General features: G+C 39.9%; 1 pseudogene; it reads right to left on the reverse strand.

The window, feature by feature from the left end:
* Nucleotides 1-24,668: 24,668 nt before the first annotated feature.
* On the reverse strand, nt 24,669-82,593 carry LOC128062542 (ankyrin repeat domain-containing protein 26-like; annotated as a pseudogene).
* Between the last annotated feature and the right edge of the window lie 31,611 nt (nt 82,594-114,204).

Consider the following 114,204-nt stretch of genomic DNA (forward strand, 5'->3'; position numbering starts at 1 on the left):
AATACAAAGTTATGCAGCGTCAGTGGCCCTGACTCTTAACAAGACCAGGCTTTCTCTCTGCATACCTAACTGTATACGCAAGTCTTAGGTGATTTACATCATCTTCTGGCTAGGAGGCCTATTAGCATTTTATGGCCCTTTTCAGATAAGGGTCCATCAACCAGAAAACTTATTTGCTTTAAAAGTGTTGTTTTTACTAAAGTCTGGTGCCACTCTCAGAAAGCACTAAATAAAGTTACATTCTTACATAACAAGGACACAACTATTTATAACAAAGAAAGAGGAGTACAGTGATTTATAACAAAGAGAAAATTCATTAACTCAAAAGTCTAGTGTTGCTAACATCAAAACTATTATATTTCTATTTCTGCATCCCAATTACATTGATTAATATCCCCCAGGTGCATAAGAGATAAAGAATATGGAGGCCTGGCAGCAGTCATTGACTCAACAGTGAAACCCATAACCAATATAATTCTTAGCTCTTTAGAAAAGGCTCTATATCTTTAAGATGCTTTAAGCTTCATGCCTCTCGTGGTTGAGGGGCTGTAAACAATCACAAGTTGTAAAAGTCTCTAACTGTCAGGCAAGTTAGAGAGCCATCAGAGGGGTTTGAGCTGAGACACTCCTTTTATATGCAGGAGACTGTTAACTGGAGCTCTAAGTTAACTCTTTCCAGAGAAAGGTGGTCAGGGATGGCCCCCTGTTATGTCAGAAGAGTGGAAAGCACAGTACAACGAAGCAGGCAGACTCTAGATTTGGGGGTAGATGCTCAGGAAAAACCAGGGGTATCCCGGAGGGCTGATCTCAGCCTTTGACTTCTGCCAGGCCCCCTTCAAAATGACCTTTGCCATGGGCAGGATTCCCCATGCTGGCTCCGGGCATCAGGGTTCCTACAGAATTTCCACAGGGGAGTCACTCATCGTCTCATGTGGAGACATGAAAGTCCGCTTTACTCTCGAGCTGTAAATGTAGTATCAGGCATCCTGCCAACTTGACAAATGGATCGGTGGCTTTCTCTCGAGGTGCCACAGGGCTGTCACACCTGCCATCGCGTTTCAAGTTGATACTTGGGATGACAGTGGAGTCAGTGCAGGGGAATCAGCTTTATCTGGAGTGGATTGGGATATCGGGATATTTTGGAATTGTGTCACGACCTCTGGAGTTCCTCTCGAGTTTTAAGATGAGACCACCTCCTCTTGAGGTGTGACAGGAACATCAGGATTCCTTTCCTGACAAAGCAGGGAAATAGACCCCCATCTCGAGAGGAGGAAGGAAAACGGGGCTCTTCTTGAGTTGTGGCGAGACCCTCGGTGTTCCTCTCGAGTGGAGACGGGTACGTCGGAGAACTTCTTGAGTTGCATCAAGGGTGTCAAGGACCCTTTCGAGGCTCAAGAGGATAGGTGGGATTTCTGTCGAGACTCCACAGCCGAAAGGAGCCACGTCTCGTGTTGAGGAGAGAATCTCCTGGTTTTTCTCGATTTGCGACACAAAACTTGGGGCTCCTCTCAAGTTAGGACGGGGACCTCAGGGACCCAATTGTGTTGCCTCAGGAAAGTCTAGTCTCCATGCGAGTTGCGAAGGGCCTCTCGGGATTCCTCTCCAGTCAGTACCGGGGCCGAGGTCCTCATCTGGAGTTGAGGCCAGAACCTCAGGTTTCCTCTCCAGTGCTGACATGGAACTCGGGGTTCCTATGGAGTTTCCACAGGGGAGTCAGTCCTCGTCTCGTGTGGAGACATGCAAGTCAACTTTCCTCTCGAGCTGTCAAAGCAGTGTCAGCCTTCTGTCGAGTTGACATAGGGATCAGTGGCTTTCTCTCATGGTGCCACAGGGCTGTCACAACTGCCATCATGTTTGGAGCCGATACTCAGGGTGACAGTCGAGGCAGTGCAGGGAAATCAGGTTTATCTGGAGTGGATTAGGACATCGGGGTCTCTTGGAACTGTGGTGTGACCTCTGGAGTTCCTTTCGAGTTTCAAGTTGAGACGGCCTCCTACTGAGATGCGATGGGAACATCGGGATTCCTTTCCTGACGAAGCAGGGAAACGGACCCTCATCTCAATATAAGGAAGCAAAATGGGGCTTTTCTTGAGTTGTGGTGGGACCCTCGGTGTTCCTCTTGAGTGGAGATGGGTATGTCAGGGAACTTCTTGAGTTGCCTTGAGGGTGTGAAGAACTCTTTTGAGGCTCAAGAGGGAAGGTGGGAGGAGTCGCCCATAGCTGGGTCTGGGCCTGGAACAAAGCCTGGCCTCATACCACCCATCTTTCACACTGAAGTCACAGTGCATCCTACACTGGGTATTCTTTGTGATTCTCTGGGTAGCTTTCTGTCCCCATATACACACATCAAAATGCCAGCGATGGGTAACCTTCTCTTCTCTCACAGCTCTAGCGCTGGCCTCTCATTACAACCAGACTCCACTTCCAAGTCCTGTCCCTACAGCAGTGGGTGCTATAGGTCCAGGACCCTGGTATTCACTGAGGGGAGATCGAGACCTGAGACTTCCCATCCCAAAGATACCAAGCCAGCTGGGTACTGGTCAACACACTGGGCATATCGGACCTCTGTGCCTGCAGGACCCCCAGCCACAGGCACCGATGTCCCACCCCCTCAGCGAGAACATCCACTTCCACTTACACCTGTACCTGCTCGGGTTTTGATAGGAGATCCCGAGTCAGGGGATGAGTCACCACCTCTACAGGGAGAGACTGCCCTGCCTCCTGCCCAACACCCATATGCCCACGATGATTGACCCATCCCTTCAGGGAGAATGGGCCCCCTTTCTGGACAGAGACCTGGAGCACTTTCTGGAAACACCTCTTCCAGCGGAGCAGTTGGTTCTACAGCCTCCATCCCTGCCTGCTTCCCGTGGACACCATCAACTCGCTCCCCACCCAGGGCAGATTGAGTGCCCTTCCCCTGAGCTTATTTGCATCTGGTGTGTGTGTAGCTTTCTTGTGATGTTTTACTTTTTTATGGCTTTATGTATTTTTTTCTATTAAGTTTTTGTTAATAAATTTTACTTTAATTGATGTAATTTGGGAATATTAAGGCCTTCACAATGCTGTGTAACCATTATCAATGTCTACATTCGCATCTTCTCATTCTATCCCCCCACTTCCCAGTAAAGCCTAGATTCATGTCAAGCACTCCCCCATTCCTCCCTCCCCCAGCTGACAACATTCAGTCTTCTTCTTTCTCCATTTCTTCCCATTCTTTGGGTGTCCACAATCAATGCCAATCACTGAAATGATAGAAAATTTGATTTTTTTTCTGACAGAAAGGGAACGTTATGGGTGCTTAGTCTTGTTAGACACTTTGCAGTCCCATGGTTTTTACAGTCCATGGAGTTATCTAGGCCAGAATATTGGAGTGAGTAACTATTCCATTCTCCAGGGGATTTTTCTGACTCTCCACATATTGTAAGACTAAGCTTCAGAATTATTGTTTTTATTTCACTTGAAGTAGCCTTTGGGTAACTGAAAGGACAGTGTAGGTACTTTCAGGATATCATCTGCAAAACAAAGCCCCTTCAGCGAATGTAATCCAAACCTCCAGGTAGGCATTCCTGTTGTAAATGTGACATCTCAACCAAAGGGAGATGCAGAGCTCTTCCTGTTCCACAAACAAATTCACAGAAGAAGCCAAAAGAGAGAGCTGGAAAATGAACAACACCAACAACCAAAAAGCATTCCTCATAGGACAAAGCTAGAGAAAACCCAACATCCTATGGCCCAAAAACCCTCTTGGAAATGAATGTTCAGTAAGGAAGAGAAGAAACATGTGAGGGTGGACAGGCCATGCCCATGGCCAGTGTAGTTTTGAGACGGCCTGACCTCTCAGATGAAGACACATGCAAGTGTAAATCCTTTGCAGACAGCAGCGATGGTCATCACGGTGTAAGTGTTTAGTCTGGTGTCAGCATGCCCTGGGTACCACATGAGGGAGAAGACCTGGGTCTCTTCCTCTGCCCCACATCCCTCCCTCAGGAAGGCAGCTCAGGTGCTTTCAGGACCTGCCTGCCTGTCTTGCTCAGCCATGAGCTGCGACCACCTCCAGGGTAGACTACACCTTCTCTTCTCTATGCACCGTGAACCTGCACACAGTGGGCCTTCAGAACCTCAAGAAACTCGCCCCATCCCCACTAGAGTCAGAAGTCTCCCCGGACATCCTTAAGCCTGTGGAGTCACTTTGGCCCAAGCACTAGTTCTGGACTCCTGGAGCCTACTTCAGCCTTTACAATGTGAATAATCAGGTCCTTTATACACAGATGCCCAGCTGTCAGATCTGAGCTTTGGATTCACAGTCAGCTCTGTCTCTCCCATGGCCGCCAGTTGGGCTGTCATGCAGGGAAGAGAACACATGAGCTGAGTCAAGGGAGGCATTGAAAGGACAGCAGTGGATACAACTTGTTGCAAAATGAGGGAGGGTGCCTGCACGTCTCAGAAAAGGCCTCTGGTGTGCAAGGGTGGAGGAGGGCTTCGATGGTGCAAAGGAAAGAGAGATACTCAGTGGCAAAGGCTCTTGGCCTCTGTTTTAGCAGCTCCAGTGGCAGCCTGTGAACATTGGACAGGCAATGTGGTCACATGAGCATGACTCTAATTTCCTCAGAAAGCAAGAGAAAGGGAGTAGGGTGTGGGAGGACACAGAGGGTGTAGCAGAGTGGATGAAGGGAGGTGCCATTCCTTTCTTCAGTGCAAACTGATTTTGTGAGTCTCCGAGCTGCCAGATGGCAGTTACCAAGTCAGGTCCCCGCAGCACCCAGTGTGGGCTGGGTGCCTTACCCCCTGTCACAGGGACAAGCTTCACCATGTGGCCTCCCTGAGTTCTAACAGCAGGAATGGTGGGGTTTGTCTGGGTACACACTTCCTTGCTATAGCTGAGTTACCCCCTTCTTAGAGCCCCAGTTTTGTCCTCTAGAATAAGGCCATTGATTGCTACCTTAGCAGGTTGGTACCTTAAATCTGTGAAGACTCTTTAGGGTAATCCTACAATTAGTAGATGGTGTTAAGAGTTATTGGGCTTCCCTGATACCTCAGCTGGTGACGTAAACTCCTGCATTGCAGGCGAGTCCAGTTTGCTTCCTGGGTCAGGAAATCCTGATCTGCTGCAGAAGGGTCAGGCTACCCAGTCCAAAAATCTTGGGCCTTTTTGTGGCTCAGGCGGTAAAGAATCTGCCTGCATGTGGAGATCTGGGTTCGACTGCTGGGATTGGAAGATCCCCTGGAGATGGGAAAGGCTGCCCACTCCAGTATTCTTGTCTGCAGAATTCCATGGATCCAAAGTCTATGGAGTCAAAAAGAGTCGGACACGACAGAAGGACTTGTCCCTTCACTTTCAAGAGATAGCGCCTGAATCCAAATTAGACTGGAGTCTCCCAGTGCCATCCAGCGTTTCTTTCCTGAAGCCAGCCAAAACCCACACACTTGCATTTGCAGGGTCTCCACTTAGCCCCCTGGACAGAAAACCGGCGTGGTTCCACAAGTTCACAGATAAGCAGGGGGACGCACTGGCAGACAGCTTCCCTCCGGGCTCAGGTGGAGCTTCAGGACCACAGCAGGAGCCAGCGCTCTCAAAACCTGGGCTCAGTAGCGCCCTCATTCTCAAGCCAGTGCCTCTGCCCTGACGGGAGCAGAAAGGTCACCAATCGCCCCAGGCTGACCTCACACTCCTCCCACTGCTGTAGACTGACCTCACCAGCCCCGCCCCTTCCAGCAGAACCAGAGCTCCTCTTCCCCTTGATTGCAGCCTGAGTCCCTGGGCCCTGGGTCCTGATTTGTCACTGCCCAAGTCCTGAGCCTACCACAGTAGCCCGGGAGGATGGAACACACAGATTGGACATTTTCAGGTCGTGTGACCATACTCTTCAGGACACCTGTGAGAGCCTCACCATATGTAAGGGTAGAGACAGCGTGATGCCCCAAGAGCAGGGCTGAGAATCAGGTCACTGTGTCCTTGTGCTCCATGTCCTGGGACGAGCTTGCACAACGTCTCTACACAGCACTTTGTTCTCTGCAGACAAAATATTCATGACACACCTCTTCCCTTCCCAGGAGTAGTTTCATGCAACACTATTCAAGGGAGCAAGGCCTCCTATTTGAAGATAGGCCTGGAGATCACCATCCTAGCATCTAGGCTTTTTCTGTGGGTCATGGTAGAATAATTGATTCAGTGAAAAAATGTTCACTAGCACCACCACATGCTGCTCTGGGTTTTCAGGATTCTTGCCTGTTCTGAGTAGAAGACATGTTCCAGGGGCCCCTCAAATGAAGTGAATTCTGTCCAAGAAATCCCCTAAGACACTGAATCCCTCAATCACCTTGCTGTATGCCTTAAACTAACAAATCTTTAAAAATACATGATACCTCGATTCTAAAGTAAGGTATTCACTCATCACAAATTGTTATAAAATTTCTCAAGTTTTCCTTTCAATTGTTAGTTTTTCGTAGGTGTCTTAATTGCTATGGTGGTGTTTTTTGTGAGGCAGGGATCCAACTTACTTTCCCAATGGGTGCAAAATAGCCCCAATGGGCCTCCTCTCTTCCTTTACATATTCAGTTCAGTTCAGTTCAGTCGCTCAGTCGTGTCCGACTCTTTGTGACCCCATGAATCGCAGCACACCAGGCCTCGCTGTCCATCACCAACCCACGGAGTCCACTCAGACTCATGTCCATCTAGTCAGTGATGCCATCCAGCCATCTCATCCTCGGTCGTCCCCTTCTCCTCCTGCCCCCAATCCCTCCCAGCATCAGAGTCTTTTCCAATGAGTCAACACTTCGCATGAGGTGGCCAAAGTACTGGAGTTTCAGCTTTAGCATCATTCCTTCCAAAGAAATCCCAGGGCTTCCCTCCTTCAGAATGGACTGGTTGGATCTACTTGCAGTCCAAGGGACTCTCAAGAGTCTTCTCCAACACCACAGTTCCAAAGCATCAATTCCTCGGCACTCAGATTTCTTCAAAGTCCAACTCTCACATCCATGCATGACAAGTGGGAAAACCATAGGCTTGACTAGACGGAACTTTGTTGGCAAAGTAATTAACGTCTCTGATTTTGAATAGGCTATCTAGGTTGGTCATAACTTTCCTTCCAAAGAGTAAGTGTCTTTTAATTTCACGGCTGCAATCACCATCTGCAGTGATTTTGGAGCCCCCTCAAAATAATGTCTGACACTGTATCCACAATTCCCCATCTATTTGCCATGACGTGATGGGACAGGTACCATGATCTTCATTTTCTGAATGTTGAGCTTGAAGACAATGTTTTCACTCTCCTCTTTCACTTTTATCAAGAGGCTCTTTAGTTCCTCTTCACTTCTTGCCATAAGGGTGGTATCATCTGCATATCTGAGGTTATTGATATTTCTCCTGGCAATCTTGATTCCAGCTTGTGCTTCTTCCAGCCCAGCCTTTCTCATGATGCCTCTGCATATAAGTTATAGAAGCAAGGGGACAATATACAGCCTTGATGTACTCCTTTCCCTATTTGGAACCAGTCTGTTTTTCCATGTCAAGTTCTAACTTTTGCGTCATGAGCTGCATATAGGTTTCTCAAGGGGCAGGTCAGGTGGTCTGGTATTCCCATCTCTTGAAAATTTTCCAACACTTTATTGTGATCCACATAGTCAAAGGCTTTGGCATAGTCAATAAAGCAGAAATAGATGTTTTTCTAGAACTCTCTTGCTTTTTCAAGGATGCAGCGGATGTTGGCAATTTGATCTCTGGTTCCTCTGCCTTTTCTAAAACCAGCTTGAATACCTGGAAGTTCACGGTTCATGTATTGCTGAAGCCTGGCTTGGAGAATTTTGAGCATTACTTTACTAGCATGTGAGATGAGTGCAACTGTGCGGTAGTTTGAGCATTCTTTGGCCTTGGAATCAAAACTGACCTTTTCCAGCCCTGTGGCCACTGCTGAGTTTTCCAAATTTGCTGGAATATCGAGTGCAGCCCTTTCACAGCATTATCTCTCAGGATTTGATAGAGCTCCACTGGAAATCCATCACCTCCACTAGTTTCTTCCTAGTGATGCTAAGGCCCACTTGACTTCACATTCCAGGATGTCTGATAATACGTGAGTGATCACACCATCGTGATTATCTGGGTCGTGAAGATCTTTCTGGTACAGTTCTTCTGTGAATTCTTGCCACTTCTTAATAACTTCTGCTTCTGTTAGGTCCATATCCTTTCTGTCTTAATCGAGCCCATCTTTGCATGAAATGATCCCTTGGTATCTCTAATTTTCTGGACGAGATCTCTAGTCTTTTCCACTCTGTTGTTTTCCTCTATTTCTTTGCATTGTTCGCTCCTGAAGCCTTTCTTATCTCTCCTTGCTATTCTTTGGAACGATGCATTCAGATACTTATATCTTTCCTTTTCTCCTTTGCTTTTCTCTTCTCTTCTGTTCACAGCTATGTGCAAGGCCTCCTCAGACAACCATTTTGCTTTTTTGCATTTCTTTTCCATGGGGGTAGTCTTGATCCCTGTTCCTGTACAATGTCATGAACCTCCGTCCATAGTTCATCAGGAAGTCTATCAGGTCTAATCCGTTAAATCTATTTCTCACTTCCACTGTATAATCATCAGGGATTTGATTTCAGTCATATGTAAATTGTCTAGTTGTTTTTCCTACTTTCTGCAAATTATGTCCAAATTTAGCAATAAGAAGTTCATGATTTGAGCCAGTCAGTTCCCCGTCTTGTTTCTGCACATTGTATGGAGCTTCTCCACCTTTGGCTGCAAAGAATGTATTCAGTCTGATTTCCATGTTGACCATCTGATGATGTCCATGTGTACAGTCTTCTTTTGTGTTGTGGGAAGTGGGTGTTTGCTATGACCAGTGCGTTCTCTTGGCAAAATGCTATTATTTGCCCTGCTTCATTCCGTACTCCAAGGCCTAGTTTGCCTATTATTTCAGGTGTTTCTTCACTTCCTACGTTTGCATACCAGTCCCCTAGAATGAAAAGGACAACTTTATTGGGTGATAGTTCTAAAAGGTCTTGAAAGACTTCATAGAACCGTTCAATGTCAACTTCTTCAGCATTACTGGTTGGGGTATAGGCTTGGATTACCTGATAAAAATATCAAAATGTACTAAAATGAAAAAGGATAAAAATTGATGAGCCCACAGGATCTGGTGACAGTGAGTAATAATCACCGTTTTGTGGCTGTTGTTATTTAGTCACTATGTTGTATCTGACTCTTTTGCAACCTAGTAACATCGACATTCTTCAAACAAAGTAATTTAAAACAAAGAGTTATCCAAAAGACAAAATCAAGTCTTTTAGGTTTACTATGCATCTTATAAAAATATATACATACAAAGTAGAGGTTAAAGAATTCTTTTAAATGAATTAAGAAACTCGATATTGTCATGAGGTAAACTAAAAAGCAGAATCCATATTTCACAAAGCTAATAAAACTAATTTGAAATCCCTCAGCTATTACAAGATCAACCAAACAAACAAAAAGAGGTTGCATATGACATCAGTCAATATTATAAAGGAATATGAAACCTGCTATACATTCCTGCTATATATTGTTCATGATTCCCAGTCAGAATAATTGATTTTCTACCTAAGTGATGATGTGTTGATCACAAATGAATCCTCTTATTCATTTAAGCTTGATATTACCATCCTAGAACAGCACTAAGGGTTTTCAAAAGAAAAAGAACAACAGTACCTTTTCATCTTATCAACCTCATGTATATTCGCTTCTTTCTTTACTAAAAACTCCACCATTTGCCCTCTCCTTTCACATATCACAAGTAACAGTGGTGTCAGGTCATCCTGTAAAACAGGGAAAACCATTTCTAATGTACACAATTAACCTATTTCTAAATTGAAATTAAAATCGTGCAATAGATTCTCTGAACTTAAGAATAAAAGTCAGAAAGTAGATGAAAGAGAACCCCCTCCTCACTGCCCTGTGCACCTTCTTTCTCTTTAATATGCTCCTCCTTTGGGCATTCCCTGGTGGTCCAGTGGCTAAGTGTCAAGCTCCCAATGCAAGGGGTGTGGGTATCATTTAGCTACTGTATCAATTGCATACTTTAGGGACAATGCTAAGGCAGAAATATATAATACTATCTGTAGCATGCATAACCTATCCAAGGATAACCATGAGTAAACTCAAAAGGTTTACAGACATTCCAGTGGGAACATTACTCTCTACATGAACATGTAAAGAGAGAAACTTTTTTTTTTTTTTAAATCAACTGTGGGAACCCTGTTTTACTGCTTTCTCAGAAATGTCTCCTGGAATTTAATCTTACTCATTCTCTCTTCCTTGCTTGCTCTTTCCATCGCCCTTCCTTAAGTTAGACGTTCTGGCTGAGAGGTCAGCATTAGCTAGCTGCTAAGTGCATGCAGAATGAGTGCCCTCCCCACCTTGTCTTCAAAGACCCTTCTTGATGACTCTCATGTGATTACCTCCAGACGACCAGGAGGAAGCTTCCAAAATCCTAGAGTTCTGGTGTTTGTCTTGCTTTACTGCTCTTAGTTAAAGATTGCAGCATAAAATTACCAATAAATACATGCTCAACATTTTCTCGGGGAGTTGCTCTTCCACCAGCTCTCCCTGCACTATCTCTTATAATCTTGTGTGTTTGTGAGAGTTATTCAGTGTGAAACTGCCACAACCAACTTAACAATTCTAATTTGGAAAATTCAATCCCATTCTTAAGATTTTTTTTTAAATATGAAATCAATTATAGATTAATTAGACTGTCTTTAAAAACCTTCAAATATTTATCAAAATAAACTATCAATCAAAAATTGGAAACTCAAATGCTTATGGATGGAAAGCTGATGACCTGAGTACGTGAAAAAGCCAGGTGAGACCAGTAACCCCAAAAACACTTGTCCCACACAGAAGAGGTAGCCTCTGCACGCAGACCAAACAGTAGGATGGGCTCAAGGGGGTCTAGATTTGGTCCTTGGAGAAGCCTGAACTTCTGCTTGGGCCTCCTAAATTTGAAATGTTGACTCAGTGTGTGGAGGCAAACTAAACATATCCAAGGGCCATGTTTGCTCTATGGTCCACTTTTGGTTTTTTGTTTGCTGTTTCCAAACAGGTGGGTATAAAGCAAATATTTGTATGTGAAACCTTTCCTTTCGTTAGTATCATATGTTTCACAAAAAGTGTGGGTCCCAATATATAATAAATATGGCTATTAAGACTCATAATTCAAGTAAACATAAATTCTTTTAAAAAGACTCATATTTCACAGTCAAGAATATTTCCACTGCCTGTTGAAACTACAGTCTATCTCTAGAATTCTTCTAGATTGTTAATAAAATGGATCATGAGTTACCAAGCCTGCTGAAAATAAATGCTTAAAACAATTCTCCTCTGTGCTGTTACTAACTTCACGGGTTTTAAAGCTCTCATCTGCTTATGCCAGGGATCAGCAATTCTAACAGACACACTGGAAGAGTCTGTCCTGCAGCTGACACCAAAAAAGGCTCATGAGTTACTATTACTGCAGTCAGGAAAACCCTGTTGGTAACAAACATCCGTTGACCTAATGACCTGGACGATAAGCGAATGTGCAAAATCCTTGAAGGGTCACACTCTACAGACGAAGTGACTTCGCCATGAGCAAATCGCTAAAGACTCTCAGAGTGTCACTGAATGATGAGTGGTTGGAAGAAAAAGGAGTTATTGTTCAAGCCCATAGATACTGCCAAAGATATTCCTTTTAATGTCTTAAACACAGGGGCAGAGAAAAAGTCAGGCTAATATTGTTGGAAAGGAGGGAGCTGATGGAAGTAGCTAGCATTGATCAAACTCCAACACTTCAGGAGACTACTTTCTTTTGTGAAGTGTGTATTTAGAAATTACATGTATTCACTCCATAGTTATTCATCAAGGATTGGATCAGAATCTCAAGGGAATAGTTCTAAATACACACGCCCAAGCATTCCTCAATTTACTCAGTCAAAATCTACAGCGAACAGCCTAGGCTAATACATTTTAAAAATAAGTTTTCCCAAATAACTGGTTCACCAGCAGAATATAGCTAAGAATTAGTGCAGCAACCAATCCAGTCTCATCTCTTACTCACACGGCCAATTCTTTCTCTTATGTGAAGGTTTGAATAAAAAAGAAAAGTGTAAGAGGCAAGAGTCATCAAAACTGCAATTTTTTTAATTTTCCTGGGTAAACAGTGGTAGAACAGGGACTAGTAAACCCAAAAGGCAACCTGATCTCATTATTTATAAACCCCTTACTTCCTTCCCATCAAGACATTCTAGATGGGAGAGCAGAGTCTAGACTCTTATCTAAGTGGATGGTTCTGCCAGAATAGGGTAATATCAGGTAGCTATTTGCTCTTCTCTCTTAATTCCCACTTAATCACCACCTGTTCACTGTCAGTCTGTTTGGATCAGAGTCTACTTAAAACTGGCACCTAGGCAAGTTTACAATTCATTCACACTCTTTTTCAAAATAACAACTATTATCCCTGAAAACTGAAAAGCATATAAGAAATATATAAACTGAAGGGAATAAAAAGCACGAAACAAAATCTCGGGACTTCCGTGGTGGTCCCATGGCTGGGTCTCAGTGCTCCCAGGAAAGAGGGCCTGGGTTCCACCCCTGGTCAGGAAACTAGATCCTACATGCTGAAACTAAGCCCAGCTCAGCCAAATAAATAAATATTAAAATAAATAAATCCTCTTCTTGGCATTTCCCAAGTGCCAAAATTCCAGCTTGGCTTGCACTTTTCACTTGCTTGATCCTTTTCTTTTCCTTTTACCCTCTTAAGACTTGGACAATGAGAGAGAAACTGTGTTTATATAAACCATTTTTCATAAAATGGGAATTTGTGAACAGCAGCAAGATTTCTAATATGTTGTAAAATGCTTTCATTATGTTTGAATTTCAAGACAAAGTCTACTGAGGCAAATTTTGATTTACTCTGTTATTCTAGACTGATTACCAAAAAAAAAAAAAACTTAAGTGGGGGAAAATATTTGGAAAATGTTTTACCTTTAACAAGTGCAGTGTTATCACGAATACCAGCCATAAACACATAAAGGAATGCTTTACTCTCTAACGCTTGAGAAATATCATGATTTCAAGTGAAATCATAGACAATTTGGTTCTTTCAAAATACTTTGACACAGGGACGGCTGGAGCTTTCAAAGACGAAAAACTGAGCCCACCTGTGAGAGTGGAGGGAGTTCCTGGTGGGGCTGCACCTGCAGGACGTCACGTGTGTCCTGGATAAAGCAAGAGGGGCGGCTTCGCCACCACCAGCTCCACACGCACAGCTGCAACCCCACTGAGCAGCTCCCCGGGGCTGAGTGCAGGAGACCCCGAGGTGTACATCGCGAACCAAGCGGTCACCAGCACAAGTGAACGCCCTTGCTGGGTGTCAAACATGACCTGACCCTCTTGGCTGGATCTCAGAACCGGGGTCCTGGAGGGCTCAGGGCTCTAGGCCTGCTGCCTCCCAGGCCCATTTGCACTCACCTGGCTCCCCCTCATGGGCACTAGGTCTCCTTCCTCCTCCCACCCACCTCCAGGGGCACCCATTCCCTGGGCCCCTGGAAGCAGCCACTCCTCACATCACTTCATTTCCCCCAGGCCTTCATCATTTGTGGGCTCTGAGCCAACCACCCACTCTCCGGCACGTTCTGACGGGAAATCTTCCTTCTGGGATAGACGGCTGGCTGGGAGACAGAGCTTTGCCCTCTCTGTGGGCTCCAACATTTTCCCCCACCCCCTGCAGTGGCTTTGGAGTTGTTTCCATGGTACAGGGCTTGATGGACACTATTCAGTTTACCTATTTACATAGTTAGAAATAAAACACTTCTAGTTTAAAAAAATGCTTTGCAAATATTTTGTAAATAAAGTTAGTTGAGATATACCTTGTTCCTGGCTTCTATATTGGCATCACAGGAAAGCAGCTTTGCTGCGAGTGATATATTCAGCAAAAGACAGCATAGAGGAGAGCGGTGTTCCCACTGATGTCCGTGACATTTGGGTCGGCACCATGCTCCAGCAGAAGAGTCGCACACTCCTCTTCTTGGCATTCTAAGGCCTGTCAGTGTTGCACCAAGAAACAGAGTGTAAATTCTAGGAATTCAAAATAAACGGTCCACAAGCTTCACCGGTTTGCTATATCTAAATGAGATGCATTCACTTTAGTCTCAGTAGTTAAATCACATCCACCTCATGTGGACACGGTTCGCTGCCCCATACCTTTATCAGCACTGTCCTGTTTTCATTGTCACAGAGGTTAACCAGGCATTTTCTCTCCAGGAGCAGAGTTACCACCACTGAATGGCCATTGGCACAGGCCAAGTGGAGGGCAGTCCTATGAAAGAAAGAGGAGTTTTCAGGAAACTGTAGTGTTACTGTTTCAAAACAAACAATTGTTCTTGTGATTGAAAACATTCAATAGCATGCTATTCTTATCGCTCTAAAACAAATATTTCATTTCCTTCTAGAGAAAGAACATTATATATTAGCATTAGCTCTTCTTAACACAGTAATGAAAGAACAATTTACTTGAATTGAATGACCATGACCTTGAGATTCAGTTCAACTTGGGTTTGAATTTGACTTTCACTGTGTCACTTAGCTGTCGCTCAGCCTCTCTGTGCCTCAATTTCCTCAACAACAAAATGGAGAGAGAGTAGTAATTCTCTCACAGGACAGCACTGCGATGCTTAAATGAGCTCCATGCAGTGAGTTTAGAACCGTTCCTGGCACAGGTAACAGCTCAGGAACTGTTAGGTAATATAATCATACTTATTATTACTACTACTCTTTTACAAGGACAACATCTCAATGAAGTCAAAGGATATCATACCTCCTTTGCAGATACAGTTTGAGGATTAGAGACAACACTGTACTTCAATGATTCTAATACATTCATTTTCTGACATTTTAATGCCTCTGACATTGGAATGAAATGTATAATTCACAATGTCTGTACAACTATAATTGGTAGCATTTTTGTTTGCTCATTTCTCATTTTTCCTGTTGATCTAATTACCATAAGGTCTTTTTGTCTAAGGTTTCTTCTTTTTAATTAAAATATAGATGGTGCCTATTACATACTATTATATATTACAGGTACACAACATAATGATTCACAATTTTTATAGGTCATACTCCATTTAAAGTTATTATATGACATTTGCTATATTCCCCATGTTGTACAATATATCCCAGTAGCTGGCAGGATTTTAGTTTCCCCACCAGGTATCGAACCCTGGGCCCACAGCAGCAGGTCTTAACCACTGGATGACCAAGGAACTCCCTAGATTCCCTTGACTTCTGAAAAGGCTGAAAGTTGTCAGAAAATATCAATCCTCAAAAAAAATTCTTAAAAAAAATTGAAAGTGAGAAATCATTTTTATCTGTGCCACATTCCTATTAGTGCCAAAAAGACAAGCCCTGTCTGCTAATCTGACTTGCCTATAGACAGCTTGATCTACAGAGAGTTTTAAATTGTTTGTGTTGTTAAAATGTTAAATCAACATCCAGATTTCTTTTCTTTTGTTTCTTTGTGTGTGTGTGTGCCAAAATCCAGGAAACTCCAGAATTCTTACTTCTGAAATCATTCTTAGAAAGGTCTTTGGGGTGGGAGGGAGGCTCACAAGGAAGGGGATATATGTATACTTACAACTGATTTATGATGTTATACAGCAGAACACAACACAACGTTGTAAAGCAATTATTCTCCAATTTAAAAAAATTAATGTTAAGAAACAGTAGAAATAGAAAAAACAGAATGTCTCTGTCAGCAGATAAAAAATGTATAAATAGGAATCTGAGTTTTACTCTGGTACTTTTCTCACTGTGCATATTTGAAATGTTTGATACATACTCTGCCTGAAACTTTTCGGTGAGATAAAAATTGAGTTACTTTTCTCTTTTACCAGGTTATTTCTTCACCATCTACACACAGTTTATCATTTCCCATAGAAAAGGTCATCATTTTCAAGTTCTAAAGTTTTATATACATTTGGGTGTTTGGGCATTCTGTTCCATTCATTTATTTATCTTTTCAGTCGTTAGTAAGTGAACACTTTGTGGGCACTTATAGCACATTTTGATATCTAGAAGGGCAAATCTTCCTCTACTATACAAAACTTTTAATTTCATCACAACAATTAAAGACAGCATATGTAACCCAAAATCTTTAAAACCATGAAATGTTGATTTGCTTTAAATATAGAAAGACCATACATCCTAAGAAAATGCCTTCCTATGCAAGGACACAGCCAGCTTCCAACTTCAAAGCTGTCTTCTAAGGTCCTTCATCAAAGAACACATATACCTAAGTGTACACTGATATAAAATGGATATTGAACTGTATCTGAAGAATTTTTAATCCAGAAGTTGATTTGGCATGGGAATTATTTTGCTCACTATGCAGTTTTCTGTAATATATAACCTTACGGTATAAAAAATATATACATTAAAAATAAGATATTGACAACATCAGAAATCTCTCCACTGCCATGATCCACAATAGGTGATCCATGAAGAAGTGCTTTCATAAATCACATGAGAAAAAATGTGAGAGCCAGAAAGTTCAGAAGATTTCTTGAAGGCTATATAACTTGAGAGCTTTTACTCATGATTACATCATGCTAACCCATGCAAATAAAAGCAGGAGGAAGAAAGGAAAAACAGATGCTATTCATGTTTCATTTCATTTCTGTGATTACTGACATGCAGTTAAATGACTTCAAAACTATCAGTAAAGCTCTATAAGAGGAATTATAAGTGGGTCCAAAACCAGCTAAGGCTTTTCGCTGCCTATAAAGTCTGTGGGATGCTGGATCCCAGGAAGGTATCCAGGAGCCTTGGAAGGGAAACTCACAGGAGGGATCTCTGCCAGGTCCTTCCACCTCGCTTACCTCTTCATCTTGTCCCTGTCGTTCAGGCCATTTTTTCCAAACAGAACATGCTGCACTTTGGCTATGTTGCCCACAATGGCAGCTTTGTGGATCTTTCTGAGGTCTTTGTCTCGGATGTGGTACCTGGGCTGGAAGTTGATTCCATGACCACTGTCTCTCACCGGGTTGATGGAGGAGCCAAAGGGCGACACACTCTTCTCACTCCCGAAGCCAAAAATCTTCTTAATCGCAGAGCCTATGGACTCTAAACACACCTCACCTCTCCCTCGGCTCTTCACAGTCCCCTAAACCCAACACGAGCACTACAAGGTAAGCCAGAGCCGTCCTGCCACAACCTCCCAGCTGGGAAGTTCAACGGTTTGGAATCTTTCATCCCAGAATGATCGTTGCTAAGCAACACCTCTAAACACATTGCCCATGCGCACAGAGGCCTGGTGTGCCAGCCCAGTGCTCATATGCAAGAACTGTTAAGTTCATTTCCTGAAAGAAACAAACAATATCAATAAACCCTTACCTAAACTAAGAAGGAAAGAGAGGAAACTGAAATACAGAAATGAAAGTGACATAACTGTATAACTGTCAAAATAACTGTAGTTTCCAAAGCAATCTACAGATTCAGTGCAATTTCTGTCAAATTACCAATGGCATTTTTCACACAACTGGAACAAAAAATTTTACAGTGTGTATGGAAACAAAAGACCCCAAATAGACAAAGCAATCTTGAGAAAGAAAAGCAAGAGCCGAAAGAATCAGGTACCCTGACTGCAGACTACTCTGCAAGCTTCAGTAATCAAAACACAGTACTAGCACAAAAACAGAAATATACTGAATGATCAATGGAACAAGACAGAAAGTCCAGAGAGAAACCTATGTACCTGTGGTCAATTAATCTAGGATAAAGGAGGCAAGACTATATACAAAGGAGAAAAGACAGCCCCTTCAATAAGTGATGCTGAGAAAACTCAACAGCTACATGTATAAGAAGGAAATTAGAACACTCCCTAACATCATACACAAAAATAAACTCAAAATGGACTAAACACCTAAATATAAGACAGGTCCTGTAAAACTCAGAGGAGAATATAGGCAGAACACACTCTGACATAAATTACAGCAGGATCTTTTTTCATCCACCTCTTAGAGTAATGAAAATAAAAACAGAAATAAGCAAATGGTATCTAATTAAATCTAAAAGCTTTTCCACAGTGCAGGAAAGCATAAACAAGACAGACGACAACCCACAGACTATTTGCAAATGATGCAATTGACAAGGGATTAATCTCCAACATATTCAAATAGCTCAAAGAGCTCAACAGCAAAAAACAAAGAACCTGATCAAAAAATGAGTATAAGATCTAAATACACATTTCTGTAAGGAACACCTACAGACGACCAAAAAGCACACGAGGGATGCTCAGAAAGGAAGCTCCGCATCACTAATTAATACAGAAATGCAGAAATACTATAATAAGGTACCATTTCATACCAATCAGAATAGTCACCATCAAAAAATATACAAACAATAAATGCTGGAGAGAGTGTGGAGAAAAGGGAACCCTTCTACACTGCTTATGGAATGCAACTATGTACACCCACTGTAGAAAACTCTATAAAGGTTGCTTACTGGGTGTATATATGGAGAAAACCATAATTCAAAAAGGTATATGAACCCCAGTGTTCACTGCAGAACTATTTACAATAGCCAAGACATTGAAGCAACCTAAGTGTCCATCAATAGAAGAATGGATAAAGAAGATGTGGTACACACACACACACACACACACACACAATGAAAATGGAATATTACTCGGCCATACAAAGAAATAATAATGCCATTAGCAGCAACACAGATGGATCTTGAAATTACAATCCTTAGTGAAGTAACTCAGACAGAGAAAAACAAATATCACATCACTTACATGTGGAATTTAATAAAAATAAGCTTATTTACACAACAGAAACCAACTCACAAGATCTCAAAATCAAATTCTGGTTATGAAAGGGGAAACATGAGGGGAAGGACAAATTAGGGGATTGGGATTAACATATATACACTATTTTCTAGTAGTCATGTATGGATATGAGAGCTGTACAATAAAGAAGACTGACTGAAAAAGAATTAATGCTTTTGAACTGTGGTGTTGGGAGTAGACTCTCGAGAGTCCTTGGACTGCAAGGAGATTAAACCAGTCAATCCTAAAGGAAATCAATCCTGAATATTCATTGGAAGGACTGATGTTGAGGCTGAAGCTCCAATACTTCAGCCACTTGATGTGAAGAGCTGACTCATCAGAAAAGACCGTCTTGCTGGGAAAGATGGAAGGCAGGAGGAGAAAGGGGACAACAGAGGACGAGAGGGTTGGATAGCATCACCAACTCAATGGACATTAATTTGAGCTAACCCCACAAGATAGTGGAGGACAGAGGAGTCTGGCGGGCTGCAGTCTATTGGTCACAGAGTCAGACACGACTGAGTGACTAACACGTTCACTTTGAATATGGAAAACTTAACAGTGCTGGTTTTTAAATCACTCAAGTTAGCTGCAGAGAAAATACTTAGTATCAAAAGTACTTAGATACTACTGTTTAAAAGTAGTATTAATACTACTTAAAAGTAGTATTTTTTAAATACCATATAAATTTTCATCATACGCACAAAAATATTTCCCTTTAATAAAGATTTTCTCATCATGTTTAATGAGAAACAACTAAAATGTCATGAGAACAGTCCAGAAGGGAAATTTTTACTATTTATCTTTCAGATCATTTATTTTTTCTTCAAAATCTGTACATATTCTTGTGATGTTTTCAAAAGCAGGTCCTGAGACAGATTTGACCCATCTGTAGCTCCTAGAGGAGATAATCCATAGGACTCGATTTAAATTCAGCAGCAGCTGGAAAGAAAAAGGATAACATTCTTTCTCTAAAATACTTGAGTTAACTCAGTATTAGTAAAAAAAAAAAAGAAATAAACAAAAAAAAAAAAACCTGAGATATTTCTAAGTGCTCTGAAAAATGAAACATATCTATAAATGACAGAAAACAAAATACAAGATTACAATTATATAATCAGCCCACGGTCCCACATGTGGCTAAGTATCAGAGCTTCTGGCTTTCTCATTCTTCATTCATTTACTCAATGACTATCTGCTAAGGTGTTGTGACAAACACTGGAATTACAAGATGAAGGTGACCCATTCACCCTGAGAAATGATAATGCCATAAACTGTAAAAATAGATGAACAGACAATTTCCATACGGAGTCATAAATACTAAGACAGGTATACAAGATGGCACGAGGAACACTCAGAAGGGACAGCCCGCTTTGTGTCAATACTGCCAGCTTTTTGGTGGAGGTGCTATGGAAGTAGCCACCTGAAGGACAGGAAAAAGTACAAGAGTCAGAGGAGAGAAGCATGTACAAAGACCAGAGGTAGGAAACGAATCTGTGGGATCCTACACAGTCTGGCTGTTTAGATGCACAGCTAAAGGACAGAGTAAGGTGGTAAAGAGATAAAGTCAACTACTTTGGAAGGACCCAAACTGATGCAGGTGTTTGGAGCTTTTCCTGAGGGCAAGAGATAAACTAGTGACAAAGTCAATGACACAGAAATTATAAAGTCACCCACCAAGTGACAGCTATGCAAACATGACTGCTTGAGTCTGGGTGTTCTAGCCTTAACCACTACCAGACACTTGAGACGTTGATGAACTCCATGCTTTCTGAGAATGGTGTCCGGGTGCGGATGGACAGTTCCACAGCGATGGCAGTAGTAGAGAAAGGATACAGCCAGAAATAAATAGAAATACATAGAACATTTGAGATTTTTTTTTTAATTATGGAACATGATGAATAAATGAGGAAGAAGAATATTTTTCACTATGACTGCTCATGCTTTCACATTTTTCATTAGCTATGTATAAGAAGAAAACATTTAACATAGCATCTGTTATCCAAACAATGGAAAGAGATGCCATTTATTGTTTATTTCAGAAATCAATATCTAAATTTAATTCATACATTTTGGCAACATAGCTTTTCTTAGTTCTCTAGTTATACTCCTGTCCAACTCCTGCCACATCCAAAATAAGTCAAATATTATTTATCTTTAACTTAAGCAAGAGACATTATCATAGGAATGTTATACAACTTACTAAATGTGACATTTAAATAATACTTTTAGAGACTAGACCTAATTTGAAGATTACTTAAGTAGAAAAATAATCATATAAATAAAAGAAAATGTATTCCTACTTATTCCACTTATAAATAACAGAGAACCTATATATGGAACGTTAATCTGATAAAAAGTACAATAAATATCAGTCTATTGAGTAGACATAATTTCAAAGAATTACAGAATGACCCATGATCCTAGGAGTGACCCACAAGATTACTATCTTTTCCCCCTAACAGCTCCTGCTCTAAATACACCTTTATTTTGATTTCTAGGTGAGGATCCTGTTCAAACGGAGGCAATAGTTTGAGTTGAATGTTATTAAGAAGAACACATCTGCAGTTTTCTTTAAACTTTTCCATTTAACAAAAACACAGGACCTCTGGCCACTCCTTTGGCTAAAGGCTTTATACTTGTCTCTGTTTTATATAATATGGTTCCACACAAAAGTTTGTTTGTTTGTTTTTTAAGAAAGGCTTTTACTTTGGAAAAAAAAAAAAAACACAACTTTTTTTAAGGTATGAGAGTCATGATTTAGGCAAAGTTTATAATTCTACAAAAGAAGTAAGAAAGCCAATGACTTTCTTACTGAGTCCAGAGTCCTATGCCAGCTACTTCCTCAGATTAAGAAAAAACACATAGATTTTTAACTATAACGCAGAGAAAATGAATATGTAAAACCTTCTTACATAGTTCAATAATGCTTGTGGCATGACATGACCTAGTAGCTTTTTAACTAAATCATGTTTTAAAGCAAGAACAAGAATAAATTATTGTCAAACTCCTATATGTAGCAGTCAGTTGATATAGTTAATTTATAAAGTATATTTTTTTAAAAAACACATGACAGGGAACTTGAAGGAGAAAAGTTTCAAGGTAAGGACTTATACTCCTACCCTCCTTATGAGAGGTGAGGAGATTTACCTAACCAGTGAGTTTGGGAGAAAGAACTTCTCCCCAAGTGCTTGCTTGGTTCCAGATCCCTACTTTGAAAAGATGTATGTGCCCACAGCACTGTGAACTTGGGTGTGCAGTAGGTAGCCTGTGTCTGGGACTGGGGTCAAGCATTTGCTTCCTCCTCTTAGGCCTGCATGGTGAAGTGTCTGACTTGGGATGAAGTGTTCGGAGGCCTACTGTGACCGCACAGCTACAGCACGTCCTCCAGTTTCACAGCTCTCAAGTACTAAGACCCAGTGTAGATGCAGTGCTGTGAAACCTTAATTGCTCTCCTACGATGGCAAGAAGCCAAATGAGAAAAAAGGTTGAGACTGAATTTAACAAGGGTTACTTTTCCGTACATCACAAACATCAGGAAAACACCATCAAAACCATAAACCTGTGTGCATTGACTGAAATGGATATTTTAATCACAATGATTGAACAGTGAAAACTGGTTGCAATTTCAAGACTCCCCATCATTGCCATCTTAGATACCATTCATCCAGGTGATGTCAAGATAGAGATAAAGTAAGCTTCATTTATAATGTTTAAATGTTTGAATTAACTACAAATCTAGAAATATTCTACAAATGTGCAGCAAGATTGTTTTTTTTTAATTTTAAATAAAAATGCTATAGGTAAAATAGCAATTAAAGAAAATGACGTAAATGTCATTTTTGTAAGAAATGACAAAATTTATGTAAGAAAATGACAAAAAAAATGTTAAGCTAAAACTAGAAATTAATGTTTTGGTTTAGTATTGTAAGTTTATTTAATTCATAAAAAGGATTTATCTAGGATTCCTTTAAACAAAAAGCATCTATTTATAGTTAGTGTTTAGACACCAGTGATTCACTTATGCTTAGAGGCAGAAAAACTTCATTGGGTACAGCAGAGCTTGAAAATGATTATGAACCATTGCCAACTGAAATCAATTAGAAAGGAAGTGAAACATCTGAAAGAATACTTTTGGATATTAGGCAATAAGATTTCATTTCTAAAGTAGAATTTAAATGCAGCTTTTCAAGAAATTTAATAATTTAGTAAGTATCTCTGTATGCAAGACAGGAAAAAAGACGCAGCTGTCTATAACGGACTTTTGGACTCAGAGGGAGAGGGAGAGGGTGGGATGATATGGGAGAATGGCATTCTATCATGTATACTATCATGTAAGAATTGAATCGCTAGTCTATGTCTGACGCAGGATACAGCATGCTTGGGGCTGGTGCATGGGGATGACCCACAGAGATGTTATGGGGAGGGAGGTGGGAGGGGGGGGGGTTCATGTTTGGGAACACATGTAAGAATTAAAGATTTTAAAATTAAAATAAATAAATAAATAAAGAACTCTGGGACAAAAAAATCATAAAATTTCTGTCTCCTTTATTAGCACAGCTAATTATGACTTTTACTCAGTGTTCAGTTCAGTTCAGTTCAGTCACTCAGTCGTGTCTGACTCTTTGCGACCCCATGAATCACAGCATGCCAGGCCTCCCTGTCCATCACAAACTCCCAGAGTTCACTCAGACTGACAGTTGTCACCTTGTTCTAAAGAAGTACACACGCGTCTAGGGCTCTTCAAGTAACAAGTCACAGTTGGGAGAGGAGAGAAAGGGCATCAGAGAGAAAGGGAGGTGGCCTCACAGTGACACCTGCTGCCCTCTGGGACACACCTGCCTCCAGGAAACAGTTCAGGGATGAAGAAACACCCCATCCCACAAAGCCACTTTCAAGCATTTGCTTTCACCACCCTTGTATACACGTTTCACTCTTGACCTTGGAGAAATTAAGCTTTTGGCTCTGAGGAATCATCTAGAGTCACAATCTAGAGGGGAGGACAAGAAAGTCAATAGGTGATTGAAAAGAGCTAAAACAGCACCAAGAACAATTACAAGTATCCCCTGCTTTTCCAAAGTTCACTTTATGTTACTTTACTTCTAGGAAAGGCCTACATCAGCATCTGTTTTTGATAATTTAAAAAAAAAATTTAAGAGACTATTTGATTTCATATAAAAAGGTTCAGTGTACATTTTACAGTAAAAGGCATCATGCTCCCCAAGCAGGGATACTGGCCCAACTGGGCTCCTTCCCTGGAAGCCACACCCCACATCTCAGTGTCAAGTCACCACAACCCCAAACCCTATGTGGGAGCACCTGTGCTTCACTTGTGCATATTCATTTTAGGCTTCAACTAGCAGAACATGCCCTCGGGTACCTACTTCTTTGCTGTATGCTGTTTTGGCTTATGAAAGGCTTCCTAGGAATGCTCTGCTTTCAGACAGTGGGGAAACCTGAACTAAGCCCTGGAGGTGCCATCTGTCCTTTCCATCCTCCACACCCCCCTCTCAGTCAGGTCACCATACTATTTCTAGCCACTCTGTGAATTATCCTGTCTTTCACTCCTGTGTTGTGTTAATTGCCCCCAATTTCACAAGCATGCCTTTATGCAGTGTGCTGCTGCTGCTAAGTCACTTCAGTCGTTTCCAACTCTGTGTGGTAAAACTTAAAAGGACACAGTATTAATTGTTTGTCTTAGGGCTCCCTCTAGCAGTGACCATCTAGTTAGCCTTCACTTCCTACTAATCTCATGAACTGTGCTCTAGAAAAATTAGGCTTTAGAGACAAATTAATTAACTAAATTTACGTTCTGTGATTCTGTGTTTTGACTTATCTGTCTAGTTTACCTTCCAATGACTTTCTAACTTCTGGTTCTACAAGGTAGAGTTGCTTATATTTTTCCAATTCTGCTTTATGAGAATCTTCTTGCAAAGTTTTCACCTTGGGGAGTTCAGATTCCAAGTCTTTATTTAATTCTGAGTTCCAGCTGACTTCTTATGGAAGCATTATTCTTCTCTTGTAATTGCTCTAAGTTCTCCTGAGAGCTGCTTGTATCTAAGGCAAATTTTAAAAGATAACATTTTAAAAATAATCAAAAATAAATAAATAAATAAATAAAAATAAAAATAATCATTAACCTGGAAAATGATATTTGCTCCCTTTAGTTTTGAGCCAGTGATTCAGAAAGCAATTTTAAAGGTTAAAAGAAAAAAGCAGAAGTTTAAAACAATTATCATCAATGTGAAGTGAATTACATGAGAATTATAAAATGAAAGTGGAATTATTGTTATAGTGGTGCTTATATAATCTGATAATTCAAAGAACAAGAGGATCAACTTAAAATTTTAAAAACTGAACAAGACAACTTAAAAATAATTCAAGAGGATGGTACCAGTTCTAAACCACAATATTTTCTTTTCCTCCTAGTAGTCTTGTTTTATACCAATTGGTCTTATAAATGAAAGGATTCTCTAGTGAGAATCATTCTGATAGGTCAATTTGGTGATAACCATGATGGAAACGGAAATATTTAAAGGGAGAAACAAGTGTCCCCTTCCTTCCAGAAAACTACCAAACCAACTGCTCTAAGGGAAGTAGAGGAAACCCATAAGCTGTATAGATCCAAAATGTAATTTACAATGAGGTGAATTCAAGCACATGACAGATGAACAAATTAACCTGCAAAATAGGTTGACCTTTCATTTCTCTACGAGATCCTGTCTCGCCCTTTCTTCAGTCTCCCCTTTATACTGCTCTGCTTGACTGTGTTCTATCATATTCATTTATATATGACTTCTGAGGTTCACTACTTCTTGCTCCAACTTCTTTTTATTCTTCTCTAGTTTTTCACATTTCTTTTGCATTCCTTTCATAGATAATAACTCCTCTCGAAGAACTTGATTTTTTGCATCCAGGTGCAGACATTTTGAAGATACAGTTTCAAGGATTATCAGTCTTCAAGAATAAAATGATACTGTTTGCTAATGAAGAAAGTGGACTGAGCACAGCCTAACTAAAACCCAGGATCAAATAGATATGATGGTATCTGTATTGTAGAATGTAGGACCAGGGATTACTCAGAGAATCAAGAAAGAAGTTCAAACCACCAAGAGGCACAAAATATATTCTTCACTGTCATCATCTTTGTCACAGAACATTTGCACTTGATTTTATACTCTTTTGTATTTTTTTTCCATAAAATGACTACAAGTCACCTCTTAGTAGAATGTCTCTTACTCCTTCCCCCCATCTTAATGCCCCATGTTTTAAAGAAGTTTGAGGGATACTGTATTGAGTTACCTAGGGCTGGGTTAATAAACACTTCCCAAACGAAGATTGTGAAAATAAGACTTTGATTAATAAATATTATAAATATGGATTCTAATCCCATAAGTCTTTTTCTGAACTATGAATAGTTTTTGCTAATTTGAACTGCATTCCAAAGAAAAATAATTCAAAAGGTTAAAGAAATCCCATCTCCTAATAGCTTAGTGAGATGATCCATACATTTTCCTGAACAACAACAACAAATGCCTCATTTTGGTAACCATTTGTTACTTTTCACAGAACAGAACATACCAAACAAAACAACAAACAAAATTTGCAGGAATTTCAGTGACACCGAGTTGCAAAGAACTTTCCTTTAGACAGAATGATTACTCGGTAAGTCGAGGTGAGTGGAGGTGGTGGTATTGAAACTGTCTACAAATTCTTTGACACTTTTCTCTGAAATTCCCTCCCCTTAAATATGTGCTGGCCTCAGTAACTGATTTCTACTGGACAGAGTCTGGGGAAACTGACTTTTGCTCTGTGGGCAAGCCCACCCTTAGCATCAGTCACTACGCTGCAAAGAAGTCCAGACCACATACTGAGCACCTTGTCAGTGCCCCCACTGACCGCCCCCAACTAATGTCTCACCCAAAAGCCAGCTCCAACTGCCAGACATGTGCATGAACTAATCTTCAGATGACTCTGGTCCCCACCTTCACGACATCCCAGCTGATGCCAACTGGAAAAGAAACATGCTGGCCTCACTCACTGAGCCTTGCCTCAACACAAATTTGTGAGCAAAGTAAATGCTGTTTTGAGCCACTAGGCTTTGACGTGGTTTATTATACAATTTGCTGGCAATAAATACCTGGCACAGATACTAATATTAAAAGTACCATTAAAAAAGAACTAAAAGATGTGAGAATGCCTTTCAACCTGGAGGTAGGTGAGATCTGAATGGATGCAAAGAAAGAAATGAAAACCCAAAGGGCTTCATGACATGGTAAACTGAATCCTGATGGCCCTTAAAGAGGCTGCTGGTGACAGCTTCTAGGCAAGAGAAGAAAACGACACTGAAACACAGGGGAAAGGAAACTCTTGCTGAGAACCAGCTGAAAGTAACATCAATGAGAGGGATAAGCTATCAAAAAAAAAAAAAAAGGGGGGGAGTATTATAAAATATAAAGGAACAAGGCTCAATTATATTTGGGTTCAATATCTGTAATCTCCTTTACAGCATCCCCACATGTCCAGTGGTCACATGATGCTAAAAGAGAGAAACAGCTTCTGGGCTAAGATCAAATCTAGGGTGCTGCCAGGAAAACATGGTCTAAAGGTGAAGCCTGTAGACTGTAAAACCCTTCATTAAGACCCTGAAAAGACTTAAGGTGGTGCCTCAAATTCCTTTAAAGATCTTAAGGGCATAAGAATTTTAAAGGCATTATCCTACAAAGCTTCATAAGAAGCCCAAGGTGCGGAGCTTCTCTCAAAAAAGATTTGTGAGGGCAGCCTCTCCAATGATGTGAATCCCAATCCAATTCACAGCACACTAAAAGCTTTAAAGAGAACCTTGACAGCAAAAAACAGTGCTTGGCCTAACAGAGACCACGACATACCAATGAGAATAGGCCTTTGGGATTTTCTTTGAAGTTCAATAAAGAGGAAGCTGGCTTAAGAAACATGACTCAGCTTCAGATAGAGGTCATTTCTTATAAAAAGGACAGCACACAGAGCTCAGAGGGTAGAGCACAGGAGAAGCACTCCTATGGGCAGGACCAAGTCCTCATCAAAGAGCTGGCAGCACCAAACTGGACCTCAGAGCTGCCATGGACTACGGTGCCTCCCGTTTCCCGTTTCTGGACGGGAGAGTCCAGTCATTCAGCAGAATGGTGGGGGTGTGGGTGGCAGATAACTTGTCCCTTTAGTTCTCAAGTCTTAGTACTGAGAGGGTTGTGCTCACAGGGTCACACTCTAGAAATCACACCCAGAAACCTCATCCCCATGTGTCATCAGTACCTGATGAAGATGGTAAGACCTCTACTTGAGCCTGGGCCTCACACTTAACAACTGAGATTTGTGAGGGAATGAGTAGGGAAAAGGGTATTTTTCATTGGAAGGAATATAAAAAATTGTGGCCAGTGAGTTACTGTGCTAGTTTTTAAATGTACCCATTAGTTTTTAAAACTTTATTCTGTAAAAAAGGTAGAATATAGGCCAAGTATAAGTGACTTGCTCCTATTGAACAGAAGATGATTAAAGTGATGCTGTGTGAACTGCAAAGCGAGGTTAGACAAGGCGGCAGAGCTTTTTCCTGGCTCTCAACCTGGGAATCAGGCTCCATGTTGCAAGTAAGCCCAGGCTGCAAAGAGAGCCTAGGTGTTCAGGATAGGTGTTTCACTTGTCTGCCTTCACCAAAGTCCAGCCAACCACAGATACCAACTATCAGACATGGGAATGAACACACCTTCACCCAATTCCAGTCCCCAGCCCTCGAGCTGCCCCCATCTGAAGCCAAGGGGACAAGAAGCCAGCTGTCCTGGCCACCGTTTCCTAAGTGTAGATTTTGAACAAAACCAATGTTGTTTATTGAAGCCACTAAACTTAAAGCTGATTAGGAAAAAACAGAAAAATGGATTTTTGAAAAAGAGAAAATAAAAGCATAACTTAAATGCAGGTAGAAACTGATCTCTTATAAACTGGAATATAATAAAGGGTAAGAGTTTTAATGACAATGTTGAGGAGAAGAAGCATATAACTAGAAGAAAGACTTAAGAACTACTCAGGAAGAAGTTTTTTCAGGGTTCCCTTCAATTACAATTTCTTACAAATAGGCAGGTGTGACTCAGAATTTCTGCTCAAGTTTGAAAACAATGAAGACTAGTAAGCAATGAGACATATGATTTGAACTATAAGAAATAACTAGAAGTAGTTTAATTACCAAAATCAGACTTTTGACCTCATCTCAATTTACTGAAATTCTAAAAGAGGTGGGTAGCTTTGAGTAGTTACTAATCTAGAACTCAATCTTCATTGTCCTCTCCTCAGAGAGAGAAATAAAACACCACGAGATGCCACTTCATACTTGCTAGGATGGCTATACTCACAGAGGCAGGTAATGACTAGTGTTGACAGGAATGTATAGAAATGGGAACGTTTTACATACCTTGGATAAAAATATAAAATGATGCCGCCATGCTGGAAAACAGTATGGCAGGTCCTCAAAAGGTTAAACAGAGTTGCTGTGTAATACAGCAATTCTATTCATAACTGTATTCCCAAAAGAAGTGAAAAAATATGTTCACATCAAAGCTTAGACATAAATGTTCACAGCAACATTACCGACATTAGCCAAAAATTACAAACAACCCCAAAGGTCCATCAGATGATGAATGGATAAATAAAATGTGGAACGTCCATACAATAGAATATTCAGTTCAGTTCCGTTCAGTCGCTCAGTTGTGCCTGACTCCTTGCAACCCCATGAATTGCAGCACGCCAGGCCTCCCTGTCCATCACCAACTCCTGTGGTTCACCCAGACTCACGTCCATCGAGTCCGTGATGCCATCCAGCCATCTTATTCTCTGTTGTCCCTTTCTCCTCCTGCCCCCAAGCATCAGAGTCTTTTCCAATGAGTCAACTCTTCGCATGAGGTGGCCAAAGTACTGGAGCTTCAGCTTTAGCATCATTCCTTCCAAAGAAATCCCAAGGTTGATCTCCTCCAGAATGGACTGGTTGGATCTCTTTGCAGTCCAAGGGACTCTCAAGAGTCTTCTCCAACACCACACTTCAAAAGCATCAATTCTTCGGTGCTCAGCCTTCTTCACAGTCCAACTCTCACATCTATACGTGACCACAGGAAAAACCATAGCCTTGACTAGATGGACCTTAGTCAGCAAAGTAATGTCTGTTTTGGAATAAGCTATCTAGGTTGGTCATAACTTTTCTTCCAAGGAGTAAGCGTCTTTTAATTTCATGGCTGCAGTCACCATCTGCAGTGATTCTGGAGCCCCAAAAAATAAAGTCTGATACTGTTTCCACTGTTTTCCCATCTATTTCCCATGAAGTGATGGGACCAGATGCCATGATCTTCGTTTTCTGAATGTTGAGCTTTAAGCCAACTTTTTCACTCTCCTCTTTCACTTTCATCAAGAGGCTTTTTAGTTCCTCTTCACTTCCTGCCATAAGGGTGGTATCATCTTCATATCTGAGATTATTGATATTTCTCCCGGCAATCTTGATTCCAGCTTGTGTTTCTTCCAGTCCAGCGTTTCTCATGATGTACTCTGCATAGAAGTTAAATAAGCAGGGTGACAATATATAGCCTTGATGTACTCCTTTTCCTATTTGGAACCAATCTGTTGTTCCATGTCCAGTTCTAACTGTTGCTTCCTGACCTGCATACAGATTTCTCAAGAGGCAGGTTAGGTGGTCTGCTATTCCCATCTCTTTCAGAATTTTCCACAGTTAATTGTGATCCACACAGTCAAAGGCAATTATTGAGCAATAAAAGCAAGGAAATACTGATACATATTAGATGTACCTTGAAAATATTATGCTAAATGAAAGAAGGTGGTCACAAAGGATCCCATATTGTGTAATTCCACTGACACGAAATGTCCAGAAAAGGGACATCTACACAGTCAGGGAGTGGAGTCATGTTTCCCTCAGGCTGGGAAGATCAGGAAGGGAAAACTGGCACAGGGTGATTTCTTTGGAGGGTGATGAAAATGTTCTAACGTGGTAATGCCTGTATAACCCTTTAAACACAATAAAGTTACTGAACTGTACAGTTTAAATGAAAGAACTGCATGGTATGTTCATTAGATTTCAACAAACCTGTCACCAAAAACAACGGATACTTTGGGGTCATTAATGCTGTGCTACTCAGCTTCAGATCACCAGCCACGATACAAGACAGAGAGAGTAAGAGTGTGTCGTTTTTATCTAAAAATGATATGGGGAAAAGCTGTCTTTTTTACTGGTGTCCAACCTAAAAAATTAACAGGCAAATCTGTGTTTCACTGTTCAAAGCATGGAATGATAATATTTCCCCAAATTAAGTGACTTTGGGGTTCTAAAACTGATTAAAAATTACCTTATGTTTTAGCATATTAATTTGATATCCATTTCCATTTGACTGGTTTTTAAATCTCCATGGAAACTAAGCTCTCCATTTTCATATTCATTTAACTTCCTTCTTGTCATTTTTAAAATTTTCTTAAATCTGTAGAAATGTATAGAATGAGTAAGTTCTTTAAGAGCAGATATTTAATAATTAAACATATATGTTCTATCAGATAAAGCAAACAAATTTATAAATTATAATCCTTTCTCATTATTCAAATCTAATATTCCTTGAAAGCATAATAACTTAATTCTAATCTTAGATAAATATTATGAAGAAAAATTTTATCACATTTAAATATACTGTGTGTGATATACATGAGTTCTTATAACTAAGTTAACATCAATTTTTAGCATGCTAGTGTGAAATATTAATTTATTATTAAATATTAGTTATAAACCAGAGATTAGTATTCAAGCTAAAGATGAAGAGATATGATACATGAGTGTTATTTGAAAAAACACAAGACACGTTTGTTCCTATTGACCACAGCCTCTACAAAAAGAAAAGAAAGTAGATACAAAAAACCAACAAGAGTCTCACTCAAAATTGAAAACAAAAGAAAAGCCTTTGGAGCCTGAGTTAAGCAGGAAATAACCAAGGCTGAGAGTTTTAGAAGAAAGGAAGTCAGAAAAGAGGGTGTACCAGTCTCTCCAAGACTGTTTTAAGAGATGTAGAAATCTTGCCCAGCACATTGTTAACAAAATGCAAAGCAATGTAGAGAAAATTAAAAGCGAAAAATATTAATGAGAATCAGAGAAGAACTCTTTGTATAATCATCACTTGGCATCCACAGAGGACTGGTTCAAAAATCCCCCAACACTCAGTGGATACAAAACCCACGGATGCTCAAGTCTCCCTAAGCACATCTTCCCTATACTTTCAGTCATCCCTAGATCTCTTACATTATCTAATACAATGTAAATAATTTGTAAATAGTTATAAATAGTGTAAACACTATGGAAATAGTTGCCAGCTTGAGACCAATCCAAGTTTTGCTTTTTGGAACTTTCTCAAATTTTTTCCGCTGAATACTTTTTATCTTGGGTTGGCTGAATCTGTAGATGATGAGGATTAACCGTACTCAGCAAGAAAAACAGAAGCAGTTTTTTATCTTACTGATCAAAACATGGTCACTAATTTTATTATTCTTTAAGTTACACATAGATTTTTATATGTACATTTTATAACTAAAATTTGGGGGCAAAAAGAAAATATAAGCCAAATCAAGATACTTTTTAATGTTGTTCAACAATAACACAGGTAGGTTTTTAGATAATAAATTACTTGAATGATGAAGGGAAGGAACACAATTAAAAGAAGGCAGGATTACCAAAAAGAACAAAGATACTTTGCAGAAGTAAAAATTCAGCATAGATGATGAGGAAGAGAGTGATATTACTATATGCAGAGGCACAGTTGTTACTGTTTTAGAAATCATTACAGATAAGTATAACACTGCTGCACTCAAAAACATTTCAGATTGTGCTGACTTTCCACAGTAAACTTTGAAATAGGATAACGTGTTTAATTATGAAAATACACAAAAAAATGAATTTGTGTCTAAGGTTTTAAATAAAATAAAATAATTGAGGTTATCAGAAATATTAAAATCTTACCCAGTAATCTTTTTTTCTAACTCACTGTCTTTCTTCTTTTCTTGGTCCAAGCTATTTTCCAGAGATTATTTTAATTTAATGTATTTCTTTAATTGTTCCTTTTCATCCTCAGACTTAGAAAAAAAACAATTTGAGAAAATTATTTTTAAATACCTAGAGAGACTTTATATTCTTTCTTAAAAATATTATTTCTCATGAGTTCACAAACTAATATGAATTTATAGTAAACACAGTTATTAAAACTGATTGATGCCAATAACAGATTTCAAAATTGATGACTTTTCTTAAAACAACTTAAAATTATTTTTCATTTCATCATTTATCTGGAATTTAAATTGCCAACATTTATTTGTTAAAAATAGAGCCTTTTACACATAAAATACTAAATGTTAATGAAAGGTTTTTAAAAGACTGCCTATGTTTACATTTTACTTTCTAGAGATGTTCTAAAATAATTTTCATAATTGTTCAAGATATTCCAGGTTTTATTAAGTCACACCTTACTAAACTAATCTTTGAAAAATTCCCATGCAACCTCATCTCTTAAAAAAAAAAATCCAACAAATGAAAAATACATTCGCTCAGAAAAATGGTTCTATACAGACATAGTATTCATCCTTTTTTTTTATTTTACTTTACAATACCATATTGGTTTTGCCGTACATTGACATGAATCCACCACAGAAGTACATGAGTTCCCAACCCTGACCACCCCTCCCACCACCCTCCCCATATCATCTCTCTGGGTCATCCCAGTGCACCAGCCCCAAGCATCCTGTATCCTGTATCAAACTTAGACTGGCGATTCGTTTCTTACATTATAGTATTCATTCTTAATGAAGAGAACAAACTACAATATTTAAAATGATTCATTCTCAAAAATCTCACAGAAAGATCTGGATTACAAAAGAAACTCAAAATTCTCAATCAAATCATTACTCAAATTTCTGGACTCAAATAGATGTTTATGTACCAATGTTCAAAGCAGCATTATTAACAATAGTCAGAAGGTGGAATTTCATTGACAGATGAATGAACAAACAATGTGGTCTATATAAAATATTGCTTTTGGACTGTCACAATTTTTTAAATTAAAATCTTACTATAAAAATCATTAATTTTATGAATTCAGTCGACTTCTTCAATAGAGGAACCACAGTACTAGTAGCAAGCAGTATCAATAAAAATACAATAAGCTAATCAATGAAACTTTTCACATTGTCCAAAATATCCTTATATATTACTAGTAAAAAAAATTAAAATCCTTTCTCAGTATGACAGAAATTAAGAGGTTGACTCACCAATCTTGTACTTAACAGGTTTTTCTGAAGCTGTTCAATTTTGCCCGCTTGCTTTTTTTTTTTTTTAACATTAGCATTTTATTTTTTTTTTATTTTTTTTTTTATTTTTATTTTTACTTTACAATACTGTATTGGTTTTGCCATACATTGACATGAATCCACCACGGGTGTACATGCGATCCCAAACATGAACCCCCCTCCCACCTCCCTCCCCACAACATCCCTCTGGGTCATCCCCGTGCACCAGCCCCAAGCATGCTGTATCCTGCATTGGACATAGACTGGTGATTTGATTCTTACAAGATAGTATACATGTTTCAGTGCCATTCTCCCTTGACTGTAGTTTGTAACTCGGCATTTTCAATTTCAAGCCTAAAATGCAGATTTAAAAATAATTATTCTCACACATAAGATTATTTTTTTAAAGATTTTTCTTGGACATAGACCATTTTTAAAGTCTTTATTGAATTGACTGCATATTGCTTCTGTTTTATGTTTTGGTTTTTTGGCTGTGAGGGACGTGGGGTCCTGGCTCCCCAACCAGGGATCAAACCCACACCCTCTGCCTTGGAAGGCATAGTTTTAACTCTTGGACTGTCAAGGAATTCCTTCACACATAGATTTTTAAAATATCACACTGTTTTTGAACAAATATCTGCAGGTTCAATTACATAGGTTCTTAGAATTTTGCAAAGTAGATGATTTGGCAACTGTACTGTTTTTCTGTTTGTGACTAATCGCCTTCCCTGGTGGCTCAGATGGTAAAGAATCTGCTGGCAACGCAGGAGAGCCAGGTTCGATCCCTGCGTCAGGAAGATCCCCTGGAGAAGGGAATGGCAACCCACTCCAGGATTCTTGCCTGGAAAATTCCATGGACAAAGGAGCCTGGAAGGCTAGAGCCCACGGGGTTGCACAGAGTCAGACACGACTGAGCGATTAAAGCTTTCACTTTTTACTTGTGGATAATGTGCAAAATATGGAAATAATGGGGGGAAATTATGCATCTCAAAAAAGCTCAAAGCTGAAATGTTACACAGCTTCATGATAATATGTTTATTATCACTGTTGATCTATTCTCATATTATACTGTTTATCTGCTTTATACTTATTTTCTACGCTGCTTTAAATCGTACTTTTGGACGTGATCCTGTGTTTTCTCAGCACATCTCACAGCCTCTGTAAGTTGATCCTGTGCTTCTTCCACCTAAAAAAAAAAAGAAAAAACAACTGTTTTAACTACTAATAACCTAGTAAATCCACCATCATTGGTTTTTTTCTCTTTTGTCTGCATATTGTTAACAGCTGCTTTCCTGCCATACAGCAGAGATGAGTTGTTACAACAGACACCTTATAGTCCACAAAGTGAAAATATTTCCTGTCTGCCCTCTACAGGTTACTGACCTCTCCTCCAGCACTCAAACACAACATCATCCATGCTTTAAATCAGATTTTCTCAAATAAACACACAAATTTATAAACTACTCAAATGGGGAAAGACAGAAAACTACCTTATGGTAAACAAATATATTTTTTTTTTATCCAGGCTCCACATAGGCCATCACTTTAAATATTCACATATGTAAATGACCACAGATCTTCCAGTAGTTATGAGAGCTAACACTGCTGTTGGTGACAACCTGGTGTGAGGCAGTAGCTACACAGGAGCCAGAATGCATGGGCCTCTGTCACAGTTCCATCAGATCTGAGCTGCGTGTCCTAGAGCAAATCACTTAACCTTTCTGTATCTCAGTTTCTCCATCCATAAAATGGAGATAATGGTAGCATCAATCTCAGTGGGATTTTTGGAAGATTATATTGCGGAGTTTACATAATGTACTTTAGAGAAGCATATGGCTCCAGTATTGCCAGAAGGAAACCCGCTCCAGTATTTTTGGCTGGAGAATCCCATGGACAGAGGAGTCTGGTGTGCTACTGTTCATGAGGTCACAAAGAATTGGACACGACTGAGTGACTAACCACATACATAAACTATTTAGAAGAGGAAGTGGCATAGAATAAGAACTGTTTGTAATTGGCATTATTACGGTCACTGTATTTTATCTGCAAAACAATTTGATATATCAGGCAGATGTCATGCCAACAGAAATCGTCTTCAACACAAGTCACACTGAAATCACTCTCCATAACCATTGCAAATGGCAGTAAGGGTGAGCATGAGGCCCAGAACATATGCATCCAGTACTTCAAGAATGTTCACTGACTCCACTAACCAACTAGCAGTGCTCTCCACTTATAATTTGTAACTTACTTCCTCTCTGTACTATACAGTGGACAATGACCACAGGTTAATATGCAAATAGCACCTCCTGGATAGAGTGGTACAGAACTTACGTGACCACCAGAGGAAGTGTGGTCACTGCCATGGAAATATTACCCTACTGCTAAATCAAAGTTTTCTGAATCAATTCATTCCCAGGAACTATTAATGTCTAGCAAGTACTCTGATGAGAAAATTAAGGTTACAAGCTATGGATATCAGAGAAGCCAACTCCAGAACCTCACAGTTGGTGAAAGGCTAGAAATCCATAAATCCCACTTCTGGCTGCATAATGAAAGAAGGAAATTTTACATTTTTATTTCAGAGTCAGGGAAAAAAAATGAGCGTTTAATTGAACAATTCTATTCTATTAGACTAATAGAATTTAGTTTCTTAATAAAAGTTTTACTATGACCAGTATCTCCAAGAAGAAATTATTGGTATGGTAAAAAGTACTTAGTTGTGTCCTAACAACTGTTAAGCTAAAATATTTTCCATTTATGCAGACAAGTATTGTGCATATCAGTAAGTATTCCCTGTTAAACCAATGTATACTTAGACAAGATCCTCCCTCGTGAAAAAAAAGGACAATATAAAATTAAGGGCTAAAATATTCTTCACAGACTAGATGAGAAAGGCTGAAGAGAAAAGGCTCAATGAGAACTGGACCATCAGAAAAGCTCCATGGATAAGAGACTGGGCACCAGGTCTGAATAAATGGAGGACTACCCAAGAGAAAACAAAACTGTGAACACCAAAAGGACAGTCTGAGCAAAGGCCAAGAAAAGGTGAGATCAGCCAGTTAACTCTGAGGATAAAATCCAACCACAGGAAAAGAAAGGCGTGTCCACACAGAAACTTGTAAATCAGTGTTCACAGCAGCATTAATAGCCTCAAAGTGTAAACAGCCCAAAGCTTCATCAACTGGTGAATGGATAAATGGCTTAGCCACATACTGTTTATTGTTTGACAATTAACAGAAATAGAACTGATAACGTGCTATAACATGGATGAAACTCAAAAACATGACACCAAATGAGAAAAGCTCACCACAAAGCAGCACACACTGTGTGATTCCATTTATATGAAAGCCCGAGACAGATACTACACTGGTGTTTGCCTGGGGCTGAGGGAGATGGGGGGCCATGAGGGGCAGCTAAGGGATATGGGGTTTCCTTTTTGGGGTGATGGAAAGGCTCTAAAATTGGTCACAGGTGACAACTTTCTACACAAAAAAATAGTGAACTACACATTTTCAGTGGGTGAATTGTATGATACATGAATTATATTTCAATAGCTTTTTTAAAAATCCAATGGCAGGGTCTAAATAATCTTCTTAATTCTCTATTTTGGATGTACATACTATACACCATCTGAGTACCTCCAGGCTTTTATAATATGTCTAAAATGAAAAGAAGGCATTGCTTAACTTCAACTAGTTTGTATAATACCCTTTCTGCATAAGTTATTCTGAAATCTATGAAATAAATATATATACACAGTCACTGACATAAGTGAAGATGAGAAATGATAATTTCCTGAAACATTCCATTAAACATTCTCTGATTTTATCTGGCTTGCCGTATCATGGCAGTACAGGTATCACACCAAAATAGTATTGTTTCAAAGAAACAGTCTCTCAACTTCTGTGAAGAATGCCGCACAATTCTTAACTTTCCTTAGGGTAAATAATATAAGAAAAAATATATATAATGCAAATGGCAGAATGAAAGTCAAGTTTTAGAAATGAGTGCATTATAAAGAAAATAAAATTGTAGTAAATTACTTGCAATGAAAATACAAAAGAAAGCTGTCCATGAAAACGAGTGTCCTAAAACACTTTATCCTACATATAAACAGTCAACACATTCACTTTCATACATACCTGACTTGTGAGTTGACATAAGTTCTTCTTTAAATCCTGTGCCTCAACTTCTAAGTCGGCACGATAACGTGACAAGACCTCCAGTGACGCCTCTGATATAGACTGCTTTCTGAGGGTATCAGCCAGTTCTTGTTGAAGTTGTCTCACAACCGCCTAATAAGATGCTCTGTCACTGAGTTTATCAAATCACTTTACTATTACATTATGTTAATAATAGATAACTCCAACATATGTACTTTGAAAATTATCACCACAGATAGCAACTCACCTTCTTTTTCCTCCTCACTGAGTTTGGTTACAGACACAGAAGGGGCCACCCTCCAGCCTTCCTGATATTAAGTTACTCAGACAAAGGATGCGGCCCCACTCTCCATGCCCTGCCCCTCCCAATAAATGTGCACAGCTTCACCACCTCATGTCCAGAAATGAGTGTGTAGGTGGGAAAAGTGATGGAAAATTCCACACTGTGGAAACATTTTCCTTTCCTTCTTTATTAGAAGCTTTCTTTAACTCAGAGATCTTCACATATTCCAACCAGTGCTCAGATCTTTCCAATAGATTCCTACCTCGGCAGAAAAAATGAAGCCATTCCCTTGTTGTTTACTCCAGTACTTTGGCCACCTCATGTGAAGAGTTGACTCATTGGAAAAGACTCTGATGCTGGGAGGGATTGGGGGCAGGAGGAGAAGGGGACGACAGAGGATGAGATGGTTGGATGGCATCACTGACTCGATGGATGTGAGTCCGAGTGAACTCCGGGAGTTGGTGATGGACAGGGAGGCATGGCGTGCTGCGATTCATGGGGTCACAAAGAGTCGGACATGACTGAGTGACTGAACTGAACTGAACTGAGTATGTCTATATTAATCCCAAACTCCTAATTTATCCCTCCTCCCCACCTTTGCCCTTGGCTAACTATAAGGACCTACTGGAGAGCACAGGGAACTCTACTCAATATTCTGTAGTCACCTACCTGGGAAAAGGAACTGAAAAAGAATGGATATATGTGTGGGAATAACTGAATCAATTTCCTATACATCTGAAACTAACACAAAATTGTAAATCAACCATATTCCAATATAAAAGAAAAATGAAGTTTAAGAAATACGGTTGCTCCCATAGCCTTCAAGGAGCCTCGATATCCTGGCCTCCACCTGCCTCCAGACGGCAGCCCCCACGACCCTCTCGCTGACTCACTCTATTCCTGCTGCTCACGAGTCCTGCCATCCTTCATTTTTAGTGGACAAACGTGTATTCAAATGATACTAATTGATCCTTAAAACGAGAATTATGAGCAAACTGTTTGTAAACATGCTCTAAGTAAATAACATAAATAGCAGTGCGAAGACTAAATCAGGAATAGTTTGGCTAAAGCTCACAACTCGAATCCCAAATTATGATTCAATGACAAATAGATGCCTTTAAAGTGTTGAGAGGCCATAAGAAAAAATGATTCAAGGTGGAAATTTTCCCAAGTTAATTCAAATTGATATCAATAAAATTAAAATTATACCAACAAATATGTCAAAAAGGTATGAGAAGCTACTGAAGCCAAAGTACAATATATAAAATATAGCATCTGGGAAACCTGGAATTAACTGTCAAGGTAATCCATGTAATGAAACTTAATTTTGAAATATTCATTTTAGGTTTGAGCATTTCATTTCTCAGCTTCATCATGATACTGAAATGTGGTAACATAAAGATTAAAATTCTTATCCTAAAGGAGTAAATTACTAATACTATCTATATTAATAATTTAGAACTGAATCTCTTAACATTTCATAAGCAATAAGATGCCTCTACTCAAAGTAAAGCATCTCTTGGGTCTAATTTTTATTTACTGGATGCAAGGTGTGCTTTTAGGCTGGTGTAGAGACCATAGATTCACAGCCTATGTATTTTTTATGTTCAACTAGATTCAACATTTAGCCAGAATCAAGAATCACTGTGAACTTTCTTTCAGGAAGTCTGAGAATTTCTTCTTCTGGATACTCACTTCTCTTTCTGCTTTCTCATTTTCGTACTGACACATTCTCTCTTTTAAATGAATACACTCCTTGATTAACTCCTTGTTTCTTTCCTCCAGCATCAGATCTTGTTTCTCACGTTTGGCCTGAAGTTTTCTCACAATCTGCTGAAACTGGTCTTGGATGCTAATGACAGTCTTCTCTTTACTGTCAGCTCGGTTTTGTGCATCGTCCAGTTGCTGTCGGAGCAACATATTTTCACTCTGGAGTCAAGATAATTTCTCCTCTAAGGATTCCTGCTTTCCAATATATTTATTCACTTTGCCTTGTTCATTCTGATACGTGTGTTCAGTTTCCTGCTTTTGACACTCTGTTTGGCTTAGGTCTCTCTGGACACGTTCTAATATCAAAATCTTTTCTCTGAGAGAATCTCGTGTGATGCAGCTTAATTTCTAGGTTAATGAACTTACTTTCCACTCTAGAAAGTTGCTGGGAAAGCATCTCCTTGTTATCTTTCAGGTTAGCCACATCGGTCTTCATTTTGTCTTGCAAGTGTAACCACTCATCTCTTGCCCTCTGGAAGGCAAGTTCCAGGTCTCTTTTTGATGTCTGACTTTGATCATGATTGTCTGAGGCAGCAGCCAGTCTAGAACGGTAGGATTCCACTTCCATTTCCAGTCTTCATTTGCTTTCTTTTTCGTTCTCCAGCTTAGAGTTTAGCATTGTATTCTCAGCTGTCAGAGCATTAAGCTGGCTTAATATATTGGGATATAGTCTTTGTTGATGATTCCTCATTCACTTTTATTGCCTTTTGAAGATATCATTCTTTCCTTTTACAATTTCAATGTCATCAAAATATTTCTTTTCCTTTTTCCCAGTGCTGATTTTTCACTGCATCTATCTCCAGTCTTGGCATGGCAAGTTCATCCTGCAGCACGTGGTTTTTGCACAACAGGTCTTTTGCTTCTTCACAACTATCAGAAACCTAAGTGAAACAAAGGAGACTTTTAGCTAGTACTCAATACAGTGACATTCCATGATTTCCTCTCAAATGAAAAACTAACCTCTATGTTTATACAATGAAAAGACTGCACCAAGTGTGTCTCCAAATGGAAAAAATAAGGTTCGATACAAATCTCAGACTTTATACAAGCAGAAATACCCAAAAGTTCAAAAATTTAATTGAAGACAACAAATCCATGAAAGTATAAAAGAAACCCCAAGAGACTTTTCAAGAAGCTCAGAACTGGAAAGGCTTTTCTTTGAATTACAACAAACTTGGGAAGGCTTAAACAAAAGATGTATAGATTGGACTACACTTAAAAATTGCATCTGATGTGGTATATTTGTACAACGGAATACTGCTACTGCTGCTGCTACTAAGTCACTTCAGTCGTGTCCGACTCTGTGTAACCCCATAGACGGCAGCCCACCAGGCTCCCCGTTCCTGGGATTCTCCAGGCAAGAACACTGGAGTGGGTCAATGGAATACTGCTACGCCATATAAAAATGTAATGCTATTTGTATCAACAGGGATGTTGGACCTAGACATTATCACACTAAGTGAAGTAAGTCAGACAAAGACAAGTATTATATCATACTGCTTACATGCAGAATCTAAAAATGAGCTTATTTACAAAACAGAAAGCTTCACAGACATAGAAAACAAACTTATGGTCACCATAGGTGAAAGGGAGGTATGGGAAGGGAAAAATTAGGATGTTGGGATTAATATATACACACTAGTATATATGAAATATATGAATTGATACTTTTGAACTATAGTGTTGGAGAAGACTATTGAGAGTCCCTTGGACTGCAAGGAGAGCCAACAAGTCTATCTTAAAGGAAATCAGTCCTGAATGTTCATTGGAAGGACTGATGGTAAAGCTGAAACTCCAATACTTTGGCCACCTGATGGGAAGAACTGACTCATTTGAAAAGACCCTGATGCTGGGAAAGACTGAAGGCAAGAGGAAAAGGGGACGACAGAGGATGAGATGGTTGGATGGCATCACCAACTCAATGGACATGGTTTGAGTCAACTCCGGGAGTTGGTGATGGACAGGGAGGCCTGGCGTGCTGCAGTCCATGGGGTCGCAAAGAGTCAGACACGACTGAACTGAAACTGAACTGATATATAAAATAACCAACAAGGATCAACATAAAGAACTACACAATATTCTACAAGAAAAATCTGAAAAGGAATGTGTGTGTGTGTGTGTGCGCGCGCACGCATGTGTGTTAGTCACTCAGTCATGTCTGACTCTTTTTAACCCCCATGGACTGTAGCCCATTAGACTCCTCTGCCCATGGAATTCTCCAGGCAAGAATACTGGAGTGGGTAGTCATTTTCTTCTCCAGGGGACTTTCCCAACCCAAGGATCAAACCCAGGTCTCCTGTATTGCAGGCAGATTCTTTACAGTATGAGCCAGCAAGGAAGCCCTATATATGTGTGTGTATATATAACTGAACCACTGTGCTGAATACCTGAAACAACACAATACTGTAAATCAAATATAATTCAATAAACAGCACTACTTGCTAGCTTTAAAAACACTGCATCTGATATCTAACCTATACAGTTACCTCACAGTAAGAGCCTTAGCTCTCTATACATTTAAACAGACTAAATTTCATAAAAAAAACTTTTTGAGACTATGCTATATTTCTAACATTTTAACAGTCAATTAGAAGAATTATCCCTATTGATAACTGTACTAAGCACTTCTACAAATATCAATTAACTCATTAGCTATAATTCTGGAAAGGAAGAAGTTAAAAACATAAATAAGCTGCAGGCTTTTCACCAGGTCTTCTGACTCTAGTAGTCCTTTTACATCAAACCACAGTTACTTCTCTAGTACAAACATACAAAGTAAGCCTCTTATTTCACTCATGATACACACACTAATGGTAAATAAGGTAAAATGTAGAGAGCTCTTCTTAGAAAATCATGAGATTATTTGCTACAGTAATAACTTTCATTATCTCTTCATAATGTTTAAAATAGTAACATGGGGGAAATACAATGAAAAACACAATAATCATCACTAACATATATTATGGCAAATCTATCACTGTTTTCAAAATTCCCTGTACTGAAACAGGACACTCACAGAGCAGAGTGCTCATTTTCTCACAAGTAGAAGAATGATATCCAAAATGTGGTCTCAGAACTGCCTATAGATTCCTCCTTACCATCAGGGAAGTGATAAACGAACCTAGTGATCTTTTGAGGAAATGACATCACTACCAACAACCAGAATATCTACTGTCAGTAGCAAAATTTGTTTTCTTTAGAGGGGGAGGGGGGACTTTTATAAGTTTGTTCTATAGAAACAACTTTTTAAGGTGTTCAAAAGTGTTTTAACAAATGATGGCACAGTTTTTACAAATTGAAAACCTGTAAATGATGTCAAAAGGTCGTTGATATGGTATTGGTTAAAGAAATGACAGTGGAGCCAAAAACGGACTCTGATTCAGACACTGAAAGTGATGACGTGCGTGGAGTGACCAACACGTTCACCCCAAAGCAGAGGGATGGGGTCGGGTAGCACAGTCGGTGCTAGACCACACACAGTCTTCCTCGCCTAAACCACAATCAGGGTGCCGGCTCTTCCAAGATAGTTGCAAAAACTTTGAGATCAATTCCTATGGAAAATACTAAAGGCCTCTCCTTGGAAGAGGCCATCGTGTGTCACTCCCTATCTGCAGCAGACAAACGGATTTGAATTACAAATATTACTTTATCCAACAGATGGAAAATGTTTCCCTCCTCAAAACATAGATATACAGGCTTTCAAAATTCTCTACATTTTCTATGATGTATAGTGTTGGTTTTTAAAATATACACATACACAGAGACATATACACATATTTTAAAATGACTACAGAAAATACCTCAGAGTTCATTTCCTTATTAGCCATTTCTATCTCTTTTTGTTTGGCAAGGTGATTGGCCAGAATTCCATCCTGTAACATTCTGCCATTCTGTTCTCAAGGAAGCTGCTTCTGAGTGTCATTTCGCTCTTCTATAACCTGGAGAGACATTATATGAAGTTTTGGGCCTATACCATTAAAAAAATAAAGTTAAAAGCTTAGGAGAAGAATTTAAAATCAAAAAAATACTGTTTAAATGAAGTAGCCTTATTCCCACATGAATAACTCAGATCTTAATTTAAATGCCTGCTAAATTTATCACAGAGCAAAAACATAGGCAGACATAGTACTGTGAAGGAAAATTTCTTTACAAAGCACTTAATTAGTTTCTTCACACTGTCAATGCAAGTTAGCCTGTATTTTAACATAAAAAATCAAAATTAATACATGGATTGGAATTAAGAATACTACTTTGCCTAATGTATCAAAAATGCTAACCATTATGTTAATGATTAAGCTTGATTTATGTCCATTCCTCCACTCAGAAAACATACACAGACCATCTATGAGAAGCCAAGAATGGCAAGAAATTAATAACTTAAGCTCTAAATGTCACAGTTCATACTTAAGATAACAAATTTGTTCTAAACCTAAAAATACATATTAAATTAAGGGGATGCTATACATAATATTGATGAGATAGTATCAGAAAATTGAAAATTTCACCAAAGATTGCTCTACCTGATTCAGATCATTTCTCACAGTCTTCAGTTCCATTTCTAGTGCTCTGAGAGTGAGTTCAAGTTGCTGTTTCATTTCAACTTCTTTACTATATTGGTCTTTTTTTCTTAACTACTCCCTAATTTTTTCATACAACATATCAGCATTTCTTCTCTGCTCTTCTTCTTGCTTTAAGGTGAATCTGCAAAATTTACATAGCTCTTCTTGGAAAATCATGAGATTATCCCCTGCTGCAATAACTTTCATTCCCTCTACATAATGTTTCAAATAGTAAAATGGGGGAAAATATAATGAAAAACACTTAATAATCCTCACAGTTTTCATGTGCAGTCAATGGTGGACCACACACGGTCCACACACATGAGGGTTAAGAATAAAACTGCATCCATTTTTGTTTTCTGTCTTGAGAAAAAGGACTATTGTATACATCTGTGCATGGGAATGTAAAGGAATATAAACGTCAAATATAGATCAAAGATCTTTTTTAATTTCTCATACTTTGACAAGTTAATACAATATAATTAAAGAAACTGTATTCAAAATAATGAGAAAGGTAGAAATGAATTTATAGAAAAAAAAACGTTTCTTGTAGTATTAAATATAAAACAGAAAAGTGAAAAACAACTGAAAGTCAATGTGCTAAATAATTAATAAGGTTTCCATTATGGTGGACTTCTGTATGGTCATGAAAATGATGATTTGAAAAAACATACATTAAGTTATTAGAAGCATTCACTGTTAAGAACCTGCTATATTATTTCCAAGAATTTCACACTCCACAATACTAGTAACAATTTCTCCTCTGTAAAATCCTAGAGGATAAGCTAGCTCTTATAACACATCTACATCACTGCAGTATTAAAGGAAACAATAGTTCAAATATTTCTTTAAAAGCGAGGTGTACAGTACCTCAAGCTGCCGAGCTCTCGTTCCCACTCCACTTTCTGATGCTCTAACTGTGATTTTACTTCTTTGGTTTCTGACAGCTCTTTCGGTGCCCCACGAACCTTACTTTCCATTTTTTGATCTTTCCTCTAAGCAGTTCACAGTGGCTTTTTTTTAAGTTCTACTAATACATCATACGAAAGAATCATATCCCAGATTTTCAACAAGCTAACAGAATCTGCATGATGAAGAAAACAAAGATAAAAACCAAAAAAAAAAATCATGTGAGTAATTTTTGAGTATAAAGGACTGCCTTTCATGTTCACACATACATGCATTGAACAAATATTAAGTGTCTATAATGGGAAGACATTATTCTAAGCTCTGCACATGAAACAGACTCCCCTGGCTCTTGTTTAGCTTGAAGTCTAGTAGAAGAGAAAGATAAATAAAATAATATGAACTCAGAAGGATACTCTAAGAAAAGAGAGTTCTATGATCACATAACAGAACTTGACATAGACTGGGTCCAGTAAAGATTTCCCTGGGGAAGAGATGTCACACTGAGAAATGAAGGATGAGCAGGAAGTAGTAAGTAGAGAAGGAGGAACAACCCCATGGACAGTCTCCAGCTGCCATTATGTTTTTAACCAAGACAGAGTGAACAGCTACTGATTTACCTTCCTGAGTGGAGCGAGCAAAAATGACACTGACAAAATACATTAAACAATGATTTTCATGGCAAAGGACTTAAAGGAATGAGAGACAATGATCCTGGAAACACATGAGGTTAGCCTAAGGAAAGCCCCAAATCACTGCCTTGAGAGAATTTCCAGGCTGCGACACGGGGAGAAGGAATGGAAGCTGAGTCAGCCAGACTCGCTGAAAGGAGGTGATAAAGCTAACAGTCTGGTGAAACCAAAGTGGGCAGAGATCACAGATCAGAACCACAGAGAGGAGAGAGTGGAACAGAGAGAAAAAGGACCCTGGAGATGTGAGGAGGAGCCCCTCGGGTATTCAGCAGAGGAACGAATACAGCCCATCTGGGAGAAACCACCTGAGACCAGGGAGAAACTATCTGAAAAGACTATAGGAACCTGTGACTGGCATTCACTCAGTCCCAGGAATTCTATCTATTCTCATGAGCCAGGCTGGAAAAACTCCTAGGTGCCAGCAGAATGAACAGGGTATCAGCAAGGTCTTCCCTCCAAGGCAGGAAATAACAGCCCTAGCCCCAGGGTCCCTCTGGATGCACCTAACAAATCATAAGAAGCAAGAGCACAGAAGGATCTCTGGAAAACTCTCAATATTTGGAAACTAAATCATACGGATCTAACTAACCCTTGGATCAAAGAGGTAATGAAAAGAAGAATTACAAAGTATTTTGAACTGAATGAAAATGAAAATGTAAGACCAGCAGACGTTTTAGGAAATTGACACACTGATGCTAAAATTCATGTGGAAAGAAGGGTAAAAAATAAAACAAGATGAAGCTAGACAACTGTGACCTTTAACCATGAAGCAAAGAGAAGCAACAGTTGGGCTTCAAGCAAGGGATAACATGATGAGATCTGAACTTTTAAAAAAAGTTAACAATTATAGTTGCTGTGTGGACTGAGGTTCTGGGAGGTAGAATGGCAGGGAAAGAAGTCCTGAGATTATTTCAGTTATTCGACGAGGAAAGTGATGCTAACTTGACCTTGCGTGAAGGCACAGGAAAGAAGAGGCAACAGAAGCTACAGTGAGTGAGTATGATCATAGACCTGTGGCACAGAGTATGCACTCACGTTTATGTTCTTTTAATACAGAACCTACTTCTGAGATGCACAGCACTGTAACATATCCCTGGCTCTAGAGCAGTACTAGACAAGGTGTACATGTATTACTACTACACCATACACAAACAGCCATTGTGCCTGTGTCAAGTTTTTCAATTCAGTTCAGTTCAGTTCAGTCCAGTCGCTCAGTCCTGTCCGACTCTTTGCGACCCCATGAATTGCAGCACGCCAGGCCTCCTTGTTCATCACCATCTCCCGGAGTTCACTCAGACTCACGTCCATTGAGTCCGTGATGCCATCCAGTCATCTCATCCTTGGTCGTCCCCTTCTCCTCCTGCCCCCAATCCCTCCCAGCATCAGATTCTTTTCCAATGAGTCAATTCTTCTCATGAGGTGGCCAAAGTACTGGAGCTTCAGCTTCAGCATCATTCCTTCCAAAGAAATCCCAGGGCTGATCTCCTTCAGAATGGACTGGTTGGACCTCCTTGCAGTCCAAGGGACTCTCAAAAGTCTTCTCCAACACCACAGTTCAAAGGCATCAATTCTTCGGCGCTCAGCCTTCTACACAGTCCAACTCTCACATCCATACATGACCACTGGAAAAACCATAGCCTTGACTAGACTGACCTTAGTCGGCAAAGAAATGTCTCTGTTTTGGAATAAGCTATCTAGGTTGGTCATAACTTTTCTTCCAAGGAGTAAGCGTCTTTTAATTTCATGGCTGCAGTCACCATCTGCAGTGATTTTGGAGCCAAAAAAAATAAAATCTGACACTGTTTCCACTGTTTCCCCATCTATTTCCCATGAAGTGATGGGACCAGATGCCATGATCTTCGTTTTCTGAATGTTGAGCTTTAAGCCAACTTTTTCACTCTCCTCTTTCACTTTCATCAAGAGGCTTTTTAGCTCCTCTTCACTTTCTGCCATAAGGGTGGTATCATCTTCATATCTGAGATTATTGATATTTCTCCCGGCAATCTTGATTCCAGCTTGTGTTTCTTCCAGTCCAGCGTTTCTCATGATGTACTCTGCATAGAAGTTAAATAAGCAGGGTGACAATATACAGCCTTGATGTACTCCTTTTCCTATTTGGAACCAGTCTGTTGTTCCATGTCCAGTTCTAACTGTTGCTTCCTGACCTGCATATAGATTCCTCAAGAGGCAGGTTAGGTGGTCTGGTATTCCCATCTCTTTCAGAATTTTCCACAGTTGATTGTGATCCACACAGTCAAAGGCTTTGGCATAGTCAATAAAGCAGAAATAGATGTTTTTCTGGAACTCTGTTGCTTTTTCCATGATCCAGCAGATGTTGGCAATTTGATCTCTGGTTCCTCTGCCTTTTCTAAAACCAGCTTGAACATCAGGGAGTTCACGGTTCATGTATTGCTGAAGCCTGGCTTGGAGAATTTTGAGCATTACTTTACTAGCATGTGAGATGAGTGCAACTGTGCGGTAGTTTGAGCATTCTTTGGCATTGCCTTTCTTTGGAATTGGAATGAAAACTGACCTTTTCCAGTCCTGTGGCCACTGCTGAGTTTTCCAAATTTGCTGGCATATTAAGTGCAGCACTTTCAGAACATCATCTTTCAGGATTTGAAACAGCTCAACTGGAATTCCATCACCTCCACTAGCTTTGTTCGTACTGATGCTTTCTAAGGCCCACTTGACTTCACATTCCAAGATGTCTGGCTCTAGATTAGTGATCACATCATCATAATTATCTGGGTCGTGAAAATCTTTTTTGTACAGTTCTTCTGTGTATTCTTGCCACCTCTTCTTAATATCGTCTGCTTCTGTTAGGTCCATACCATTTCTGTCCTTTATCGAGCCCATCTTTGCATGAAATGTTCCCTTGGTGTCTCTAATTTTCTTGAAGAGATCTCTAGTCTTTCCCATTCTGTTTTTTTTCTCTATTTCTTTGCACTGATCTTAGCAACATGGAATTCTCATAGTAAAGCAACTCACCATCCTTGGAAGCTGTTTCAGATGACTGAGTTAAGTCATCAAGGTCATCCACAGAATTAATTTGTTCTTTGACTTACACATACATAACACTATTTCATAATGTCCTTAAAATATTTACAGAACATACTAATTGTACAAAGGTGATAATCATCTCTTCATTAAAGCAAAACCAGACACTTTTTAAAAGGACAGATTTTTTATCAAAAGGATAATTTTATCAATAGTGTTTCTAAATTAAGTTGGCAAAGTATATGTCTCTACAACAAAGGAAGATTTTATATTTTGCTACTATTCCTTTTACAAAGTATTTTTTACTAGGAAAATATTTTTTATAGTTAACTTTTTGACTATACCTTGTTATTTTCATTAGATGTTTTCTTTGCAGGCCTAAAAAAAAACAAATGATTCTTTTCAGGTTAACATTAAATACTTAAAAATACAAATACCTAAACTTTGTTTTTTATATAATGTCTTGGCATTTGCATTGGTAGGTAATGTTTTATAAAAGGATTAAAACAATAAAGAAGAGTAACATTAAAGGACAAACAAAATACAGTTATAATACTAATAAGGCATTTAATTTAGATCAAAGAAAAGGAACAACATAACATTACTTATATTATGTGAAGGGAATATACCAGGATTTTTGGCAGTTGTTATTTTCATCAATAGGAACTATGTTTTACAGCAATAAAACCTATCTGGGAAGTATTCCTTAAGTCCATGTAAGAAAGAAACCCGGTTTTAATAACCATGATATCAGCCTTCCAAGGACTTCCTATGCAACTGCTATGCATTATTATAAGCATTTTGTATGTCTTAACGGCATTTTAATCCTCACAAACATTCTGGGAGATAGGTAACACATTAGTTCCTCTACATAGGAAGAAACAGAGCACGGAAAGGCTGAGTAAGTTGCCCAAGTCCACAAAGCAGGTCACCAACAGACCCAGAGTTCAAACTCAGGAAATCTGGCTTCAACACTGTGGTTCAAAAATATGCTGAGAAAGTAATATTTAAATAAGTATACTAACACATATATATGGAATTTAGAAAGATGGTAATGATAACCCTGTATGTGAGACAGCAAAAGAGACACAGATGTATAGAACAGACTTTTGGACTCTGAGGGAGAGGGACAGGGTGGGATGATTAGGGAGAATGGCACTAAAACATGTATACTATCATGTAAGAAACGAATCGCTAGTCTATGTTAGATGCAGGATACAGGATGCTTGGGGCTGGTGCACGAGGATGCTTCAGAGAGATGATATGGGGTGGGAGGTGGGAGGAGGGTTCAGGATTGGGAACGCATATACACCCGTGGTGGATTCATGTCAATGTATGGCAAAACCAATACAGTACTGTAAAGTAAAATAAAGTAAAAATAAAAATTAAAAAAATAAATAAATAAAGAGTAAAAAAAATAAATTAATAAGTCTTCTTAAGTAATATGATAGCAAATTAATCTATATTATTATTCCATGTCCAGTTATAACTATAAATAATTTCTGAATCTTAACACGTTTCTCAAAAAATAAAAAGACTTTAGAGGTAGGCAATGCTGGAAATCTACTTTCACTAAACACGTGCTTTTGTAAAGAAATTTATCAGTAGGCATTCATTCAACCATTCTGCTGTTTATTCATGAATCTGATATACATTTATTGAGCACACAATACGTGTTAATAAAACTCTTACTATGGGAAGCATATTTTTTCTAATTTAGAACTTTATAAACCAAAATTAATAATTTGTGAAAGATTGTTAGAAGTTTTTTTTCCTGTTGAATATAAACAAAAAATTTCCCTTTTCCTTAGAATCTGCAAACAACTATGACGTTGATATGATATAATATTTCAGAGTACCTTACAAAATCATAGTTACTCACGATGCTGCTATCAACTAGAATCAGCAAGGAATGATCAAATCCTATTCAGTATAGCCTAAGTGTTTGTAAGTTCATGATTATATAATTTTTTAAAATCTATGTAGGATAGGATTAGCTGAACTAATCATCCACACATGCAATTACATAGGAATATTACACTTCAGAACCAACAAACAAGCCCTTACCATAAAACTATATATAACAGAAGTATTATGTACAATTAGTTTGCTGTAATAGTTTAAAGATAATGCCATACAATCAATAAGCTTTCTAATATTGGAAATGCAAACAAGATTAAACCCAATAAACACGTCCTCTGCTGGCTCATTTCTAACAGCATACGTACTCTAAAAGCTCCCATCTTAAAACAAGAAACTCCTTTGAACTCCACATTCCTCTTCAGTTACCATCTAGTTCTCTATGGCCTGTCCCAGCAAATATTCCCTACAGGGCTGTTTATATATATTCACTACAGTCCAGCTTTCAAGGAGACTATTTACTGAAACGATTTCTGGCCAAAGGCACTGGTCCTCACTTTAATCTTTCAGCAGTGTTTGTCCACTATAGTTGAGGAATCTCTTGTCTTGGCCTGTATACTGTATTATGCTGCTCTATTTCCAGAAGAAGTATTCAGTGCTTATTTCTTCCTCTAGAAATAAAGGATTTTTAGATATTACCTGTCATCCTCCTGATCCACTTCACTTAAAATGCTGTCATCATTAACATGCAGCAGACCACCAGTCAGTGAATCGGTCTTTTCAAATATTGGTGCAATCACACATTCTTCTGGTGTCCATTTGCTATTGCCCTTTTTCTTTACTTCCTTCCTATGCATGCCAGGATCGCTACTTTAAAAAAAAATCCACAAAAAAGCCAATGTTTTCTAATAATTCAACTGATAAAGAATAAGAAAGCAATTCTTGTAAAATTCCTACTCTTACCCATCTTAAATCATTGATTAATTCACAAAATAGTTATTAAGTACCAACCATATGCAAGAAAACACAAATTCTTGCCTCAAAGACAGATATACAATTATGATTTGATGTGATATGTAAGAGTTGATACATGAAAGTGATCAGTGAAATAAGGAAGGCTTTACAGAAGTGAAGAGAGAAGGTTACAAAGAAGAAAAAAGGAAGAAAATCATTCTACTTGGAGTCTAGAGTACGGAGCACAAAGATCAGGCACGTGGCATCTAGGCTGTTTCCTAGGCACCTGGAAGGAAAAGTATGAAACACATGAAAGAAAGCAGGGAGGTGCATCTTTGGAAAGACATTGGGAAGAACCTCAAGGGCTACACTGGAAACCTAGAGTTCACTGCCTAACACAATGACTCTTACCCATGGGAGTCATAATTAGATTTACACTTTATTTTCTGTTTTGCTTTTAAATACAATAATGCTTAATTTAGGGATTTCCCTGATGGTCCAGTACTTAGGAGTCTGCCTGCCAATGAGGGGGCACTGGTTTGATCCCTGGTCCAGGAAGATCCCACATGCCATGGGGCAACTAAACCCGTGCTGCACAACTACTGAAGCCAGCACCCTAGAGCCCATGCTTAGCATCAAGAGAAGTCACCACAATGAGAAGCCCAAGCACTGCCGCTGCAAAGAACCAGCGCAGTCAAACAGAAAGGAAAAAAAAGTAACGCTTAATTTGGGTGACGTTTTAAATGACATGAGGCACATATAACATGAAAGAAAAAATCAAGGAAATATTTGGGGTTGGTGGGGGGCGGGCGGCAAGGCAGTTTACTTTTAAACCACCCACATGATGGGGTGATTTCAGCATTATGGCTGAAAGACCAGTACCTCATCAGCTCCCCCACCACCAACAACAATTTGGCTTCCATCCACAAACATACTCAAAGTGCTATGAGGAAAAAAAAAAACAAAAAAAAAAAAAACCTGCCGACCAAGAATACTCTATCCAGAAAAATTATGTTTCAGAAATGAAGGAAAAATAAAAACTTTCCCAGAAAAGACAGAGCTGAGGGAGTTCCTCACCACTAGACCTGTTCCATAAGAAATGCTGAAAGAAGTCCTCACACTGAAATGAAAAGATGCTAAGTAGTGACACAAAATTTATTTAAATATACCACACACTGGTAAAGGCAAGTAGGCAGTCAAATTCAAAATACTCTAATACTGTAATATGGTGGTATGTTAAGAAATTAACTTTAGTATTATGTCTAAAGGACAAAAAAATAAAAACAACTATATCTCTAGCAAAATGTAAATTGTGATCATCACAACCATTAGCTCAGTTCAGTTCAGTTCAGTTTAGTCACTCAGTCATATCTGACTCTTTGTGACCCTATGGACTGCAGCACGCCAGACCTCCCTGTCCATCACCAACTCCTGGAGTTTACCCAAACTCATGTCCATTGAGTCAGTGATGCCATCCAACCATTTCCTCCTCTGTCGTCCCCTTCTCCTCCTGCCCTCAACCTTTCCAGCATCAGGGTCTTTTCCAATGACGCAGCTCTTTGCATCGGTGGCCGAAGTATTGGAGTTTCAGCTTCAACATCAGTCCATCCAATGAACACCCAGGACTGATCTCCTTTAGGATGGACTGGTTGGATCTCCTTGCAGTCCAAGGGACTCTCAAGAGTCTTCTCCAAGATCACAGTTCAAAAGCATCAATTCGTCCGTGCTCAGCTTTCTTTATAGTCCAACTCTCACATCCAAACTTATTTAACAGAAAAATAACAAATGACCTGCTGTTAAATAGGCTTACCTATCAGAACCTTCATTCTCCATAGCAGCAAACTCCTGCTTGTTCTTTCCCTGCTGAATCAATCCACCCTCATCAGCAGTATCACATACATTGTCTGATACTGCCACTTCACTACTTTTGTGCTTCTTCTTTTCTTCTTCAAACTTTAATGAAAGTTTGACAGTAAGAAATTCTGTTACTTAATTATAAACATCTTTTTTTGTTTGTTTTCATTAATTTTATTATTTGACTCAGGGTTTGGTGTGATTTTAAGTGATAAAAAAATCTTTTTGTGCTTACTTGAATTTTGTCATTAACAAGTCACTGAAATATTTGTAAATCCTACTTCTCCTTTTTTGACAAAAAGAAACAAAATTCCCAAAATTTCAAAAAAGGCTTCCTTAAGATGATGCAATTATTCATCCCCAGTCTTCCCCATCTAACTGGCAGAGACAGAGAAATAAAAAGACAAAACACACAAAATCTGTCCTCTTCAGTCTTTACCACCTGGATTTTCCATTAAACAGTCAGATTTAGAGGATGTGACACCTTAGTGCCTCAAAAACACTAAAGCTATTCTTTCCCCACTGCCTTTTACATTTCTTTGTTCATTTGGATCCAGGATATAACGAAAAAGTGATGGTGTTCACTAAAATATATGAACCAAAGTTTACCAAAACACAGGGAGCAGAGTGAAACTGACGAGTTGTTAGTGTGGAATTCTGGAATATAAATAATGCTTCCCAATTCCACATTCAATAACCATCAAACTTTATAGCTAGAGGGTATAGAAATAATTTTCTATTGTAGCCCCATTATTTACCAGAAATAGGAGTAAAACCAAGAAAGGTTAAATGATTTTTTTGTCTTTTTCTTTTTCTCAAATCATTTTTTAATTGAACGAAATTGCTTTACAGAATTGTGTTGTTTTCTGTCAAACCTCAACATAAACCAGCCAAAGTTATACATATATCCTCTGCCTTTTGAACCTGCCTCCCATCTCCCTGCCCCCATCCCACCCCTCTATGTTGATACAGAGCTCCTGTTTGAGTTTTCTGAGCCATACAGCAAATTCCCATTGTCTATCTTTTTACGTATGGTAATGTAAGTTTCCATGTTATTCTTTCCATGCATCTCAACCTCTCTTGCCCTTGCTCCAAGTCCATAAGTCTATTCTCTATGTCTGATTCTCCACTGCCGCCCTGTAAATAAATTCTTCAGTACCATTTTCCTAGATTCCATATATATGTGTTAGAATATGATATTTATCTTTCTCTTTCTGACTTACTTCACTCTGTATAATAGGCTCTAGGTTCATTTACCTTATTAGAACTGACTCAAGTGCATACCTTTTTATGGCTGAGTAATATTCTATTGTGTATATGAACCACAACTTCTTTATCCATTCATCTATCAATGGGCATCTAGGTTGCTTCCATGTTCTAACTATAGCAACAGTGCTGGAAGGAATGATGGGATACATGAGTCTTTTTCAATTTTGGTTTCCTCAGGGTATATGCCTAGGAGTGAGATTGCTCCTGGGTCATATGGTAGTTTTATTCCTAGTTTTTTAAGGAATCTCCATACAGCCTTCCATAGTGACTGGATCAATTTACATTCCCACCAACAGTGCAAGAGCGTTCCCTTTCCTCCACACCCTCTCCAGCATTTATTGCTTGTAGACTTTTTGATGATGGCCATTCTGACTGGTGTGAGGTTATATCTCATTGTAGTTTTGATTTGTATTTCTCTAATAATGAGCGATGTTGAGCACATTTTCATGTGTTTGTTAACCATCTGTATGTCGTCTTTGGAGAAATGTCTATTTAGGTCTTTTTCCCACTTTTTGATTGGATTGTTCTTCTGGTATTGAGTTGTATGAGCTGCTTGCATATTTTGGAAATTAATCCTTTGTCAGTTGTTTCATTTGCTATTATTGTCTCCCATTCTTAGGGTTGTCTTTTCACCTTGCTTACAGTTTCCTTTGCTGTGTAAAAGCTTCTAAGTTTAATCAGGTCCCACTTGTTTACTTTTGTTTTTATTTCCATTACTCTAGGAGGTGGGTCACAGTTGATCTTGCTTTGATGTATGTCATCGAGTGTTCTGCCTATGCTTTCCACTAAGAGTTTTATAGTTTCTGGTCTTGCCTTTAGGTCTTTAATCCATTTTAGTCCAATCGAGCTGGAGAAATCAACCGTCTTGACTTCAGATTATACTACAAAGCTACAGTCATAAAGACAGTATGGTACTGGCACAAAAACCGAAATATAGACCGATGGAACAAGTCTGAAAGCCCAGAAATAAACCCATGCACCTATGGGTACCTTAGTTTTGACAAAGGAGGCAAGAATATACAATGGGGCAAAGACAGCCTCTTCAATAAATGGTGCTGGGAAAACTGGACAGCTACATGTAAAAGAATGAAATTAGAACCCTTCTTAACATCATACACAAAGATAAACTAAATGACTTCTTCAAAGCCCCTAAAGTGGCATTCCCTAGCATTTTATGGCACCAAAAGAGATGATAAAATTCTGTAACCTTGAATCTGATAAATTACCAAATGAATTCATCAAATGAATCAGATAAGTTTGCGTGACTTTACCCAAGTAATTTAATGCCTTAGCTGGGGATAGGGCTGATCTCCTTTTTCTTTTAAAGGAGAATACCTACAGATTTTTGTCTGTTGTTAAAACTCAAGTCAAGGCACCTCTTACACAAAAGAGCAAACAAGCAAAGAAATTTAAAAATCTATTACTGGAAGGAAGAAAAATCGTACAGCATCTCAAAACTCAGTTTTCTCCTTTGGAGATAATTTTTGGGGGGTGGGAGTTTATACTACCTACATGACAAAATCACATGTGTCAGAACTTAATACATTTTAGTAAACAACATAATGGAAAAGTCTGTCTCAAAAGAAACATCTGCAAGTGATGATTAACGAATATGTGGGAGTACATGTGAAAGTTAAAGTGAAAGCCACTCCGTTGTGTCCGACTCTTTGCAACCCTATGGACTATACGGACCATGGAGTTCACCAGGCCAGAATACTGGAGTGGATAGTCTCTTCTTTCTCTAGGGGATCTTCCCAACCCAGGAATCGAGCCCAGGTCTCCTGCACTGCAGGCAAATTCTTTTCCAGCTGAGCCACAAGGGAACCTTATACATGTATTGGGAAGGGAGTACATGTATTTATTAAATTTTTTATTTTTTTAAATTTGTTTTACTGTTTGTTCTATTTTTAATTTTAGTTTCATTGTTATTAAATTTGTTATTAAATACATAAAGGAAAGGAAGTACGTGTATTTGTAACTAAAAATATCCTGAAGTGTCCATGTTGGAGATCTAAAATTTATTAAAATCTAACTCTTAAACTTCTTAATCTATGCTTGCTGCTGCTGCTGCTGCTGCTAAGTCACTTCAATTGTGTCCGACTCTGTGTGACGCCATAGATGGCAGCCCACAAACGTGCCCACCAGGCTCCCCCATCCCTGGGATTCTATAGGCAAGAATACTGGAGTAGGTTGCCACATCCTCCTCCAGGGTATCTTCCCAACCCAGGGATTAAACCTAGGTCTCACACATTACAGGTGGATTCTTTACCATCTGAGCCACCAGGGAAGCCCAACAATACTGGAGTGGGTAGCCAAACCCTTCTCCAGGGGAATTTCCTAACCCAGAAAATGAACTGGGGTCTCCTTCGTTGCAGGTGGATTCTTTACCAGCTGAGCTACCAAGGAAGCCCCTACATTCAGTTATATTATATTTTAATATCTACCAATGAAAGTGGAAAAAGCATTTTTAGTAATATTTATTGATTTCTCACCCCAAAATGAGATAAATTAGAAAGTTAATCTTTGTGCCCTAACAACAAAGGTCCAATCTGGAAGCTTCGATTCTCTTAATAGGTAACCGGGTTGATTCTATGACCCCACTCTCTCCCTGAATGTACATCCCTAATCGATTACACCAAGATCACAGACAGAATGACTCTTTCATCTTGGCATCACTGACTGGCAATTTCAATGGAAAACCCTGAACCACTGGGAATGATTTCTCTCTACATGTATCTAGGTCAGGGATCATCACTGTCATATTGTTTATCATTTCAACTGTTTACTCGTACAATTCAGTATTTGATATCACCTTCATAATCATATAATGAAGTTATAAAAATGGAAGAAATAAACAATAGTCAGGAAATTTTTTTCCCTCAATTCCAAAAACAAACTATAAATATAAGAGATTCTAACAATATGTGAAGTTTAATAATTAAGGTTCCATAAAAAAACTATTAAATTATTATCTATTGATTCTAAAAGGCTAATTTTGAAAGGTAATTTTATTTGTCATGACCTTTGTTACACACTGTATCATGCTGTTGAAGCATAGGAAACACTATTAAGCCAGAAATTTAAATTTGCATTTTTACATATCTGGGACTGGTTATTTTCATCTCCAACAGGTTTTTCTTCTTCTTCCTCTAATGTCATTTCTAAGTCTAGTTCTGCCGACAAATCTGTATGTTTAATTAAAGTTACTTAGAATATTTAGATAAAAGACATAATCTTTATTTAAAACATAGATTTAAAACACAGTATCAAATGACATCTTAAATCAATCTTAATCTTCAGCTGAATATTTACTTCCTTAAGACATACTTTCAACGATCTAAAATTTCAGCAATTTGGAAAATACCAGATGTCACCAGGATATGAGCACACAAACAGCTCAAAGATTCATTCACAAAATCATCCAAACATCAATGAACAAAACAATCAGAAACAAAACAAAGTTTCAAAATACAGGACAGACATATAAAGTCACAATACAGTCTCTTCTCTACTTCATAACAGTACCTTTTTAATAACATGCCAAGCTTCAACTGCAACATTATTCATGGTTTACAAAATTCTTCTTACTTTTTATGCTTTTATCAATTCCTTAATCTGAAATGCTACCCTGTACTCTTCCTGACAAATAACTTTTCATCTTTTAAGACTCAACCTGCTTTGTGAAGTTGTCCTTGATTACAGCTATCTTTCCTCAGATAAACAGGTATCCCTTTCCTTGTGGCAACCTTAGTACTTTATAGATTTTTCTAGTGTATCTTCATCACCTGAATTTTAAATTTTTTTTCACATGTCTATCTCCTTGGCTCCAAAACTGCACAGGACAAGCTCTTAAAAATCACTTTTTAGTCCTTATTTATTTTATTCAATAATTATTTATCAGCTTTCTGCTCTGTACTAGACTCTGGAGTTTAAAGAAAAATGTAGATAAAACATGTCAGGGAATGCTTTTCTAGAGATAATGCCTGAGAGGAGACTTACACAGTCCAAGGGAAGGAGAGGCAAGGCATGCAAGGCTGTAACAAGACGGGGAGAGAAGTACACACACAACAGGGTAAATATCTGAGAAAGTACAAAGACAGGTCAGGAGGGCATCACCAGCAATTCAGAATCCCATAGCAAACAACAGAAAGAGCAAGAGATGAAGAGTCAGGCAGAAGTCAGATTATGAAAGCCTCACATGTCAATTTATGATGCTTGGACATTAATGTGATTTGAAGAGTGGTTCACAGTCACACTTGCTTTTGATAGAGGTGACTCTAAATGCTACAAGAGGAATGAATTTGAAGGGCATACAAACAAATGGAGGGAGATGAATCTGAAGGCATTATTAATGGAAAAAAACAAAGGTGGTGCAGGCCTGAACTGGGGGAGCATTTCCAGAAATATTTAGGATATAAAATTTTCTGAATCCAGTACAGAATAAATATTTATGAAATGAATAAATGTACAAATCAGGGACCCTGAAGGAGTAGACTCTGCTGGTTACTTTATAAAAGGTATCGACTGAGATGAGAAATGATCTACATAAACGGTCTGAAGTTGCTTCCATTTATTTTGTACTTTTCCTATTTCACATCTTCCTCTGTTGAAGGGACTGGATAGGTTTTATCTGAATTTGCATTTCATGGACATACCAAGCTAATGCACAAACAAAGGCAAACAAGTCACTTCTATAGATTAAAAAAAAAAACAAAAAACACTTTGAGTTTATAGCTTGTAGTCACTATTCTAGGAAATAACTGAGAATCTTTTGTAAATGCAAAGTTAACCCTATAGGTGAGGGTAGAAAAGAAAAAACTAGGTGTGAAAAAAAGAAACAGTATATGATTTCTTACTATAGCTCTGATCATATGACTGATTAAAGGTGCTAAATTAATTGGTATTTATGGACAACACATATTAGATGTGCTTACTCAATAGATTGGGCATCCTAGTAGAATCAGAATTGACTTTCTATATACCGCTTTTAAATGATACAGCACTCCTTCAATATTGCTATCAGGTTACATTTTGAGAAGGCAATCTCTCGATGTCTACCTAGGTCTCCCAACTAGTCCCAGAGTTCTAAAAATAATCCTGCTACCCACTCTCAGCTGTATGCTAAATACTAGGCTAAACACTTTCTCCTAACTCTCTCTGTATTTCTTGCATTACTATGGTCAGAGGGAGAATGCAAACACCTTGCTAAGACATATTGCTTGGCTGTAGGTTGCATAAAAGGATTCAGCACAAGGTAGGTTTTGCCACAAAATCTAATTTGGAACCATCAGAATAATGGTTAGGCCGTGCCCAGGTGGCCCACAGCTGAGTGCCCTGGGCTTCTGCATTACCTTGTTTGCTTTTTCTGTTTTCTGGAAGCTGAAACTGGCACAGGTCATGGAGCGTGTAATTCCCCAGAAACACCACTCCAGCAGTCATCTTTTTTTTTTTTTAAATTTTTATTTTTACTTTATTTTACTTTACAATACTGCATTGGTTTTGCCATACATTGGCATGAATCCACCACGGGTGTACATGCATTCCCAAACATGAACCCCCCTCCCACCTCCCTCCCCACAACATCCCTCTGGGTCATCCCCGTGCACCAGCCCCAAGCATGCTGTATCCTGCATCGGACATAGACTGGCGATTAGATTCTTACATGATAATATACGTGTTTCAATGCCATTCTCCCAAATCATCCCACCCTCTCCCTCTCCCTCTGAGTCCAAAAGACTGCTATACACATCTGTGTCTTTTTTGCTGTCTTGCATACAGGGTCATCATTGCCATTTTTCTTAATTCCATATATATGTATTAGTATACTGCATTGGTGTTTTTCTTTCTGGCTTACTTCACTCTGTATAATCGGCTCCAGTTTCATCCATCTCATCTGTACTGATTCAAATGTATTCTTTTTAATGGCAACAGTCATCTTTTATCTATCGCAGTCATCTGTCCAAATTCTGTGGATGCTGACTGATTTTTGCTCATTGATTGTGACACCGGTGGACACTGATCAACTCTTAAATGCCCCGCTCTTTGATAAGTCTCATTACTGAGGCTCAAACTAGAATCGGAATCTGAAAACAGTTTCCATTTATTAGAATGTCAGTAAGAATACTACTCTGACTAACTTGTACAGTCTTTCTTCAGAGAATCAGTTCCATGTCCTCCTCTCCCCTCAAACTCACTAGTCCTTCAGAGCTTATTATATCTTACACTTCACTGCGATTCATAAAGAGACATTAACTAGTGTCTCATTTTTTCTACTTGCTAATTTTCTAGTATTACTTACTCTGATTCACTCAATCTCTATTGCATATTTTGTATTCCATAAGAACTTTATTAATAATTATTTTTCCTCAACATACAAATAGTTTATTAACAAAATTTATGGCATTTATTTTACATTGAATTATGCATGACAATATTGTGTGTTCTAGAGATCATGGTTTTAAAAACACTTTTATTGAATGGTATTACCTTAATTAATGGTACAAACCAAGACAATGTATTAAAACGCAAAGACCTCACTTTGCCGACAAAGGTCTGTACAGTCAAAGCTACGGATTTTGCAGTAGTCACAGAGGGATGTGAGAGTTGGACCGTAAAGAAGGCTGAGTGCCAAAGAACTGATGCTAGAGAAGACTCTTGAGAGTCCCTGGAGAGCAAAGAAATTAAACCAGTCAATTCTAAGGGAAATGAACCCTGAATACACACTGGAAGGACTGATGCTGAAACTGAAGCTCCAATACTTTGGACGCCTGATGTGAAGAGCCAACTCACTAGAAAAGACCCTGATGCTGGAAAAGATTGAGGGGAGGAGAGGGGGACAGCAGAGGGTGACATGGTTGGATAGCCTCACTGATTCAGTGGACATGACTAGGCGAACTCGGGGAGATGGTGAGGGACAGGGCGGCCTGGCGTGTTACAGTCCATAGGGTCACAAAGAGTTGGACACGATTTAGCAACTGAACAGCACTAACAACAACTTTAATTACAATGAGACTGCCTTTTCTCAATGTATCAATATCTTCAGAACCCATTTTTTAAGCCTTGGATAAACATCAGAAACATATAAGAAATGATAGGCTTGTGTGTGACTAATTGTTTCCGCGTGAAAATAGGATAAGCTGAGGACCACACTGGATCCAAAGAGCACAGAGCACCATGATACAAGAATGAATACAATACAAAAATGTTTGCTTTAAAAAAAAAAAAAAAAAGCTGTCAGGTCTAAATTTCTTAAGAGAAGTCAAAGAAACAAGCAAGAAATGTAAAAGTGAAACTTTAAACCCCGTTTCAGCTCAAGGCCCCATTTATCATTTCACATCTAACCACTTAAACAGTTTAAAACTGTGGTTCTCAAGTGTGCCCTGAGACTCCCTGAAGTCCAGAGACCATCGGGTCAGGGGGTCCAAGAGGTCAGAACTAGTCTCACAACAACACTAAATGTTACTTCCATTCTCATTCTCTTCTGAGTGCACAGTGGAGTTCTTCAGAGACACGATATGTGATATTATAACTCTAATGACAAATGGAATTAGCCATTATGATTCTGTGTTCTCATATTTTAAGTTTTTCAGCTTTGTTTTCCAATACGGTGAACATCAATAAATACAACCAACTTAAACAAAAGTTCCACAGCATTCTAGTAATTTTTAGAAGTACAAAAGGATCCTAAAGCCAAAACTTTCAGAATCACTGTTTTAAAAGATTATGTCTACCAAAAAGTCATTAAAGTATGAGTACTTCCTCTGCTTCTAATAGTCAAAGATACCACAAACACAACAGACACACAAAGTCTGCAAAACAAAACATCTGGTCGGCCTACATTCCTCTGTGTAACAACACTAAAATGAAACAATTATAAGCTGAAATACAACTGATATATTAACAAGAGAAGCTTTACTCTAGGTAAAGGTCAGAGTTCAAATAAGCATTTTTGGACACTGGAAAAATCTTAGGATCTAATAATTTCTGAGAATCCCTAAGAAGTATACAGATTGCAAACTGAGAACTTCAGGGTATTGAAACATACAGAAACATATTGAGTTCAAGTTTACATTTTAAACATTTCTTGTTCTTATGCTTGTACTTATCTTTTTTTCAAAACATGGATACCAATAATAACATTTGCCTTATGTATGTCAAATGCTTTAATTAAATTTGCAAAAAAAAAAAGTTAGCAGTATGAAGACTGAGCATTTCAAATACTTCAGTGTCCCTCTTTTCAGAGTTACGTGTGTATTGCAAAATTTACCTGAAGTGGATGTTTGTAGATCCTTCATTCCGACTGTTTTATTAGGAATGGAATCTCTCACTAAGACCGCAGGCTGAATGGGTTTGGAAACAAGTTGGTTAATAAATAATGTACCTTTGATACAATCCACAGTCCATAATTCAAGATAAAAACATAAATGATTTTACCTTCATGTTAGGATATTTCTCAGGAGAATCTAAAAGGGAAAAGGGACATAGAGTTAATTACATGTAAACATGAAAGCCAGCTCTACATTCATGCAGAGTTAATACTGAGCAGAAATCCTTGTGCTCAGCCTTGGCAGTGAATACATTTGGGGACGTTAGGACACCAGCAAGACAGACTATGAATCCACTATACATAGTAAAGAAAAAATAGAAATAAAGGTTTAACAAAACATGCAGTTAAGATTTCAAAAGTAACATTACATTTTCAATGATTTTATAAAATATTAAAGTGCACACAGACCAATGTGAACATGCTGACTGATGAGGAGAAAAGTGATCTTAATCAGAGGAACAAATCATGACCCCAAGAAGATAAATGTGAAAGTAGATGGTAAAATGCAACAGCATTATCTTGAATGAAATACAGCAGTATCATTTACACCATTATACTACAAGTATTTATCATGTTCTTCAATCTGTCCAGTCATTTAAGAAGTGCACAGCTGGGATGACAGTTCAACTGAATGCATAATTCATTGCTCATCAGAGAAAGAGTAATGAACTGGTTAGCTGGGATGCACACTTGTAGAATAATGGTTCATAAAAATATTCACTTTTTTTCCATACCCATGTGGGCTACTGGTATGCCTACATGTCTTGGCTCCTCTAGTTTAGCCATCTTAAAGTTTCTCGATCCAATCATGCAAGAAGGTATATAAGACACATCTAGAAAATAATGTATAATAAGTTCTCAATATTGAAATACAATTATCAAAAAGGAAATAATAAATTTAACTGTCACACAATTATTAGATATTAAAAATCTTCCATGTTTCAAAATCAATGTGAAAGTGAAAGTGAAGTCGCTCAGTCATGTCCGACTCTTTGTGACCTGTGGACTGTAGCCCACCAAGCTCCTCCATCCATGGGATTCTCCAGGCGAGAATACTGGTGTGGGCTGCCATTTCCTTCTCGACCCAGGGATTGAACCCAGGTCTCCCACATTGCAAGCAGACGCTTTACACAGAACTTCAGATCCAAGTACTAACATCAAAGATTTCAAGGGAGGAAAGGAAGCCAGGTTGAAAGAAGAAGGGGGAGGAGGCGGGGGGTGGGCAAAAGGGGTGGCCTTACAGACGTCTCCTCCCACCTACAGATACACAGGCATTATGGGACTTTTCCCTGGGCTCCAGAGAAAGGAAGACTGGAAGTCGGCCCTACCAGAAATCAGACCAGAACCAGAATTCGAGTTCTCTGCCAAGAGGAGGTAATCAGTCTCCAATCCTCAGCTCAGGCTGAGGGCCCTTCCACCAGATTCCTGCATCCAGGACTGGGGGACTAGAAAAACAGGGAAAGATAGGAAGGGTTAAGGAGAGGAAAGAGAGAGGGAAGGGGAGAGAGGTAAATAAAGTCTCTTGTTCCTTACCGGTCGGGGCACTCTGGCCAGTTGTCCGTGTCAGGAGGAGACCGGGGACAAAAGGGTTCCAGTTGCGGCCGCTGGGTCTGGTCCATTGGCAGGCAAGCTGGCCCCTGAGTACCCCGAGTGGTCAGGATGTCAGTCTCAGCGAAGAGGAGTCCCACCAGAGTCGCCACTTGTTGCAGGAAGGCGGACCCCTTCCAGGGCCCAAAACTGGGCTCTTGTCTAACACTCAGAAATGAATTGTCCAAGGAGACACATGTGCTGACAAAGCAAGAGATTTTAATGGGAAAGGGCACCTGGGTGAAGGGCAGTAGGGTAAGGAAACTGAAGAGAACCATACTTATCAAAAATGATAATTCTAGCATTTAGGGAATGAACCCTATTAATTGGTTTTGTTTCAAAACTTAGTTTGGTTTGGTACACCATGCTACTATTTCAAAGGATTTCTGTGAAACAACTGTCAAAGAAGTCAATGCCCCCCTATTCACATTAATCTAATTTGAATAACAAATACCAATACAACATATATCTTTGATGTCTGATAGGAATTTGGAGTGGCTGGAGTTTCCCCCACTTCTAGCACCCCTTCCCACCTCCAGTATTCTCTGGAGCAACAATGATCTTATCTCTTCTCAATCCAAATACACTGAAGCCATCTAGAAGGAGTTCCTTCAAGTTTCCTCAACTCCAAACTCACCTCCCTAAGGCCTTACTTTCCTCCCTTTGTCCTTTCACTAGATCTTTCCTCTATAAAGGGTAATCTCTGGATTGTGGTCTTAATTCTTCCCCCTTTACCTTCTTTCTGTGGATCATCCCCACCACTTCTTTTTCCCTCTTTGCTTGGCAATGGTATCTTACCCCTGTAATTGCTACTTCAACTCTTTGCTTCCCTCTGGCTACAGACACGTTTAGAAAGAAAAACAAAATAATGCTTTTCCTTGATCCTGTTATGTCCTGAACTCTCCAAGGCTCTACTTCCAGATTTCTCTAAATGTAAGGCTACACCCTTGCTACTCGGAGAGCTTGTTAGAAACACAGATTCTTAGACTTCCTGCTCAGTATGTGCACTTCACACAAGGTCCCCAGGCTACCAGTTAAAATCTGAGAAACTCTGTTCTATACTGAGTCTGCTTCTACATTACTTCAACTTAATTTATTCTCCTGAAATCTTAGCCTCAACTTCCTCACTCTAACACTTCCCCCCAAAGTGAAACTGCATTACAAGTTGGAAACTTTCCAGCGGACTGTCTATCAGGCTGTAGGTTCCTCCATCTCCCTATCATGCCCCCTGCTCGCTCCTTCTTTCTAGTTCTCTTTTGTTGGCCTATGTGACAGCATCCTATAAAGCAGCAACGTTTCGTAAGACACCAATTTGCACACATTACAGCTGAGCACCTATGCCCACGCTCCCCCACAGAGGATGACAGAGGTCCCTCTGCATGCCCAGGGACTGCAATCCTGAATGCCTTCCTAACAATGAGGAAGACAGGAAGAGGGGAAAGCTTTGCTGTTCTTCTCTGACACGTTTTGGTGCTGGAAGCTCACTTCAAATGCATCATCCATATCAAATACTCTCCCTTTTTCTAAAGCATTATCTTACTTATTGCCCCCTTCCCCCACAGACCTGTGCCTCTTTTCCTTCATTTCCTCCCTACACCCTTTGCCTCTCTAATCCCTCATTCCCTCATTCCTCTTGTTTCTTAACCTTCCTTAGGTCATAGAGTATCTTGAAACAGAATTAATTTTTTTTATTTTTTTGGCCCATGTGTCAAATGGAATCTTAGTTCCCTGAATAGGGATCAAACCAGCACCCCCTGCATTGGAGACTCTTAACAGCACAGAGTCCTAACCCCTGGACCGCCAAGGAAGTCCAGGAGCTAAATAACTTAGCTCCTTAAACTGGATTCTCCATTTAATCTGTGGCTGACACCTGATAAGATACACTATTTCCCTCCTTTTCTCATCTCTACCTCACTACACATCTGACAGGTGACTTTCTTTGCCTATTAGAATATATCAGCATTTCCATTTTATTTTTTTTTATTTTTTTTAAGTTTTATTTTTACTTTATTTTACTTTACAATACTGTATTGGTTTTGCCATACATTGACATGAATCCGCCACGGGTGTACATGAGTTCCCAAACATGAACCCCCCTCCTACCTCCCACCCCATATCATCTCTCTGATTTCCATTTTAAATCAACATTCTATGGGAATGCAAACTAGTACAGCCACTATGGAGAACAGCGTGGAGATTCCTTAAAAAACTGGAAATAGAACTGCCTTATGACCCATCAATCCCACTGCTGGGCATACGCACCGAGGAAACCAGAATTGAAAGAGATACGTGTACTTCAATGTTCATCACAGCACTGTTTATAATAGCCAGGACATGGAAGCTATCCAGATGTCCATCAGCAGATGAATGGATAAGAAAGCTGTGGTAAATATACACAATGGACTATTACTCAGCCATTAAAAAGAATACATTTGAATCAGTTCTAATGAGGTGGATGAAACTGGAGCCGATTATACAGAGTGAAGTAAGCCAGAAAGAAAAACACCAATACAGTATACTAACGCATATATATGGAGTTTAGAAAGATGGTAACGATAACCTTGTATGTGAGAGAGCAAAAGAGACACAGATGTATAGAACAGTCTTTTGGACTCTGTGGGAGGGGAAAAGGGTGGGATGATTTGGGAGAATGGCATTGAAACATGTATAATATCATATATGAAACGAATCACCAGTCCAGGTTCGATGCAGGATACAGGATGCTTGGGGCCGGTGCACTGGGATGACCCAGAGGTACAGGGAAGGAGGTGGGAGGGGAGTTCAGGATGGGGAACATGTGTACACCCCTGGCGGATTCATGTTGATGTATGGCAAAACCAATACAATATTTTAAAGTAATAAAATAAATAAATAAAAAGAAAAAAATAAATCAACATTCTGTCAAATGACTTTTCTATAAAATATAGTTCTTACCTTCTACTTGTCCATTTAATGTAATTTTTCCTCTTTGACCAGCAGCTCCAGATAAAAGATCCACATACTTCCATGGAAGGCTCTCAGAGATACTCTGTTAAAATTAATACTGAGTTGCATGAAGATTTCCTAATTTCTTTTGAAGAAAATATCCTAGTTTTAAAAACTGCCTACATTTAACCCGGTTAAGACAGGTTTGCCAAGATCCACAGCTGCTAAGTGACAGATTCAGGACACTGACTTCAAACACAGTGCTGTATCACCAGGCAGTGGCTACCTGCACCTAAGGGATCAGGCCCTTCTCATCTCCTTCCAAAGCTGCCGCCTTCAAACAGAACACTGCTACTTCATGTTACTTTAAGGATGGCTGCCATAAAGGTTCTCTGAGCGTGCTGGTTAAACTATCCAAAATGGTTTGTACTTACTAAAACATCACAAAGCAAAGCCAACTGCTGTTATTATGTCACATATTTCTTACTATTCGCTATGCTTTTGCTTCTCTTGAAATGTTCCTTGCAGATTAACTTGACAATCCAAATGTAATAATACCTTCAAGTTTCAAGCACTATCTTTTCAATGTTGATGTGGTAAAAACCACAATTCAACCCGTTTCTCTCTAGCCCTCTCCAGCAGTTTTACACATGCACATGTGCCAAAGAAAAATACATTTGGTAGGGAGATTGGGGATGACACAAACACACTACACACTACAGTGTATAAAACAGATAACTAGTAAGGACCTACTGTGTAGCACAGGGAACTCCACTCAATATTCTGTACTGGCCCATGCAGGAAAAGAATCTAAAACAGAGGTGATATACATATAGAGAGATATAACTGATTCACTTTGCTGTACACCTGAACCTAACACAGTATTGTAAATCAACTGCACTCCAATAAAAAATAAAGGAAGAAAGGAAGCGAGGAAGAAAGAATGAAAGGAACATTTGATCATAGACTCACTTGGAATAATGCTTCAGTTTTTAGATAAATGTTATTTCAGAACACAAACAGATTCCTTATGATTTCTAAGCCTTGATTTCCATATTACACTGAGTTCATTAGGTAAACCTTGACAATTAGCTGAAGTGTACTATGTGGTAGTATTTAGCACAGAATTATCTTCTTGACTAAAAATCAATAATTAAAAATTAAAATTAAAATCAGATTAAAAATAAAAAAATTTTGATGGGCAAATGCAAAGGTGAGAAAGTCACAGCATCTTCTGCTTTTATGTTTTTACATCACTAAGTTGTTTACATTTCAAAATAATAACAGAAGACAGTACCTCAGAATCCCAAGGTGATTCTATATCTTCCTCTGCTCCCAATCCTAAGGCTGACATCATATTTGTAAAATGGAGTCACAGATACATTAATGAGAACATTTACTACTATGAATTTTAATACATATATTAATTTTAATACATATATTAATTTTACATACATTAATAATACATACATTAATTAATACATATATTAATTTTAATACATATATTTTCCACTAGTTCAATAAAATATACTAGTGGAAAAGAATTTCAGATGGTTGAAGCATTTTCAGGGAGTAAAAGTTGGTAGTACTTGGGACACTTCTGAAGAAAGAGAGCAAAAGAAACACACTTAAAAAGAAATGGATGCCATATTTGCATCTATGCACTTTAAAGGTTTTTACTTGTGCTTTTAAGCATAGAAAAAAATCCACATTCACTTACTTACCACTTCTATTATTTCTGTGTGTTCCATCAACAGAACTCAAACGGTCATGATTTATTTGCTCTTGTGGAGCCCTTTCAATAATATCTGTATCACTTTCTTTGTCTACAATCTCTGGCTTTGTGGCTCCTTCCTATAAAAACAAGACAAAATAAAACAAAAACCAAACTTCAGAAAACATATTCATTTATTTGGTCATTCAGTCAATCAGTAAGATGACATTCACTGTTGTCTAAGAAATCATAGACACTGTCCTCAGAGAAGTTAGAAATGTAAAGAAAAGAGTGATTCTGTTCTGTGTTCTAGGCAAGGCAGAGACACGTGAAAACAAGCAAGAGGGCAGAAAAGTGTCCTTCAACAGTTCTGCAACTGAAGTGGACCAAGCACAGGAAGGGCACAAAGGAGAGAGGAGGCAGGTGAACCCATGAAGCTCAAGGAATGCTGTGACAAAGGGCTGTGTCTCAGAAGAAAGAGTACAGAGCTGGGATGTGAGGGGGATTCTGGGAAGGACAGCCCAACAAAAGGACAAAGTGTGAAACAGTGTGAATAAGTCATGTGGAAAACTAGAGCACAGTTACTGGGAACCCTACAGAGAGACAAAACGGAAGGACCAGGTCAAATGGCAAAAAGCAAGTGTCATCTTTTTTCTGCACGTGACAGTAATCTACTACAGAAGTAAAGGGTTACATCATCACAAATATATTTTATTTTATTTGGTGCCATGCTTTTTTTCAAATGAAAGGGGAAAGACTACACTGTACCAGGGAGTAGCAAACATGACATTATTTTACAGGACAGCACTGTAAAAAAAAAAAAAAAAAAAGACACTACAAGCGATGCTCCAGAGTGGACAGGAAGCAAACTAAACACTGCCCAGCACCCAGAGTTTCCATGAAGCTGTAATTAAAAAGTTGAATTTGCCTTTAAAAACAGCCAAATAAAAACAGTAAAAATCATTCTAAAACAAACTGCAAAGCCAAGAGGAATGAAAAGATTGACAAACATGTTTTAGAAAGATTACTCTGGCAGCAACATAAAGATAAACATCAGGGAAGCAAAACTTGAAAAGAATATTTCAAGATTATAGGTGAGAAAGTGGATTGTGATAATAAGACATGAAAAATGATGAGCAGGTAGAAAATACTGAACCTGCTGAGTGACTGGATGCAATAATTTCAAGGAAGTTTGGAGTCCAGGATCTTTCCTGCTGCAGCATTTCAGTGCTGCTGTCTTCTAAGATGGGGAAAACAGAAGACAGTGTAGCTTACAAAGAGTCGGGGACGAGGGAAGCATCAGGAACAAGGCCTTCAGTTTGCGGAATAATGAATTAATTACGCACGCAAGGGACTCAGAAGAAAGGATTTGGATAAATACCTTTGGATTAGAAATAGATAGCCTTATTCAGGAAAAGCATAGCTGTTAACATAACTATTTGTAAAATATGCTAACCTGGTATAATTAATGCAAACCTATGCAGAATTCTGAACTTTTGAAAATAAAACAATACCAGGGGAAGAAAACTATGACATTAAAATTTTCAGTTATATATTTTAACACCTGTTTCAAGGACATAAAAATATACTTTTACAAATGTGTGCAAATATTCATGTCTGGGATATTACAATGATAAACATTTTTGAGTGTAATAAAAAGGTGTAATAGTAAAACACCAAAAGATTTCTTTTTAAAATTGATCTTAAAAGACAACTTTTAAATTATAGATTAGAAATCCTTATGTGAGTATGGAATTATGAGTCATTTTAACGTACTACTATGAGCTAAATTGAAGAAAGTAGGGAAAACCGCTAGACCATTCAGGTATGACCTAAATCAAATCCCTTATGATTATACAGTGGAAGTGAGAAATAGATTTAAGGGCCTAGATCTGATAGATAGAGTGCCTGATAAACTATGGAATGAGGTTTGTGACATTGTACAGGAGACAGGGATCAAGACCATCCCCATGGAAAAGAAATGCAGAAAAGCAAAATGGCTGTCTGGGGAGGACTTACAAATAGCTGTGAAAAGAAGAGAGGCAAATAGCAAAGGAGAAAAGGAAAGATATAAGCATCTCAATGCAGAGTTGCAAAGAATAGCAAAAAGAGATAAGAAAGCCTTCTTCAGCGATCAATGCAAAGAAATCGAGGAAACCCACAGAATGGGAAAGACTAGAGATCTCTTCAAGAAAATTAGAGACACCAAGGGAATATTTCATGCAAAGATGGGCTCGATAAAGGACAGAAATGGTATGGACCTAACAGAAGCAGAAGATATTAAGAAGAGGTGGCAAGAATACACAGAAGAACTGTACAAAAAAGATCTTCAAGACCCAGATAAATCATGATGATGTGATCACTCATCTAGAGCCAGACACCCTGGAATGTGAAGTCAAGTGGGCCTTAGAAAGCATCACTACGAACAAAGCTAGTGGAGGTGATGGAATTCCAGTTGAGCTATTTCAAATCCTTAAAGATGATGCTGTGAAAGTGCTGCACTCAATATGCCAACAAATTTGGAAAACTCAGCAGTGGCCACAGGACTGGAAAAGGTCAGTTTTCATTCCAATTCCAAAGAAAGGCAACGCCAGAGAATGCTCAAACTACCACCCAATTGCACTCATCTCACATGCTAGTAAAGTAATGTTCAAAATTCTCCAAGCCAGGCTTCAGCACTACGTGAACCATGAACTCCCTGATGTTCAAGCTGGTTTTAGAAAAGGCAGAGGAACCAGAGATCAAATTGCCAACATCCACTGGATCATGGAAAAAGCAAGAGAGTTCCAGAAAAATATCTATTTCTGCTTTATTGACTATGCCAAAGCCTTTGACTGTGTGGATCACAATCAACTGTGGAAAATTCTGAAAGAGATGGGAATACCAGACCACCTGACCTACCTCTTAAGAAATCTGTATGCAGGCCAGGAAGCAACAGTTAGAACTGGACATGGAACAACAGACTGGTTCCAAATAGGAAAAGGAGTAGGTCAAGGCTGTATATTGTCACCCTGCTTATTTAACTTCTATGCAGAGTACATCATGAGAAACGCTGGACTGGAAGAAACACAAGCTGGAATCAAGATTGCCGGGAGAAATATCAATAACCTCAGATATGCAGATGATACCACCCTTATGGCAGAAAGTGAAGAGGAGCTAAAAAGCCTCTTGATGAAAGTGAAAGAGGAGAGTGAAAAAGTTGGCTTAAAGCTCAACATTCAGAAAACGAAGATCATGGCATCTGGTCCCATCACTTCATGGGAAATAGATGGGGAAACAGTGGAAATAGTCTCAGACTTTATTTTTGGGGGCTCCCAAATCACCGCAGATGGTGACTGCAGCCATGAAATTAAAAGACGCTTACTCCTTGGAAGAAAAGTTATGACCAACCTAGGTAGCATATTCAAAAGCAGGGACATTACTTTGCCGACTAAGGTCCGTCTAGTTAAGGCTATGGTTTTTCCTGTGGTCATGTATGGATGTGAGAGTTGGACTGTGAAGAAGGCTGAGCACCGAAGAATTGATGCTTTTGAAGTATGGTGTTGGAGAAGACTCTTCAGAGTCCCTTGGATTGCAAGGAGATCCAACCAGTCCATTCTGAAGGAGATCAGCCCTGGGATTTCTTTGGAGGGAATGATGCTGAAGCTGAAACTCCAGTACTTTGGCCTCCTCATGTGAAGAGTTGACTCATTGGAAAGGACTCTGATGCTGGGAGGGATTGGGGTCAGTAGGAGAAAGGGACGACCGAGGATGAGATGGCTGGATGGCATCACGGACTCGATGGACATGAGTCTGAGTGAACTCCGGAAGATGGTGATGAACAGGGAGGCCTGGCGTGCTGCGATTCATGGGGTCACAAAGAGTCGGACACAACTGAGTGACTGAACTGAACTGATGAGCTAAGAAAGAAATATAAAACCCTATTTGAAAATTCACAAGGTTTTCTTCTTATTTCTGTGTAAACAGCACACTAACAACTCTAATTTCCTATCTGTGCCTTCTGGAATAGTAGGTAAAGATTGAAGGAATGATCTTGATATTAAAAATAGTAGTAAAATTATGATTATCCTAGCTGGAGATAGAAAGGTTTTCAAATACATCTATGATTATCAAGCAGGGCTCAAATTTCGTGTCAGGAAAGAATAAACAAACTGAAAAAAATCAAGTAACCACAATTTCTGAGTTTTGGATACAAAAGAATTGATATGTTAGTTTCATATGTATAATAAAGAATTGACAGGCTAGTTTAACACCTATAAATACTGAAGTTAATATAAAGTTTCTTAAAATAACATGGAGTATACATATGGCTAGAGATATTTTAAAAAGTAAAAAATTACCTTCCAGAGATAATTTTTAAACTCTGTTGGTAATTTTTTTCCTTATGATTTTATAATAACAAGTAGTCTACATAAGAAAAAGAAATCATAAATTGTAATTTCATTCATTTCCTGTCAGTGCCATTACATGTCGATATTAGGAAAAGACAAATCAGAGTCTCTTCAGCAAAAAAAAAGTTCTACATTTTTTCTTTAAGACTATTGCACCTGAAAATTTTCTCATTGAATGAAGAGAGAGTAAGAATCTCATTTATATAATTATAACTTTTATAAAAAGACTAGATAAAATGCTTATTTATTTCCTCTTTATTTTCAAAAAGATCTAAAACACCCACCAAGATTATACCAAACAGTAAGATAAATTAGTTAAGTACATTAAGTATTTATCAAAGAGTAAGTTAGAAACCACAAGAAACAGAAAGGCCAAAAGTTCTTAAATCATAATAAATCTGCTAAGGCCTAAAACAGAAGTCACCTTGAATTGTCTATGAACTAAAGTTTTGCTATATTAAACAGAGGACATTGCTTCATTACTTTCAAAGTGAGAATTTGTTTAAAAACACAAATCACTTCAAACTGAAATGAACTTCCAGAGGGAACTATATTCAATACAGATATATACATACATGTATGTGTGTCAGTCCCTCAGTTGTGTCCGACTCTTTGTGACCCCGTGGACTGTAATCCACCAGGCTCCTCTGTCCATGGAATTCTGCAGGCAAGAATACTTGAGTGAGTTGCCATTTCCTTCTCCAGGGGATCTTCCTGACCCAGGGATTGAACCCAGGTCTCCCGCATTGCAGGCAGACTCTTTACCAACTGAGTCACCAGGGAAGCCATATATACATATATAAGTATAACCAAGACACTCTGCTGTACACCTGAAACTAACACAATATTGCAAGTTGATTATACTGCAATTAAAAAAAAAAAATAAGAACCACCACCAACCTCAAAAACAACCACCAAAAAAAGTAAGGAACAAATTTTCTTTCAGTTCTTCATAAAAATCAGCTATATGTCATTCAAAAGAGTATGAGCACTGCTTTTTCGTGACCTCACTGTCTCCTCTTAAGTTGAATTTGAAATAATTCTTCTCATATTTATAATATAGAGTTCCTCATCTGACATACCCCCACTATTTCTGTTGTGTTTGTGTAATAATCTGTCTCATCCTGACCCTCATTCCATTTCATATTCATCTTGTCCTTCTTAAATGAATTCTTCCCTTTCATCCCCCTCCCCATGTTCATATTCATCTAGCTGTTCTTCCTAATTGCTTTGTAATGTTTTTCTTTCATAAGGGCATACTTAGTATGCCAGCATTTATAAATCTGAAGCATGCACATATATTGCTCTTATTATCACACCATTTTGTATCGTGACTTTGAAAGCTTCCATTTCTGTGGTAGGATCCCTTGTGTCATATAAGGGGACATGACATGTGAATGGCATGTGAAAAAGTAGCGGGAAAAAAGAGTTACAAACAAAACAACTTGCCTTTGTGAGACCAAGGCCCGCGAGAGACTTGAGAGGTTGTGGAAGAGGTTCAGGCGATGGGAAGGCAGGATGAGAGAAGCCCCGAACTCCAGGTGATGGTTCGGGAATGGTTTCAACCGTGTCTTCAATTTCACCATCAGAATTATTGTCCTCAGAGAAAGCTGTACTCTCTGGACTCACAATGCCACATTTTGCTTCTACTATAGTGAAAACAAGTGAGAGTACATGAGAACATCTGTAATTTCAAATCAGTGAATAAAACCAGGAGGACAGTCTTAGATAACTTACTGTTTCTCTTGGATTGCTGAGAAGCATTCATTAGCTTCATTAAGTTTGGTTTCAGGACATTCTGGAGAAGAAAATAAGAACTTTAAGAATAATAAGAGTCAAATTTAACAAAATAATTATAACATCTCCCATTCCTCTATATCTAACACAAAGAGCACAGGCTCTGGAGTCATTCAGATGTGGATTCAAATCCCAGTTCTGCCACTGACTAACCTTCTCATGGGGTAAGGATTATGACAGATGACATAGGAAGCCCCGGATGTTCCTCCCCTTACCCCTAATATACTGCTATACAAATACTATGACACCTACTAGATTACTTTCTCTACCAAAATGTTCTAGAATAAAAATTTATCCCCAATACTTTAGAGTACTATGTCTGAAAAACTAAGCTATTTAAATTAGTTGCTATGTTTTGAAATTTGTTTGCATAATTTCTGTATGCATGAATTACTGCTTGGGAAGGGAAATATGAAAGTTTAGTTTTTAGCAGACCCTTATTTAGATGGGTTAGAACTGCAAATAGGAAAAGTTATTTCTATTCTGTTTGTCAAAGAGCTAAAGACAAATGATTTTTAAAATTCAGCTCATTCTAAGAAAGAGGGGAAAAAATAAGAGTAAACCTGTAGGGCAACGATCATGAGTGAAAGCCACAAACACTCTAAACAGAAAGCCATAAGCAAACATGTTAACAATAGAGGCAGAGATAGATGCACTCAAAGAATGGACACTGAAGAAATGTATTCTGCAAGGAAAAATTAGGTTAATAGGAAGTATTAAAAATGACAAAAGGTAGGGGAGGAAAAAGAAAGGAAAAAGTGAGATATGCCTAGTGAAGTACAAACTTAAGGGGGAAAAAAAGAAAAGCATAAGCATAATGAGGTATGTGGAAAAACATATATATTTAGAACTTATATACAACAAATCAGTAATATATCAGTATTGCTAAGAATACACTATGAACAAAGCCTGTGCTTTATGTTTTTATTAATATATAAATTATATATCTACACTGCTCAAGTTTTATGAAAATATCAACATAAATTATACATAAAACATATATTTAAAATAGAGGCTTTTGGTCATTGTATATCCCTAATAATAGTGATTTATATTACTTTAAAACTGTTTATAAATAATACTGTAATAAAGAGTTTATTTTTGCCACTATAAAAAAAGCCATTCAATTAGCCACACATGGCCATCTATCACTACCTGAATGCTGTCAAGTATTACTGGAGAGAGAGGAATTGATAAAGAAATATCCCTAACATTTCACTGGGAACAAGGACTGGTAGTCAGAATTCTAAGGAAACTATGCTGTTTGAAAAAAAAAAAAAATTAATGGAATACAAGATGGAGCTAGAAAGCTATTGGGTGGAAGAAGTTTGGGGTTGGCTAAAAAGTTTGTTTGGGTTTTTCCATAAGATGTTACAGAAAAACATGAATGAACTCGTTGGCTAACCCAATATATGGGAGCTCTCTGCACCGTCTATTCAATTTTGCTGCGAACCTAAAAGTGCTCTAAAAAATAAAGTCTATTATTTTTTTTTTTAAAGAAAACAGAAACAATGGTTGGATAAAATACTGAAACATGCTATAACGCTTAGGACCCCTGAGAACATTAAACCAAGAGAAAGAAGCCAGTCATAAAAACCACATATAGCATGATTTCATGTATATGAAATGTCTAGAAGAGGCAAATCTATAGAGACAGAAAATAAATTAGTGGTTGGGCTGGGCTCATGGGGGTGGGTTGTCTGAATGAAACGGGAAATGATTGCTAATGTGGGATTCTTTTGAGATGAGGAAAATGTTCTGAAAGTTGTTGTGGCCGTGGTTGCACAACCCTGTGAATATACTAAACACCACTGAACTATACATATTAAATGGGTGAATTGATGGTGTGTGAATTGTATCTCAATAAAACTATCATTTTCTTAAGTAAAGCTGCAATTTTTAAAAAGTAACTGGTTAGAACCCATAGCATGCATACTTTAAGCATTAGAATGCTGAAGAATACTGAAGAAGTCTCTAGACTTCTAGTGATAGCAGATAGACTTCTCATAGTGATAATTCAGCAGAAAGGCATGTCATAAATATCCACATGCCTAACAACAGAGCCTCAAAACAAACAAAGCAAGAACTGAAGTTACCAAAGGTAGAAACAGACGGAAATTTTAAATACCAGTTTCTTAACAGGTAATAGAAGTAGATCCAAAGTGTGTGTGTGTGGGGGGGGGGGGGGGGCGGGGATATGAGTAATGTACACAATACCATCACCCACCTTGTCTAAAACAAATATTTTGAGGATTGACACATATGCACTACTGATGTATAAAAGAGATAACTAATGAGAACGTATTGTATAGCTCAGGGAACTCTATCCAATGCTCTGTGGTGACTTAAGTTGGAAAAGAAATCTAAAAAAGAGGGAATATATGTATACATATAACTGATCCACTTTGCTGTACAGCAGAAACCAAAGTAAGATTGCAAAGCAACTCTATTGCAATAAAAATTAATTTTAAAATACGTTGAGTATAACAAGCAGTGGTTAAGCATTCACTTCATAATTTTTTGTCTCCTTGGAACTTCAAAGGATCTTTCAGTGGTCTGAAACCTTTCTTTAAGATTTCCTATTATCTTCTTTCCTCTTATTATTTATGTATTTACTCGGCTGTGCCAGGTTTCCGCGGCCGCACGTGAGCCTTCTCTGGCTGTGGCAGGTGGGGGCCGCTCTCTGGTTGCGGTGTGCAGGCTTCTCGGTGCGGGGACTTCTCTGGCTGTGCAGCCCTGGCTCTAGGCTGCGGGAGCTTGAGACGCTGTGGCCTGCGGGCTCTAGAGCACAGGCTCAGAGGTTGTGGTACATGGGCTTCGTTGCCCTGCAGCATATGGAATATTCCTGAACCAGGGATGGAACCTGTGTCATAGGCAGATTCTTAAACACTAGATGAACCATCAAGGCGATCTTCTGAAAGGGGGTGACCAAAGTAATTTGCACAGATGCCTTTTTCCTTCTTCACATCCTTTTCAAACACAAAGACTTATTCAAAACCATCCCATTTTCCCCAAGACACAAACCCTGTACTCTTTCCTCTTAGATATTTTAATTCTCTACTCCCTGGAACCCAGGTGGTTTTGACAAGAAGCCCTGCTCCCCTGCAGAAATGTGCTGGGGGTCAATCACAAGCCGTCAGCCAGAGACAGACAGCATCCAGGTGGGTGGGTCTGGAGTGCTGCAAACAACGCAGCAAAGGAAATGGACCTGGGCTGCACCCCCGTTTCATCACACAGCAGTAGCACCTGGCAGGCACGTGTTCATTTCCTATCAGCAAGCAGCAAAGGCGAGGCACGAGCTGGATCCTCCTGCTTTTCCCAGGAGGTGGTTTCACTGCCAATGCCTTGTGATGCTCTCCACAGTCTTAGGTTCATTCCATAGCACGGTTGCTTTTCAGCACTTACCTGCCAGCTTCTGACTTATGAGACCTGTACAACCTCCTTCAACAGATTGTGCTTAGTCACTCAGTTGTGTCTGACTCTTTGTGACCCCATGGACTGTAGCCCACCAGGCTCCTCTGTCCATGGGATTCTCCAGACAAGAATACTGGAGTAGGCTGCCATTCCCCCCTCCAGGGGATCTTCCTGACCCAGGGATCAAGCTGGGGCTCTTAAGTTTCCTGCCTTGGCAAGCAGGTTCTTTACCACCATTGCCACCTGGGAAGCCCAAGGATTGCAGGGGGAACATGAAAAGAGAGGAGGTGCCCAGTGTTGTTATGTACACCATGGGAGGATGTCAGGGACAACTTCTTTTTAAAAAGGAAGAAAAGCAAGTTGCAAAACTGTGTTCTTTCATCCAAGAAATATTTACTGAGGGAATCCCCTGGCAGTCCAGTGGTTAGGACTCCATGCTTTCACTGCTGAGGGCCTGGGTTCAATCTCTGGTCAAGGAACTAAGATCCCACAAGCCATGCAACAAGGTAAAAAAAAAAAAATTTTATATATATATATATATATATATATATATATATATATATATATACTGAGCATGCACCATTCTAGGCACTTAGGACACTGCTGCTGCTAAGTCACTTCAGTCGTGTCCAACTCTGCAACCCCATAGACGGCAGTCTCCCAGGCTCCCCCGTCCCTGTGATTCTCCAGGCAAGAACAGTGGAGTGGGTTGCCATTTCCTTCTCCAACTGCAACTAACTAAACAGACAAACCTGGCAAATAAGCAAACCCTGTCTTAAATGGTGATAAGTAACATGAGAGAAATAGAGCAGGAGGAGGCAGGGTATCATCGACTCACAGCCTTAAATGGGGCAGATGGGGAAGGCCTTCCTGAGAAGGGGACCTTTAAGTGTGTCTGAAGGTCGTGTATCTTGGTCTGCATATATATGCCTGGTGCTTCCCTGGTGATTCAGTGGTTAAGATCTGCCTTGCAATGCAGAGAACAAAGGTTCGATTCCTGGTTGGGGAACTAAGATCCCACATGCCATGGAGCAACTAAGTCAACAAGCTGCAACTAGAGAGTCCACAATGAAGATCCCATGTGTGGAAACTAGGACCTGACATAACCAAATAGATAAATAATATTAAATATATTTCTTTAATGAGGGGGAAAAGAAACCTGTTTAATTTCATTTAATTTCATTAAATTCCTATTTAATTCTGCACTATCAAAGAGAAATATCTGATGGTTTTGGAAAAGCTGGCGCACAGTGCTCCCATGTTACCAGGTGACCGTAGAAGCATATGGTTGATGTCTGGACTTTGCTCCATCACAAGGGAAGGGGAGCACAAATTTCAAGAAGATAGGTGGGTCACTGAGTCAGAAGGAGCAAAGGCGGCTATCAGACGGCACTCATCCTGGCTCAGCTGCCTCTGCCTATTTGGCGCAGGACAGGGCAGCTGTCTGCTGTGTGGTGCGCATGTCGTGTGACTAAAACCAGGCAATTCCAGTACAGTAACCATGACGTTCACACAAAGCAATTTAGCAGTGACCAGGCATCCTGGACACTCACTGATCAGCAGCACTACGCTGAATTCTCACCTTCTGTACCATCTGCACTAAAGCGAGAAGGGAGCTCTCTAGCAGATCCACTTTGAAAGAAAGGCTAAAGGAAATTCTTCAGATTCAAAGAGAATAATACCAGAGGGAAACAAATTTCAAGAACAAAGGAAGAGCAATAGAAATGGCAAATAACTATGTAAATATGAGTCTTATGGTTTTTTGGTCTGTGCCATCCAACGTGTGGGATCTTAGTTCCCCAACCAGGGGTGGAACCCTTGCCCACTGCAGTGGGCGCTCCTAGTCTTAATCACTGGACTGCCAGGGAGTCCCTAATTTTAAAGAAGTGGCCAAAGCAGTCAGCTTTTTCTACTTCTTATTTAAGAAATATTTATTTTTATGTATTTATGTAGCTGTGCCAGGTCTTAGTTGTGGCACTTGGGACCTTCCATCTTCATTGCAGCAGGTGGGATCTAGTTCCCCGACCAGGGATCAAACCCAGGCCCCGTGCACTGGGAGCGCAGAGGCCTAGCCACTGGACCACCAGGGCAGTCCCGAGACTATTTTGTATGTATATATGATGTATATATGTATGACAGCAGAAAGCAAAATTTCTAACACTGTCTGAAGCACAAAGATGTAGCACTAAGTGGTGGTGTGGCTTCTATGTTCTCCTTGACGTGGCACAATCTTATTTCCAAGCAGACAGAGAAAAGCTAAACATGAATACTATAAGCTCCAGAGCAACCACTAAAATTCAGAGACACATGGGGAAAAACATCAATATGGAACACTAAGAATATAATCAACAATACAGTCGATAATAATGTAGGGGAATATAGTCAGTAATCAAGTAATACCTTTCATGGTGACAGATGGTAACTAGATTTACTGCGATCATTTTGAAATGCATAGTAATGTCAAAGCACTATGCTGTGCACCGGGGAACTAACAGAGTGCTGTAGTCAATTATACTTCAAAAATAAACAAGTTCATAGAAAAAGAGATCGGATTTGTCGTAACTGGAGGTACACAGAGGGGTGTTGGGAGGAGAATTGGAAGAATCTGGTCAAAGGGTACAAACTTCCTGAGCACCACCCAGCCGGGTCAGGCAGCCGGCCCAGGAGACCCTGTCCTCCCGGCCTCTGCGGCCGGACCCAGATTTAGAAGGAGCCCCGGGGCGAAACACCCTCTGCGCGCCCGCCACAAGCCCACTGGAGCCACGAGCCCAAAACACCAAGGGGTGCCCAGCGAGTCCAGCTCCCGCCGCCAGCCCGCCGGCCAGTATCCAGGCACGTCCTCCCATCCACGGGCTCGCCGGAGACACGTGCTCCTGCAGGCGATCCGAGCGCTCCAGAAGGGCACGCGCCTGCTGGTAATAAAGACCCCCTTCTGCCGCCTGCAACTCTCTCATCCATCCAGCCTCCCGTCCCTTCCCCTGCCCCGAGAGACTGTCTCCTCCTCTCCAATCTCCGAGACCAGGAGAACTGTGTCCGCCTTCTCTAAGCTCCCTGGAGCTGACATCAGCCACCAGTTAGGTCCCAAGAGTAAACAGTAGGAAAGAACAGAGGTGAAGATTCAGGGAGACTCACGGAGAGAGTCTATCTTCTCTTGAGTCTCCTTTTCTTCTCCACTCCTCCCCCCATCCCCGCTCCTTCACCAGCAAGAGAAATACGTGTTAAATTCACTCGTGGTGTGGACTTCAGTTGGCAAACCCAGGCCCTGTTGGCCCTGCAAGAGGCCGCAGAAGCGTTTCTAGTTCAGCTCTTCGAGGATGCCTGTCTCCTCTCCTTACACGCCAGCCGCGTCACGCTCTCCTCAAAGGATGCTCAGCTGGCCCCGAGGATCAGAGGCATTCAAGGGCACAGCCGGGCTCCGGGCACCCACCCGTGTTTCTGGTGGATACCAGAGCCCCTGCCCATGGCTAGGACCAGATCCACGGGGTACAAGGTATTGCCTGCACTTGCTGTCTCTGAGTAGAGTGTGTGAGTTGGTTTCCTAGTTAGTCTTTTTGAGAAGGAGATGACTGCATGGCTTTCCTCTCTAACAGAGGTAAAATATGAGAGAATCAAGGTATTCCAGAAATCTTGAGAATAATTTTCAGATGAAGATACTCTACTTTGCAAATTATTCATATGACTGTTTGATGATGTGGAAAACATCAGATTTTCTAGGTTATAGGAGAAAAGGATATTCACTGATTATTTTAAATCCTCTTGTACCATTTAAATGTTTTACCATATGTATATTTACTTTTATTTAAAACATGATGGAACAAATAAGGGAAGAGCACTCCAGTCAGTTGCATGGAAGAGCCTCGTGCATCCAGGATACAAATATCTGTCCCTCAAATTGACTTCATCATTAGTGGCAGAAGCAAGTTCCTGTGTGCACTGTGCCTGTCAACAGATCAAAAATTCAACTGAGATGAAAACAGAAAATTGTTAAGGTCTGATGTTTTACCTCCTCTGGTAAATTCCTACCAAAGTCATTCAGAAATTCCAACTTGCAAACTTGATTTGATTCATCTGCAAATCATAGATGTATCATAATTTATACTTCAGAATTCTTCATTCCAGGATTTTAAAGAGCCTTTTCAATGTTTTCACAGGTATTTTTACAACTTCCTTGTGGAGAGATAATAAAAATGATTCTTAATGAAAAAAAAATTGAAGCAAAGTTACTGTTATACAGAGATTGTACTGTGTTCTTTGTGTGTTAGTGCTAATTTCTTCATTTGGACACTGTTTTCCAAGAGCCACAATTTAAAGAGAATTGAGGGCCGCATTTTTGTCTCCAGTGCAGTAGAGTGTGAGCTGATAAAATCCTTGCCCTTCTTTCGTAACTGAAAGCAGTTTAAGTGACTTCCAGGGAAATAGGAAGTGCCACCAGAAGACTTTTGATATTGTGTGTGATGAAAATGATTGGTGAGGGTGGATATTAATAATGATGCAGTCAACCAACTGAATTCAAACTAACTGGAAGGGCCAAGTTCTGTTGTTCAATACATTTTAACCATTTGGAAAAACCTTTTCCTGTTCTACATCAACTCATTTTTATGTAAACAATGGAATAAACCTTATCTATGAATACATTTCTTTTTAAAGGTACAAATTTCCAACTGTAAGATAAATAAGTACTAGGGACATAATCTACAACACAATAAATAAAATTAATAAATGCTGTTCTATGTTATATATGAAAATTGTTAAAGAGGAGAGTGAAAAGTTTGGCTTAAAGCTCAACATTCAGAAAATGAAGATCATGGCATCTGGTCCCATCACTTCATGGGAAATAGATGGGGAAACAGTGGAAACAGTGTCAGATTTTATTTTGTTGGGCTCCCAAATCACTGCAGATGGTGACTACAGCCATGAAATTAAAAGATGCTTACTCCTTGAAAGGAAAGTTATGACCAACCTAGATAGCATATTCAAAAGCAGAGACATTACTTTGCCGACTAAGGTCCATCTAGCCAAGGCTATGGTTCTTCCAGTGGTCATGTATGGATGTGAGAGTTGGACTCTGAAGAAAGCTGAACGCCGAAGAATTGCTGCTTTTGAACTGTGGTGTTGGAGAAGACTCTTGAGAGTCCCATGGACTGCAAGGAGATCCAACCAGTCCATTCTTAAGGAGATCAGCCCTGGGTGTTCTTTGGAAGGAATGATGCTAAAGCTGAAGCCCCAGTACTTTGGCCACCTCATGCGAAGAGTTGACTCATTGGAAAAGACTGATGCTGGGAGGGATTGAGGGCAGGAGGAGAAGGGGACAACGGAGGATGAGATGGCTGGATGGCATCACGGACTCGATGGACGTGAGTTTGGGTGAACTCCGGGAGTTGGTGATGGATAGGGAGGCCTGGCATGCTGCGATTCATGGGGTCGCAAAGAGTCAGACACGACTGAGCGACTGAACTGAACTGAACTGAATATTGAACAGGACCTTAAACGGCCAGAAAGACTCTGACAAAGACGAACACATCTGGAGGCATCTTCCTCTCCGACTTCAAACTACATCATGGAGCTATAGTAACCACCACAGTGAGGAACTGGCAGGAACACAGACACATGGACTCCAGGAACGAATAGAGAGCCCAGGAATGAATCCACATGTACCTGGTCAGTTCATGAAAATCAAACCAGTAACGAGCCAAGAGGAAAGGGCAGTCTTCTCAAGAAACAGTGACAGGAAAACTAGCCACCTACACTGAAGAACATCAGTGAAGGTCATCCTCTAGATCATCTAACAGAAATCGAACTGAAAACCCGCCATCTTGCACATGGAGCTCTTTCCCCACCACCCCCCCGAGTCCTCTGAGATGGACCTCCAGTCAGCGCTCAGCTGGACACAGGAAACGTCTACTTTGTCCTCATTTTTCCCTCTTGCAGTGCCACCCTGCTGGCGGGCAGTGAGGCAACCCCGCTTCTTTCAGCCTGGATGCAGCCCCATTATCCAGGAGCCTGAGCCCTGACGGCCCTGAGGAGACAAAGCTCCCACCAGCTGGTCACCGAGCCCAGTCTGAAGGCAAAGCGTCCTGCGCCCGCGGGGCAGAGGTGGTTTTGGCGCCCCCTGCGGGCCACCAGAGAAGAGCGGGCAGCCCCGCGCTCACAGACCTCAGAGGGCTCACCCAGAAGCAGCTCTGCTGTGAGCACTCAGACTGGAGGCCCAAAATGAAATGGAGCAGAATAGCTCCATGACCCTCCTCAAAACATGGCTAAGGAAAAATCAGAGCCTGTATGGAATGCAGCCATAAAAAGGAACACATTTGAATCCATTCTAATGAAGGGGATGAACCTAGAGCATATTAAAGAGGGAAGTCAGTCAGAAAGAGAAAAACATGGAATCTAGAAGGATGGGTCTGACGAATCTGTTCACATAGCAGCAACGGAGATGCAGACATAGAGAAAAGATTTGTGGATAAGGATGGGGAACAAGAGGGAGAGGGTGAGATGAATGGAGAGAGCAGCATGGATGCATGTATACCAACATTTGTAAACAGACAACCAGGGGGAATTTGCTGTATGACTCAGGGAACTCAAACTATGGAGAACAGTGTGGAGATTCCTTAAAAAACTGAAAATAGAACTGCCTTATGACCCGGCAATCCCACTGCTAGGCATACACACCAAGGAAACCAGAATTGAAAGAGACACGTGTACCCCAATGTTCATTGCAGCACTGTTTATAATAGCCAGGACCTGGAAGCAACCTAGATATCCATCAGCAGATGAATGGATAAGAAAGCTGTGGTACATATACACAATGGACTATTACTCAGCCATTAAAAAGAATACATTTGAATCAGTTCTAGTGAGGTGAATGAAACTGGAGCCTATTATACAGAGGGAATTAAGCCAGAAAGAAAAACACCAATACAGTAAACTAATACATATATATGGAATATAGAAAGATGGTAACAATAACCCAGTATGCAAGACAGCAAAAGAGACACAGATGTATAGAACAGTCTGCTGGACTCTGTGGGAGAGGGAGAGGGTGGGATGATTGGGGAGAATGGCATTGAAACATGTATAATATCATATATGAAACGAATCACCAGTCCAGGTTCGATGCAGGATACAGGATGCTTGGGGCTGGTGCACTGGGATGACCCAGAGGGATGCTACAGGGAGGGAGGAGGGAGGGGGCGTTCAGGATGGGGAACACGTGTATACCCGTGGCAGATTCATGTTGATGTATGGCAAAATCAATACAATATTGTAATGTAATTAGCCTCCAATTAAAATAAATAAATTTATAATAAAAATAAATAAAAAGAAAAAAAAAGAGTGAGGGGACACACGTACACCTATGGTTAATTCATGTGGGTGTATGACAAATCACACCAATATTGTAAAGCAATGATCAATCAACTAAAAATAAATAATTGTTTTAAAAAAAAGACTAAATGAACAGAAACACAAACTTTGCAACTAACACCGTAATTCAATTTTAAAAACTATAAAACTTTAGAAAACAACAAAAGATCTACATGACCTTTGGTCTGGTGATGAGTTCTAACACACAACAAAAAAGCCAACTTACCAAATTATTAATATAAATTGTTTAAAACATTGACTTTTACAATTTTATACATTTACTCTGTGAAGGACCTTGTTTGAGAGAACCGAAAAGACAAACTGTGAAATGAACCACTGACCACGCACCCTTGCCAGGCAACAGAGAAGAGAAAGCACTTGCAGGAGTCATCTTACAACAGGAGGTCCTGGTAAGGAACAAGGAACTAACAAGCTACCACCCCAGGATTCTGGAGAGGTCAAAAAGAGATGGGAGACTGCAGTGCAGAGGTCCTACCAACTTCCCAGGATCCTCCTCGCTGGAATCCATCTCAGCTGAGTGATGCATGTGCCCCCAGGAAGGATCCCAATTCAGAATGACTGGCAAGAGACAAACCAGAAACTAACCCCATGGCCAGAAAACCTGAGACTATGAGCCATGTGGCAGAACAGTTCTCTCCATTTCCCTCACCCTCCTCCCCTCTGCCCCGGCAGCCCTTCCCAATAAAGTCTCTCGCTTGGACGGCACTCCTCTCCTCGGACAATTCACTTCCAAGTGTCAGACAAGAAGCCACTCTCAAGCCCTGGAAGGGATCCCCCTTCCTTCATCAAAACCACGATCCAGGAGAAAATATCTTCCAAATGCTACCTTGTAGAGAAAGAAATGGCACCACCTCAAGTATTCTGGCCTGAGAAATCCCAGAGACAGAGGAGCTTGGTGGACTACAGTCCAACAGCAGGGCATTTCTGAGGAGAGGAAACAGTCCCAGGGAAGCTGAGGTGCTCGCCAAAGGCCCCAGAGCTTTGGATGGCACAGCCAGACCTGTGGCTGAGGGCTCCCAGCAGCCAGGCCTCTTGATCCTGGCCTCTTTCACCGGGTACATGTGTGGAAAACGAGAATCAAAACTATGCCTGAGGGCATCCCTGGCGGCTCCATGGTAAAGAATCCGCCTGCCAGTGCTGGACATGCAGGTGTGATCCCTGCTATGGTTAGATCCCCCATGCTATGGAGCCGGTGAGCCACAGCTGCCGAGCCTCTGCTCTAGATCCTGGAAGCCACAATGCCGAGCTCACATACTGCAACCACTGAAGCCCGTGAGCCTGTGCCCCGCAACAGGAGGAGCCGCTGCAGTGAGAAGCCCACACACCACTAGTTATGGCCCACGCTGACCCGAACTAGGGAAAAGCCCACACACAAAGACCCAACACAGCCAAAAATACATACAATTGTTTTCCTAAAAAATGCGTATCTGACAAAGAATCTCTACTCAAATTGTCCAAGAACACTAGAGCAAACAAGCCCATTCATAATTGGTAAAGATTGAAATATACACCTGGGCACTGAGGGTATACTGATAGCAAACTATTATACAGAAACATACTCAAGATACTGGTGAAATGCATGCACAGCCCCCTTTGGAAGACAGTCTGAGAGTTTTTTCAGTAACCACATGGGACAAGCACTGAATTCTATGCATGACAAGCGGTGGAAGCCAAGTGTCTTATCATTGGAATGGGAAGTTACGGAGAAACAAAAGGAAAGGTTACAAGATCCAAGGAGACATCATCACAAATTACCTTTAACTGAAAATGTTCAAAGGTAAGCTCGAATACATGTATGTATTTCCAAGTATTGTCAGCTGAGCATATTTAACTCCTACATGTATGTTTTACATATCATTCTCTAATGAAAGGGAACATGAAATGTCCCTGGTGGTCCGGTGGTAAAGGATCTGCCTACCAATGCAGGGAACACGGGTTCACTCCCTGGTGCTAGAAGATTCCACATGCCCAGGGGCAACTAAGCCCTTGTACAACTATAGAAGTACTTGCATGCTCCAGAACCCAAGTTCTGCAACCAGAGAAAGCACTGCAATGAGAAGTCATGGTACGACAACTAGAGGGCAGCCTCTGCTCACTACAACTAAACAGCTAGCAACAAAGACCCAGCATAGTCAAAAATAATTCAATGTTTAAAAAAAAAAAAAAAAAGCAAGGACAGAAGTTCTTTGAATAAATGACTGAGATTAGGGGTGAGGCAGTAAATATATGAGCTGGATTTTCATAAACAAGAACATCCATGCAAAGAACAAGCCTGCAGAGCTCTGTGCCCATCAGCCACAGGAAGAGACTGCCTCCTGACAGCCAGCAGCATTTACAAGTGACCTCCTAAGGCCTTCGTCAAACTACAGGGGCACCTATGGGTTTTCTGTTTCCCTCACTTTTCTGACTCTTTCCTTAAACATACGCACATTTCTTCATAGAATGTCACAGTGGAAGGAAAACAGGCCTACAATTTTTAGACCTCAATTTGCAAAAAAACTTGGAGCTTGGTTTTTTTTTTTAATTAAAGCACCACATAATTTAAAATTTTTACACGTTCTAATTATTCAGTTCCAAAACACCAAACTTATTGCACAGGGTCCCCATGGAAAGGCCCCCTCTCAGCAGGATAGCCACAGATTCCACCTTGAAAGGGCAGCAAGGTGCCCTCCACCCTTCTTTTCTGCCTGGGTGGCCACCAGATTTTTAAATCCATGCACCCTACTAAGTTTCTAGGGCGCAATTCGTGGACCCTTCCCTTTCCTATCCCAGCAGGTGGTCAAGGGCCCTCCCGGCTGCATAGTACCAGAAGCAGGGCTGGGCCAGCCAACTAGAGTAACAGTTATGAAGTCCCTGTAGGTGAAATCACCAGGCAGGATAAATCCCTTGGACTTCCAGCAGGCACTAGGCTGCTTGGGAAAACCGCGCAGGTCTGAGCTTTATGCGAAGGGGTAAAGCGGTAAAAGGCTTGACCCCAAAGGCGAGGGCTTTACCGCCAGGTTAGGGGGCTCCGAGACTGTGCCAACAGAGAGGGCAGAAAACGTGGTTCCCTGCTCCACCGAGTCCCAGTTCCCTTACCTGTGGTCCACACCCGTCCACTCCGCTCACTGGATGCCGATCAATGGGGACCCAGGAGCGCATGAAATGGGCGTTCCCAGCCGCAATGGTGACCCCTGATAGTACAACTGGGATGCCCCGCCCCCGACGCGCTCCCTGTGCGCCACCACGCGCTCCCGGTGCGCCCCGCCCCCACGCCCACTTCCAGGAGAGCCCCGCGGGCCTCGCTACTGCCGCCAGGTGAAGCACAAGGACAAGCAAATCCACCCCACAGAGACAATCCAAGCTTTTTATCAGCTCATCTGCCTGACTCAGGGATAAAACTATGACTACAGAAAGCAAAGATGAGCTGACCTAGGACGGCCATGATATTCTGTAGAACCAGACAAAATTGGTTACAAGGAAACTTCTGTTTTTCTTGGAAATGGTAAAGCTGGTTCTTTTGCTTATGCAATTAAAAACAATTAGCTTGTTACAAATGCCTGCCTAGGGCAACCCTTCAAGTTAACCCTTGCCACAGAATTCAACAACTTCACTGGTGGCTCAGATGGTAAAGCGTCTGCCTACAATGTGGGAGATCTGGGTCCAATCCCTGGGTCGGAAAATTCTCCTGGAGAAGGGACTGGCAACCCACTATTCTTGCTGCCACCCGCCTCCCCCACCCCACCTCTGCACACCCCCCTCCCAAAAAAAAAAAAAGCGGCTCAAATAAATATTTTAAATCTCAGGCGGAAAACTAGAAGATCTCTTGTCTGTCTGTCTGTATTTATGTATGTCTCAGTGTGAGTCTTCTGTTTTTTGATAATATTGCTCAAGTTCTGAGTTCTTATTTAACTGGTCTCAAGAAAAGGAAGTCCTTACAAATCAAACAGTTGGAAATACAAGAAAACATTGACCTAAATGAATTTCAGATTCATGTGAACTGGGAAATAGTCAATATTAAATATCTAGTATTTTTTCCCCTACTCTACTATAGACATGTTTAAGAGTCATGAACATTAAGCACAAAATTTTCACAGTGCCTAGGTTTATTATAAGTTAAAAATTGCTTATCTGTCACAAGCTTATCAACAAAGAAAGTACCACTAAAAACAACAACAAAAAACTCCTTAAAAAATGTAAATGTGATATGAGCTTTTAGATAAACTATTAACAATAATTATACTTTAAAATATCTGTCTATGATAGTCTCAATTGAAGGCAGAGGAGAAGGGGATGACAGAGGATAAGATGGTTGGATGGCATCACTGACTCAATGGACATGAGTTTGAGCAAGCCCCTGGAGTTGATGATGGACAGGGAAGCCTGGCATCCTGCAGTTCCTGGGGTCACAAAGAGTCAGACACAACTGAGCAGCTGAACTGAACTGAACTTACAATAGTGTCTCCAGATTTTGGTTTCTATTGTTGTGCTAAACTAAGTGACAACAGTGTATTGAATAGCTAGGTCACTTCCAAATAAATTAAGGTTGTGAAACATTCAGTACTTGAAAGGACCTCCCTCTTACACAGAAACGAAAGAGATTTTTGACTATCCATGAATAGTGTCTGGTGCCATCCTGACATGTTCAGTGTAAGAAAGCAATAATTTTTTTTTTTTTTGTATTATCACTGATACATACGTTCACCAGTCTATAGAATGCCAATAAAAAAGTCAGTTCTTGGTTGCTTAAGGGAAATGTATGACTTGTTATTAAAGAAGGTATGAGGAATGAAATCGCATTTTATGAAGGAAAACGAAGTAGTTCTGTCTTACATGTGGCAGTTTCAGGATGGGAGAAGCAAAGGAATGGATACAGAATGGGATAAGGAGGTTTTATGGAAAGTAGACCCCCAGAAAAGAGTTTTGTGCCTACTACACGTTTTCTTGAGATGTTGAACTGCCTTTGCTAATGGATTTTAAGTTTCTTTAACTTCTAAGTGATCTGTTCTAGGTTTACCTTTGAAATCTTTTGTTAACTTCGGCTAAGTGGAGAAGTGTTGTTTCATGGTGACTTATGTGATCCTCAGTTCAGTTCAGTCACTCAATTATGTCCGACTCTTTGCGACCCCATGAATCGCAGCACACCAGGCCTCCCTGTCCATCACCAACTCTTGGAGTTCATTCAAACTCACATCCATCGAGTCAGTGATGCCATCCAGCCATCTCATCCTCTGTCGTCCCCTTCTCCTCCTGCCCCCAATCCCTCCCAGCATCAGAGTCTTTTCTACTTTCTTCAATTTAAGTCTGAATTTGGCAATAAGGAGTTCATGATCTGAACCACAGTCAGCTCCCGGTCTTGTTTTTGCTGACTGTATAGAGCTTCTCCATCTTTGGCTGCAAAGAATATAATCAGTCTGATTTCGGTATTGACCATCTGGTAATGTCCATGTGTAGAGTCTTCTCTTGTGTTGTTGGAAGAGGGTGTTTGCTATCAGCAGTGCCTTCTCTTGGCAAAACTCTATTAGTCTTTGCCCTGCTTCATTCCACATTCCAAGGCCAAATTTGCCTGTTACTCCAGGTGTTTCTTGACTTCCTACTTTTGCATTCCAGTCCCCTAGAATGAAAAGGACATCTCTTTGGGGTGTTAGTTCTAAAAAGTCTTGTAGGTCTTCATACAGCTACCATTCAACTTCAGCTTCTTCAGCGTTACTGGTTGGGGCAGTTAGATGATATTGAATGGTGATATTGAATGGTTTGCCTCTGAAACGAACAGAGATCATTCTGTCGTTTTTGAGATTGCATCCAAGTACTGGATTTTGGACTCTTTTGTTGACCATGATGGCTACTCCATTTCTTCTAAGGGATTCCTGCCTGCAGTAGTAGATATAATGGTCACCTGAGTTAAATTCACCCATTCCAGTCCATTTTAGTTCACTGATTCCTAGAATGTTGACTTTCACTCTTGCCATCTCCTGTTTGACTACTTCCAATTTGCCTTGATTCATGGACCTGACATTCCAGGTTCCTATGCAATATTGCTCTTTACAGCATCGGACCTTGCTTCCATCACCAGTCACATCCACAGCTGGGTGTTGTTTTTGCTTTGGCTCCATCCCTTCATTCTTTCTGGAGTTATTTTTCCACTGATCTCCAGTAGTATATTGGGCACCTACTGACCTGAGAAGTTCCTCTTTCAGTATTCTGTCATTTTGCCTTTTCATACTGTTCATGGGGTTCTCAAGGCAAGAATACTGAAGTGGTTTGCCATTCCCTTCTCCAGTGGATCACATTCTGTCAGACCTCTCCACCATGACCCGCCCGTCTTGGGTGGCCCCACAGGACATGGCTTAGTTTCACTGAGTTACACAAGGCTGTGGTCCTAGTGTGATTAGATTGACTAGATTTCTGTGAGTATGGTTTCAGTGTGTCTGCCCTCTGATGCCCTCCTGACTGTTATAAACCCTTTTTATATCTATGAACAAGCCTGCCTAAATAATTGACTTCTAGCTAACTTTGGGATGCTTCAGAGGACCCCTGAGACCTCCCCAAGAGAGATATTAAACAACCTGAGTTAATTTGGCATGTTAAACTACATGGGAAGTGCTGTCAGAAAGAGTGATGAATCTTTCCAAGTTATATTATATGGTGGATGTTACTGTAAGGTATAGTTTGAGCCGAGGCAGAAAAGGAGAGAGATGGCATTTGTAGTTGGGCAGGGGCTGATAAGTCCCAGATAGATACAACCGGCCTGGAGCCTCACAGCAGGACCTAAAGTTCGGTTTTGTTTCCTCCGAAGTTAGATGATTCAGCAAGGGCCTTTGAGACTGTTGTTTTCTTTTCTAGGCCCAAAGACTCCTTCAGTTACTAATATAGGTATCCTAGAAATTATGTGACATCCATGAAAATCTGATATGTTCTGGTAAAATGCTGTCAGTTATAATTCTAGTTATCATATTTATGTGTTTTAAGTCACAGAAGTTACCAGAATACTTTGTCAATTTCTGTCTAATCAGGTTTGAAACATTGCATCTATGGTTTCACACTGATGCCTTTGCCAAAATACTGCTACTTCAAATTATCTGTGGAAAAGACTTTTCTAAGCTTACCTGTAAACAATGTTGTTTGTTTGTTACCTGGTAAGCTGGTACCAGACTGGAATTTAGTCTCCTTTCTAGGTTAAGAGAACAAACTTTCTTTAGAATGCAGCTTTCGATCACAGATGATGAATTTCTTTACCTTTCAGTGACTTATGTTTGTTTTTATCATCCGTTTTTTACTTCGGTAAAGAAAATAAACATTATTTAAGATTATGCTACATGTAGGATGGACCAAGCTTTCCCCATTTCTGCAAATTCCCTTAAGTCCTTAGATTCTTCTCATGGGACCAAGGTCTCGCTTCCCTCCAGAAGGACAGTCCAAGCTTTTGATCAGTTGATCTGCCCCTGATATCAGAGTCAAGTTGAGCACGAATTGGTCTATAATTTAGGCATAAACTATGACTACATCAAGGAAAGATGACTTTTTGATGCAGGATGGCCATGATATTCCTTGGACTTCAGAGAAAATTGGTTAAAATAAAACTTTTTTTCTTTGGAAACTGCAAAGCCAGTTCTTTCAGCATACGCAATTGAAAACATCTAGGTTGTTAGGTCCGTTTTAATTCCAGTCCCAAAGAAAGGCAATGACAAAGCATGTTCAAACTGCCACACAATTGGACTCATCTCACACGCTAGTAAAGTAATGATCAAAATTCTCCAAGCCAGGCTTCAGCAATACATCAACCGTGAACTTCCAAATGTTCAAGATGGATTTAGAAAAGGCAGAGGAACCAGAGACCAAATTGCCAACATCCACTGGATCATTGAAAAAGCAAGAGAGTTACATAAAAACATTTATTTCTGCTTTATTAACTATGCCAAAGCCTTTGACTGCATGTATCCCAATAATCTGGTGAAAATTCTGAAAAAGATGGGAATACCAGACCACCTGACCTGCCTCTTAAGAAATCTGTATGCAGGTCAGCAAGAAACAGTTAGAACTGGACATGGAACAACAGATTGCTTCCAAATAGAAAAAGGAATATGTCAAGGCTGTATATTGCCACCCTGCTTATTTAACTTACATGCAGAGTACATCGTGAGAAACACTGGGCTGGATGAAGCACAAGCTGGAATCAAGATTGCTGGGAGAAATATCAATCACCTCAGATATGCAGATGACACCTCCCTTATGGCAGAAAGTGAAGAAGAAATAAAAAGCCTTTTGATGAAAGTGAAAGAGGAGAGTGAAAAAGTTGGTTTAAAGCTCAACATTCAGAAAACAAAGATCATGGCATCCAGTCCCATCACTTAATAGGAAATAGATGGGGAAACAGTGGAAACAGTGTCAGACTTTATTGGGGGGGGGCTCCAAAATCACTGCAGATAGTGACTGCAGCCATGAAATTAAAAGACTCTTACTCCTTGGAAGAAAAGTTATGACCAACCTAGACAGCATATTGAAAAGCAGAGACATTACTTTGCCAACAAAGGTGTGTCTAGTCAAGGCTATGGTTTTTCCAGTGGTCATGTATGGATGTGAGAGTTGGACTGTGAAGAAAGCTGAGCGCTGAAGAATTGATGCTTTTGAACTGTGGTGTTGGAGAAGACTCTTGAGAGTCCCTTGGACGTGAGTCTGAGTGAACTCCAGGAGTTGGTGATGGACAGGGAGGCCTGGCGTGCTGCAGTTCATTGGGTCGCAAAGAATCGGACACGACTGAGTGACTGAACTGAACTGAATTGAGGACTAAAAATATTGATATAATACTCATAAATCATGTTGGTATGTGTGGTTGTCACATAGGATTCACAGGAGACTTAAATTCACAGTTGTCAATGTAAAGGATTAATTCTACTTAGCTTCTTCATGAATCTATATCATGAATGAAGAGCTTTTCTCAGCATATTTCACTGAGGGAATGAGAAGGATGATAGGCATAATACTACGCTTCAACTCATGTATTTCTAAGCATTGCTCACAATACAGATCTAATTTTCAACATAAGGGTTTTTTCAGTGTCCTTGAACAGCATTTGTTTTTCTGTTCAGTTCAGTTCAGTTCAGTCACTCAGTCGTGTCTGACTCTGCAACCTCAGTGAACCGCAGTACACCAGGCCTCCCTATCCATCACCATCTCCCAGAGTTTATCCAAACTCGTGTCCGTTGAGTCAGTGATGCCATCTAACCATCTCATCCTCTGTCATCACCTTCTCCTCCTGACTTCAATCTTTCCCAACACCAGGGTCTTTTCAAATGAGTCAGCTCTTTGCATCAGGTGGCCAAAATATTGGAGTTTCAGCTTCAACATCAGTCCTTCCAATGAACACCCAGAACTTATTTCCTTTAGTATGGACTGACTGGTTGGATTTCCTTGCAGTCCCAGGGACTCTCAAGGGTCTTCTCCAACACCACAGTTCAAAAGCATCCATTCTTCTGCGTTCAGCTTTCTTTATAGTGCACCTATATATTCTGTATACAGAAGAAAAAATTCATGAGTATAAAACTTTTCACATAAAACGAGTGTATGAATTGTTATCCTCCCGACCCAGGGATCAAACCCACATCACTTCCATCTCCTGCACTGGTAGGCAGATTATTTACCGACGGTGCTACCTAGGAATCGAGAACATTTCAAGAAACTCTGCCATCAGCTTCTCCTGTTCATGACCGAAGTAGGAGAAAGAACACTGGAAGAAGTACCGTAAGCGTATTATTTAGTCAAGGAACTGTTATGCTGGGTACTCCAGTTATTACTGGGGCAAGTCAGTTCCTCCAGTGATGAGCGGTATAACTGAAAAATTCTTACAAATCCATGGGATGTGATGTTTATGTGATAAATGTGTTCATGTTATGCTACTGCTTCAGGTATGCGTACTTCAGCCTGAAGGACTGCACTTAAAGGGATGCCTACTATTCCAGTTCAAGCAACAGATACTGAAGTGCAGATCATTGTCCTTTGTTGAAAATGATCAGCAGTTTGTCAACATATGTAACATGCCAGGGCAAGCCTTGGCATGCAACTCTAAAAACAGGTTAGGCCCTCTTTTTGCCAAGCTTTGCGATAAAATACAAAAAAAGAAAGAAAAATAGCAACGATTTTGTCAGGACTTCCTCACCTTTTCTTTCTGGATGGCAAGAAGCAGACACTGAGGCCAGATGACTGCAGGATTTAATTGTGAACTAACATTGGGTGGGGTGAAAGCTCATCACTCTAGTGAGAATGTGGCTCAATTAAACCGTTTGACTTTCACTCACTTCATGTACATAGAGTTCTATCATCCTTCGTTAAGAAATTCAACTACTTCCTTACACCTTCACAATCTCTTGGTTTATACGAATGTCAATTCCTAGTCCAGCACTTATACAATGAGTGTTACAGGTAGTAATAGTGCATAAATGATGATCAGCAATGACAGGAAGTTTATTTATTCTGTTTGACTTCTCTACTTTTATATAACCAAGCAGTAAAATATACTTAGGGATGTGAATATTTTAGTGGCGTGTATTAATACATGTTGACTAGTGCTGTGATAACTCATAGTGTTGGCACAATAATTATCATGGTACTATGTCTTTGTCACATATTCCTTTTGAGATTCTGTTCCATTATACACTATCATAAGATATTCAATACACTTTCCTAAACTATACTGTAGGTCCTTGTGGTTTCTTTCATATATAGTATTATGTATTTGTTAATAATTCAAGCAAAAACTGGTATACAAATATTCATAGCGACCATATTCACAATAGCCCAAAGGTAGAACCCATTCAAGTGTCCACCGGTGGGGGAATAAACATGCAACACAGGGTATATTCAAAAGCTTGAACAGTATTCGACTATACAAAAAGATGAACTGAAATGGTTCTGCCACTGCACAAGACTTCACAGAAATTACTCCAAAACTAACACATGGAATAAATTGATATTTCAATTCTAATTCATGCTATGTACCCAAAAGGTTTGGAACAGGGGGCTGAAAAAATGCATATTTCTGCAGTCATAGTCACAACAGCATGATTCATACTGGCCAACAAACAGAAGCAATCTAAGTGTCCATGGACAGCCAACTCCATAAACAAACTGTGGTATGCACACAATGGAATCTGATTCGGCCCTTCAAAGTTGGTAATTCTGACAATGCTACAATGTGGACGAACCTTACAGTCATTATATTAAGTGAAATAAACCAGACAAGAAAAGAACAAACATTCTGTGATTCCACTAGTATGAGATATCCAAACAAGTCAAATCCAAAGCCAGAAGAAGCAGATAGTGATTCCCAGGGACTGAAGACGGTTCGTGCTTCATGGAACCCACCCAGTTTCCCTTGGGGAAACTGATTTCCCATGACATCTCCAAAACCAATTATACAAATAATTGGAAGCCATATCCAGTCAAATGAATGTAGACGTAATTTTACAATTTACACCAACCTCACTCAAACTTCTCAACAGACAAAAAGCAAAACTGTATCTATGGCACCTCACTTTTGCTTAAAACTGTATCTACAGTACCTTAGTTTTGCTTATGAAATTTAACCAAAAAACAAAACAAAACGCTAAAATCTATCCAAAAAAGAACATAAAATTTATACCATGAACTTTAAAAAAGTATAAATTTAAACTGTGAAAAACCTTATTCACAAAACTTAAACACAAGCCACAGAAAAATATATTTACAAAATACATATTTGATAAAACATTGTACTCCAACTATATCAAAAAATCTGGAACAAACAACCTCATTAAAAAATGTATAAATCTGAATTCCTGGCCAAAGAAAAGATACAGATAGTAAATCAGCATATCAAAAATACTCAAAATCATATATCATTAGGAAATTACAAACTAAAACAACAGTGAAGCAGCACTGCACACCTATTAGATCTAGCAAACTCAAATAAAAAGGGCAGGGGCGGGGCTTCTCTGGTGGCTCAGTGGTAAAGAATCTGCCTGACGATGCAAGACACTCAAGTTCGATCCCTTACCCAGGAAGATCCCACATGCCACAGAAACTTAGCTGGACAAGGCTAAGTTTCCCACAGCTAAACAAGGCTCACCAGTGACCAGAACACTACATGTCTACTACACGTCTAGCACTTAGTAAACAGCTTTGAAAAAGTGTCCAGACAAAAAGTATCACACAGTTATACACAGCAGCTCAACTTGTAACAGCTAAAAACTTTCAAATATCAGGATGTCTTCGGTAGATGACTGTGTAAGCAAACTGGGATACATCCAAAGTGAAGGGGAGCACATGCTACCCCAAAATATACCTCTGCAGCGTGAGAATTAGTTGGACCTAATTAACTATTTTTTTTTTTTAAAGAGGACACAAGATCATCTCTGAAACCCAAGTTCAAGACGGCTCTTCTGTGAGTCATATTTAAAAGAGAAATCTCATTTCAAAGGAATCCTCGGTATATACCAGATGGAAGGATGGCAGTCTTGTGAAGCTAGTTTTTTTTTCTCAATAGGGAAAGCTAAGATGTAAATCTGTACAACAACCATATCCTTCCTTTCCTTCGGTTTTATTTTTTAAATATTTGGTTTTTTGTGTGGCTGCGCCAGGTCGACCTTCGTTGAAGCAAGCCAGATATTTAGCTACAGCATGCAAACTCTTCGTTGTGGCATGGGAGATCTAGTTCTCGGATCAGGGATTGAACCTGGGCCTCCTTCTTTGGGAGTGTCCAGTCTCTGCAACTGGACCACCAGGAAGCCCGTTTTGTTTTTAGATGAAGATGGTATCTAAGGTGATATCTTGGGCCATTTCAGTCACTGACTCAGTTTCCTGAGTTTCTACAAACCACATACAAGGTACACATTATTAAACTGGTTTGCAAAACAAGTAAAGGTAATTCATACTACAATACTGTATGCTTACAAATATCTAAATGGTAATTGGCATGTTATTTATTTTTAATTACTATGGGGAAAAAAAGAATGCAGGATTCATACAGGTTACAACATGAATAAACATTAAAACCATCTTTAGTGAAAAAAAATCCATATAGAAAAGGCCACCCAGATCCCATATTCACCATGTCTACTTTAAATCCATCAAGTTTGTCCAAATCACTGAAAATCTCAGTAACACTCTAAAAAAAAAAAGGATGAGGAAAAGGATGGGAAGAAAAGATATATTCATGCAATTGAACAATTGCTCAAAGGGAAGTGGGGCTGTGGATAACATTATAATGTAGAAACCACATGATTTCCTGATTTTGGAGGTAATGTGCTGGTTCTGCAGGAGGATGCACCCATTTTGGATAAAACACATAGAGTATTTTAGATGATGTAGCAAATGTGAGCACTTTTCCCCATTATTAGGAGTTTTCTATACATTTTAAATTACCAGAAAGTAAGTTATGCTTCAAAACAACCAAGTCAATAGCATAAAGAAAATCAGACTAGACAGGCAGGAAACTTTCTTATAGAGGCCAAGACTTACCCAGACGAAGTTCAAGGGAAGCTGTGATGCTCACTGCCCTTGAACGAGTCCACATGGAATGAAGAAGTACTGTGGGAAGTCTATTAGTAACCACCATGCCTTGGGTCCTCTGGATGAACTATTGCAGGAGAAACAGATTTTATAAATAAAATGTTCCCCGTAACTTTACAAAAAGTTTTTAGACTACATTCAGTATAGTTGAATATCTTCAGATAAATTTACAATCATATGAAATACTACAATTTACAATCTCAATCAATATACAAAAATCACTTGTGTTTATATACATTAATAACAATCAGAAACAAAAACTAAGAAAATCCCACTTATAATTGCATCAAAAAGAATAAAACACCTAGCAACAAACTTAATCAAGGACATAAAAGACCAGTAGTCAGAAAACTAGAAAGCACTGATGACGAAACCAAAGAAAACACAAATAAACAGAAAACTATTCCACGCTCATACACTGGGACAATGAAGAATTAAAATGTCCATTCCAAACAAAGTCATCAACAAATACACTGACTGCAATCACAAAATAATATTCAATGGCATTTTTCACAGAAATAGAAATATTCCTAATAATCAGTTCAGCTGCTGTCATGTCCGACTCTTTGCGACCCCATGAATCACAGCACGCCAGGCCTTCCTGTCCATCACCAACTCCCGGAATTCACTCAGACTCACGTCCATCAACTCAGTTATGCCATCCAGCCATCTCATCCTCGGTCGTCCCCTTCTCCTCCTGCCCCCAATCCCTCCCAGCATCAGAGTCTTTTCCAATGAGTCAACTCTTCACATGAGGTGGCCAAAGTACTGGAGTTTCTGCTTTAGCATCATTCCTTCCAAAGAAATCCCAGGGCTGATCTCCTTAAGAATGGACTAGTTGGATCTTCTTGCAGTCCAAGGGACTCTCAAGAGTCTTCTCCAACACCACAGTTCAAAAGCATCAATTCTTTGGCGCTCAGCCTTCTTCACAGTCCAACTCTCACATCCGTACATGACTACAGGAAAAACCATAACCTTGACTAGATGGACCTTAGTCAGCAAAGTAATGTCTCTGCTTTTCAATATGCTATCTAGGTTGGTCATAACTTTCCTTCCAAGGAGTAAGCGTCTTTTAATTTCATGGCTGCATTCACCACTTGCAGTGATTTTGGAGCCCAAAAAATTAAGTCTGACACTGTTTCCTATGTTTCCCCATCAATTTCCCATGAAGTGATGGGACCGGATGCCATGATCTTCATTTTCTGAATGTTGAGCTTTAAGCCAACTTTTTCACTCTCCTCTTTCACTTTCATCAAGAGGCTTTTTAATTCCTCTTCACTTTCTGCCATAAGGGTGGTGTTATGTGCATTTCTGAGGTTATTGATATTTCTCCCAGCAACCTTGATTCCAGCTTGTGTTTCTTCCAGTCCAGCGTTTCTCATGATGTACTCTGCATATAAGTTAAAAAAGCAGGGTGACAATCTACAGCCTTGACGTATGCTTTTTCCTATTTGGAACCAGTCTGTTGTTCCATGTCCAGTTCTAACTGTTGCTTCCTGACCTGCATACAGATTTCTCAAGAGGCAGGTCAGGTGGTCTGGTATTTCTTCCGTGTAATGCGATAGGCAAAATACAACCTCAAATAATAATATGTCTAAGCATAAGTCTTAAGGAATACAGCTTTCTTTATTAAACAAGAAGTAAATTTTATTATTTTATTATTTTTTTATTTTACTTTATAATACTGTATTGTTTTTGCCATACATCAACATCCATATATATGTGTTAATATACTGTATTGGTCTTTCTCTTTCTGGCTTACTTCGCTCTGTATAATTGGCTCCAGTTTTATCCACCTCATTAGAACTGATTCAAATGTGTTCTTTTTAATGGCTAAGTAATACTCCATTGTGTATATGTACCACAGCTTTTTTATCCATTCTATTGTTTCCTCTATTTCTTTGCATTGATCGCTGAGGAAGACTTTCTTATCTCTTGCTATTCTTTATATCTTTCCTTGTCTCCTTTGCTTTTTGCTTCTCTTCTTTTCACAGCTACTTGTAAGGCCTCCTCAGACAGCCATTTTGCTTTTTTGCATTTCTTTTCCATGGGGATGGTCTTGATCCCTGTCTCCTGTACAATATCACAAACCTCCGTCCATAGTTCATCAGGCACACTATCTATCAGATCTGGTCCCTTAAATCTATTTCTCACTTCCACTGTATAACCATAAGGGATTTTATTTAGGTCATACCTGAACGCAGATGACACCACCCTTATGACAGAAAGTGAAGAGGAACTAAAAAGCCGCTTGATGAAAGTGAAAGTGGAGAGTGAAAAAGTTAGCTTAAAGCTCAACATTCAGAACATGAAGATCATGGCATCCGGTCCCATCACTTCATGGGAAATAGATGGGGAAACAGTGGAAACAGTGTCAGACTTTATTTGGGGGGGCTTCAAAATCACTGCAGATGGTGATTGCAGCCATGAAATTAAAAGACACTTACTCCTTGGAAGGAAAGTTATGACCAACCTAGATAGCATATTGAAAAGCAGAGACGTTACTTTGCCGACTAAGGTCTGTCTAGTCAAGACTATGGTTTTTCCTATGGTCATGTATGGATGTGAGAGTTGGACTGTGGAGAAGGCTGAGCGCCGAACAATTGATGCTTTTGAACTGTGGTGTTGGAGAAGACTCTTGAGAGTCCCTTGGACTGCAAGAAGATCCAACCAGTCCATTCTTAAGGAGATCAGCCCTGGGATTTCTTTGGAAGGAATGATGCTAAAGCTGAAGCTCCAGTACTTTGGCCACCTCATGTGAAGAGTTGACTCATTGGAAAAGACTCTGATACTGGGAAGGATTGGGGGCAGGAGGAGAAGGGAACAACAGAGGATGAGATGGCTGGATGGCATCACTGACTTGATGGATGTGAGTCTGAGTGAACTCTAGGAGTTGGTGATGGACAGGGAGGCCTGGCGTGCTGCGATTCATGGGGTCGCAAAGGGTCGGACACGACTGAGCGACTGAACTGAACTGAACTGAACTGAACTGAACTGAACGGTCTAGTGGTTTTCCCTACTTTCTTCAATTTAAGTCTGAATTTGGCAATAAGGAGTTCATGATCTGAACCACAGTCAGCTTCTGGTCTTATTTTTGTTGACTGTATAGAGCTTCTCCATCTTTGGCTGCAAAGAATATAATCAATCTGATTTCGGTGTTGACCATCTGGTGATGTCCATGTGTAGAGTCTTCTCTTGTGTTGTTGGAAGACGGTGTTTACTATGAGCAAACATAGCATTTTGAATTTTATTGGCAAAACTCTATTAGTCTTTGTCCTGCTTCATTTCACATTCCAAGGCCAAATTTGCCTGTTACTCCAGGTGTTTCTTGACTTCCTACTTTTGTATTCCAGTCCCCTATAATGAAAAGGACATCTCTTTGCGGTGTTAGTTCTAAAAAGTCTTGTAGGTCTTCATAGAATCGTTCAACTTCAGCTTCTTCAGTGTTACTGGTTGGGCATAGACTTGGATTACTGTGATATTGAATGGTTTGCCTTGGAAACAAACAGAGATCATTCTGTTGTTTTTGAGATTGCATCCAAGTACTGCATTTTGGACTCTTTTGTTGACCATGATGGCTACTCCATTTCTTCTAAGGGATTCCTGCCTGCAGTAGTAGATATAATGGTCACCTGAGTTAAATTCACCCATTCCAGTCCATTTTAGTTCGCTGATTCCTAGAATGTTGACTTTCACTCTTGCCATCTCCTGTTTGACTACTTCCAATTTGCCTGATTCAAGGACATGACATTCCAGGTTCCTATGCAATATTGCTCTTTACAGCATCGGACCTTGCTTCCATCACCAGTCACATCCACAGCTGGGTATTGTTTTTGCTTTGGCTCCATCCCTTCATTCTTTCTGGAGTTATTTTTCCACTGATCTCCAGTAGTATATTGGGCACCTACCGACCTGAGGAGTTCCTCTTTCAGTATCCTATCATTTTGCCTTTTCATACTGTTCATGGGGTTCTCAAGGCAAGAATACTGAAGTGGTTTGCCATTCCCTTCTCCAGTGGATCACATTCTGTCAGACCACTCCACCATGAGCTGCCCATGTTGGGTGGCCCCACGGGAATGGCTTAGTTTCATTGAGTTAAACAAGGCTGTGGTCCTAGTGCAATTAGATTGACTAGTTTTCTGTGAGTATAGTTTCAGTGTGTCTGCCGTCTGATGCCCTCTTGCAACACCTACCGTCTTACTTGGGTTTCTCTTATCTTGGACGTGGAGTATCTCTTCATGGCTGCTCCAGCAAAGTGTAGCCGCTGCTCCTTACCTTGACAAACCTAGATAGCATACTAAAAAGCAGAGACATTACTTTGCCAACAAAGCTCTGTCTAGTCAAGGCTATGGTTTTTCCAGTAGTCATGTATGAATGTTAGAGTTGGACTGTGAAGAAAGCTGAGTGCCGAAAAACTGATGCTTTTGAACTGTGGTGTTGGAGAAGACTCTTGAGAGTCCCTTGGACTGCAAGGAGACCCAACCAGTCCATTCTAAAGGAGATCAGTTCTGGGTGTTCATCAGAAGGACTGATATTAAAGCTGAAACTCCAGTACTTTGGCCACCTCATGCGAAGAGTTGACTCATTGGAAAAGACTCTGATGCTGGGAGGGATTGGGGGCAGGAGGAAAAGAGGACAACAGAGGATAAGATGGCTGGATGGCATCACCAACTCAATGGACCTGAGTTTGAGTCAACTCCGGGAGTTGGTGATGGACAATGAGGCCTAGCGTGCTGCGATTCATGGGGCTGCAAAGAGTCGGACACGACTGAGCAACTGAAATGAACTGAAGAATTATATAACAACAATGTATCCTGCTTATTGATATGCTTTTCCTTCTTGAGAACCTTCTAACTAATCCTGCTATCTTAAAATGTATATCATGGGAGTGGGTCTGGTAAGATATTTCTATTGCTAGTTCTAATCCTGTCATAAAATGTAAATCGTGGGAGTGGGTCTAGTAAGACCTTTGAGACAGTCTTTTGATTTATCATAATAATTAACTAAAATGCATATGAAAAGTATATAAAACTATAAAAGCACCCTCTGTCCCCCTTCTGATGTCTGTGTCAGAAGTTTTCTCTGTCCTTTTTTATACTTTAATAAACTCTTCTACACAAAAGCTCTTGAGTGATCAAGACTGGCTCCTGGTCCCAAGGCAAAGTTTTCAGAGGTCATGAATCCAGCGTCGTTCACAGTGAGCTGTCAGATGTTCTGTGCCAAATATATACTCCTTAATCACAACTCAAATTCTTAGCCTGTGACTTGAATTGTAGATAGTATTTACCCAGTTTATTATTTGTCCTAAAACTTTTGTCATGATCGCCTTACAAAAGTTTTTTTCCCAAGGGGAAATTTTAATTTCTATGCAGTTAAATATATCAGGCTTTTCACTTATGGCTTCTATGCCAATCCTAAAAGTCTTAGACTTCACCTCTCTGAAATGATTGTAAAAACATAACCATTGTTTATTTCTAATATTTTAATAGTTTCATTTTAATACATTAATCTTTGAATTAGCTGGATTTAGAAGTTATGAATTTTAAGATAGAGATAATAACCTTAGTTTTTTCTTTGGTGTTTTACCCAGTGGTTTTAATATCATTTAGTGATTGAGCTAACTTTTCTGTGGTGATTTTAAGAGTCACTTTTATATATTAAGGCAGTAAAGCGTCTGTCTACAATGCGGGAGACCCGGGTTCGATCCCTGGGTTGGGAAGATCCCCTGGAGAAGGAAATGGCAATCCACTCCAAGACTATTGCCTGAAAAATCCCATGGACAGAGGAGCCTGGTAGGCTACAGTCCATGGGGTCACAAAGAGTCAGACACGACTGAGCGACTTCACTTTCACTTTTCTTTTCTTTATATACTAAATTCCCATACACACTTTGGGCTATTTCTCTACTTCCTATTCCATTTCTTTCATCTGATTATTAATGGACAGTATTTAACTGTTGCTGTTATTATAATAATGAGTCAAGTTTTCCATAGCATTAGTCCTCTCATAGATTGCCTGGACAAAAATAGACATGTTTATAGTGTCAAGACTCTGAGGACATGCCATGCGTTTTCAAGTCTTCTTTTGTAACTTTTAGTAATGTTCTTAAGTTTTCTTCAAAAGGATTTGGATTATTTAATCTTTTTTCATTGTTATTACAGATGAGGTCTGTTCTTGAATTGTATGTTCTAACTGGTACTTATCTGTATAAAGCAATGAATTTTTATGTATTGAATTTCCAGCTGTCTTACTGCATGTTCCTATTTCTATTGTTTTCCAGGAATTCCAAAAGCATATTTATATACTCACAGGTAGCAAAAACATCATAAAATTCTTTTTGTGGTTGTCCAGTCACTGTAATTCTTTTCTGTTTCATTAAAGTGAATATTGATTAGAAATTATTATGGGGGGAAAAAAGACAACCATTCAAAGAGAGGGTCTGAACTAGGCAAGATACATGAACCAAGTACCTATTATGGTCCTGTGAAAATGTCCTTCCTTAATTTATTTTTATCTATATTTTTAATAACAGTTTTTCTAGTAGGACTTTTGGAGTTTTCCTGGTATTCAATCATATAATTCACCCCTAAAAGATGATGTTAAACTGCTGCACTCAATATGCCAGCAAATTTGGAAAATTCAGCAGTGGCCACAGGACTAAAAAAGGTCAGTTTTCACTCCAAAACCAAAGAAAGGCAACGCCAAAAAATGTTCAAACTACTGCACAATTGCACTCATCTAAAACACCAGCAAAGTAATGTTCAAAATTCTCCAAGTTAGGTTTCAGCAGTGCGTGAACCAAGAACTTCCAGATGTTCAAGCGGGATTCAGAAAAGACAGTGGAACCAGAGATCAAATTGCCAACATCCACTGGATCATAGAAAAAGCAAGAGAATTCCAGAAAACTATCTACTTCTGTTTCATTGACTAGGCCAAAGCCTTTGACTGTGTGGATCACAACAAACTGTGGAAAATTCTTAAAGAAATGGCAATACCAGACCACCTGACCTGCCTCCTGAGAAATCTATATGTTGGTCAAGAACTGGACATGGAACAATGGACTGGTTCCAAATTGGGAAAGGAGTACATCAATGCAGTATATTGTCACCTTGCTTATTTAACTTATATTCAGAGTACATCATGCATAATTCCAGACTGGATGAAGCACAGGCTAGAATCAAGACTGCAGGGAGAAATATCAATAACCTCAGATATGCAGATGACACCACTCTTTTGGTAGAAAGTGAAGAGGAACTAAAGAGCCTCTTGATGAAGATGAAAGAGGAGAGTGAAAAAATTAAAACTCAACATTCAAAAAACTAAGATCATGGTGCCTGGTCCCATCATTTCATGGCAAATAGATGGGGAAACAGTAGAAACAGTGAGAGACTTTATTTGGGGGGCTCCAAAATCACTGCAGATGGTGACTGCAGTCATAAAATCAAAAGATGCATGTTCCTTGGAAGAAAAGCTATGACCAACCTAGACACCATATTAAAAAGGAGAAACATTACTTTGCTGATGAAGATCCATCTAGTCAAAGCTATGGTTTTTCCAGTAGTCATGCATGGATGTAACAGTTGAACCATAAATAAAGCTGAGCATCAAAGAATTGAAGCTTTTGAACTGTGGTGTTTGAGAAGGCTCTTGAGAGTCCCTTGTACTACAAGGAGATCAAACCAGTCCATTCCGAAGGAAATCAGTCCTGAATATTCATTGGAAGAACTGACACTGAAGCTGAAACTCCAATACTTTGGCCACTTGATGTAAAGGACTGACTCATTGGGAAAAGACCGTGATGCTTCGAAAGATTGAAGGCAGAGGAGAAGGGGACAACAGAGGATGAGATGGTTGGATGGCATCACTGACTCAATGGACATGAGTTTGAGCAAGATCCAGGAGTTTGTGATGGACAGAGAAGACTGGCATGCTGCAGTTGATGAGGTCACAAAGAGTCAGACACGACTGAGCAACTGAACTGAACTGAACTGAATCATATAGTCTGGAAGTAATGGTAATTTTCATTGCTTTTTCCATCTATAAAGATCCATATACTTTTTCTCATCTGAATATTTTGTTGGAACCTCCAGAATGATAATGTATGGACATTGTCTTAATTCTAATGTTAATGGGAACACCTGAGGTTTTCTACTACCCTTGTCTGTTTTCTGTTGCATTCTTTTCAAAATGAAAATGTTAAATAAGCATGTTTGACTCTTACATTGTAAATATTTTCCCCACATATTTTTAATTTTATATATGGCACCAGACATCTTCTATATCAGTGTATATCTGTATATATATATATATACACAATATATATATAACATTATGTTTATATATATACTTAATCCCCTGAAACTATTTCAGTGTATTATGAAATTTTTCACTCTTATAATCATTACTGCCATGATTTTACATGTCTTTGTGCACTTGTGAATAATGTAGGAAAATGGTTGTTGTTGTTTTTTTACTTTTAAATCTTTGTTACATCTTAAATTAATATGTTACCTTCCAGTCAGGGGAGAGAAAAAGTAAGCAAGTAAATTACATAATATGGAAGGTGGAAAGTGCAATGGGAGGAAAACAAACAAGATGTAGGGGAAGAAAAATCTTCTCTCTTTCCCTCTTTGTTCTTTTTGACTGGTTTAATAATATAATGGCTATAAGGCCATTAAATGAACAGGAGAAAAAAAATTTAATTGTGTACATACGGGAGCCCCATAAAAACATGACTTGTAAAGAAGTGACCAAGCAGTTAGCTACTCTTTTTAAAGAAACATTTACATTTATAAATGAAATCTCTATTTGTAAGGATATTTCCTTCTCTGTGCCAGGACGAGGCAGATAGTTCTACATCTTATAATCTGACCAATGGAGAAGACAAAGAGCTAAATCTACATAACAATCACACTCTTGTTAGCTGTGCCTTTCCTGTAGCCTCCAATAACTGGCTTCCCCGCCCTTCAACATGTTCATTGGTCCTATGCTAGAGGTATTTTAGGTGGTGGCTTGGGGCTTCCCTTGTGGCTCAACTGGTAAAGCATCTGTCTGCATGCGGAGACCTGGGTTCGATCTCTGGGTTGGGAAGATCCCCTGGAGAAGGGAAAGGCTACCCACGCCAGTATTCTGGCATGGAGAATTCCATGGAGTCCATGGGGTTGCAAAGAGTTGGACACGACCAAACGATTTTCACTCTGTGTCACTCTTGGGCCATTTTGGGATATTACTCAGTATTCCTGGGTATCTCCCATGTACACAGAAGGTATACATGCTGATAAAGTTTGGGTTTTTTTGGTCTCCTGTTTACTATCTTTTATTACAGTGAGTTCCCAGGAAAGAACCTAATAGGGCAGAGGGAAAATTATTTTTCCTTCCCTAAACAAGTTTTGTTTATTTAGAGCCTTCTTGGCTCTAAATTCCATCTGATGATAAATATGACTTCTGGTCTCTTGGTGTTACCAGATCAATCCTGGGTCTGCTTGCCCACCATGCTGCAAAGCCAATCTAATGATACCAGGTTGTGGTGAAGAAAGTATAGCATTTATTTCAGGTCCAAGTAAGAATAATGGGCGGCTCATGCTCAAAAGACCCCCAGACGGCTTTCAGGGAAGGGTGTTTAAAGGCAACAATTGGGATGAGGGTTGCAGGGTACATGGCTTTCTTCTGATTGTCTGGTAGTCAGGTAACCAGGTGGTTTCAAGACTCTTAATTATCAGCCTACTGGTTCCAACCAGCCTTGGTCTACATACTCATCCTTAGCTTATAGTTATCATCCTACATGTGGGTGCAGTCTTAGTTCCTGCATAAAAACTCAAAGATATGCATCAGATTGCTATGTATGTCACTTGGGGAGGAACCAGGACTTTTTTTAATCTCTGCACTATTATTTCTTGGGGCTTCCCTGGTGGCTCAGACAGCCAATAATCTGCCTGCAATGCAGGAGACCCTGGTTTGATCCCTGGGTCAGGAAGATCGTCTGGAGAAGGAAATGGCAATCCTCTCCAGTACTCTTGCCTGGGAAATCCCCTGGACAGAGGAACCTGTTGGGCTACAGTCCATGGGTCACAGAGTCGGACACAACTGAGTGACTAACACTGATGATGATGATTGTTTCTTGACTGCTTTTTGTGTCTGTATTCCCTCTCTCCACTAATTAGTAACTTCTTGTGCCTGCTCTTTGGAACGCAGGGAAGGCTTAGGAGATTAAAGCCTTTTTTCTATATAAACAAGAAACAGGGGACACAGAGGGTCTTTTGAATCCAGGAGGGCCATACAGGGTCCTACTGTTTCACTGCTGAGGGGACGATACCTTTTACACGGCAGTTTTATCTCCTGCTTTCACAGAGACAAAGGAGAGTAAGAGCTTACTTCTTTTTTTTTAAGTGACTCTTTTATGAGTGGTGGGTTTTCTCTTGTGGGTTCTTTCCTGCAGGGGTTCTTTTTTTGCTGGGCCATGCAGCATGTGGGATCTTAGTTCCCCATCCAGGGTTCAAACCCATGCCCCCTGTAGTAGAAGGTAGAGTATAAACTACTCAACTGACCACCTGGTCAGTCCCAGGAGTTAACTTTTTTGTAAGTGATTGTTTCTCGATAACTTTAGTTCAAAATAACCAATATGCCAAACTGACAATTTCGAGGGGACATATATTCAGAACTCCTACAACATAAGGGAAATAGAGGGGCTGAGTGTGAGCGGGAGACCTTAATAAACAAGAGACATGTGAACACAGACTTGAAGGAGGTAAAGTTCCATAGGAGTCGATCTTTCCGGACAGAGGGAACAGGGGTGCAAAGTCCTGAGTTGGGGATGTGTCTCACAGTCCAGAAACAACATGACCAGAGCAGAGAAAGTGAAGGAAAAACAGAGGTGGGTGGGATCTGATTTTCTAGAGCCCTGGAGGTCACTGCCAGGGACTTGGATTTTTATTGAACATTTAGGACTCCCCTGGTGGTTCAGCAGTAAAGAATCTGCCTGCAATGCAGGACACCTGGGTTCGACCCGTGGGTCAGGAAGATCCCCTGGAGAAGGGCATGGCAACCCACTCTAGTATTCTTGCCTGGAGAATCCCCTGGACAGAGGAGCCTGGCAGGCTACAATTGATAGGGTCACAAAAAGTCAGAGGAATGAAGCAACTAAGCAGCAGGGAGACATCAGAGTTGCATGGTATATGTGTGCTTTAGCATGAGCTCCTTGGCTGCTACACTAAATGTTGATGTTTGGGGTGGGGATATGTGGGGGAAGAGCATTGGTTAGAAGCTGAAAGGCCATGTAAAGAGACTATTTCAACAATCCATGTGAAGGTGATGGATTCTGGCTCTATTTTAAAGGAAAAGCCAGCAAGGTTTGCTGATAGATTCTATGGGCATGTGAGAGGAAGAGGAGTTACCCTGGTGGAGATAGAGAAGGCTGTGTTGGAGGGCTTAGTTTAGCAAAATGCCTTTCAGGCATTGAAGTGGGGATCTAGAGGAGCAGCTGGGGATATGCATCTGGAGGTCAGGGAGGACACACCTGGAAGTGGCCAGCTTGTACATTCTGCTGTAGCCATGAAGTCAGCAAGAGCAAGAACTGATGGAGACGAAAGAGGACCAGGAGACACTAACATCAAGAAAAGTAGCCTGCAAAGGAGATAGGACAGGCCAGTGAAAAGGAAAATTAGGAGGTTGCAGTGTCCTGGAAGCCAGAGTAAAGAAAATCAAGTGAGGAGAGAGCAGGGAACTGAGAGGACCACGGCAGGCAGGCCGAGGAGGTATACTCAGTCCCAGGTGAGAGATATCCTACCCTTTGCCTTGATAAGAAGTTCCAGTAGAGTAGCTGGGTAAAAAGCTGGGTCAGAACAGAAAGAATGGGAAGGGACAATTTAGAGACATGTTTACTACAGTCTTCTTTAGAAAACCTAGGAAATGTCTTGAGATTTTTGTGATTTGTGATTGTCATATATTTGAGGTTTGTTTCCTCAAGAATTCAAGAGGCTGCCAGATGGGAGTTTTGTATTCAAGGCTCACAAGAGCATTTCTGATCAGGCTGTAAGACCACGAAACACTGGTATCTTCTGTAAAAAGTATGAAGCAGACATAAAGTTCATTTTCTCGGCCATTCAGTTTTCTGAATGTTTATAGGATACTGAAGCTCAATTCTTTCCATAAGTCATATTAACATTAAAATCTCCATGAGGCCTGATTTACAGAAAAAGAATTGTATTCTTCAAACCAGATACTGGCTTGTTTGTCTATGCATTCACTTCCACCTTCCCTCTATCTTACTCCTCCCAACCCCACCCCAGAATGCAGGTTCCATGACAACAGAAACCATCTCTGTCTAACTGACCCCTGTTGTGAACACCTACAACACGTCCTGGTGCACACCAGCTCCCACAGAATGTAAGTATGAAATGAAATGAAATGCCTGTGTACAGACATTACAGAATTGCAAGTCCATGTGCCCGATACACAGTAAGGCCCATCAATATTAAAACATCAGAGTTTGGAACCGAGAAAAGTTTATTACACATTCATACAGGGAAATGGGTGGCTCATGTCCTAAGAACCCCAAAATTACTGAAAACTTTTAGCAAGCCCCTTTAAAAGCAAAAGGTGAGGGAATGTTGTGGTGAGTTGTTGCAAACTTCTTGGTATCAGAATCTTTGTGATCAGGTCATGGTTTGGTAATGACTTTCCTGTAAAGCTCTACCAAATGAATGTTATTTGTTTATTGTTAACAGAATAATGTTACTCTGTCCTGACAAGAAAGGGCAAAGTCCCAAGGCACAACTTTCACCCTCTGAGGTCCCAGTCCTGGCTAAGAGGAGGCAGAGCTCAGCTACAGCTCCTCACGGCCAGGTTCCCCACTCTCTGCCCACCTGTCATCCCTGAGGGAGCCGGGCATCCAACCCAACTGGCCCTCAGTCTCCTCAGGCTGCCCAAGTAAGGGAGACCAGGTCTCACAGACTGTGACCCAAACAAACGGGCACTGCTATTAGGTCACAGACAGGTTCACTGCTGCCTCAAGGCCTGGGCCTCAGCATGGAGGGCCTGAGTGAGGGCTCTGGAGCCCAGCAGGACAGAGTGTACAGCCTGCTCCCTGGGCCTGCCAGCTTACCAGTTGGCCCAAGGCTGGGTAAGCTGGAGGGCCTCCAGGAGAAGGCCTGAATCTGCCTCTTACTCACTCTCCACCTGATGACCACCACACCACTGACCCTGGCTGAATCGCTTCCCTAATGGTCCCTCACTGACAGTTCCTTGTGGGCAGGGCCCACTGTGGTGCTGACCAATAGCTGGACAGGGCAACTAACAGCCGCTCATTGATGCTTGCTTGTGGGCAGGACCTACTGAGGTACCAACCAACATCTGTTGCCTAGTAACAGGGTATGGAATAATAAGGCACAGCAATGGCTGCCTGCTAAGGTCTGTGCTCATCCTGCTATTACATGGAGATATTTTTGGTTGTTACAACTAGAGGTTGCTACAGGCATCCCATGATGCTAAACACCCTATGAAAACAAAGAAACAGTCCCTGAAACAAAGATTATATAACTTAAAATGGCCATAGCGCCAAGGATGGAGAACCCTGTCTTAGAGAAAAAAGGAAGAAGAATTAACTCAATTCATATAAGACCTCTATTTGAATCTCTGGATGAAGACAAAGGCCTCCAGCAGAAGCCTGTG

This window comes from Budorcas taxicolor, chromosome 17, assembly GCF_023091745.1.
Source record: "Budorcas taxicolor isolate Tak-1 chromosome 17, Takin1.1, whole genome shotgun sequence".
Lineage (NCBI taxonomy): Eukaryota > Metazoa > Chordata > Mammalia > Artiodactyla > Bovidae > Budorcas > Budorcas taxicolor.